Source organism: Peromyscus eremicus, chromosome 4 (assembly GCF_949786415.1).
Source record: "Peromyscus eremicus chromosome 4, PerEre_H2_v1, whole genome shotgun sequence".
NCBI classification, from domain to species: domain Eukaryota; kingdom Metazoa; phylum Chordata; class Mammalia; order Rodentia; family Cricetidae; genus Peromyscus; species Peromyscus eremicus.
In genome coordinates, this window is record NC_081419.1 from 87,725,263 (window position 1) to 87,869,441 (window position 144,179).

Consider the following 144,179-nt stretch of genomic DNA (forward strand, 5'->3'; position numbering starts at 1 on the left):
TTTGAAAAGCTTATAAAACAGTATGCTTCCTTAGTGTTACTTATCCCTCCCTTTACTTCACTTCTGCTCTACCCTCCTATTATTCTCCACATTTAAGCCTTTCTCTCCGTTTCCTTTCTCCCTTCATACCACCTGCGATAAGGAGTGACACTGTTAGGAGGTGTGGCTTTGTTGGAGTGGGTGTGGCCTTGTTGGAGGAAGTGTGTCACTGTGGAGGTGGGCTTTGAGGTCTCATATATGTTCAAGTGACACCCAGTTGACTTTGTTGCCTTCGGATCAAGTTGTAGAATCCTCAGCATCTTCTCCAGCACCATGTCTGCCTGCACACCACCATGCTTCCCACCATGTTGATAATGAACTAAACCTCTGAACTGTAAGCCACCCCTATTCCTTATAAGAGTCGCTATAGTCATGGTGTCTCTTCACAGCAATAGAAATCCTAAGACACCACCTATGTTCTACTATCCATTCTCCCTTGAGACCTTTCTCTTCCACCTTCTAGTGCCTGTTTTCTAGTTTCCTGGCTTCTATAGTTATTCCAAATCAAACACAGAAATATGAGTTTTTGAAGCTGGGACCCACATCCGAGAGAACATGTGGCATTTGTCTCTCTAGGTCTGGGTTAGCACAGGTCTATGTTTTAAATTAAGAGATTATAAATAAATTCAGTGTTTTGTTGTTTCCTCAAAAGAGAGTGCAGAAGAATAGAAGTGAAAAAGTAAATCCCTGGCTTTATTTCCCTTTTACAGATAAACCTGAACTTAAATGCCACTTTGTGTTTGACAAACCAAGATCAAAATTTAAACATTTTAAATTTCATTTACTCATTATTACTGTGTGTGAGAGAATGTGTCTGTGTGGATGTGTACCATAGTGCACATGTAGAGGTCAGGTCACAATCTTATGGAGCTGATTCTCTCCTTCCATCTTTACATGAGTTCTGGGACTTGAACTCAGGTCACCAGGCTTGTGCAGAAAGCACCTTTTCCCACTGAACCATCTTGTCCCCAAATTTAAATCTTCTCCACTCCTTTGCTTTCTGGATTACAAGGTTGGATCATCTGGCATATGATTTCTCTTTCCTCTTTAAAAGAAAGACCAAAAAATGTAAACTATGGTCTCCTCGCTGATTATGTCAGAGTAATACATGTGTGCTTTATATAAACTCACCATTTGTCTATTAAAGTTTGAAAAGAGCTTCATAGACAAAGTATTTGAGACACACTCTCTGGAGAAACATAGCATCTATTGAAAGAATCAGACAAGGAAGAAAACAGTTGTTAGAGAAATTCCTTCATACATTCAGAATTTTATATATATAAAGAGAAGAGCATCCAGCCTGTTTGCCCTAATGTTGAAAGAACTCTGGGAGGGGAAAAGCATTTCCAACAGAGCAAAGTAATCTTGACTGCAATCTTTGTTTCTATAGCCTGTATTACTTGTCTACATGACAAGAGAGACAAAATAAAGTGGACTACCTTTGAAGTGGGCAGCATGGCTATGTGTCCCCAGACACTGACTTCAGATGATCCTCCATGTGTCTGCCAGGTGCAGTGAGATTTCTGGTGACTCTGATCCCCACATCATCCTGAACAGCAAGGGGATCGCAGCATCTCAGGGACCAATCTACGTTCTTTCATTTCCTTCATATTAGAAGGAAGTGGCTGGGCCACACAGTGCTCCGGATTATCAAATGTGATTCATTGTCATGAAGGCATGTTGTGATAGGCTGAGACGTGGCTGAAAAATCAATCATAATGATTCATACAGCAGCTACACTGCCAACCGGAGCAATCCACCATGTCTTTAGGCAGCATGGGGTGGATTTTCCATCAAGAAATGCTGGTAGTTGTTTTTTTGCACTTTAGAAAACCTTGGGACACTAGCCTAAGCCTCTTGTTAGGCTTCCAAACTTTTTGGAAAGGAAGGGAAGAAGGAAAGAAGAAAGAAGGGAGAGACGGAAGGAGGGGGGAGGAGATAAATACAACTAGAGGAGTAGAGAAAAGAACAGAGAAGAGAGGGGAACCGAGTTACTTTTAAATAGGAATTCCCATTTATTTCAGAGACTGGTAGCTTCAGTAAGTGGTAGCCAAGCTTTAGCTTTTTCTATAGCAGTTATTGCCACATGAATTCCATGACCCTTGCCACTATAAAGACAAATTTTGAAGCAAGAATTGTGTTTCCAATGCGAGTATTTAACATGGACATTAAGTTATCCAGATACAGTAAGGAGGAAGAGTCAGCAGATTAATAGTCACTAGCTTTTGCCTGTGTTCATTGTTTCCCTGATGGTCTCAGTCTCCCTCTACAAATCCAGCATTTGAGCAAACCAGTCCTGAGTGCACTGAGAAATATATTTCCCTGCTGTGGGATGTCCTGTATGCTGTAAATATATGTTGCTATGATTGATTGATAAATAAAATGCTGATTGGCCAGTAGCCAGGCAGGAAGTATAGGATAGGCAGGACAAGCAGGAAAGAGAATGCTGGGAGGTGGAAGCCTGAGTGAGGAGACACCAGCCTGCTGTCCAGGGAGCAACATGTAAAGGCAACAGGTAAAGCCACAGAACACGTGGCAACACATAGATTAACAGAAATGGGCTGAGTTTAAGTGTAAGAGCTAGACAGTGGTAAGCCTGAGCTAATGGCCGAGCAGTTTAATTAATATGAGCTTCTGAATGGTTATTTTATAAGCGGTTGTGGGGTCCGTGGAGCTGGGCAGGACTGGAGAAAACTCCAGCTACATTTCACCTCTTCTGTGAGTCCCTGTGAGTCTAGCACAGGCTGAGCTGAATCAGAACTAAGGGGTTGCGAGTCTCATCAACTGCGCTCTGGCTTTGTTCTATCCCATCACTGAGGGAACCGTGTTGGTGTTCACCCAAACCTTGCTTGTCATTGCAGTTCACATATTTGACTGCAAAACGCCCCAGTCCAGGTCAGGATCACTGGATGGCTCCCCATCTGGATGGCTGCCATGGTTTCTCTGCTGTCCTGTCCACTCCCACCATGCTGTCTCATTAACCTTTGAGCAAACTTCTAGAATCTGTATGGAATTCTGCCCTTTTTCTGCCTAAAGCCCTTCCTGGCTCTTACCAAGCTCTCATACTACCCAGTTTGATCATTTGTCCACTTTTCATGCATTTCCTCCACCTGTCTGTGAAATCTCTGTGGGTACAAGAGCCATTTCTATTTTACTGCCTCTCTGTTCACCAGCTTGGCCCATGGAAGTCAGAAACATTTGTCGAATGGAGCTGTCAAAAGAGCAGAGTTGTTCTCATTCTCCTTTGAGTGATGATCACACAACCACACAGATGATTCCCTCTGTCCTCAGCCTGATCTGATCTCTTCATTTTAGTTGAAACTATGAAAACATAGAATAAGGAAATTGAGCTGTCTGGTCCAGACAGAGCAGTGGGTTGAACTGATCTGACACCCATTGAAGTTTGAGATGGTTATAATGAGACCTTAGAGCCAGCTATAAGTTCTAGAAGCTGGTTTAGAACTGTGCAACTGTGCCTACACATGATGAAACATGTAGATGTCCAGAAGTGATGCCAGGGCCCATGCAACCTAATGGAACCCTAGGGAATAGAATCCTAGGACCCAAGTGGACAGTTTAAGCTAATATAGCTAGAATGTTCTTGGTTCCCATGATAACTAAACATGGCATTTCCTGGATGTCTAAGGGGGTTATGTTTTCAACATAGTGGCTTTATATGAATGATGAAACTGTTTTTGCACAGAAAACTGGGTTTCATGCTTTGTCACCTTGGTACAGTCTCTGTTTTATGAATGTGAAGCTCTTTCTTCTGTAATATCTAAAAATCCAGTCCATTTCTGGATGTTATAAAACTATTGAATGCAGATATAACTGCATAAACTTTACAGTTTTTTTTAATTTTTGGTGACACTTTTGTTATAGTTTACAGGTGATGTTTTCCTATTTAGACCTCAGAGTTATCTAAGGATCCATAAATAAATGAGACCCCTGGCATCTTTAGTATTTAATATTCAAAAGATTCATAGTCTTTAAGTTAAATATGACATTGTTTACCAAAAGAATATGTCTTTTCCTTTTGAACTTCTGACAGTTCTAATGTTTTAATAGCCTAGGGAAAGTTAGGGTAATATTAAAAACACAGTGAATCTAATGTACAAGGGTGGAAATCACTTGCAAAATAAAGGTTTATTTTCTCAGATCCTACAGAAGTCAGTTTTGTGTCCTGCCCCACTGGATGTTCACCTCACTAAAAACTTCACAAGAAGTTAATAGTACACTATTATCTCAGGTTTCTGGTGGAGTTTAAGGATGTAGGAAATATTTCAGTTTTTTTACCCTTGGTGCAATAATAACAAAAGAAGAAATATAGATTTAAATATAGACTAATTTGGATATGTGGCTGGGGGTGATACACATTTTACCAGATTTTTTTTTAAGCACTCTTTTGTTTTGCAACAAGGTCGAGTCTAGGTTTCCTTCAGAGTGATCTTGATTGCAAATGCCTCTTCATATTCCACTCAGTGAGACAGGACTGAGTATCTTATTGTGATTTATCTTGGGAGAAGAGAAAGTGGCACCAGGGTGAGCAAAACACAGAAGGCCTGGGAGAGCCCTGGAGGAGAAGTTAGGCAGACTAGGGACGCCTGGGACTGCAGGAGTCAGGTTAGGGGAATGTCCAGCATGTTTTTCAGATCTGTTTGAATCCATAAGACCATGTGCAGTTTTGCAGGCTGTTCACGAAGCAGTGAAGTACCATAGTCTACTTTCTTCTCTGGGCTCTGGTCTTTCCTCATTCTCACACCATCACCGCTTGCAACAGTATGCGATGTTTTCCCAAATCAATTATATCAGAGTCAATGGTAGAACTTAAAAGGGAAAACATGGTTCTCAGAGCATGCTCTAGACTACTGAATCAGAATTTCCTGGGCTGAGGCCCAAGAATCTGCATTTTTACAAAGCTTTCCAAATGATTTTGATAAGCAGCCAGCTTTGAGAATAACTCATGTAGTGGAAAGAATTCTGTTTGCACCTGGGCTCAACTACCAGGTACTTGAAAAGCTTTAGACAAGTCAACTCCTGGGTCATCAGGAAAACAGGGGAATTGATGCCCATACAGCAGAATCTTTGGAGCACTAAAACGTCTTTTGTATGTGATCCATCTCAATGTGACTTTAATTGGCAGAGTTAGTTAATACTCTGCTGATGACCTAGAAGCCTACCAAAGGGTTTTTTTTCCTTTCTAGAAAATGGGTTCAACCTCCTCTTCCGTGTTTAATTTCTTACGAAACTTGGCTTCTCCTTTCATCAGTCACCAAGCACAAGGCCATATGCAGATGAATCATGAGACCATCATGCCATGTGTTCTAAGACCCTCCCAAGTTCATTACTGCAAAAAACATTCAACAGTTAATGCATATTGTTTTTCGATATCTCTTTCCAAATTGCTAGTACAATTTCCATTTCTGGGAAATTACATAGACATGTCTGGATCCAGCTCTTTTAACTTCACAATTCCAACTGCTCTGTTTTCCTTCTCTCTTCCCATCAAATTCTCATATTTTGACATTTTGAAGAGCAGCTTTTCTTGATCTTTTCCTTCCTGTAATACAATGCATCGGAAAGAGCCCATTCTCCTCGGTGTGCTTCCCCTCCAAACACACAATACTCTGAAGTTCAAATTCTCTTCCTCCGAGTGAGTTAACATCACAGAAGCCTTGTGGTTTCATCCATCATAAACACCAGGGTTTTAAATGAACTCTGCTTCTTTTCTCACAAGAAACACAGAAAAGTTGGGACAAAGGAAAATGAAATTATAAAAAGAAAGATATGAACTAAAATAGTGGTGATAAAATTATATTGTTTCAATGAGAAGAATGTTTAAATTGTTTCATATCTATAACAAATCAGGAAAAAAAAACCCACTTTGGCCACTTGAAAAATCTGTTTCCTCTGATGAATATTCACAGACTATATCTCAAAGTAGCCTTTTCTCTTAAAATGCCAGGGTGCAAGACACCCTGCACCCAGAGCATCTGATCTCACTTCATTTGTGAATGTTGCAGTTTTGGGTTGTATTCCCAGTGATCTGAGAATATTAATGTAGTATTAGCTGCTGACAGTGTCTTCTGTCAAACGGATCCATGGTAGAAGTAGAAGAAATACCATATTCATATTTTCAACCCCCCCTTTTCCTTAAAAAAAATGCTGCAATGTGTTTTGAGTTGTGAAGCTATTGAAGACATCTTTGATGAGTCAACAGTCAAGACATATGTGAAAAGTGATTTGGGAAATTCTTCATGGGTTATTGGTAGTGAGTAGAATAGAATATTGGGGGGTCTCTTCATTTTCTTCCTGGATCTTCCATCATCCCCTGTCGTCCCTAAGTTCATCTGCTTTTACAAGAAAAATAATTACTTCTTTCTGGATATTATTGGCTAGCTGTAAAATAATTTCGAGTTTTCTTGAACAACTGGCACCAGCTCAATATGACAGATTATTCCTTTGTCAAACACTTCAAAATAGCATCATTTAAGCTGGAATGTTCCTAACATTTTGGATATTAAATAAACTGACAGCCTAACCAAAAAAAAAAAATTCAAAGTAAAGCCAAGACATATTAAAAGAGGGCAAAGACAAACCTCATCTGCACATTTTCATTAATGTCATTGTGCATCTGAGGCAGGAGGGAATGATTCCTATGTCAAATGTCAAAACTAAGGGCATAGCTTAAGCCTGACTTATGTCTGTGCTCCAATCGCTTATTTTCTTTAGAGTAGGCCCTCTTATTTTATCAGACAAGAAGACTGGAAAAAATAATTTTTAAATTTCCACAATTATACCTTTCTCCTTTAAGCTGTTAGAGTAAAGTGGATCAGTGGCTTGAGATCAATACAACTGAGCAGTGCATTGGCTCTGGACAGAACAGTCAACATATCAATAGTTTGGCTACATCTACATAGAAAATATAGAAGATAGTTGGCAGTCAGGAATCTGGAGGCAAACTAGAGCACAAAATAAGACGCATTCCCACAAGACTCTGAGGGTGGAGGAGAGCAAAGCCTCTTTTGAGTCTGTTATTTCTGTTACAAGAAACCTTAGCTGCAGGCAAGCCAGCTTTCCGCTGTCCCAGACAATGGCTCTGGGGTGTTGAGCATCAGACTTAATGTTGTCAGGGCAGTGAAACCAGCCACCACTTCCTGACCTCTAGATTCCAGCCATGCCAGTGACCTTGAACTGACTAAGACCAGCCATGGATGCCTGCCTCATGCTTCTCCTCAGCTTCAAATAATTTTGTAAGTACCTAAGGCCTCATAGTAAATTCCTTTCATCCAAATTTGTTTCTTGCACTGAAATCTGACTGTTTATAAGTTTGAGGTATAAATTGAGTTTTAATACAGGTACTATATTGTAGTGAATTTACCTTCACATCAGTTTCAAGAGGTAGATGTGGCCACACCCATTTATTTGTCATATGAAAGAGCTAAGATTCCATGAAATGAAGGTTCTCTATTTGTAAGTTATACAACTTATAAATTTACAAATTTTTTTTTTAGTTTTTTGGGTTTCTCTGTGTAGCTTTGGAGTCTTTCCTGGAACTCACTCTGTTGCCCAGGTTGGCCTTGAACTCACAGCAATCCACCTGCCTCTGCTTCCTGAGTGCTGGGATTAAAGGCATGCACCACCACCGCCCAGTTTACAACTTATAAATCTAAAAACTCAGGAAGTCTAAATCTAATCACAAAGTTTTGTGTCTGTTTCACTCAACAGCAATGATGTAAGGCTGAGCACAAGTAGATCATTAGGCAGTCTTTGCTCACCATGTTACACTATAAGCTCTATGAAGTAAGAACCCATATCTTAGGCATTTTTGCACAGGACTCCTATGCTGGTCAGTCTTTATTATCAATTTAGTGTAACCTAGAGTTACCTGGGAAAAAGAAACCTTTAATGAGGAATTGCCCAGACTGGCATGTCTGTGAAAAATTGTTTTGATTGACAATTAATGTGTGGTCCAGCCCACTGTGGGCAGCGCTGTCCCTAGGCAGGTGGACGTGAGTTGTATAAGAAAGCTAGCTAGGATGATCAGGAAAGCAGTGTCCTTCCATGGTGGATGCTTTAGTTCCTGTCCTGACTTCCCTCAGTGATGGACTGTGTGACTTGGAAGCATAAGCCTAATAATTCCTTTCCTCTCCAGTGTGCTTTTGGTCATAGTGTTTCATCCCAGCAACAGAAAGCCAACCGGGACAGCCCCCCGTCCCAGAACACAGCTCAGTATTTAGCACCTAGAATATGTCTTTGACAATAACTACTTAATGAACATGTGAAATGTTGTGACAAGGGAAGTGACGAGAAGAAATGAAAAAGTCACCGATGCCCTGCTTCTGAAGGATCCCTGGAGTCGCCAAGGGGATGTTGTTAACACATTTCTCACTTCTCGGGTCTTTACTTGTAACTGCCAATTCACGTACTTTCCTGTGCATATATAGTTTTGGTTTCTGTTGGGAAGATTGTCTAGCAACAATTTCTCCTACCGTACTAAATGCATCAAACAACAGGATGTCTAGTCTCTTTGGATACACAACCAGGTCTGTTTATCTCAGTCCTCCTAATAGCAACTCCTAAGAGATTTTCTCCACAACATCTAAGTTAAAATGTTTCAAACCCCAAATTCCAGGGCATTTTTCTACTAGAATCTTTATACCACCCTCTTTTGGTCACAAACTTTAGAAGTCAAGGTGTAACACCCCAAATTCTCTTGCCAATGTTCTCCATAGATTCCTCTGTTCTCACCAACCAAGCTTTCTTTCATTAAATGCTTATGATGCAGTTTTATGGCCCTTGTTTTCTCCTGGTACTTTTGGACAAAGAAATCTGCTTTGTGGGACCATCCTGATAACTAAGTCTTAATAAAGTCTCTTTTCTTCTCTAGAAAAATGAGACAAGGACTGTGAAGAACAAGCCTGAATCGTGCTACACCCAAGCCATGGGGAAATCCAGGCCTCGTGTGACTTTACATGCTACCTTTTCAAGATACAGTCCTAGTTAAGTATATCTGGCTTTCACTACAGCTGCTAAATAATGTCCTGGAAGCTGCCTTTGAGAGATGATTGCCCACTGCCCTGACCTCTCTTTGCAACGCTCCTACTGCCCTCCAAGTAAGCCCACCATTGGTTGGCCCACTTTTCCCAGTGTCTGTCTCCAGTGATTTCTAAAGCTATTGCTATCGTGCTTGATACAAGTTAAGGGCTCACACACGCCCTGCATGCTGCCCGTGTGGCTAATGGGCATCCCACGGTCAGAGGAGTGCCAAATGGATGAAACTCCATAGTGTAACCCAACGCAGTGGCTTCCTTCAGATCAGCTATCGTGGAGAGCAGGATTGTCAACCTGTTCACTACACACCCATGCACAGCCATCCTTGAAATGAAGCAAATGGAGGTATTTAGATGGCACCTCTACCTTAGAACTGTTTTCACCAGGCAGTAACTTTGGGAAAAGGGGTGTGTCTCGGTTGGGCCGTTCCCAGAAAATCCTGAGAATCATCTGCATGTCTTAAAGTCAATTTGGGAGGTCATAGCACCCTTACTTCTTTCTGTGGTGTGTGCATGTGTATGTATGTGTGTTTCTGTGTGTGCAGGTGCACATGTGAATGCATGAGCGTGTGGTGTACGCATGTGTATGTGTTCAGGTGTGTGTGTACATGTGTGCAGGTGTGTGTGAAGCCAAACGTTGTTGTCAGGTATCTTCTTCTATCCCTTCCCACCATTTTTTTAAGGCAGGGACTCTCTATGGTCCCAGAGCTCACTGGCTGGCTAAACCGGCTGGCCAGTGAGCTCCAGGGATTCAAGTGGCACTGCTCCCAGCCCTAGGGTTGGAGATTGCCTGCACACCTGCTTTTACGTAGGAGCTGAGGACCTGAACTCAGATCCTCTGGCTTGTGTAGCAAACGCTCCTTACTGGCTGAGGTATCTCCCCAACCTAAACCTTAGTTTTCATTCATTTGTTTGGTTATCTTTTGAGACAGAGTCTCTTATTGACCTAGAACTCACCAATTAGTTTAGGCTGGCTGGCCCACAAGCCCCAGGGACCTACCTATTCTATAGTACTGGGATTACAAGCATGCCACCATTCTTGGCCTTTGAAATGTGGGTTTGGGAATCAAACCCAGGTTTTTCTGCTTCTGTGCAAGCGTGTTACCCACTGAGCAACAGAGTCTATCCTTCTTTATGCACAACCTAAGATGATGAACCTTTTCTAAGTTTTTCAAAACATTCCTTTCACGTTCATTCATTTGGCACACAGGCATTGCTTTTGGAAGGCTCTCTGGAAGATCTCAAGCTAAAAAGAAACACAAGACAGAATCCATGGCCATAAGGAGTTATAACCCTTGAATGAGGCAAACACACAATAAGCAAACAGCACTGTATATCAGGGAAGCACTGGGTGCTGGAAAAAAGAAGATACCAAATTCAAGAGACTAGTGAAAATGGAGCAGTCTTTAACATACCATTCTGCAGAAAAAGTTGCTGATATAGAGGAAAGGCAAAATGGCTTTTTTTTTTTTAATCTAGAGCAAGACAATGATTTTTAAAAAAAATCCTGATGTCAAGAAATCCCTATCCTTTCTTCCCATGGATGAGGATTTTTCCCCCTCTCCAAATTTCCCATTCTTTTGGTGTAGGACACACAGCCTTGTTCTTCTTATAGTTTTGCACATGCATTTCTTGGGCTAAAATATTCAACCATCCATGTCTCTCCTGGCTTTGAAGGTTGTATTTCTATTGTTCTAATAAATACTTGAAGAATTAACTTACAGAGAGATAAGACTCACTTTGGTTCACTGTTTAGCTGCTTTAGCCGATGACTGGTTATACCCATCGCCTTGTTTTTAGCAGCATGTCATGGTGGGACCGTGTGACAGAGGGTATCCAAGAAGCAAAAGAGAGACAGAAGAAGGGGAGTTTCCTTGAGGGCACATCCTCAGTGACTTCAAACCATTCCATGAGACCTCTTGAAGAGGCCTTTACCTATTAAAGGCTGGGTCACTTCCCAATAACACTACACATGGGAACGAAGCATTTAACATAGGCATTTGTCTAAACAATCATAAGCATTCAACTTTCTTTCATGATGTATTTCCTCTGAGTAGGCTATCGCTCTGTTCCTACTCCTTGTCCTGCTTCTCTTTGTTTATTTTTAATTTTTTTTTGAGATTGAGTCTCACTCTGTAGCCCAGAATGACATGGAACTCACAGTAGTCCTCCTGCCTCATCCTCCAGAGTGCTGGGATTACAAGTGTAAGTCACCATGACAGGCTAAACTTCTTTTCCTCTGAGTCTTAAACCTCACAGATGTTTTCCCTCCATAATTACTGCATGTGACCAGCCTCTCACTGGGTCTGGGATCATAAATCATTGTGTGTCCCCCATGGCACAGTCTTGATTCATGAAACACTTGTGTGAGTCATATCTTCTTATGGAGAAGTCCCAGTTATTCTCATTATAGCAAACCGGGTGCCCAATGAAAGACTTTTCCAATGCCAGCATCTTCTCTATTTGGAGCAGTGTGTTGCCTTATGGAGCAGAAACAAAAACACTGTGAGGCAGAGTCATGGGATCTCTTTGATTATACAAATGTATGGTAAGATCCCACTCTCTTGGGACAAGTTTGTGGTATAGAACAAGCCTGTATTTATTTTTTTAAGATTAATTTATTTTTATTTTATGTGTATGTGTGAATAGCTGCACTCATTCATGGCTGGTACCTGACCACACTGCTTCAAATAATCTAAACCAATGTTTGGGGATCCATTACTGATCAGTTGGAATGACGTGGGCATGGGAATGGGGTACTGAGCTAAGATTGGGTAGGGGGCTGTGGTAACTCCCATTCAGAGTATACTACATTATATTTAGAAGTAGGGAAAGGCTCTATGTCTAGAGTCTTATAATTGCATCATTATTATAAAAGTAAAACATCACAACAAAATAGACCTTCTGGCACCTAAGAAGAGCATCCTTGTTGGCCATCCCTCTCTAATGCTGCTGCCAGGAGTCAGTGGGAAGAAGGATGACTCACCAGATGGGGTAGTAGTTTGTCATCACTGTACAACCCACACGAACATTCCCTGTACTCACTGTTTGAAGTAAATCCATGGATCTTTTTATATTTTTAATAATTTTTAAGCACAAAATTGGCTTAGTGGTAGACAGTTTAAAATTTCCTTCCTGAGAAATAAGTAAGTCTTTCTTTTGTCTAAATAAGTCACTGCTGTTTTCCTCACATCTTTTAGTGGAGTCCCCCAAAACACACACTACACCTGGACAGTATTCTCTATGTTGCTGTATGAAGAAACCTCAGAAACAATGTTTATCGACCCATATTCCCTACTGTCCTCTCACTCTGCTGTCAATCTCACCAGCCCACCAGCTGGCCAGGTAATGGGCTTAACCACACCACCCATCCCTACCTCCTGTCCCCACCCACTTATCCTTCTCCTGGAAGGACTATTTTTCCAGAGCTCAGAATCTCTTTAGTATTTTTTGTTACCTGCTCCCCTTTTCTGGCTTCCAGGTCCTTGTGTGCTCAGGCACCTTAGTGACTGCTGTGTGTTCTGTAGCAGATGCCTGGCTCTACCTATTGCCTGGGTCCTATGCCAATGCTGGATGAGCTCCACAGCACATGCCAATGAAGCCCTGTAGCCCTGAAAGCTTTCAGAGAGCAGAGAAGAACTCTGTTTCTGTTGCCTTGCAGGCTTAATGAAGGAATGGGATTCTTGATCCAGGATGGCCAGGAGGTGTGGGGTGGCTGCTCCTGCTGCCACTTGTGTGTCAGTCATGGTGGGATGGTAGATGACTCCAGTTTTCCAAGATCATATCACCTCCAGATAGCTGCACAACTCTAATAGAACCTTAGTTCCCTGCTAGAAACACTTCAAGCTCAGAATTGATCCTTTCAGGAATCCTACATATTTGGAATATTCTATATCATAGTGGCAAATACATTTTGAATAGTCATTCCTTGAAGACTCAGCCTAATGATTCATGTGGTAGGAGTTAACAGTAGCTTCAGTGACAACACATACAACAGAAAATGTTGAACAACTCTCTACTCCCTTCCCCCACTCCAGCAGTAAGAGCAGAGGAAATTCTCTTCTAGAATGGCCCCATTGTGTTCTCCTCTGGGGCTGGGGCTTCACGAGCCCTCATGTTGTGTAACTATATCCAGGGACCTTGAGTGGGCTGGTACCACAGTCAGAGTTCAATCAGGGCAGTACTGACAGTGCCTGCACAATATGCTTTACTTCTGCCGAGTGTGCCAAACACGATCTTCTTTTGTTCTCCAGATGTCCCTGGGGTGACTACAACCACCTTCCTGATTTCAAAGATCCTTGGCTGTAGCCCTATGGAAAGACTGATGATAGAATGCATGGTAATGACCCTTCTCAGCCAAGAAAAAGCAATGCCTCTGCTGTAAATGTGATCCAGGACCCACCTGGAAAAGCACATCCCTTTCAAGTCTATTAGTCCATTGGAAGTCCCCATTAAGTCTCCTTCCTCTTCCACAAAAATCTTTTTTCCTCCTCTCCATCCAATTCACTTCATTCCAAACTAAATTTTCTCACCTGTGGAACCCTGTGGCATAACTTTCCATGATGGCCAAGGGAAATGGTCTCCATTAATTCTTCATATCCATATGCATAAAGATTTCTACCTTATTTGCTATATTTCCAGACCAATGTTTACCATAATCTGGTCTCACTGTTGCACTTTACCTGTGTTGCTAGTGTGGAAAATTTCAAACATATACAAGTAGAGAGGTAGAAGTACAAGAAGTCCTAATGTACATGAGACCCACAGCTATCAATAGTGGCTAATCTGATTCATCTAAATCCCAGGTTTCTCCCCATCACTATTAGTGGATTATTTTAAAGCAAATATGAATATCATCCGCATCAATTTCAATTGATATTTCTAAGACACGAGAGTTCTTTAAAAGATTGCCATAAATCTTTGCAACAACTAAATTGCACCAATACTCAGCAAGTACTCGTACTTCTCCAACTGTCTCACAGATAATAGTTTTTTACTTGAATCAGGAAACAAAGAAACATCTACACAAATTTCATTTGGTTCATATTTCTCTTAAGTCCTTTAAAACTTATAGCATTTCACACACACAGGGGTGGGGAGTGTTTCTTGCCCTGAAAATCCTTCCATTCTGGATTTCACTGATTATTCCCATCATGTGTTGAATAGTTTCAGTCCTAACATATGTGAAATGGGGATCATTGACTTCATAGCATTAGCACTAAAATTAGATAGTTATGCATGACACTCTGCTGTATTAAGCAAAGAAATTGATTTTATACTATTATTTAAAAAGAAAAAACTTCACAAGCCAATGCTTGCACATACATTTATTAAGAAGCAGCCAAGTGAGATGTGTCAGCCCCTCCCCTTGAGTACAAACTTCTTTATTGGTGTGTAACAAGGCCCAAGGGCTAGATACACTACATAATCAAAATCAAATGCTAGCCGTTTACAGACTTGGCCCAAACTGCACAACCCAAAACTGCAAGAAATCTGAGTATTTCATATCCGTGTTTTTATTATACTTGACATACACATTTTAATTGTAATGTTTCTTGCAGATCCACATCAAAAAAACCCCAAAAGAGAAGGAGCTTTTATTCTAATTTAGCAGAAAGCACAGTCACTGGTGTGGAGGCAAATGTAAGGGCAGCTGCTTTTCATCCATAATTATCTATGTAAGACACATGCTGCCGCTTATGGGGGCTCTAGTAACATGCACATAAGCACTGGATGGGGTTCCACCTACTGTCTTCTCTTTATTCTGATTCCTTCTCCTCTTCTGAAAAGTGGGGGACAGATTTCTTTGCCACAACATTGTCCAGCCTTTTTCCTTGTAGATATGGATTGACACTCTGAAAAAGAAAATATACATGTTTTGGCATTACACATGAGCCTCAAATACAGACATCTCACATAAGTGAAGGAGAATTGTTTTCTGACTGTTGGATTAACAGGATAATAACATAGCACTTACCACCCCCTGCCAAATGATGGCTCCAGCAAGTTGGTTAATACCTCAGTGCCCCATAGTGCAGTATACAGTCTCACTGAGAGATGTTACCAATTGTGTCTTTCATATAAGCATAGTGTTCTTGATCAAATGCAATGTAGCCTTTTTATTGTTATATTTAGCTTACAAGTTTGGGGTGAACCAGAAAAAAATTCTTGCTGCTAACTTAGGTACCAAGTCTCATGTGAAGGAAAATAATTATTCTGTGGTCCTCCTTAAGTGAGGGGGAGAATCTGAAATGTCTTAATTAATCTATAGGAAGCATGCTAAAGGAAAAGACACATAGGGCCAAGTGGGAATTAGTATCTGAAGATTGGCCCATGGCTGAAACTCTTTTATGCAAGGACTCTGTTGAACACAATTCATTAAGAGATCTAGCAATCGATTCCAACCTTCTTTCTGTCAAATTTAAAAGGTGAAGTCAAACCCAAAGCCATCTGGAAGGGTCTTTGTTTTTTATTTAGGCCTCCATATTCTGGAATCTCTTTTACTTGTTGATGTTCTGAATGAGTCAAAGAATCTCCATTGCTTCGCTAATAATATCAATTTTTTTTGAGGTTTGGATTTGAACTGGTAACTGGAGCCGTGCAACATAATCTTTAGTGAGCAGGAAAAATTTCAATCGTTTTGGAAGACATTTGTTTATTGAAGTTGCCTTCCAACAGTGAATAGAAATGTTAAGAAAAGGGCTGACATTACAAATGAGGAGCAATCCTATGGCAATGCTAAGCCCCACGAGTGAATGGACACAGGTTTTGTGTGGGCCTGGCTTGCACGGCTCTCTTGAAAGGTGGGCAAGCATGCTTCAAAAGACAAGGACTGGAACACATGAGTAGCCCTGGTCAATGTACTTCACATTCTGGAGTATAAAAACATAAATCAGGAAGGCCCCCAGCCACTCTGCAAAGATGACTCACACAAGGTGAGGACTACCGAATGAACAATGTCTTTACAGAGTTAGAAAGAAGCAGGTCACAAAAAGATATTCATCCTTGAAGTATTCAAGATAGTACACTTTCTGTTGGAAACTGTCAACTAGTGTGGTCTGGCCCACCCTAAGGAATCATATAAGAACCTCTGAGTAGGCAGATTAAAGTGCTTGGGAAAAGTGTAGTTAATACCAAAAATACTTTTCAGTTTTGTAACAGTAGTGGTTCTTAAAATTCTAATAAGTTTAAAGAGAATATGAGATATTCCTATTTGTCAACTGTGCAACTAAGTTGCTGATAGACTATTTAAGACAATTAGTGGATTTAAAATGGTAACAAGTCACAGCTTCAGAGTCAATTTTTTTTTCAGAACCACTTAAAAGTAGATTGATCTTTTATTTGTGAAGCAGCTAGAAATTTAAATGGCCCAGAATAAGTTAAAAAAAAAAAGTCACACAGAATGACTTGGGGCTTTACTTGTAACATTACAGATCAGCCCTCTTGCTAAGAAACTTCCATGGTGCAAGACAGACTGTCTAGACCCAGAAATGTCTGACGTTGGAGGAAAAGGGAAGAGGGAGATGCCAAGGTCAAGCCCTGACACTATTGGATTAATGTTCAATTATCAATCCAAATGCTTTGCTTTAAGTGTGTTCTGAAGAACTCATGTTACTTATGTATGTATGGCCACTCATGGCCAGGTAATATAGAGAATGCTATTCACGTCTGACAAATGAATGGACAGCTTGGGATGGAACCTTGCTTCCTGTCCTCTTCAACCTCCAGTAGATGGTGAGTTTCACTGGAGTAAGCCTTAATTCTTCAAATAAGTGAGCTATGATTTCTTTATATTAAGGAGCAGTTAAGGTAGGAACAGCAGCTTAGGTGTAGTGATAGGGACAGGGGAGATCTTCTGCTTCCTCATCAGTCCAGAGGGGCCCAGGGCTAAAGGAATGAGAACGGGCTTTATAGATGTCTGGGAATAGAAAGAACCTGAAATCCTGGGTCACAGTGACTCTTATTTTCCTAAATTCTAAGCCTTGTCTATGTGGAAGAAGCTGAGGCCAAAGCAAAAATCCTTTATAACATACGTCTTAGCCAGAATTTTGAGTTTTGGTAATCACTAGTCTCATGGAAATATGATCTAAAGTCAACCTAAGTTCCTCAGAGTCATAGTAGAAAGCATGGTGGGCCAGCAAGCAGAGACAATTAAAACTGCCTGCTGTTATTCATTTGGGGTCAGTCATTGGCCTTATTTGGAAATGTCCTTGCTGTACCATGGGGGATATTCAAGCCATCTTCCTGGTAAATTATGTGTATTCTGAGCTCCTAGAATAGAATTTCTTGATGTTCTCTCAAGAACACATTACACCCTTCCTGTCACCATCTGCCATTGGAAGCTGTAATCACCAAGAAAAACCCTAATAACCCCGTTTATTCCCCCAAAAAGATCTGCTTCCAGATGTAACAGCTTTCTGCTTCTCACATAGGAAATTGTCTGTCTTCTGGGTTTGTCAGGCAGCCTGGGGCCTTATGATTAATACCAAGGCCAGAAACTCCACACTTCTTAAAGCATTTTCTGATTGAACTTGGCCAAGCTCTTTAGATTGGCCACAATTGCCACTGTCTAGATTCCCAGTTTTCCCCAAGATCCAGGTACTAAATAAATGGTCAGTGGCCTTGGGTATACAGGTTAGTTTGTGTATTTTACCTAAAATAATTACTATGGTGGTACTTTACTGTGTAATAGCAGGGATTTTACCTCTCCTGTTTGGTCATATAAAAGAGACCAGTGTTCTGATCCTTCTGTCCAGTAAGGTATCAGTAGAACAGCAGGATGGACATTGAATCGCTGTTAAGTCTCAGGGCTATCACAGGCATTGGAAACTCAATATGACCTTGACGTTCAGATTTATACCAAGCAACACCACATAAGGAGTAACAAAAGGAAAACATAGACACCAAAGGCCATCTTGGGCAATCCTCCCAAGGAGCGCTAACTAAGCCTGCACTAGACTTGACAGTCAGCAAATGAGATAGGGAGAATGCATGTTACACCATCCTGGCTAGGGTCAATAAAAAAGATATGTAGAAGAGATTCAAAATTCCAGCCTGCAGTATGTACTTTCACACGTTGTGGTTTCTGTCATATGATCTACGTAACTGATGCAGATGTGTGAGCCATGGCCTCCACTGGTTTCAGAGCAGTTGAGGAAAGTCACACCCTCAAATCCTCCCTGTCCTCCCTGAGTGAGGTACCATTCATGGTTGCTGGCCAGAAGGGAAGTAATAAGTAAAAATCATGTCCTAAAGCTTAGGGAGGAAGCCATGCCGCCCAAGAAACCAAGGGTATAGCTGCTAGGTGTGGCCCTTGCCACACAGGATTTCTGTTCTGTTCTTTGGGATTGCATCAGAAAAGATTCTGCCACTTTCCCCAAACCAAAAGCTCCAATTACCCCACTCAGAAACACTAAACCCCTCAGCGACACCCCAGCCACACCCGGCCCTTGTGAGACTTACCCTCCGCTTCCGCCTCTGTCCCCCCTTCATCTTCTCATAGAGGAGTTTCTTGTTCTAGAGTGGAGAGGAAAGAAAACACAAACGCACAAGTATGGATTGAATTTGGTAACTGTCTATTTGAAAGTAACACTTGCTGTGTCCCCTGGACATTTGCATACACATGTTTTGGAAACAAAGCTAGATGAAAGGAATGTCGTGTCAGAATGATAGACCACAAGAGAAAAGCTGGGGACTGTGGTGCTTTTCACAAAGTCCTCTGTACTGCCTCGAGGCACACAGTGTCATCAACAATCTCATAAACAAGGAGAGATGGCATGCTAAAATCCCAGGGTGTGGGGAGCTCATCTCCTCGCTTTGAACCGTCGCTGTTTAAAATAAATAACTTTATCTCAGTATCTAATTCCCTTTTTATGAACGGCACACATGACTGTTCTCTGGAGCAGTGTCCGACCATTAACAGCAGTCCTCTATGTAAATAACTGAGACGCTGACTTCTACAGCCATCCCTCCCATGGCTCAAGTTAGTGCCCCCATCAAGCCAATCACAGAACCATTTGGTCTATAACATTTTTAATAGAGTGAACCTTTTAAAAACTGCCAAAAAACTTATTGGCAGAAAGGAGAGTTATGTTGTGTGTGGGAGTGGGGGTGGGGGTTCTTCTCTGTTACCACAGTTTGTATAAGTGTTTCCACACACTGCTGTGTTTCAAACACACGTTGGATTTAAATGAGCTCTAGAATATCAGACACATGCTCAACACATTTCCATCTAGTTGAGACTATAAAAGACACAACACGTAACCTGAACGTGGAAACAGAGAAAGGGATTTGGGTGCTTCACTTGTGTTCTTTTATTTTCGAATCATAAGGAAAATAATATATAAAAGAGACAATTCATCTTGCTGTGACTACAATACCCTAATATTGACTTCTAGAAAAAAAGAGCTGGTGAAGAACAAGTTTATACACCATGTGTATCCTCTGAGCTGTCTGGTTATTAACAAACACTTAAATGGTAGATTTGAAAATGAAAATGACAAATGCCAAGAATGAGCTTCATTGTTTTCTTGTTCATTAAAACCTACCACCTGTAATTTACAATGGGCAGCTCTGCCCAACCTCAGATATCCAGGGGTGGGGTGTGTGCCAAGAGCAGCACCTTCACTGCCAGAAACACAGGCACTGCCCAGAGGCCCTACCTCTGGCTCTCTTGGGGCATGGACCAAGTAAACATCAGGCAGGAGAAAAGGCAGGCCTGCTGGCCATTCCCTTGAGAAATGAGAACATTGTCGTTGGTCTCAACTCCAGTGTCTGAATGTAAACAAACAACTCTAATGCACGTAGAATGTTCTAGGTACTCATGCCAGAGTTGGGAAGGAGGTTGGAGTAAAGAGGGTGAGACTAGTAACTGCTCACAGATATCACTTTCTTCAGCTGTCTGAACTGGAGGGAGAGCAGAGGAGCCCGCAAGCTGGTGCAGGGGAGCCCGGTGCCCATCAGTCCTGGAGCCACTCCAGCACGTTGCAAATGACAGGAAGGCAGCAACATCCCAATCCCCTTTTCGGATCTTAGGGGAAATTATAACCAGAAGTACAGAAGGTCTGGAAATCTTGCTCTCAAAGATGGCCCCCGCTTTCTTGGAGAGTTAAAGTCAGGACCAGCATGTCCATGCCCCCAGCCCCTCCATGGTGAATGTGGCTGGGCTTTCTTCATTAGCTCTGTGTCAGTGTGGATTTGATGGCAGGGATTGGCAGGTGTGATGTGAACAAAAAAAGTAGACAAAATGGATGAAAATAAACCATTCACCTCCTCTGACACCCATTTGTTAGTTCCTTGGGGATGAGTGGCCTAATTTTCCAGGAGTGCAGGTGGTTTAAGTTCATTAAAGGGTTCTCCATTATGCCATCAAGATTTTGGACAACTCAATTCCATTCCTAAAGGACCCTGGAGGATGGATATCTTTGTGAAGAACTGTCTGATCCTATGGCTAGGCTATAGAAAGTACAAGGATTAGTGATACTAACTATCAGATTGGCCATGAAAGTAAGGATGTGTTCAAACAGGTGCTAGAGCTGTGTCCAAAGGAAGGAAAAGCCAGCTCAAAGAAATTCCTACTGGTCAAATGCAGGACACTTTGAACATCAAAATTAGTAATGATGTATAGAGGTACCAAAGAAATAAGCAGGTTTGTAAACAAGAAAAGAAGTAGTGGAAGCTCCTTATGAGAATAGGATGCAGATAGCAAATGGAGAAATAACAAGAGAGCAAAACTCATAATTCTGCAACAACCATGGTTATAATTGATTCTGGTAAATACCATCAATGAATGCAAAACATGTTGGTTAACAGTTTCATGGCAGTCAGAATATTTATAGTCTCTAAGTAGTTTCCCACACGTTAACTATCAATTTTAAATGGAAAATGATTTAAACTGGAGAAACATGGACAGCACTTTATTAAAGGGAATGAAGTTATCACTAACGGGACAAACTGATACCCTGCACCCCCTTGGTGCACAGGGCTAAGGATATACATAAACAGCATGACTGGGAAGACACTTTAAAAGTTGGTCTGGTGAACACAGAGGGAATGAGTGACTCCCAGAGCTGGGGAGGGGGAGGGAGATGGAGAGAGCACGGTGACAATCCAGGGGTGCATGCAGTTGAAGGAGGAGTAACTTCCAGTGCCCTTTAGCACAATGGGACAGCCATTTTAACAGCCACTGAATGTTTTAGAACAATGGAGAATACTCTGAACATTTTCAACAGAAAGAACAAAGGAGCTGGAGGGATGGCTCTGCAGTTAGGAGCACTGGCTGCTCCTCCAGAGGACACTCAGGTTCCATTCCCATTACTCACATGGCAACTCACAACTGTCTCTAACTCCAGTTCCAGGGAACCCAGTGCCCTCTTCTGGCCTCTGTGTGTACTGCACATACATGGTGCACAGACGTACATGGAGACATAGCACCCATACACACAAAATAAAATAACAAAAAAATGTTTAAAAGAAATGAATGCAGCCTGAAGTTATGAATATGCCAGTCACCCACATCTGATCTTCACACATTGGGTACCTATATTGACACGCCACTACTCTATAAATATGTACAATTATTAAGGGTCAAGTCAAAGAAGAAATGAAAAACATTGCTCATGTCTAATAACATGGAAACCTAAGACAAACCAGAACTGGAGAGTACTCCAAAATTCAAACATGGCATGGCCATGCAAGATAAACAAAGTTGGAGAGGGACCACACTCTTCCTGTCTCCCATGGCTCAGCTCAGGCTCTGGTCAAACATTGATGAAAGTTGTACGAAGCACTGGGAAAGGAGAAACATTTGTTTTTCTGACACAACGACGACCATTCAGCAGTAAGTGTGTTAAGGGTAAAGGCTGACACCAGTCCTTGGCCATAGCCCTTGAGGATTATTGGTGAATGGAGGGGAGGGGTGTGGGGGGGTTGATGTCAGCCTTTGGCTATAGACCCTCAAGGGCTGTAATTAGTTATGTACATTGTGGGGAAGGCAACAAGTCCTAGGATAGGACTACATAGGCCACATGGCGAGGGAAAAGTCATGAAGAGATACATATATTTATTGTGTTTGTAAAAATGGGGTCCAGTTTCCAGCTCTGTCAATCATAAGCTCTGTTACTGAGCAGGCTACCCAGATCCCTGCCTTGCATTTTCTCCTCTATAGAGTGAGAGTGATGAGGATGGGCAGCCTGGATGAGATGATTGAGGTAAAATATTAGCACAGAGTCTGGCATGTAACATGAGCTCCACAAATATTATGATTTCCTATTATATAGCAATTATTGGTGTCTTCCCATTACCCACCACAGGGCCCAGATGTCATATGGTGCACATTTAAGAAATGTGACCTGATGCAGTAACGAGAAAAGAGCCATGAAGGAAACAAGACAGACACTGATATTTGTAATATGTGATTCATTGCTAAAGATGCAACTCGGCTCCAGATAATATAAAAACAAAACAGGGAGGCAGTACCATCCAGGAAGAAAGCAGGGGTACTTGTGTGCAGTTTGTTTGAGAGATAACGGTTTTGCAAGTTGAAAGGATAGTTGAGCAGCAGACCGGCTTCAGCCTCTTCTATATAAACACCCAGGCTGCTAGAGACACTCAGTTCACACTTCCATGCAAAGATCAAGCAGGCACTGTTTTATTGCTAGGTGGTAATGAGAAAATAAACAAGGAAACTGAAGTTTAAACAAACACATAATTAGAGCTGATAAGAGGCATAAATGTCATTCCTTGGCCATTGATCTGGGACAGCACTTTTTATACTTGGTCTTAAGTTCTAGTCTTCAGCTCTGATGTGGACAATGAGAGAAGCACAGTGTTCCAAGGAGGGAGAGGGAAGGAGTAAAAGGGGATGTGAGTGGAATTTAGAGGGAGCTTCTGAAGAAGAGGATGGTGGCACATGCCTTTAATCCCAGTACCCTGAGGCAGAGGCAGGCTGACCTCTGTGAGTTGAGTTCGAGGCCAGCCTGGTTTACATAGTGAGTTCCAAGACTGCCAGAGCTACATAGAAAGACTCTGCCTCTAAACAGACAGACAGACAAACAAACAAAATAAATACTGGAAAGAGAAGTTACCATCTCTTCTACACCATCACAGCACCAGAAGGCCTCTGTCCACACTCAGACATTTCCTCAGTTTCCCTTCTTGTTCTCAGGTCAAGCCTTCCAGTTAGCCATGCCCCTCCCTTAGGACCTCAGTACTAGCTCTCCTTAGTACCTCAACTTCCTCTGTGGCTAAGGAAGAATCAGCCCCACTGGCCCCACAGAGTCCTCTGTCCTAGGCTTCCATCCTTCCTAGCAACAGCACCTGGTCTTGCACTGTATCAGTGCAAAATTGGGCCAATTTTATCTTCATGCCTTTTGTTTCAACCTGTTTCAAGACTGCAAACGTGTTGAGCGCACAGAACCACTTCTTGATGGATACTGTAGACTGAGCGAGCATCTAGCATAGTATCTAAAGCAAGCGGGCTCAGAACCGGTTTGCTCCCTTCTGAAGCTGCTTGGCCATTCCTGGGTCCTTTCCCAGCACTCCTCTTGATTATCTGTTCTTTCCTTGCTTTTCCTTATTCCTTTAAGCTGGCACACAAATGCATAATGTATCTCATCCTCTCTTCTCTCTTCTTAAAATACCTCACAGGAAGAGTTTATGTTATCCCTTTCATATAGATCACCCCTGTCTCTCCCTCCCTCCCTCCCTCCCTCCCTCCCTCCCTCCCTCCCTCTCTCAGGTTATGTCTACACCATATAGTCATTCTACTTAGTTTATTTCCTTTGAAATGACACAAATTCTTATCTTCATCACTACATTTAGGACCAACATAAATGGAACCATTTTTTTTTATTTTCTCCCTGTTCTTTCTGTCTTTAGTCTCCCTCTATTTTATCACTTACTATTCCATTGGAATACATTTTATAGGAGATTTTCATAATATCCAAGGTACTTTTCATTTATGTTTAAACTGTACCAGTAGGAGAAGGCTTTAAAATAGTTCTACAAGACAACTCTCCCTAACAGAACTATATATGTCAGGAACGATATATATAGTTGTGGTGGGGAGGGGGAGGGCAAGAATAATACAAATTGTAGATGCAAGGTTAACTCAAGAGTGTTGCTTTCCTCCTTAATTTGGAAATGTATTTTGAAGGCAGAGGGAACTCAGCTGACTCAATGCAACATGAAGTAAGATGCTAGAAAAAAATGAGAGTGATTATTAATGAGGATCAATTTCTCTAAAATAAGCAGAAGGAAGGGAAAAGTTTATTTTCCAGGCTTAAGTGTGCATTGCAACACAATAAGCAGTGTTGTTAGCACTGACTTGAGAAGATCAGAGGGTCAGAGGAGCTTAGGTCGGTCACCTGGGGTGTCTTTGGAGGGAACACCATTCACTCGTTCCACAGATGCATTTCTGTGAACTTTCCTATGTGAACCAACACTGCTCAGTGTTTCCCCATTTTTCTCACATGGCTTCAGCACTGGATTATACAGGCCCAACCACAGGCACCTAGACACATTCCCATTCAATTTTAATCGTCCTTGGCTCATTGTTCCAGCCTGTTGGGATCTTCCTGAATCCCGACTCGGTCATCCAGAGTTCTCTCTTCCAACTTTGTGTCAACCACTGAGAATCTGGGAAGTATGTGATCTGTGTTTTTATTACAAACATAGATAAAAATGTGGTGTGGGGTAGCACTCAGACATGCAGGGTACCCTGTACCATTTCCCTTCCCTCCTGACAGACACTTCAACAAGCTGTCTTTGGGTGATACTCTGTTGACTTGGCTGTATCTCTTCGCCTCTTCCAATGGGAGATGAGAAAAGATCTTGTCGAATGCTTCCATGAAGTCCAAGCGCACCATGCCCACTTCACTTCCCTCATTAAGCTGGCACGCAGATACATAATGCTGGCAATGGAATACTATGAGCAGATCGACAAAACTTGTTTTGAGTGCACCAGTGCCAAGTGGCCATGATTGCTCTTTCCAAGCGCTTCATTGGAACAGCACCCTTTGTTGACAGCTACCCATGGTTGCATGCAACTGACAGTGAGCTCACTGCCACACATCTGGAGATCTATCTCTCTTTCCACAGAGCAGACTTCTATGTGTCTGTGCAACTCTGGATATCTTTATTTCCTTGATTCTGCAGAGATATGTACAGATCATCTCCCTTAGAAATCAACTTTACAGAGTTCCTCAGTGTCTTTTCCTTTGAAAAAGTCTTTTTCCTTTTCACAGAGTCTGATTGAGTGGCATGAAACACTAGGGAGACAGGAGGATGTTATGACTCAGGCTGTGGAGAAGGGCAGAATAGAAGCTCCTGGAAGGTATATGGTCCAGATTGCTGTCTCTTCCGACAGAATCAGTATACTGCTCTATAGACACATGAGTGTGGTCTGGAATAATAATTACAAAGAGTCCCCCTCAGCCAGAGATTTCTGAGGAATCTACTCCGAAACAATTTTTCTTTCTTCTCCCCATGTATACTGTTCATCTCTGGCATCACTAACCCCAAGAGATCAGAGTGAAAACTACCAGCTGCTGAAAATGTACTTACCCACTTGCCCAAACCTGGGTAGTCATGTTCTGGATCAAAAAGGTGCTGGTTTAACTGGAATTCTCGACTGAATTCTGCAGTGTCAGGGGCATTTTCTAGGCACCCGTCATCCGCTGTGGACAAAGGTTTTTGAGAAACTGTCAACACATCTGTTGTTATTCTGGAAGTTAACTTATTAGAAACATTTAGACACATAAAGGTCATAGTCTGTTCATATCAGACACTCCAAATCACATTCCCCCTGGGTTCCAGTCCCTCTCTACTTGTCATAAGAAACCACTCCAAGAGCAAAGACCTGTTGGCCACCCTCCAAACCCACTTCCCTTTTCTCCTTGGCACACAGCAAGGCTAATTTTCCAACCTTTCTTTGCAATAAGGTGGAGTCATTTACCTGAGCCCAGGCCAATAGAATGTAGGCAGAAGTGATATATTTCACTTTAGGCCTGTCCCCAAAACCTTGTGATGGTCCACTTTCCCCAACTCTGCCCCATCTGCTGGTCTGCATGCTGCCAGCCAGGGCAACTGGGGGCACCAAGAGTCACGAAAGCAGAACCATCTACTTCTATCATTTCTTTACCTCTCTCTGATAGGACTTTACATAAGTGAGAAATAAGTTTCTATCGTGAAGAACTTCAGACTGTTTCATTTGCTTTCATGTCAGATGTTCCCTTAAGTGATACGTTTCCATTCCACATGAGTCCCTCTCCTTCTCTTGGGTGATGTCTTCAGGAACCACTCCAGTGCCTTCAGACAAGTCGTGGTGCTGTGTATAACAGCAGCAATTGCTTGTGTTTTATTTAGAGTGAGGCTTAAGGTCAAATCCTAGCTCTTGTGGGGGTCTATAGGTTCAGCTTTTTAAAAGTTAACCTGGCTTCTCTAAGTCTCTTTATTTACCTATGAGATACAAATAGTCAAATATTTACCTAGTTGCTCTAAGACATGAAGGTGGCCATGCATGGTATCAGCACACGGAGTTTGCAGTACAATTAAAGCCCCTCTAGGCCACCTCCCTGTAAATGAAAGTTTATTCCAAGAAAGCTCTTTTGTTGCTACTTGTTTTGCTTTTGTTTTTATTGCTCTCTCACAGAGGGCTTTACTCTGTGGTTTAGACTTGCCTCAAACTCATAATCTTCCTGTTACTGCCTGCTGAGGGCTGGGATTACAGGGATATGCCAAAGTACCCAGCTGTGATATAGTTCACTGAAGTATCCATGCTTTCCATTCAAACCAAAGAAAGCAAGTTAACTTTCCTGGCTTCTGTTTTTCTATAAGATCTATGCTCTCTAGATATGATCCCCTAAAAGTGAGTTTTTAAAACTTCCTGCTTCCAATGTATTTTAGACAACATCTTTAAAAAGTGAGAAATAGGGGCAAGAGATGCATCTCACTGGTTGAGTATGTGTAAGACCCTGGGTTCGAGTCCCAGCATCATAAAATGAAGCAGAGAGGGGGAAACAGAGGCTGGGAAATTTTGTGCGAAGCCAGAGTAGGAAAGAAGCCCTGCTCTCTCCTGCTCATTTCAAAGAGATAATGGCCTGTCAAAGTCAATACTCAGAGGGGATCTATTTGCAATTAGCAAGGTTGTCTAGCTTTTGGGACTGAACTGAAGTCTTTAGACACGGAGTGTATTAGCCCCGAGCACCTGGAAGCTAGTATGGAAGTCATCAGTTTTCAAACAATTCCCAGTGTGACTCCCCACTTCTCACGGAGCCATCTCTAACGTCTTTATCAGGTGGGAAAGGGATACCAAGCAGAGTGTCCGAATGCAGCAGCTGTTTTTGTGACCTTTGGGCAACTCTTTCTCAAGTACCTTGAGACTGAGCTGTGGTGATAAAGCCTTGTTGATGGCCAGGCTGAGATTTTGGGGGGCTGAAAATATGCTCTAGAAGTCACCTTTCAGCTAGCCCTGTAGCCAAGAATTGGATTCTAGGACCTGCACTGCCCTGTGCAGGGAGATGGGTGATAATTCAGACAAGAGCCTGGCAGGGCAGGGGCAAGCCAAGGTTCGATTTTGTGTCACTGGACTGTGCTGTTTTGTATCACTCAGGTCCCTTTGTGTGGTGGTCTTAAGAGAGTCTTCTCCAAGAGTAGCTAAATTTAGCAAACGATCTCCACTTTTAGACTGCCAGTTGTGTCAGAAAAACAATGTGGAGAATGTTAGTGTCATGGATCAGCAGCAAACAGAAAAGCAGATTCTGAGGCAGAGTCTTGCGCTGGGATCTCATCCACCTGTCAGCTCACTCTGGTTGCTCTCCTCTCAGTGGCCTAAGTGCATGCACAGTGCTATGTCACACAGGTCTTGCTTGGGATAACCTGGAACCACACTGTACATTTGTTAAGGCATTGAGTGTGCCATATTTCTTTCTATTTATTTATTTATTTATTTATTTATTTATTTATTTATTTATTTATTTAGGTTTTTTGAGACAGGATTTCTCTGTGTAGCTTTGCGCCTTTCCTGGAACTCACTTGATAGCCCAGGCTGGCCTCTAACTCACAGAGATCCGCCTGCCTCTGCCTCCCGAGTGCTGGGATTAAAGGCGTGCGCCACCACCGCCCGGCTGAGTGTGCCGTATTTCTATAGATGAGAAGACTAAAGCCTAAAGAAGTGACATATCGTGTGGTTAACCTTAGAACTCAGATCACTTGGCTCACACTCTGGGTCTCTTTCCCTTATCTTCCAAAAGCAGGTTTCAATCTTCAGTGTGCTCCAAGGCTGGTCACTGCACAGATAGCTAGGTCCCAGGCTCAGAGTGTCTGATTCAGTAAGTCTGATTCAGCCCGAGGATCTGCATTTCTAGCAAGTTCTCAGGTTACGCTGCTGCTGCTGCTGCTGCTGCTGCTGCTGCTGCTGCTGCTGCTGCTGGCCCAAGGACCCCACTTGAAGAACCTCTGTGTTACAATCTATCATATCAACTTTTCCAGACCCCCACACTCTGAGCTAGTCTTTCTTCCTACCCATCCAAAACCCCTAGAAGCAAGTAAAAGGTGGCTGATGGGCTTGGTGCCAGTCAGTGACTAAGGATTTCCTGTCATCTGGGGCCAGCCTCCCCACACTGGCTCAATCTTATCCAACTCCCATGTTGCTCCACCCAACATGGGAGCTCTGTGCTTTAGGGAAGAGAGAGGCCTCACCCTAAATAGAAAGAGGAGCATTCTTCAGAGAGAGCCCACATTGTAGCTGGGGTCAGAATTTCCAGTTACCTCCCATTATAACCCAAGGCCATGTTCCTTACCAGTTTTCCCAAGAGGACAGGGATTTGGAGGGTCTGGGTAGCCTTGATCCTCGCTGAAGTCCTTAGGAATGTTGTCACCAGTCAACTCTGCCACTATGTTAGGGATGTTGCCGAAAGGACCTAGGTGCTGAAGACCCTCATGAGCTCCACCTGCAGTGGGAGGAAACATCTTTGAATTGACATTTACTCAGCAGACCACACAGACAAAGTACTGTGCTTAGTCAGCAAGGGAAACCCATCAAATGCTTCCTGCCATCTTGAGGTTTGGAATTTAGATGCAGAAACAGATACACAGTATACATCAATCATTTCTTCAGAATGTGAATTGTGCATGACCCTCATAGAAATGTTAAAACAGCATGATGGAGCTTGGAAGAAAGACAGTTCCCTTTGGCTGGTGGGATGATTGGGTTTTTGGATGCTCACATAGATGAGCAGGGCTCTGGAAGTTGGCTATGGACTTGAGTGGGAGTGAGGGGACACACAAAGGGGCAATTGTCACAGAGGTTTAATAGATGGAAAGAACATAATGGGGGAGGAAATTAAAGGAAAAAACTCATTAACATTCTGACACCTTAACTTAACAACTGAAAATTTGATTGTTCCAACTGTTCTCGTCTGTATATATTTTTCTGCATAAATCTTTACAGGGGCTGGGGCAACGGCTTAGTGGTTAAGAGTGCTTGCTACTCTTCCAGAGGACCTGAGTTGGTTCCCAGCATCCACAGTCAGCAGTGGCAACTACCTGTAACTCCAGCTCTAGAAATCTGACACCCTCTTGTGGCATTAGTGGGCAGCTACCCTCATGTGCACATGCACACGCAAATAAATGTAAGAAAAAATTTAAAACTTTGTAGTCAGAATTGTTTTTCTGGTCCTGCCAAGCCCCCACAGTCACGTGGCCCACTTATAAAATAATCACTCAGAGGCTTATATTAATTATAACTGCTTGATCATTGGCTCAGGCTTATTACTAACTAGATCTTAATTAACCCATAATTCTTATCTTTGTTTAGCCATGTGGCTTGGTACCTTTTCTCAGTTCTGCCTTGTCATCTTGCTTCCTCTGTGTCTGACTGGTGACTCCTGACTCAGCCCTTCCTCTTCCCAGAATTATCCTTGTCTGCTTATCCCGCCTATACTTCCTGCCTGGCTACTGGCCAATCAGCATTTTATTTATCAACCAATCAGAGCAACATATATTCACAGCATACAGAACGACACCCCACAGCAAAATATTTTATAATTTTTATTTCCCATTAAATCACAAGACTCTTTCCATTTGTCTGCCTGTGCCCCATTTCTGTGTTTATGAGGGGCAATGTTGTTTTATATCTAATCAGTGTACCATGACACATTAACTCTTCCTTTATTGTGAGACACTTAGTATTTCCCAATTTATTTTAGGGCCTTAATTTTTTCCATATTTTGGATTAATTTTCAACAGGATAAGTTCCCAGAAGTAAGTCAAATTACTAGGTCAAAGGCTATAAATGTTTTTATGGCTCATGATATTGTACTGCCAAATGATTTCCAAAAAGAGAGGTAGTAATTTACAAAATATCACCAAAACATGAGAGTACCATTTTTTACAGCATCCTCACTAGCATTTGGCATCATAAAATTTCATATTTTTTCTTGCTCATTTAAATAGGTTTGACTGCCAGATCAATCAAATATCTTCCGTATTTATTTACTGGTTTTTATTTTCTTTTTTATGACTTGTCTGTTTATGCTTCTAGAATTACAATGTTTCTCTTATCAACTTATACAAACATTTCACTTAATAAAGATAGTAGGACTTTGTCACATTCTCTGCAAGCATTCCCCACATTGTCTGACTTTGAATTCTGGTTGTTATTATAATATTTTGCTAACATAAGCTTTTAATATTTGCATAGTCCGAGTTGTTTTTAACTCTCCTTTATAATTTCTTTTTATCTGTCTAGACTTGTAAAATCATTGCCTCTTAAGGGTTATGACCAACATCTGGATATTTTGGTTTACTTTAAAAAATTAACTCTTTAATCTATTATTCATTTTAGTGTGTTTAAAATAGATAACCTATTATCCCATCTCATTTGCCCAATAACTGTCTGGCCTCATTTCTTTCATGCCAGCAACAGACTTCTAAGTGCCTCATCCATACACAGACACAGCAGTGAATGAAAAGAAGTTCCCATAAATAACTTGTTGTACTGTACCTATTGTGCCGTTCGACTGCTGGACTATTTCACCTGTAACAGTGACATCTTACAAGGTCAGGAAGCTTCCTTTTCCCAGCCTGCTTCTTAGGAACACTTCATATTTTTCAACTCTGTTGGGACACTGGCGCCCCTCCTTCATAGCTGCGTTAATCTATGTACAGGGTACTCACAGATGTCCATAGTGTGTGTGTGTGTGGGGGGTACTCTAAATCCTAGGATGACCTGTTGTGCATGAATTCCATGTCCACAAGAAGTAGGACCTTCCCATCTGGCCACTTTACCTAAGTCCAGCCAGGCAAAGCTCCCTTGACCCTGTGTGACTACACTGGTTTTGTCTTTTTGGCCAAACCTGGTCCTCTTTGAATGGGCATTTTGTTTTCTTTGGGATTATAAACATATCCAAGTAGGATCATCATGGCTAGACCTTGGCATCATCTGAGGTGTTTTTCCATCACTGTCTCAGTTATGTTTGATTCAAGTTTAACCTTAAAGGGACAAACTTACCTACCTTACTAGCATTAGCCTTCAAATCCAGACACTGCCAACATGCTGGGGTTCTTTGTGCTTATATTGTATTCCATTGCTCTGCAATAAGAATGGATGTCTACAAAATTTATATATTTGAAAAAATGGTTGGGGCTGTAGAAATTGTTCAGTGGTTAAAAGCATTGGTAGCTCTTCTAGAGGACCTGGGTTTAATTCTTAGCACCCACACAATGACTCACAACTGTCTGTAACTCCAGTCCTAGGGTATCCAAAATTCTCTCCTAGCCTCCATGGGCACTGCATGTACATTGAATACATACATACATGATGGCAGAACACCCATACATATAAAATAAAAATAAGTTAAAAGGTTTTTATTGGGCAGTGGTGGCACACACCGTTAATCCCAGCACTCAGGAGGCAGAGGCAGGCAGGTCTTTGAGTTTGAGGCCATCCTATTCCACAGAGTGAGTTCCAGGACAGCCAGGGACACACAGAGAAACCCAGTTTCGAAAACCAAAGAAACAAACCAACAGGTATTTCTTTGTGGACCACTATAATTATGTGAATATTTAAAGTAAGCTATTTTATGTAACTCATAAGTAAATATAGCCAATATTCAACTCTGTTGATATTCTTTCATGTCCTTATTAATATTTTATCATAATCTACATTAAAATATATCTGCTAAAAATATTGTGCTACACATTAAAAATCTACTATGACTAATAAGTATCTGTCAGTCTCTTATTTCTTACTATTTTCATGCTATCACTCTGATGCTATATTAGTTGGTGTATCCATGAGAATAAAATTCTTCATTTTAATTTTGTTGGTAACTGACTGTTTAAATTAATTAGTAAACCACACTTTGGTTTAGTAATTCTGTTCTTTACTTGTTACTCTCATCCCTCTGATTTGATCTGTCTTTATTTTTCACCACTCTGGATCTTCATAAAGTGTTATCCAAGTTACACAGTGGTAGCTGCTTACAGAAGTACTCTGGGAATATATGCTGTTCCCCCCCCCCCAAATTAATTTGTTTTTCCAAATTAACCTACAAACTGCAAAGGTTAAAGCAATGGATCAGTGCATTTGATACTGATATATTTGAAGCTTAGTATAACCCTGGCACTGTAGTCACCACTGCGCTTGTTATAGGGCATGCTTTCTGGTATGTCAATACATGTCTCTGCTTCTGAAAGCACCCTGGAATTAAGTGCCAGGAATTATCCAACTTGGCTCAGAGAGAATGCATGTCTTAATGCCCCATTAGTAATTAATGAAGGAAGCAAACACAGTTTCCCGTATGGAAAGGCTGCCAGAGCTCTGTTTACCTCTGTGCACCAGTGCCACTTAAATGAATGTAGGACTTGTTAGGAAGCAACAGATGTTTAGAACCAGGTAGATATATCAGAACACAAACTTCTTTTCAAACCATACTTAATGACATCAGATCCAGATGCAGGAACTGTGAAGCTGTCAATAATGCTGTCCTGTGCACATTTAGAAAATAAGTTTAAAAATAGTGGCATGTGCAACCAAATGCTGCTTTTTTGATTCATTATATTGTTTAGAAGGGGTCTGTCGCATCACATGCTAAATTAGCCAAAATGCTGTAATACTGCAGGTTCTTCTTGGTCTGTTTACCTCAGTTCCCTTAACTGTCTGACATTAACCAAACACATGTTTAAAAATCATTATTCAACCAATTTAAACATTTATTGAACACAGTCTATGTATCAAGACTTAGACAAAACAAAATATCTAGACTGAGTATTAGAGGGTGTAGTAGTTTGAATGAGAATGGCCCTCATAGGCTCATAGATTTGAATTCTTGGTCACCAGGGAGTGTCACTATTTGAAAGGATTAGGAGGTATGGCCTTGTTGAAGGAGATGTGTCACTGGAGGTGGGCTTTGAGGTTTGCAAAATCCCAAGCCAGACTCAATGGCTCTCTCTTTCTACTACCTGTGCTGAGATGTAGAACTCTCAGCTACATCTCTAGCACCATATCTGACTGCATGCCACCATGTTTCCTGCCATGGTGATAATGGACTAAACTTCTGAAACTGTAAACCAACTCCAGTTAAATGTTTTCTTTTGAATGAGTTGCCATGGTCATGGTGTCTCTTCACAGCAATAGAACACTGACTAAGACAGAAGGTCACCTGTCAGTCAGATGACTGTGGACGCTGTTTCATTGAGTTCTAGTCTTTAGGGAAGGAAGGAAGGAAGGAAGGAAGGAAGGAAGGAAGGAGAGAGAGAGAGAGAGAGAGAGAGAGAGAGAGAGAGAGAGAGAGAGTAGACATATACAATACAGCCAGTTGTAATGAATGTATCACAGCTGGGAAACAATAGGATGTTACCATTGGATAGAGAAGTATGCAGCCCAGTCCAGGGGCATAAAGGACTTTCTGCAGGAAACTTCCTACACCCCTTCCTCATGCTTTTTTCCTGGGTTCCGCACATGCCCCTTTGGGTGGCAGCTCAGCAGAGCTTCTTGGTTTCAGCCTCTCCCTAGACTCTGCAACTTGACCAGCCTTAGTTCCCTGCTTTCCAATCAATGTACTTGTCTGTCTCAATAGAGCAATGGTGGCAAGAGACTTCCCTCAGAGTCCAGTACCTCCACAGCTCATCGACCTGGAATGGAATTTTCCTGGTTAACTACAACTGCTTTTAGCTTAAAGTTCACTTTCATGAAGTGATTCAGGCTAGCTGTCTGTATGTAATAAGTGAAATCATAAAAACTGAATACCAACAAAGCCCCAAACTTTATCCAGCCTTGACCAGGTATGGGCTTCCTGGTTCACTGAACGATTTCTAAGATTTTCATAGAGTAGATCTATAACATTACCCAGTATTCTGAAGTCATTTGACTATGAGCAAATTTTGCATGAGCAAAATCCAAAGTGAGATTTTCAGTTGTGGTGTTTTATCTCTCTTTGTTGGAGAAGATGAGTCTCCACATAGAGATCAATGTTGGTCAGAAACAAGAACAAGTCAACAGACAGGCCTGGCCTCCCCTCATTCCCTAACCACCACCGCCACCACCGCCGCCGCCGTCGCCACCACCACCACCACTACCACCACTACCACCATGCCCACTTTGGGTCTTGTGACGCTTTCAGTAGTTCCAAAGCACTTTTCTCTTCTGTGGAGAACTCTAGTGAGGTCAGTGGGACAAGGGCCGCTTCTCGTAAATAAGAGAATTCTGGAATACAGTTATTTGCCTGAAGCCTTACAGTAAGTTTGTAGCCTGCCGGTTTGTAGTCTGAGGCTCCAGCATGATATCCACTCTGAATGACATCAGAAGTGCACCATGGGGCCCTAGTACAGCCCATGCACACTCTCTCCAGGGGCTTCCCATTGTTTTTTTTTGTTTGTTTGTTTTAAGATCAGTTCAGCTCTGGAACAACAATGACTTGTCAGGACACCTGAGGTCTCTGGTAGTTCCTAGCTCCCTCAGGGGGTCCAAATATGTCAGTGACCAGGAGTTTGGCTTCCCACTGCAGAGCAAGATCCCAGCAGAAACACTCTGAGATGGGAAGCCAGCCTCCGTCCTCACTCCAACAGTTCCTTCGTCTCTGATTGCCACCTTGTGCCAGAAGGCTCAGCGTGTCCAGACGGAACCCCTGCGCGGCGGGCAGACTTTGCCTCACAATTTGGTAACACCCTGACAAGCTTACAGCCAGTGTAGTTCCATCAGTGCCTCGCGCCCCATGCCGAGGCTGTCTGTGGAGTCATGTAGCTGGGCATCAGTGCCGGGCAATAAAGGAGAATTGTGGCGGGGCAGCCTGGTGCCAAGGAGCTAGTCACCCACCTCATAAAAGGGGAGTTCCGTGAGGAGAGTCTGGCAGGGAGAGGGCATAGACTCTTCAATACCAGCCATTCAGTGGAAGGGACGGATCCAGCCATTTGCACCTATGTTGCCACAAGCCGCAGGCACTAAAAATACACAGCAGTCCCGTCCTGAGTTCCTCCAGGGGCTCCATCCATCACTTAGGAAGCCACCACCCACTTTCTTTTGTTACTCTCTGGGAGAATGGAGCAACCACATAAGCTGTTAAAGGTGGCCTGCCTTGTCTTCTTCTTCTCCCGGTCCCCTTGAGACTCTTCCGAGAAAGCTGAAGGGGCACGAGAGGCCTCGCCTATAGACATTAGAGATGAAGTGAGGGAGAAATGGAGGCTCCCAGCCTGCACCTAGGACAGAGAAAAGTAAAGTGGGTAGAGACGTCTGTGTTCTCCTTCTAGAGGCCACAGACCAGGCACAGAGGGTCAGGAGGCTGGACACTGTCCATGTGAAGGGGACATGAGGACACTGAGATGGACCCGTGCTTCAGGAACTCTGAGGCTTTACTCAGGAAAGTCTCCTTTGCTCTGAAAGTTTGGGGATCACCCTACACACTACACACATGTGCACGCGTGCATACACACAAACACACACACACATACACACACAACTTGTACACACAGACACACATAAAACTTGATGTATACACACACACAGACACACAAACACACACACATACACAACTTGATGTACACACACACACAGAGACACACATACAACTTGATGTATACACACACACACACACGCACACGCACACGCACACGCACACGCACACACATGATTCCTGCAGAGAGACAAGTGTTCTAAAATTCAAGCATATTATGAAAAGCCACTAACTACTTCCTTAGCTAAGGAGGCACAGGCAACAGAACCCAGTAACAGAAAGGGCCATTATGGATTCCCGATGTTTCCTGATGTTTGGGACTGGCTTCATGCAGACCTGCTGCCATATCATGCGATTCCTTAATCTCCCAGTTGGATCTCAGTTTCCTCATGGGAATGAGATGCTTGGAGGAGACTCGAATCAGACACTACGTATTACACAAAATGCTCATGTCAGTGCCATGGCTTACCACTGAGCGTTCAATAAACATCAGCTGCTTTGACTCTGCAGTTATATTTCCCAACAGCACCATTCACAAAGCCGAAGTCAATCATCCTACATATCTTCATCCTACAGATCACAGTTCTGGATCTGAGGTTTTGAGCTACAGCAGCTCAAAACAGTTGGAACATTTTGATGACATCTGTGAGCCCTTACCAGTTAAAACTAGTTAAATTCACATCTGAGTTCATTCCGCTCACTGTTCTCAGAGCAGTCCTTCCCAAACTCACTCACACTGCTCGAGAGAAGCCTGCCCTCTAGTTAATGGAGACGAAAGATGTCCCTGTGGACCAACATCTGACATAAATGCCCACTTGGTAGGGCAGACCATGAGCACATGGAGGAAGAAAGATGTGTTCCTAGCATGAAGAAATGAGCATGCCAACCTCCTCTCTTCAACATGGATGCTGTGGTCTCCCTCTCCTCCACCCTATTAGTGAAAGATGCTTAAAATGGACAGGGCTTGTGTGACAACAACTGCATTCCTTTGACTCATGACCTATGACCCCAAAGCACACAGCACTTGGTGAATGGGAAAAACAAAGGAATAATTCTATCATGCCCACTTGGCTTCTCCTTGATTTGCCTCAGGGCAGGGCCTGGGCCTGGGCGGTTTGCTTGCAATCCTTGCACCCCACCCCCAAGTTCAAGCCTGGCCTTACACAAGTTCAGCCCCACGAGCCCACATGGAGAGCTCTGTACTGGGTGAGTCTGGCAGATCCACAAGTGAAACTGATTGTTCAGATGTTTGGGGCTGAAAGGCATTTGTTTTCATTCCTCTTCTTTCTTCTGCCTTCTCCCCGTCATGCTAGGATCTAAAACCCTAGGGCTCCTTCGAGACCAGAGGCTACAAGAGCTCCTTGGAGGCATGCGGGCAGTGAAGGCAGAATCGAGGAGCCTGGGTGCACGGCATTTGTAGGCTCCACATCTCCATGTGGTCCCAATTTAGGATCCCAGGCAAAGTTGTTTATTTTAGAAAAGCTTTTTAGTTCACTTTTAAGGTATTTGTACTTAGACACTGCTTGCTTTTCAAAAGAAAAAAATGTTGATTTTTTTTTTCACCAAAGTATGTTTGTTTTGGCTGTTTATTCAATTGCCAATGTTCAAATTTTATTCTGTGAATTTAATTTTCATGAAGCCACCATGAGCCCTGCCTCTCTCAATACATACAAAACACAAAGAATAAAACAGAATAATTTGGACATGAGATAGTTTCTGGGAGACATGGGAACCTGACAGGTTTAAGAAAAGCCATTTTCGGCCGGGCGGTGGTGGCGCACGCCTTTAATCCCAGCACTCGGGAGGCAGAGCCAGGCGGATCTTTGTGAGTTCGAGGCCAGCCTGGACTACCAAGTGAGTCCCAGGAAAGGTGCAAAGCTACACAGAGAAACCCTGTCTCGAAAAAACAAAAACAAAAACAAAAAAAAGATAAGAAAAGCCATTTTCAATAAGTAATTTGCAGACGTGCTTCCAGCTCCTTCACATAGCTTTTATTTGTTGTCTGAAATGAAGAATCAACTCATCGAATTACATAGAGGCCCGACATACCTTTATACTGAGATTAAAGGCCCATTTTTGATGCTTTACAAACGTTATTCTGATTCCAGTGTGGAGTTCTATGGCCCATCAGAGTGGATCCCATGTTAAGGTATCAGTAGTGTTTGAAAATAAGATGGTGTATGTAACATGAACTCTAAATGTTCTTTTAATAAAAACCTAGAACCAGATATTGGAGTAAATGCTGAAAGATCAGGGAGACAAAGGAACAAGCCATAGCCACATCTTACCTCTAGGACTCCTCAGTCTGAAAAAGCTTTAGTTTCTGACTCCTCATGCCTTATATACCTTTCTCTGCCCAGCCATATCACTTTCTTCTTAGTGCTGGGATTAAAGGTGTGTGTGCTTCCCAAGCAAAGGCATGTGACTCCCAAGTTCTGGGATTACAGATGTGTGCCACCACTGCCTGGCTTTGTTTCTCTCCTAGACTGAACCAATCTCATGTAACCCAGGGTAGCTTTGAACTCACAGAGATCCAGATGGATCTCTGCCTCCCGAGTGCTAGGATTAAAGGTGTGTGCCACCACTATCTGGCATCTATGTTTAATCTAGTGGCTTGTTCTGTCCTCTGATCTTCAAGCAAATTTTATTAGGGTACACAATGTATCACCACAGGTGTATCCATGTGGAGGTGGTTGGGATTAGGTGAGGATATAGAAGACACTGGGTAAGAGATGATGTTAATCCTCAGAGTTCCAGCATCTGGTTCCACCCCCAGCTGCACTTTGCTTTCTGAATCTTCACTTACTCCAACATCCTTTGTCCAAAGCTGTTTTGTCCTTGAGGCCTATGTGTCATTCCACAATAATGAGTACTGATTAATAAACTGTATGATAATGAGTAATTATCACAACAAATAGTCGTTAATAAACTGTAACCCACTGCATAATGTCTGTGCATCTCAGAGGACATCTAAGATGATTTGATGTTCCAGAGGGGATTCACTAACAGGAACTCCAGGCCCCCTGGTTTACCAGCTAGGTGGGGTTGTGTCAGGGTCTCAGGTGTGGAGAGTGTACACAGCCAATGTTGAGCCTGGTAGGCAGACAGAAATCAAGGTAAGCAGATGTCAGAGGCCAGGGAAACAGTTAAGAAACTCCTAATCAGAGAGGAAGGGTCCACGGTTAAATCTTCCAAGAAATAAAGGAGAGGCCCGGAAGGCCCAGCAAAGGGAAGTGAAGAGAATGGGTGGCCACAGGACTCCAGAAAGTGGATGTGACCCTCTGCCCAGACCCAAACTCATCTAGTGGTCTCTACCCATGTTCAGCTTTCCAGCTAGCCTGGACTTTGAAAGGGAAGCAGGCCATATGTAACACATGGTCAAGACAGAGTAAAAACCCAGTGGCATAAAATGGACCTGAGAGGAGGCAAGGCCCAGCCTAATGTGCCAGACCACTGTCCTACTCTATCAGCTACCCTAGGGTGCCAAGCCCCAGACCAGCATAGCTCAGGGGTACACAGCCTGGAAAAATAATCATTCCACAATGTCAGTGTCCATCCCTGACCCCCAACCCTAGTCTTCAATATAAGACAAAGGGCCTCAAGTTGGGTCAGGATAGGCCACTGCATCATGGCAGAGTACTCTAACTTGACCTTACCAAGTAGTAACTGCAGTAAACAGCAGTCTCTTGTTCCCTTTCTCCACCCAAAGCTGCTATAGATAAGTAAGTATCCTTCGTAAATTGCTAACACAAACATTTATTTTGGACAAACAGAACATTCTTTTCTGTTTCTGACTTTTAGTAGATACTACCATTAAAAAAAAAAAATCTGTCCTGAAAAGGGGAGAAGGGAGAGCATGTGATGTGTGTGCTATGGGAAGGGATGCTTAAAATAAATCCTCTACCAAGCTTTGGTGATGTTTCTCTAGCTTGTGGCTTTCCCATCTCCACAAACATTCCCAACTTCTTCCTTATATACACATGTCATCTCTGCCTGGCAATCGCCATTAGGTATAAAGCAGCAAAAGGAAAAAAAAATGACTAGGCACTTGTCATTTATCAATTATATGTCAGACACCACAGCTAGATCTAAAGGCACGAGACAGGAAACACATTGATCATAAAGGTGAGGGGCGGGGCATGAGGAACTCAAGCGATGGAGGCCAGAAGAGGGATGGGAGGCAGCACACAGTCAGCAAGACAGGGCACACACTGCTTAGCTAACCCTTTTGATTTCTCTCCTACCCACGCATGATAATTCGGGTGATTCAAGTTCATAAGTAACAGAGAACTCACGTCTCCATCAATCAGCCTAACCAGAACTTTAACCAGGGATAACTAGGAGCATCAACAGCCTGGGAAAGTTTCACTCTTAGACATTTTGGAATAGTAGACTGAAACGTGGCCTGACAGCAATATAACATAAAGCTCATATATCATAGAAAATTGTCCGGTAGCCTCATTTCAGAAAGCAGAAAGAAGCAGGTGAAACTAAGTTTTAATAATTCATTTTAATCTATCTTAGCATATCCAGACCACTGTCATTTCAACATGCAATCAATATGAAATTAATGTAAAAGCTACCACGGAGATGTTTTACATTGTTTTTCTACACTATCCTCAGTATAGTCTGTATTAGGGAAGTTTGCAATTCAAGTGACCCATGTGGCACATGCCTAGTAGCCACATGGGGCTGGTGACCAGTGTGTGGAGAGGACAGGTATGCAGAGAAGGCTGTGTTAGGCCCTGAAATCACAGTCTGTAGTCTGGCTTTCTGAGCTGGAATCTTAACTCCATCAAATTGACTGCATGACCTCATGTATAAAGTGGAGACTCTAAAAATACCAACATTTGGGTGGCAGCCTAAGAAAAAAATACTCTTCCTCAGGCTTTTTCTGTTAATTCTGACCAATATTGAATGTTTAATAAAAGTCAGTTGTGCTCATCATTTTACAATGCACATGACCTGTGCAACTTAAAACCTTATGTCAGCTGTTTTCAACCTGTGGCTTGTGACCCCACAGGGGTTGTACTTCAGATGTTACATTACAATTCGTAATAGTAGCAAAATTACAGTTAGGAAGTGGCAATGACAATAATTTTCTGGTTGGGGGTCACCACAACATGAGGACCTATATTAAAGGGTCGCAGCCCTGGGAAGGTCGAGAAGAACTGCCGTATGTGATTCTGAACAAACACTCTTACCTCTTTGAGTACTTGGGTCCTTCTCTATAAACAGGTGATAATAACAGCGTACTTATTAAATGTCGGTTTCCTCAATGCCCTTGGACTCAGGTGTGGATGAAGAACTAGTCAATGGCAACCTGGGTGGGGATGGAGGTAAATGCACCTGGGCAACTTGCAAACTGCAAAGTGACAGAGTGGAAGACAGGTGTCCAGAAGGGTTCCAGCCTGTCTCTGTGAGCTTCTTGTATAATCTGCTGGACGCTCCCTAACAGCAAGCAGTCGCTTTTCTCCAGGCTGATGCACGGAGGGGGGTGGGGGGTGGGGTGGGTGGGAGATTTGCCGCTCATGAGATGTGGTTGGGGTTTTAGCTTTGTTTACCATTATCATGTGTATTGACTCATGAGTGTGTGCCATAATGCCTGTGTGAAGTCAGAAAACAACTGTGAAGTCTGTTTCCTTCTTCCAAATTTGTGTGGTTCCAAGGATCAGGTTGTCAGGCCTGCACAGGAAGGCGCCTTTACCTGCCCAGTCATTTCATGGGCCCCTGGAGTTAGCATTTTAAAGGAGCCCTGCTCAGTTCCCCAAGACCAACTAACCTATTTCAAGATTCAAAATCTCTAATGGAAGTGGCTTTTATTACTTTTCTACTGAGCAGTTTGTTTAATGGCTCATACAGGATTTTGAAGAAGAAAAGTTATTTTTTTTAAATTAAAACCATGTTTTAAATACCCTTCTGCTGTTCTGTATTGTTTATTTTTTATTTTTTAGAATTGATTTGTTAAAAGTTTTAGAATTATTCAGGAAGCACTCCTGAGGGTGTTTGAAACCCATGATTCAAAACAAGGAGGGACACCCAGGTGACAGGATTGGCTATGACATCGGAAATGAACAAGTATGCCTTAGACCACAGACTTGGGAGCCCTGCACCCTGCACTTTGTAGAGGGGTTGTGAATCTACTCCCAGAGGCTCTTTCCCAATGAATGCTAAAACTGCCATCTGTAGTGGGTAGCCATTCCAGCTTTGACCTGGGAGCTCCAACCGCCTACAAGGTGGGGCTGAGAGAGGACGCTGAAGACCCGGGTTCCAGATGCACCAGCTCTCTTGGTTCCTGGACCCTGGACGCTGGAGGTAGACTGAGCAGAGTTCTCCAGAGAACACCTCCGGGCTGCGCCGCGCCTTTCCCAGACTCTGTAAACTATCCATTCACTTGTAAGTTACCCCACAAAATAAACCTCCCTTTTAACTATGTGGAGTGGCCTTAATAATTTCACCAATAGCCATCCAAGCTGGCGAATCTGCAAATGGAATGACATTTCTTCAACTAACCAGGTTCTTCTGAGCCCAGATTTATCTCTACTTCCAAGGTGTATCATTTGTAAAGTGTCAGGAGCAGGCTAGAAACAAGGAAAAAAGAAAAGTCTAATGCTGATGTCATTATTTAAATAGACAGAATGGGTGAAGGTGCTGTTTTCCAGAATGACAACAAATTTTGTGGCGTTGGCATAGATTACAAGGGTGTCCTTTCTACTATTGATACAGGGACGTTAGGTAGACTTTAGGGGAAGGGCATTCTGATTATACACATTCCTTCCATTCACTTCAGGACAGTGATGTGGATTTAAGGGATGTGGCAGGTGGGACATTTTGAAAATATTTTCCTCCCATGATGCTCCAGGGCTTCATTCTCACCTGTATCTAACTCCCCTTTGGGCAAAGCATGCAGAAGAAGAATCGCTTTTTAAAGAGCCTCTGAGAACAAACTGAAGACTGGAGAGTTGGGAGGAAAACTGGCCACAGTCTTCACTCTGGGCCTCAGCACCCCACACCCCGACCTCTCGGCTCTCTTTGGTGTTTCTCACATAAAACAGTCATTCAGTGTCTGTGTATTTCCAGGACGGTCTTCATTCTATGAGAGTAGAGAGTTATAAAATGCTTCTCAGTACCCCAGGGGTCATTTATATAAACAAAAAGGCCTATCCCATCTCACAAGCCCTGAAAGTAGATGGACAGTGAAGTGAAATGAGACCCCTCATATGTACAAACCGCTTTAAAGGCCTTACAGCTATCATTATGGTTTAATTCTGTGTATATGGGCATTTTGCCTGTGTGTGTGTGTGTGTGTGTGTGTGTGTGTGTGTGTGTGTGTGTGTGTGTATGCATCTTGTGTGTGCCTGATGTCTGCAGAGGCCGGACAAGGGCACTGGGTTCCCTGAAACTGGAGTTAGAGACAGTTGTAAGGTGCCATGAGGGAGCTGGGAATCCAACCTTGGTCATCTGGAATAGCAGTTAGTGATCTTAACCACTGAGCCACCTTTCCCATCCCTTTTGAAATCGAAAGTTTGTACTGTTTTTCTTAACTTGGGGGATTCAAATTACACAAGCCTCAGGCCTCAGTGAACTTCAATCTGCTCTGGGTTGCTCCTGAAGCCATCTATGAAGACCACCATGACTTCTTCAGCTGCCATTACTTCGTCTCCTGCTCATTCAATGCAAATATTAATATTACAGATCCACTAGATCTGTAGCCATGAATAAATGAGACTAGGGTCTACTCAATTCTGCAAAGTCAGCGCGATTGGATCTGATTCTTCCGATCCCAAGGGGAAGGAGGAAAGGATGAGACGAAGCTGTGCCTCCCAGATGCACTTTGGCCCTGCACCGACAGTTGCCATGTGGCCTTCAGCAAAGAACTTCACCTCTGCAGAAATGAGGTTGGTGGACAGGAAATTCCCAAAGGTCCCACCCTGTCCCTTGGGTCTGTCTAATGTGCCCGTTTGCTTCAGTGTGTCACTTCCCATCGGATATTCACAACAGCCCCAGGCACCAGGCAGTGGAATATTGGGACAAGCTTCAGGCCGCAGATTAAGTATTCTTTCTGCTATGCTAAACTGAGGTCTTTGCCGGCTCAACAGTAAATAAGGCTGATGTCATTGGTTTTGATGGCCTTCAGATACGTCCTGTTGTCAGGCCGAGTCAAGGGTGACCATTTGATAGGAAGTAGCCTTACAGCCTGCTCAGGGACAGGGGGCTGGGGCTGGCACAGCCAGCTGCAGGGAAAGGGTCTGTTTCTCTGGTGCCTTCATTTAAAACCTGTTCTTCTCCATAGCTCGACCTCCCCAGGACTGCCGGCGCGGTCATCAGTGGGGTCACCTGAGTTACTGACAAACAACCCTCACCAGCCCTAGATGTCCAGTGCACCAAACCCAAGCTCCTGGGAGCTCAGAAATCCTCCATCTTAGTGTCCCGGGCTCATGAAGAGGCATCATGTAGAAAGACCACTGCTTTAGGTAGACATGGAAGTGCTCACGTCTCCTGCCAGGAAGTCAGGTAGGGCAGTACTGGTGAGTGTGGAGTAACAGTAAGAACGTACCCTCATCACAAAGAACACTGACAGGAGGTTCCATGTATATGGAGAAGCCCATGGACAGAAGCTAGATGAGTGCTCTTGGGGACCAGGGAAAGGGGAGAGAGGTTGGGGAAAGGACAGGGATGGGGGACGACAAAGGGCATAGAGTTTCTTTCTGAGACGACAAAACTATTCTAAGATGGATTGTTGTGATATGAATATATTGAGAACCATGAAACTGTATACTTTATTAGGCAACTACATACAATGTAAAACATTACCTCACAGCTGTCACATATTTTAAACAAAAATGAAAAGGCCTTGACCTTCTGCCCCAGAAACACACCCAAATGCATCAGGTCCGGTCCTGATCATTGTCAGGTTAGTTACAAACTTGATCAACGGTGTCTTGGAGGCAAAGATTTGCGCCTCACCCATCTTATGACCATTTTTGAATTAATAGCCCTATGCTCGCCAGAGCAATGGTTCCATTCTGAGCCAATGGCGCCACCTGGTGGCCACCACACAATTCCAGCTCTGCTCCCCGATTTTCACCCCAGTATCCGTCGAGGCATGCTAAAACCCTTCAAAGAACTTCTGTTACAGATGTGACGTGAACACACAGGGCAGGCCATACGACCGTGCGAGGTACAATTATAGCTGACGAAGAAGAAACGCATTGTGTCGAACACTTCAAAGAACAGGAAACACAAATACATGTAACGCATGGAAGGAAAGATGTTCCGGTTTGCACATCATGAAATGAATGCTAATTAAAACAGTAGGATGTCACTTTTATCTGTCAAAGGGATTTTTTAAGGGTGGTGCTCATAGAAAACAAGTGGAAAAAACTCCCCTGAGGAGAGAAGAGAGGGAGAGAGGAAGGAAGGAAGGAGACTGAGGGAGAGAGAAAGACTACATGTATCGGTTAAACAGTTGAGAGCAGCCTGACAGTAATTAGGAAGCTGAAACTAAAAATATACAAAGATCTTGGCTGAATTATTCTTTTCTCAGAAATGTACACCCTAGGGAATTTATCAAGACTCTACATAAAGGGCATGTGTATATATATTCACCGAGGAAATATTTATGAAGATAATAAATCAGAAAAACTCTAAATGTCCACCACTTAGGGAATGTTTGCACTGTACATATAATAGAATGCAATGCAGTTGCTAAATATAATGACATTGACTTGTTAGGATACAGAAAAATATTTTGCTGTAATATTAACTACAGAATACAGATAAATAATATTTATGAAAGCTGGGGAGATGGCCCAGTGGTTAAGAGCACTTACTGTTCTTGCAGAGGACCTGAATTCAGTTCCTAGCACTCACAACAAGAAGCTTACAACCTTCTGTAATGCCTGCTGGAAGGGATCTGACCCAGTCTTCTAGCCTCTGCCCGAGAGAGAGAGAGAGAGAGAGAGAGAGAGAGAGAGAGAGAGAGAGAGACAGAGAGAGAGAGACAGAGACAGAGAGACAGAGACAGAGAGAGACAGAGAGAGACAGAGACAGAGACAGAGACAGAGATGCCAAAAGTGGAAAGTTCTAAGTGGTAAGACTGTAAACAAACTTTATTATTTTGTCCTAATGATTCACAGTGGCTTTTATCACTTTCATGATTAAAAAAAAAAAACATTTAAAAATAATTACTGAGTACTTAAAGTTACTCCCCATATTTTGTTTTGAACGTGCAGTGGTGAGGGGCAGAGATGGATAGAAGAGGGCAAGGGTGAGGAATCGGGGGTGGAGGGAGAGAGAGGGAGGGAGGAAGAGAGAAAGAGGGAGAGAGGGGGGAGAGGGAGAGAGAAGGAGAGGGAGGGAGGGAGGGAGGGAGGGAGGGAGGGAGGGAGGGAGGGAGAGGGAGGTATATCAAGCCTCCAGAGCAGTAAAACCTTTAACAGAAGGTTTTAACTTGCAAGGAACATTTAAAGTCATCTGGAGATGTTTTTAGCTCTCACTGGGGAAAATCTACTGCCCTCTAGTGGGCAAAGGCGAGGGATGTAGGCCATCAACAGGAAATTCTGCAGCCTAGATGTTAACAGCGGTAAGGGTGCAAATTCTGCTCTAGAGTCAACCAAAAGTGATCCAAATCTAGATAGCATGCCCTTGAGCTGTCCATTCTTGGCACACTGCTCATACGCTTCTATTGTAAAACAGAACTATCCACATAGGATTTATGAGGACAAACTGTATATAAAGTACACAGTAGACCCAAAATGAGGACAAACTGTATATAAAGTACACAGTAGACCCAAAATGAGGATTATTTCCTTTCTACTAGAACATTTCCCTTTGGCTAAGTAGTTTACAGATTTCCTTTTACCCTTTTCATCGAGTCTCTATCCATTTCAAATATTTAAGAAACATAAACTTTATTTTTTTTATGTGTATGAATGTTTTGTTCACATACATGTATGCATACCATTTGTGTGCCCAGTACCTGTGGAGGCCAGGAGAGGGCATCAGATCCCCAGGAGTGGAGTTATAGATGGTGGTGGGCCACCATATGGGTTCCCAGAACTGAACCCTGATCCTTTGAAAGAGCAGCAAGTGCTCTTAAGCATTGAGCCATCTTTCCAGCCCCCACCCCCACCCCAAACATATTTCTGATAGATAAGTGCTACAGTATTTCCTCCAGACTTTAGAGCTTTAAGATTGGGTAGAAAGGGAGGCTGGAGAGATGGCTTATCAGTTAAGAACACTGGCTCCTCTTCCCAAGGATCCGGGTTCATTTCCCAGTACCCACATTGCAGCTCACACCTGTCTGCAACTCCAGTTCCAGTGTACCTGACACCCTCATACAGACATGCATGCAGGCAAAATACCAATGTACATAAAATTATTTTTCAGAAGATTGGGTAGAAAGGATGAAAAAGAATTCACCATTCTACACCACTGTTTAGCAAGAACTCACAGAGGCATATGTTCTGAGCACAGAGGACAATTCAAGCAAAAGACTGGTCTCCTACGTTATAAGATATACCCCACTGCCAGAAGGCTGCAGAGTATTTGTCTTTTTTTTTTTTTTTTTTTAAGCTGAGTACCAAACCCAGAGTCTGCCTTGTGCTAGCTAGACAAGCGCTCTACCACTGAGCTAAATCCCCAGCCCCTGCTGCTGAGTATCTGAGGGGCATGAGGGCACCAGAGGACACGAATGTCAGTGTCACACGCATCTCCCATTATCCACAAATGCCGTATGTGAGTCTTCGGGGACCCACCCAGCCGTTTAGTTTGCTTGTGTTTTTGTCTTTGCTGAGTGAACGCTATGGATCTGCTTCTAGACATGAGAAGTATTCTATTGAAAGCAGAGCTCAGAATCCAAGTGCTCCCTCATTCTTACCAATTCCCCATCAACAACACTGCTGCTACCCAACTCGGCCAGTCGCCTCTCAGCCTCTCACACATTCAGTGCCCTCCCTGAGGATGAGGGAGGAGATCTGACCTGCCTCACAGCATAGGCATGCTGAGGCAGGGGCATGAGAAGGCTTGAGAGTAGGGTAAGTCGGCTCCAGGAGGACCGTGAATCCATACGGACAAGTTGCTGTAGCCACAGCTCCCAATCTGGCCAGCTGCGAGTGAGCTGGCCACTCCCTGCCTGCAGGCACATCTTGCTGGTCCATGGCCCAGACCCCAAGGCACCAAAACTCTGCCTGTAAAAAAAGCCAGAGGCACTTACCAGGCTCCAGTATGCTGTACACAGACCTAGTTAAACGAGAGCCGATGCCAACAGTCCTATTCACTGACCACACATTAAAAGCAAGAGCCTTACAGTATTAGTGCAATGTGTCATCTTCTGTCAAATATCCGCTCTCCCTCCCTTTCTTTGTAAACACTTTTAGACAATAGCACCTGCATCGCTGCCATGGTTTTACACACTTCAGTGACCGAGAACTATTCAGGGTCTGGACAGACTCAACCCAAGTCCCGCCCATCGTCGGCTGAAGGCCTGGAAACACGGAAAGAAGGCAAGAGACAAGAGAAGAGACGCGCTGGTTGGGTTCAGGAGACAGGCCCGCTCCGTGGTTTACAGCAAAGGAATTCTTCCCAGCAGGCCCCATCATTCCTGCTGCTGGTAGGGAAAACGTTAGTCATTCACGTTTATCCAAACTGTGCAGGGCTTGTTGACACAAGCCTTTGGAGCTGTCCTAGTAGGAGGATGGCATTAGGAAGGTCTCCTGGGTCTTCCTCTGCAAGGCTGCCCAGTAGCCTAGACTGGCTGTCCCCTCTGCCTCACGCAAAGAAAAGTTAGAACAGTTTCCGGGGGAGAATGATTACCAGTTTCCCAAGTCCCCTCCTGGGAGAACCCCTCAGTGAAGTCATCTCAGCCCCTAGGTGAGTGTCACTCCCCCTTGCTCAGGTCTCTCTCCTATGGGCTGAATGCCCTTCCCCCCTCTGGGTACTGGGGATATTCTAAAATGCACGAAGAGTCTGTACTTGTGTGGAAGTGGGGGGTGGGAGGGGGTTGTAATCAAGTGCATCACCTGGAAAAGGTACAGGTTCACTTCACAGAGTACTTGACCTCTGCTGAGTAACAAACAGTCAAAAAGCAAGCTGAAGAGACACCAGCCTCCATCTGCTGGTCTTCTAATGGTGTTGGTGAGCTCTGCGCATGGGTTTGACCAATACAAGCAGAAACATATGGACTGTCCCACTGACCACTACTGCTGTCACCGCTGAGGGGATATCCAGATATGTGGAAGCCTTATCTGCAAGGGAGGCATTAGTGGACACCCTGCCAGCAAGTACCAGATGGATTGTGAGAGAGTCAGGAGTTTCCCTGTGTGAGCTTAGGCGGCTGGGCAATACAGACCACCTGCCACATTTACCAATTTTTCTGACATAGACAAACCTGTTGACAGCCTCAAATGTGCCCAGTCTTTCCTGCCAGCCCCACCCCATAGCCATCCTGTATTGACACAAGAGCCAAAAAACTTTTTTTCTTTACTTCTTCTACTCAAACCCAGGTTTCTATGATATACATCCTCACAGAAGCTCAGCTCCAGTATGATGATGATTTTTTCAGCTTCTCTGGTTACCCTGTTCCCAACAGAACTGTTTCTATAATAATCCACATATACAGGACTCTCAGCTTCTAGCCCAGTACACTACGGACGTGCATTAAAATGTTCATGTCCCTTCCCCTTCTCATTTTCAGGCTCCTTACACTCAGGCTCCAGTCACAGTAAGAGATGTAGACGGGCCTGTTCCTTGACTTTGCCATTCCTCATTTAGCTGACCCTCTTCACTTGCTGGAGCGAGGTGCTGAGGGAAAACATGGTTCACAGTTCCAGATCTTCCTTATTCCTATGGCTGCCCCTAGACTGAAGACCAATGGGACTGCCCTAGAGATAGGAAGGAACCAAAAATCACAACCTGCCCTGCTCCCTCATTTTCTAGAAAACCGTTGGATTCCTCTCGTCAGAGTTGATGCTTCACAAAGAGGCTAAAAGAAGGTAATGCCTGACTCGTAGTTGGTTTACAAAATCCTGAAAAGGTAAATTAGAACAGTATAACACAGGTTTTGAGACCTATGAAGGCCAAAGTTCCTGGAACAATGTACAGACTTGGTAATTACTTGTTGACTGAATGAAAGTAGAAACACATTAGGGGACACCCTGATGGGATGCTGGTCAGGGAAGTGTAAATGGCCAGAGAGGTCAGCAAGTGATAGTCTGCTTCCAGTTCACTGCTGGCCAGCTCTCTTGATTCATCCTCACATTTGTCTTTCATCAGTCCCTCTGATGTTCGTCTGTGACATGTTTCACTGTCGGCTTGGCATCCGCGGAAATGGTCATAAAGTCACGAGAGCAAGAGACGGGAAAGGCAAGTCTGAGTGGGTAAAGCTGCTGCTCAGCCATCTTCACCAAGCACTGTTCCTCCCTGTGGCCCCAGGATCCTAACTCCTTTGTCACCACCAGTGGAGTGCAGATAAGGCTAGTGGGACTGAGTCCTCCAAAGATTACTAGGCTACAATTGAGTGGTTTTTCTCAGGCCTGAGTTTAGCAGGACATGGAGAACTGGAAGATAGGATCACCTTCCAAACCTCAAGCTATTTACAACTGGAAATAAATATAGGGGGGCAAAAGAAGTAGCAAGCATAAGAATGAGGCTTGGAGAGATGGGGATGGAGCCCAGTGGTGGAACATCTGCCCAGCAAAAGCGGGGACCTGGGTTTGGTCCCCAGCATCATTGAACAAACAAACAAACAAATTTTGTGTTTATGTAACATTTTTACAGTTTTTAGTGCCTTGATGTACCTTAATTCAGCTGTCACATCAACATTGTGAGATGGACCAGACAGCTGATCTTCATTTTTGGACTGAGAAACTAAACTGTATGGTGTAGAGACATCACTGCTTCCTGACTCATCCGAGCATGGACTAGAATAGCCAGGCCTATCTCAGTATACATCCTGCTAGCTGTACAACCCATCCTCTCCTTACTCCCTGTGGTAGTTTGAAAGAAAATGGCCCCCAAAGGGAACGGCACTATGGTGTGGCCTTGTTGGAGTAGATGTGGTCTTGTTGGAGCAAGTGTGTCACTGTGGAGGCAGGCTTTGAGGTCTCATATCTGCTCAAGCCACTCCCAGTGAGACAGACCACTTGCCTGTTAAGTTGTTGCCTGAGTCAAGATGTAGAACTCTCATCTCCTTCTCCAGCACCCTGTCTGCCTGCATGCTGCCTTGCTTCCCACCGTGATGATAATGGACTGAACCTCTGAACTGTAAGTGAGCCACAGTTAAATGTTTTCCTTTATAAGAGTTGCCGTGGTCATGGTGTCTCTTCACAGCAATAAAAACCTGAAGTAAGACACTCCCTAAACCCAAATCCCACATGCCTCTCCCTCTACTAAAAATCACAAGGCTCACAGTGGTCCATGTGCACACTTGGATTTAATTGCCATGCCTAACTGTGGTCTGCTACACCCAGCCTCCTTCACTAACTCTTTATGGATTGTGGTGACCAAGATGTTTGCACCAATTTGTTCCAAGAGGGAAACTTGTCAGAACATTCACTTCCTACAGCCTCGGGTCCTTGAAATACCAGCCACCCAAATCCACATGTGGTTTACCATAATGCCCAGCATCATTATAGTTTCTCAACTAAATAGCCCAGGATTATACAAGTCTACAGGGATAGATATATTCAAACCTAACACAGCTGGCTTGCGAACAAACTTATAAAACTCTAGCCATTGTGGGAAACCTTAAATAGTTTTAGTCTTTATGGTGATTATATCAAATAAGATAGGTTACAGGAAAGCAGTTTTGCAAACCATAAATGTTACATAAAATTTAGTTACTGCTCTTCCGTTTCCTACATGTACATAATCCACTTTGTCAATTGCCTGTGGAAAATCATTCATTGCAGCTTCCCAGGTGACTCATCGCGCTTCTTGTTGGCTGGGTCTTTTCCCAGATGGCATGAATCAGACGAGTTGACACAGGGTTCTAGTTTAAACACCATGGGCTTTGCACAGATATGGGTTTTGGACAGATATCCCTGGCAGGAGAACCCCCAGGAGCCAAGGTTCACAAGGAACCAAGAAGCCTCCTGGGTTAAGCCCACACTACAGGAATGAGGAAGGAGTCTTAGCCTGCCAACCCTGAGGTAATGCCTTACAAGTAGATGGGAAGGGAGGGATGTGTAGTCCTTTATGCTTAATGCTTAGATTTTTCTCCCTGCCAAACTCTCACGTGAACCAAATGGAAAATGGGAAGGGAGAAAGGGGTTAGAAAAAAAAAGAAACATTTTTCAAACCTCATTAGGATGTACAGGCAACAAAGTACGCTGTCCCTATTTGGTTCATTCAGGCTATTGACACAGAAATAGAACGGGTGCACGGTTTAAATGCTGTTTGTCCTCCAAGCTTCCACACATTGGGTGCTGGGTATGAAGAAGAACGAGATAAAATATAGAACTTTCAAGAAGTAGGGCTTGGTGGAACAGCGGGGTCTAGCTCAGACCCTGAACCCACAGATGGACACTAGCTGTACTACACACCCAGTGTTTATGTCTGCTCAATAATGATATGTTTAAGTCTAAACCCAATGGGTGATGGGAAAAGAGGCCTCCAAGAGTTCTCCTTTCCCTCTGCCATGTGAGGACACCATTAGGAGCCAGCTACCTGTGGAGTTTAAAGCAGGCTCTCATTAAACACTTCAGATCCAGACTTTCAAGAGCTGTGAGCAGGAGCAAGAGAGCAAGACACCCGGTCTACTGGGTTCTTGTTAGTGCACCCCAGACGGACTAAGACAAGCTGGGCCCTAGATAAATAACTCCTCTGAGTTAACAGCTGTTGAGCAGTGAACTTCACCTCGCTAATTATGCTGCTTTTCTATGCCCCTCTTTGACATCTGTGCTGGCTGGTTTTGTGTCAGCTTGACACAAGCTGGAGTTATCTGAAAGGAAGGAGACTCAATTGAGAACACGCCTCCATAAGATGCCGCTGTAGGGCATATCTTAATTAGTGACTGATGAGGGAAGGCCCGGCCCATTGTGAGTGGTATTATGCCTGGGCTGGTCATCCTGGGTTCTATAAGAAAGCAGGCTGAGCAAGCCAGCAAGCAGTACCCCTCTATGGCCTCTGCATCAGCTCCTGCCTCCAGGTTCCTGCCTAATTTTGAGTTTCTATCCTGGTTTCCTTCAATGATGGACTACAATGCGGAAGTGTAAGCCAAATAAACCCTTTCCTCCCCAACTTGCTTTTGGTCATGGTGTTTCATCACAGCAATAGTAATCCTAACTAAGACAACATCATAAGAAAATGATAATTATTTAGGGAATGAACTAGAACTTTGTATTGTTTAAAACCTGCACAATTCAAGCATAAGTCTGATCAAAGATAGTGACAATTTCTGCTGATTTATTAAAGTGCAAAAACCCTTGTTTACAACTACCGAGTTTACCACTTTAAATTTGTGATTTTGTTTTTGAGACAAGGTTGCATTATGCACCCAGACTGGCCTGGAACTCACTATATAAAGCAGGCTGCCCTCAAATTTATGATCCTCCTGCCTCCACCCAATTTTCCAGTGCTTGGATTACAAGTGTGTGCTGCCACATCTGGTTTGGGTGCATATTCCCTAGCAAATTGTTTTATTGAAGTGATTCATATTTCTCTACAGTTTGTGCACACAGTAAGACTGTATTTTGATTGTACTGTTGCAAAGACATAGATGTTTATAAAGATTGGTTTTCCTAAGTCTTCCCTTACCTGCTCTTCATCTTTGACTCTTTCTCTACATGGGTCCCTGGCAATTAGCACTTAAATGACTTTGAATTCCTCTTGAAAATGACCTTAATAAAAATCTTCCCCAGGTCTACATCACAAACTCCACATCCCTCCACCAGTCTCTGACTTGAGTAAGTTTTTTTTACCATCTATTTTCTTCCTCTTTCCCTCCACTACTGTCTCAACCACTGCAGTGTGGGTTCGTCCCATGCCCCTGATTCTTCACAGAACTGGCTTTGTCCAAAGCTCTAATAATTTCGGTGTGGCCATACCTATAGTCCCCTGAAAACACAGTGGTTCCTCTTTTTCTGGTCTTCCTTATGCTTTGTCTTTCTGACCAGTCTCTGTTCGCTTCTTTCTCTCACCCCCCTTCCATGTTTCTCAAACTCAGCAAGCTAGGCAAACACCCTACAATGGAGCTACTTCCCCAGCCCCCCAGTTCCCTTTACAGATTCCTGTCTACCTGGCCTTTCTGTGTTGAGCATTTTACGACTTTGTATTAGGTACTCTGTCTCCACATGTAATGTTTACTGGAACACCTCATTCACACCACAGCCTCAGCCACTCCTAACACGGAGATGATACCAAAAAGCCCTCCTTCACCCAGACATCTCTCCTGTGTTTTGCACATCCAGAGTGCCATCTTCACACCTCTTCCCAGACGCCCTGGATTGCCTTAAAGATAACCAACCATTTTCATCTTCCCTATCCCACATGCGTTTAAAACTTTTCTTATTGTCCAGGTGGCTGATCCACACAGGAAGACTAAAACCATTTTCCAGGGTGTTCTTAAAGAATTTCAGTAGTGTGTGCGATCTCAAGATAGCCTCAAAGGATGGAGGCCAAACTGGAGGCCCAGTTGTAGGCAAAGTGAGTAGCAAACACGTGTTCTCACTGATTCCTCTAGAGTGGGAAAAACCTAGAAAGACTTTAGTCAAGGTATCTGGGCCAAAAGACAGCTGTATTCCTTCTTCCTCTAACTGCAGAGAGAACTACCCAGAAACAAAGTGAGGCTCCTTTTCTGCCCTTCCATGTTTACTCTCCTCTTCCTCCAGCCTTTGATCAGGAGGCAAATATTGCCACTCTGTGGCAAGGTGGAGGTACTGCAGCTCCTTTATTTAACAAGCTCCTTAAAACCTGCCTGCTCCTCCAAGAATACTATCTTAAGAAGGAGCCCCCCCATTTGATATGATTTTTTTAAAAGTTTCTGTTCTCTTTATTTTGAAAAAAAATGAAGTTCCCAAATGTTTTAAAAATATTTTTGATATTTTTATGTTTAGCAATATAAATATACATTATTTAGAACCATCAAATGCTAATAATTATACATGTCTGTCTTAATGGTTTAAAACTTAGTGTTATTATAGCGCTAAGTGTCCAGTGGCTTAAAGTGTAGGGAAAGAAACAGCTGACACTGTAGGAGAACAGTTTGTTGTTGTTTTGTTATTTTTAACTCAAGGCTGTTAGTATTCTGTGAGCTAGACTACTGTCCTGGTTTGATCCACCCCGATTCACCAAGAGTGTCAGCGAGCAGAGACAGCTTCTGCTCTCCGAAGTCCTCAGCCTTAGCAAATGGCTCTCCGGGTCTGTCCTTGCGGCAGCCAGTAGCTTCCCTTGCCTCTGAGGGCAAAATGACAAGAGAAACATTTAGCTATGTCACAGAGCTCTGCTCCACGAGCTGGGAGAAGACACGGAGTGCCGAAACATCAGGTGCAGAGAGGCTGAGCAGTGGTGATGTCAGAAACAGGATTGGGAACCCAGGAGGCAGAGGCAGGAGTATGAGAAACTCAAGGTCATCCTTGGCTACATGAGGTGTTTGAGGCCAAGGTGGGCTATATAGGGTCCTGTCTCAAACACCCAATAAAGATTAACAAGCCAGCAAAGGGTGCATGCTGCTGCTAATGGACGGAGAGGAGGTGTCTTGTGGTCCTCTTATTAACAGCTCTTATGACTGCATGTGAAGGAAGCCTACGTCATCTGTAAGAAAATCACATTTCAGAGAAGTTACGGAGATCACACACACTAAGGAAATAGTGTGGACACGACACAGACTCGGTTTCCTTGCCATCAAAGCTCATGCTGTCCTTTATATAGGGCCACTTCCTAGCAGTCTTTACTTTGTCCTCTTACCTTGCCTTTGGCTAAGAATGTATACATTTGGAAGATGCTCCTACTCAGCTGTTTTCAAGGTACCTGCAGAGAAGTACTTAAGCTAAATAGAAACAAAGAAATTAATAACTTGCTAAAAGATGACACCACCAATAAGTGATGGAGTTAGCATTTAAATTAGGGAGCTTTTGTAACAGTTTTTACTAATAACAACCACATTAAATATTCTTTAAATTTACACAAGAATATGTGTACTGTGGGTGTTCTCTATAAAATTGGGGGGAGCACCTTTAAATGATTCTTCCTGATGCTGTTAGAGAATGGAAGGAGCTACTCCACATGGAGTATCCACTTAACTCTCTGAGCACACAATACAGACAGATGGATGAGTTGAAACAATGACATATTCACATAAATAAGAAGTAGGCCATCCAATTAAAACCCAGGATAGACTGGGAAGAACTCAGGATTTGTATTTAGTTCTTTTTTCTCACTATCTTTGGACTATTCCCTGTCAGGTTTCACCTCAGCTGTAAGAGGCAGAATTCTAAAATGGCTTCAAGATTCTTATCTGCTGAGCATGCAAAAGTCTGCCTTTGCACTCGGTGGAGACTGGCGATAACTGGGCTCTCATCTTAGGTAACAAAGGTGGTGAGAAAGTCACTCCCATGATTCTGTTGCATTGCCCCTATCAGACTAAAGGGGCTTATCCTAGAGAAGTAAAATACTACAAAGAACGTTCTTGCTCAGAATATTCTGCATGTTGTGAAATGGCATGCTGCTCAAGGGTGGCCTCTAAGAGCCCAAAGGGGCCCAGCTGACAGCCATCAAGCAAAAGGGAACTTCGGGTGACAGCCACATGGACACAAAGTCTGCCAATCACCATAATGAGAGTAAAAGATCCCACACCAGCTTGGTTGCGTTGCTGGTCAACACCTGAATTTAGCTTGGTGTGACTGAATGGAGTGAGACAGCGAATGCTGTGACCAGAGGTAACTGACAAGGGAAACCAATGACCTGGCTAGTGCTGTGGTAATTCTCTGTAGAGCCACAGTCAATGGAAGCACAAGTCAACAGTCATCCCTTAGGGGAGAGTTGAGTTCACTACGACAGCTCATTACTTCAAGAATAATGATGGGAACTCGTTAACTCCGATTTATGGTAACCCATGCTCTTTCATTCCTCCTTGCCTTTTCATCACGCCTCCCTGAGGACTTCCTATGCCAACTTCAAAACCCGGGTCAAATGTTACTTCTAAGAAGCATTTCCTTACAGGCTCCCCCCATTCCTGACCAGTCTCCTCTCTTTGTTCCATGGAAGCAGTGTGTATCAGGATACACTGTAATGACCTTTTGCCAGTTCCCTTCTCCCAGTTAGCCTGGGTCATTTAGGCCAGAGCTGCCCCAGCATCCTGCAGAATGGCAGGCACATGGAGGATGACACATAGTTGGATGCTGAGTGAAGAGAATGGGGTTCTTCATAAACAAGGCTTGGGCGGCAGGAAGAACCTTTTCCATGACAGCAGCAGAGCGATTAGCCGCGCGCTTCACTGGCAGAGAAAGGGCAGATATTTACCGTCTCAAACCAAAGCATTGAATAAACAGGAACAGGTGGCTGGTGCCATGAAGGCTTTAGATTCTCCCGAATTGAAGAATGGCAAGGAGTCCTATCTGATTTATCTTGCTGCAAGTCGTTCCCTGTAGTTGCATGCTTGCAGATTCAAATGATTTGGGTTAATCTCCTCCTGAGCTCAAATGCCAATCAAAATACACAGCAATTTCAATGGCTCAAAGTGATGGGCAACAAGGCAGAAATGGGAGTCATATATTAACACTATTCACAGCATACACAGACCTCTGGAGCAGACAACATTGTGAGCTAATCACCACAGGGAAAAGTATGCATCATCTATCCATCAGAAACAGCACTTTGCCAGATGTGGCTTTTGAGAGAACCCAACATGAGAATTCATATTTTTCTATGAGATCCATTGCCCACTCCCAAGGGGAAGACTCTTTTTATATATAAGTAAACAGCAAATAAATGAAATACAGTTTTCAACTTGAAGGTTTATAAGAACATTACCAGGAACTTGGGAAACTGGGAAAATTCACCAGAGAGGGAGTCTTGCCGTCCTCATGGCTGTGCCATGTATGTACCACCGTGCAGAATACAAAGGGGAAAGAGAGCCGGGGATACAGCTTAGCCCACAGAGTGCTTGCTTAGTATGTGGCCCACAGCCCCAGCTTCCCTCCTCAGCTTCTCAGGAAGTTGAGCTCCCATCCCCCATATCTTAGCACTTGGGAGGTAAAGGCAAGAGGATCAGGAGCTCAAGGTCATTCTTGACTACATAGGGAGTTCAAGGTGAGCCTGGTCTACATGAGATAGCCCAAACAATAAAATACCCCCCCCCCCAGCAAAACAAAAAACCCTGGTAAATGGAGGCTGTAGCCTCAGAAATATAATGGAAACATTGTCAGTTAGGTACAGTGCATACCTTCAATACTCTGTGGCCCAACAAGATTCATGGCCTGGTGAGCGGGGTATTCCACACGTGGCCTGGCAATGCCTAGCTGCTCCATAACGCCATGGAGCAGCCTCTGGATGTCTGTTTCAGAGACCCGATCAGGGGTCCGTGGACTATAAGCAAATGCTGGATTCCAGTCGAACATCAACCAAACCAAAAGGCCAGACAGCAGGACAGAGACCATCCTTGGGGCCATTTTTAACCTGCAGAAGAAAGGACCAAGTCTATAACTTGGCCAAATTGGCAACTGTAATAACACTACTGTGGTAATATAATCATGAATCACAGTTGAGGCTGAAGGACCACCCTGAAAGGAGCCTACAGTGAAAAATTCTAGAGGTTTGCGTTTGTGTCAAGTGTCCAAGGCAGGTAGGAAACCCCTGTGGGAAAGCAGTAAAGAGACCAAAGTGTCTAGGGTAAGCAAGTCCCTCTAACTTGCTACCTGAGACGTCTAAGCTGGAATAATGGTTCTCACACCCGTGGTCTGTTTTCCTTGCAATCTAAGTACTTTCTGTTTTGAGAAAAGGAGGGAACTCCTTTGAGAAAAGGAGAAAACTCAAAATACCAATTTTGAGTTTTCCCAATTTAAAAGAAGGAGTTAGGGAGATTTAATCAGTAAAAATTAAACACCACACACACACACACACACACACACAGAGTGAGAGAGAAAGAAAGTTCTGGAGTGGTGGCAAAGGGTATTTAACTCAGCCGACAAGCAATAGAAGATCCTGAGCAGAAGTACTGTGCAGCTCAGATGCTGCCCTGCCATGTGGGAGGTGACATGAAAGACACTTGCTTCACTGGGTGCCACCTAGGTGATGTTAGGCAAGTACCCCCGCCTCCCCTTCTGCGGAATGAGAATAGTAACAACCTGTCTTACAGAGTTATTGTTAGGATAAAGATCAAAATCATGGAAAGGAGCACGGAGCAATGCCGGGTGCACAGTGAGGCCCTGCACTTCTGTTCCCGTGTTGGCACCGTCGGCTCAGGGTTCACAGTTCTAGAAGCTGAGATCTGCGGAGGCGGCAGGGAGGAGAGGGAAGACAGTGAAATGGGGTGGGGGGTTGGGGGGGCGGGGATATGTGGGCTGTCAACCTGCCCTACATGTTGCTGTCCACGGACATGCCTGCAGAGCAAGGAAACAATATGTACACAGCGTCCCTGGAAGCTGCTTGTTTTGAATGGGTGCTTCAGGCAACAGCCAGATAAACCTTTTTGAGCATTCACAGGGGTAGGGATTGAAACAGTGGGGAACAAGCCAAGCATCGTTCCTAAAACCGAAATAAATATTCGCTTCAGCTAATGTCTTCTTTTTTCCCCCTGCAGCTAAAAGCCTTTCCTGGCCTTGCTCATCACTGGGCCGAGGACGGCTGTTTTAACAGCATAATCCACAGCTGTGATGAAAGGGCCAGATGCAGGAACCAGGCTCCATTATCTCCATCTTTCTCCATGAACTCCGAATACAGGATGTTTTCTTGACTGGCCAGCCAACTGATGAACTACCCAATCACCGCTCGGAACTCTTCCTCCCACCCCTTATTTATAGCCAACCCTTGTAATCCCCGCACCCATCCTTTGTCTGACCCCAGCCTCAAGTTCAAGGATTCCTGGAGGGCATCTTTCCCTACCTTAGGAACCCAAGTACTCCCGCGTTCTGCCGGCTGCCTAGCCTGAATGCTTCACCGAGGAACTCACCGTAGGGCCTCGGGCGAGCTTGTAGCAATCTGGTCCAAAGCAGGGAACTGACGAGCTGGATAGCTCCTGCGTCACCTCCCTCAGCATCCTAGCTCCACCCCGGCCCCGCCCCTAGCAGGTGGAGGAGGCCTTCCCAGAGTTCCTGAAAGGCATTCCAGACGCTTGCATCTCTGGCCTGGAGCCTGCACTCCACCGGGCATTCTGAGTGTCTCTTCACTGTAAGACTTCTCCTGGGCTCCCTTTCTGCATCAACCCCTACGAACGTCATTTACCGCCTTCATCAGTCTCAAGCAGCTACCTAAATGTAGACCACCACTACATAGCACACCTTTAATTTTGCCATCTTCTAGAATGATTTTTAAATTAGCATACAAACGGTTTCCTACTGACATGTTCATAAACCTCTTTTCTTGTATCTTTTCCTTATCCCCTCGCTTAAGCTTTCCCTTTCATAGTCCAATCCAGTCTCATGACCTACACTCCACAGACGGATAGAAAACTTAAGAGACCCATCTATGAGAGAATCTTTGTCCTGAATGTGGCAATGGCAGGGGTGACTAGGAAAAATCCAAGTCCTAAGGGGTCCTGGTGACAGTGCCACCTCTATTATACCTTTCCTTTAACCCCTCAGGGTACCTGGAGGTTCTGCTTCTGAAGTTCACCAGGAGAAACCATACTTCCAGGACATGCAGAACTTGCCCAAGCAAACCTGGAATTTATTATATTTTGTGGTGCCAGTGATGGGACCCAGATTCCTAACCCTGAAAGAAACCAAGTAGACACCACAAAGCCCATAAAACAGCTAGGACTGAGTCCTTTGGGGAAACTTCTGGGAAACAGTAAGTTCCATGATGAGGTTAGAATTCTGCTCTCGTCTTGCTGCAGCTCAGAGCAGCAAACCCATTAGCATTTTAATGCAATGAAGAGAGGCAGGGAGATTTGTGAGAGGCCTTCTGTGCAAAGCCAGGGAGCCTTCCCAGTGGTTTTTCTTCCCTGGATGCTTTTTGTTTCAATCAACATGACAAATAGCCCGCTGGCTCCAGGTTCAAAGCTTATGACAGTACGCAATGTTTATTACTAATGAATACTGTTTATCCTCAAGTTTTCTTCAAAATCGGTCAGTTATATTCAACCTAAGATTGGAAAAATGGGTTACCACATCTTGCTGGCCGTGTAGTCGCCTGAAACATACCAAAAATGTCTATAATTCACACTGTGCTGTAATTTAGACAGGGTATGTAAGCCTTCATTCTGCTGACAAAGTGCTGAGAGAAAGAAAAGAAATTTTATTTTGGCACACAACTGCTGAGATTTCAGTACATGACTGTGGGTTCCACTAGTTTATGAACACACAGTGAGTCAGAACAGGACGGTGGGAGCACATGGAGTCGGGATAAACAGTAGAACACACAGGTGTACTGCTCAAAGACACAGCCCCAGGGGACCTACTTCCTCCTCAAAGTTCTACATCAAAACAGTGCCACCAGCTAGGTACCAAGCTCTCAGCAAGAGCCTGTGGGTAACAACTCACATTCCAGCTCAAATACAAGAGTTTTCCCAGGCTGGTTGGTCTCAAGTGATCTTCACTTACCTCAGCCTCCGGAGGAGCCGTGACTACAGGCATGTACCAGTACACTTGACTAAGATTATATTTAAAATAAGGCATGACTCATATATATCCTATACTTGATGATTCTCAAAATCATACATTAAGTTCTCAGTGACCATAAGATGTTGCTCCCAGGAACCTAACTTTAGTTCTTTGTGTATTAAAATTTGCTCATTTCTTATAGAAGAACACATATTAGGTTTTTATACTTAAAAATGATAATTCTTGAAGTTACTGTACACATCACTTTTAACTTTGGAAAGCACAAATGTATACTCTTTGATCATATAGCCCATGAATTTAATAACAATCTTCATTTCATATAAAAAAATGAATACAAAGATGAAACCACATTTTTTTTTTTTTTTTTTTTTGGTTTTTCAAGACAGGGTTTCTCTGTGTAGCTTCGTGCCTTTCCTGGAACTCACTCTGTAGGCCAGGCAAACCTCGAACTCACAGAGGTCCACCTGCCTCTGCCTCCCGAGTGCTGGGATTAAAGTCATGCGCCACCACCGCCTGGCTGAAACCACATTTTAAAGCTTTTTCGACTCCCAAATATGAAATGATCTGGAATCTTAAGTGTCAAGGATTTTGTAGAATTTTTCTTCATTTTTAAAATTGAGATAAGAGCTCCATATCCCATGTCTCCAAATCCTGAGTGCTAGTTTTACAGGCATACTCCAGGCACTAGACACATTAACATCACAGAGGAATTCCTAGTATATGCTGAGAGTTCAAAATGTTTCAAATTTGTTTTTGTTTTTCAAGGCAGGGTTTCTCTGTGTAGTTTTGGTGCCTGTCCTGGATCTCGCTCTGTACACCAGGCTGGCCTTGATCTCACAGAGATCCACCTGGCTCTGCCTCCCGAGTGCTGGAATTAAAGGCGTGGGCCACCGCCGCCCGGCATGTTTCAAATTTTGAAGCACTTGAGCTTGATGTTTTAAGGATACTCAACCAGTGAAGCCTATGAAAATATTCCAAAATCTGAGAAATTTCTCTTCTTACCAATTTTAGGTAAAGGATCCACAACCTATTCCAGCTATACCTAAAATGCATGGCTAGTCTGTTTTGATCAGATAAATATGAAGTTTAAGACTAGAGAGCTTTAGTTTTTATGTAAACCATATACTAGTTCTGGGGAAGGATTACTAAGGAACATAGGAAATAACCTTGAAATAAAACAGAAATCTTGGGGCAGAAGAGATGGTCTGTGGTTATAAGAGCACTTCTAGCACCTCTTGTACAGGACCTACGTTTGGTTCTCAGCCCTACACAGAGGATCCGGGTTCAGTTTCCAAAATCTACACAGAGGCTCACAACCATCCAGGGTACCCAACCCCCTCTTATCTCAGAGGAGAACAGGCACACGTGTGTTATATTTACATGGGTTTACATACATAGATGCAGCCAAAACACTCACACATATAAAATAAATCTAAAAAATAACCACACATCTTCAAGCAGACCCTGGCAAAGCAAACTCAAGGACGTGAAGTTCCTCTCGCACAAAAACACACACTAAGAGTGTGTGCAATGCTTTGCACCTGAAACACAACACTCTGAGGCAAGACGTTTTCCAGAAGTTATTTTTAATGTGTACACTAAATAAATAAGATTTAAACAGAGGATAAGACTATCAGATATTTATCTAAGCAAAATGTACAGAGGTACATTAGCAATTCAAATTCTAAAATCAACCACCTTCATAGGAAAAAAAACCTTGATTAAAAATTTCAAGCTTAATTATCTCCTTAAAAATTTCATTTTCATATTGGACAAAATAGATCAAAATTATCTTCAAAAATAAAGTATGGCTTAAAATTAATCAATTACTTCAACACCATAATGTATGAATGCAACTTAGTTATCATTCTGATTTAACCACTGTCCTTAATTCAAGATTCAAGTGAAACCTTGTATACACCTACAGGAGACACTGACCATATTCCTCTGCCCCAAACAGGAATAAGTACTAGCAGACATGAATATAACTCAAGACATAAGATTGGCAGGGCTACCCATTCCCTTAACGTGGGAGATTTGTAATGGACTTGGAGGAATGACCAAAACCAAGCACAACTTCCTATCAGGCATGCAAACCAAAAACCTGCCCCTCTTTTAAATAAATCTACCCAACAGGATTTTTAAAGTTAATTATAACCTTTGCTTCGAGAAATCACAATGAAGTTTAAATGCTTCAGTAATAAAGAAAAACAAAACAGCTCTATGTGCAAGTATGAAAATCCAAATTGTTCCAGCCAAGCAGTGAGACTGCTTCAGAGAAAAGCTGCTTAACAAACATCCTTAGCTACACACTAGCACACGATTACCCTGCAAACCATCCCACCAACTGCTAACTTTATAAACACTAATGACAAGTATGACATCTGTCAGTTACAAGTCTACAGGCTTACTCGTTGGTAGGAGTTGAGTCTTTCCAATAGGATTTTTGGGAGAACCCTTGTACCAGACCCTTTCTTTTTCTGATGGTTTCCTAAGAACTCTGTTTTTTATTCCGGGAGGAAAGGCTGTATTATTATTTACAGCAAATTTTAATCTATCATGATTAGTGAGATCATCCAAGGGAAACTTAATTTGGCCATCAGATTTGCTCTCCTGTTTACAAAGTCTAGTATTTCCAAGAGAAGCATGCACAGGATCTGGATGTCTCTTAACTTTTGAGAAAGATTTAGAAGTTAATTCAACGCTTGATTTTGAAATTGCATCATTTGACTTATCACACGACGTAGACTTCTGTGCTTTGGGACCTAATTTAGTACATGAAACGGAGGAATCTTTCGATGTACTTTCTACACATGAGGGAAGAGCACCATCACAGCTCACCGATTTCACCAGAGGAGAAGCTGCATCACCAAAGAATGCCAACTTCTGCCTCACAGGCTGCCTGCCATACTCCAACAAAGAATTAATTCTTCTGACAGACTGACGGACAGGAGTACGCTGAAATTTCAGAGGTGACTTCACTTTTGTGCTGTTTGCTTCATTTAGAGAAAGTTTATTAAACCACTGTATGTGATCAGAAACCTTGCCATGCTCCGTCATTTGTAAACCTCCAGGAACCGCATTATGGCATTTTCCCACCGGTGACCGCTGCTTAGCCAGTCTCTGGGGCTGAGGTTTTGAAGGGTCTAGCACACTGCACGCACTCTGCTCTAAAGGAGAGTGAGCCTCATCTTTCCCAGCAGCTTCACACGCCATGGAGCTCTCCTGCACCACAGCCTCATTCCCCGCTGACTGGGCATTTAGTTGGTTCCTTGGGGACTGTGGTCCCTTCATTTGCTCCTCACTGGGGAACTCTTGCAGGATCAATTCAGCTTTTGGCACTTCTGACTGGATGTCTTCTTCATGTTCCCCCTTCATCTGAGTTGAATAAGATTCTACGCTTGCTTCTCTGCCCAATGTTGGACTTGGACACGCTGAGAAACCTCTTTCTGGAACACAGTCCCCATCATCTCCCTTTGGTTCTCTCACAGTCCCATTACTGGCTTCTCTGCCCAATGTTGGACTTGGACACGCTGAGAAATCTCTTTCTGGAACACGGTCCCCATCTTCCCCAGCACAGTCCCCAGCATCTCCCTTTGATTCTCTCACAGTCCCATTGCTGGCCTCACTTTCTTCCCCTGTGGTTGTGACTGAGGACTGCCCACGATGTATCAGTGTATGAAGATCACTCCCAGACTCGGAAAACGCTTTCTGAATCTTTAGCAAGGTCTCGGAGGTCAGGTTACTTTCATCTCCACTAAGGGAACTCCCCAGCACACTGCTGTCAGGTTGACTGTGCAAGGTGAAAGGTCTGAGTTCACAGGACACAACTGGTGAGTTGTCAACAGTATTGTCGGGCTCCAAAGAAAAGCTCTTCACCTCAAGATTGCTCATTACTGGAGAAGCTCCGCCTGCACCTATGTCTTGAAAACTTGAATTGCTGGGTTCTGTCCAAGACATCCTGGAACCTGCTCCATCCAGTCCATCTGGAGTTAGTAAGTGTTCCTCAGATTTCCTCATCTTTTCTGCATCTAGAATAAACCAGTTGATGCTTTGAATACTTCATGTCTTAACTAGTTTAAATATAATCCAAACATATGATAAGTGAAGGTACTGAGCATTATTTCCAAAACATTGAAGATAGAAATGTCCAGTGTGGACATTTACAAGCATCCTCCAATTGTTGGCAGAAAACTATACTGCCAAGTCAAATATTTTCACCATTCAAATGAGAACTTTAAACTTCTGGAGCACAAAATAATATATTTTATCTTAAAGAAACTGAAACTAAAATTTTGAGTATAATTCTACAGTATTGTATAAATGTACCTTTCTTTAGCAATCTTTCATCAATATCTGGGCTAAAAAGCAGGCCTGTTTTTACAGATTCAATCCTATTTTTTAGACTCTGTTGATTTGCTAGTCGTCGACCAACATTTTCATATCTATTGATGACAGAACATCCATTCTGTACAGAAAAGAAAATTTGAAAATGGTTTAGTTAAGCAAATCCAGTTAATTAAAAAATTAAAACCAATTAAGTATTAAAATCAGCAACTTCAAAAGGCTTATATAATTGAAGGATAACTTTGTAAGAAAAACAAATATTCTTGTCTGCTGGTGAAATGATAAACATTAGGTGATATTCTATAAAGTAAAATAAAAATAGCATAACATATTCAGTATTATTAAAGAATAAATTCTCGTATTTTGTTCCTGTGCCTGTTTACAAATTATATGTCTGTGGGGGCAGGATGGTAAAAATTTTGCCCTCATAGTATTTACATTCGATGATGAGATTTAGATCAAAACAGTACATTACATCACATCAATATAGTACGGGGTCAAAAGTGATATGGAGAACAGTAAAATAGTAAGGAGGCCATGGCTGGTGATGGTGGGAGAATAATTTCACACAGGGTGATGAGAAGATAAAGGGCAAGAACAACAGAAGACTTGTGTGCAACCGCATTTTAGGGAGAAGTTACTAGTGCGGCCTCTACAGCTGGAGAGGGTCAGGAAGGAAGCAGAGTGGGGGGGCGGAGTGCTGGAGCAGAGCTCGGAGATGTGCTCTGGGAACAGATCGGATGGAGCATGCAGGTTAATGCAGGAGGCTGGGGTTTCAGTCAGAATAAAAATATCACTGGAGGGTTCAGAACAGAGCAATATGACAACTTGGTTTTTTAGAAGACTGTTTTTTTGGGGAAACTATTGCAGAAAGTATAGAAGCAGGCAGACCCGCTAGTTGATGAACTGCAGTTATCCAGGAGAAAAGACAATTTGGAGGTAACTAAGAGCAGAAATTAAGCAGGCTTCTCAAACAGACAAGATGTGGCCCATGAGATGCGAGGGAGGAAGCAAGAATGTGTACAGTCTAGCCCAGTTGTTGGAAGAGCATGCTGCACAACTGAAATGGGCGACAGCAGGGTGAAGAGGGCTTGGTTGTAGGGACAGCTGCAGCGAGGACGGTTGGACAATAGGTTTTGTCTAAACAGACATCCAAGAAGAAACAAGCAGAAACCAGAGTTCAGCGCCACAATACGTGTTTAGCACAATAAAAGACAAACACTCCCCAAATCTAAACCAAATCAAACAACAAAAAACCCTGCAAGCAAAGACATCTATCAGTTTGCTTTGGAGAGTACTGTGATCCAGAGAAGTTAATGCGGATGTCTAACTAAGATAAGGTTAAAGGAGTGCACCCCACCCCTTGATGGGAGCAGTTCTATGGAGTCCTGAGATGAAATGTTGATAGAGAGCAGTAGTGAATGGTTCATTAGGAAGGCAAGTGTGAGAGGGTATTTTAAGTCTACAATTTTATGTTACTATGATGTGTTATGCTAACAGATTAATAAAGTCATAAGCCACTACAATGTTCTTAATAGTGAGTGTGAATAAGAAATGCCTATAACAATAGATAGGCACACCTCTGCAGTTATCTATGATGGCATTTCCAGAGATTATTAGAAGAGGGTTCTGGCCCAATGAATGAATGAATCCAGTAATGATTCATAATCTGACAGCATTACTGGGAAGTGGTAAAAGATGGGAGCTGGAGGGAAGGATGTGCTTAGATCTGGATGGTACCCACCCTCACCCCAGCCCCTTTCTGCATGCCTTTTGTCTGTTTCCCAGCTGCCATGACAGGAAGGGCTCTACTTGCCACATTCTCCCCACCAGGATGAGCTGACAATTCTAAAAACACCGACCAAAGGGACTGCTCCTCTGTGTAGCTTGTTGGGCATTCTGTCGCAGGACAAGACACTTACTGAGTCTCTGTTTTTTCCCAGGCTAAATTTCAGGCGAAGAGATCTTCGGACCTTTTCTTTACGACTGACTTTAGGAGAGAAGCAGCCTGCTTTTCCTGACTCTACCCTAAAGAGTACAATTTAAAACATCAGTTTCTGGCATAAATATCAGAAATTCTTGCAAGATAAAAATCTACGTCAAAAGAAATCATATTGTTAATAACTAAATAATTTTTAAAATGACTGAAATTTTAACATATTACATATAAATGCATATCTGTATATGAAAATGATTTATCATCCTTAATCACTTATAAACCAGGATCATCAGAACAGACTACTTGCAAAAACTAACAAAACGTAAAATTATACAATCAACATAGACCAGGATTTTTATCAAGGACAGTGAATTCAATTTAGTATTTTTTTGCTTCTTTTGTGATGGTATATAAGGGCCTATAATGAATAAGAACATATAGACTGAAGGGATTGAAAACTATGATTAAACAATAACTTTTGGTAGAATGACAGCACACACCACCGCTCACCCAGTGAGAAGACACGTCTTGGACAGATTACCTGTAAACCTTTTTGCTCGCAATTCTTTTACTTCGCCTTAGGTCTGTACCAGTCAAGTGGTTTCCACTCATGGCGATAGGAGAGAGTGAACTCTGCGATGACCCATCCGGGCTCGTATCAAAGTGAACTATAAAAAGAAGGGCAGGTAATGCGTCACACACATTTACTTTTCAAAGTATAAAGTTGCAGCAAGTAGGTTTAAGTTTAATTTCTACATCCAAGCTGCAACAAGAAACACAATTTCTAGTTAGAGGTTTCAGGTGTCAATAACTGACCAAAAAAAAAACTATTAATCTCCTATTTAACAGTTGCCAATTAAAGGTTACATTACTAATCTGCTCTAAACAGTACTAAGAGAGGAATATATCCTGCCAAACTTTGAAGAGCAGGCTGTGGAGACAGTAGAAATTGCCTATCACTTATTAAATGGCTTCAGACTCTGGAAATACAGTTCCTTGATGAACATAAATATTACTGTCAGGAATTACTAGAAGTGGGGAGGGATATATATGAATGAAAATGTCATAGTAAAACCCAGTATGCATAATATATGCTAATAAAAAACAAAAAAATTAAACTATTGACAAATTTTGAATGTGAGCATTCAGGATACAATTGCTAGCCAAACATCTACCAGACAAGTATAATTTGCCAATAATTTTTGTCAACCAAACAAAAACTGCCTAACCCATTCATCCTTGCCAGGTTCTAGACAAGTAATTTGTGTTTACAACAACGTTCAATTTCATTATTATACCATGCAATCTGTTATATAAAAAAATATTATGGAGAAGGTTACGGAGGTACATATACATGTGACTTATGTCCTAATTATATGCAGTAAACTTCCAGCAAATATAAACTGTCAATTCATTATTGACAAAAAACCCACAAAGTGTCCAAAGAGGTCCTCATGGGTTTGTTTAGTCACAAAAATAAATGATCTTGGAGACTTCTGCATGCATTAGGCTAAGAACATTTTAGAGGTCAATATAACACATCCAATGTGACTTAGTCATCTTGAAAACATATGTGGTCACAAGCAGCAGTTAGAGTAGGCAGAATAATGTAAATGATTAGACTGAGAATTATAAATAGTATTAGTAGCACATGAACTGTAGATTAATGTCTTTATACACTGAGGGGAAAAAAGAGGGTCTTTTTAAATCTCAAATGTAGAAACCAACCTACTTTCATACTTACAGATATATTTTATTGATTAGTGACTAAATAAGCAGACCAAAGAAAGATGGAGAGCTAACAGCAATAGAATTACTGCTGAAGTTTCATAATGAAAATTCACTGGTGATTCAAACTCAAACTCAGTTCAGAATAACACAAGAACATTTCCACTTTGGGGAGCAGCTAACAGAAGACTACACTTCCCAATGGCCACTGGACTAGGAAGCCTTCCGATCTGGATAAGATTGTAAACATTACATAGTATGAAGTTTCTTTAGGAGTTTAAGTGTCCAACCTCTGGTCACTGAAGGCGCCACAGATGGAGTCATGAGTCTTCCTGTCGTTCTACTGTAATAAGCCCTGCACAACTTGTGAGGGTTTTCCTTCTGGAAAAACCACAACTTGCTACTCTGTTCAATTTAAGCAAAGTATGAACCCTCAAAAGAAACTAAACCAAAAGTCTTTGGGGAAGAACTCATCAGTCAGCTCTTGTGCTCAAAATGAAATACTCATTAGTGCCTGAAGCAAACAATTATTAAAATCTATAGACTCAGATTCTGTTTTAATGTGACAAATTGAGATAGGGAACCCCTAGGTTTTGGGTTTTATCCCTAGGCTTTGTTTCATTTCACTTTTGATTGATGATAAAGTTAACACAAGCCGCCGGGCGGTGGTGGCGCACGCCTTTAATCCCAGCACTCGGGAGGCAGAGCCAGGCGGATCTCTGTGAGTTCGAGGCCAGCCTGGACTACCAAGTGAGTTCCAGGAAAGGCGCAAAGCTACACAGAGAAACCCTGTCTCGAAAAACCAAAAAAAAAAAAAAAAAAGTTAACACAAGCCAATTTATATTCTGTGTGTGCTATAAGAATAAACTAAGTCTAAGACTATGGCAATAAAAACATATATTCAATAGCTAATAGAATTTTGGATGTCACTGAAATGAAGAGAAACAACAAACATCTGAAACTATATGCTGATTGCCTTGCCCCAAGTTTTAAGGCTTTTGTAAACCTACTTGAATAACATTATAGACTCTGGGAAACTTCGGACTTTAGCTATCTGAAGATGACAATAGAGCCCTACATATGGATCCTGAGAAAACAGGACCTAGCACGTCCAGTCACATATGCCATCCGCAGAAGCCCAAATGCTTGGTTATTTACCATAACTTCACTGGACTTGCCCATAAAACATAAACACTTTATTTTTATTAAATTGGTGTTTTGTTTTTTTTTTAAGAATAGGAGATCTTATAAAATACAGAAATTTGGAAAAATGTGGCTTTTGGCTCTTGTGAGTGGTATTAAAATAAGCAGTTATTTGTTGAGAACAGGCCCTCATGTTAATGTTTACAACCCAATGTAAAGATTCTCTTTGCTACCTGATACTGGTGTAGAATTGCTGCTGAAGAGATGACTTGGCAACAGCTCAAAGTTCAAGTTGTGTTTGATGGACTTCCTTTTCTTACTTGAGAAGGCATGAGAAGACTCTCCTGGCAGTTTTCGCTTAACACTTGGTGTGAGAATCAATGGTGATACAGAGGCCTGGGCTGAAAACCACAGAGAAATGACTTGTTTATCCATACAGATGGTAACAGACAAAAGCTTTAACTTCTTATAAGCACTATTATTTAGAGGTTAACAAAAGAATGTGAGAGATACATTTCCATGATCCAATATTACTTAATTAATATTCTGCAATTATTTAAAATAAAAATAGCAAAGTTACAAAGAGGCAAGATTTTTTTTTTCAATTGTTTGAGATGGGGTTTCCTTACTATGTACCCAGATAGGACTTGGGCATGAGATTCTTCCGCCGTGTTCTCCCAAGTACTAGGGCTAAGGACCAAAGCAACCATACTGAGTTCAGCAAGGTTCTTAAAAAGCAGAAGTAACTTAAAGTAAATAGAGCAATGGACATATATAATACAGATGAAAGAACATCAATACAGGGAAGAAAACTACATTCAAGATAAGAAGACAAAACTAACTGCTATTTGCTTCTCATAAGTGAGTGTTCACCAATTCATTTCACTGAAAAACAAAACATCATGCTGTCTGTATTGGCCAAATACATTTGCCAGCAAGCAAACCAGTATAAACATTAGAATACAGAATGAACAACTTTCTTACTCTGATACAAAGTGAAGTTGAGCCATTTTCAAATGCTCTAAATTATAAGCAATTGAAAAATCATGATTAAGATTATTTAAAAATGAGGCCAGGCGGTGGTGCCGCACGCCTTTAATCCCAGCACTCAGGAGGCAGAGGCAGGTGGATCTCTGTGAGTTCGAGGCCAGCCTGGTCTCCAAAGCGAGTTCCAGGAAAGGCAGAAAGCTACACAGAGAAACCTTGTCTCGAAAAACCAAAACCAAAACCAAAAAAGAAAAAAAATGATTATTTAAAAATGAAAACAAATTCTAACCTTCTTACAATTTTGAATTCATCACAGTCAATGTAACTAGTAATACAACAATATACACAGTACAATACTTTTAAGGAAATTAGTACTGAGATTTGATAATTAAATTAAGCAATTATTACAATTGTTTTTACACAGCACTAAAGACATTTTTATTTAAATGTTTATATATAACGAACACCTACCAGTTCTATCTTGTTGAGGTGTAACAGAAGGTGTTCTGCTAGATTTAAGTCTATTTAGTGCTCCATTAACAAAATCTGAAATGCAAGGTATATATAGTTACATAAACAATTAAAATGTAATATAATCTGCCTTATACCAATAATAAAGATGACCCATGTCTAAGAAATATTTACATTTGTGCCAGGAAGTTCTATAGGTAGAACTGTGTTCTAGAAGTCAAGAAGATGAAAGAAAGCAATCTACCCTACAGATTTCAGGGCGCAGCTGACACTATAGACTGGCCTCTAGAACTGTGATTTCTAAGCCATCCAATTTGTGTCCTTTGAAATTGTGTCCTGCTGAGACACAGCAGTCCCATGAAAATAAAAGAGAAGTAATAAAAGGAACCTACAAAAGTAGCAAAGAAAGAATATAAGAAAGCAATAATTAAGCCAAAAGATTCCAAAAGCAATGATACTCCAAAAGGAAAGAAATCGGGTAAGGAAATGGCTCAGTAGATAAAGTGCTTACTGTGTAAGTGTGAGGACCTAAGTTCAAATCCCCAGAGGCCCTGTTAAAGCTAGGTATGGTCATATACAGTATCTATAGTCTCAGTACTCCTTCGGGGAGACTGGGAGGCAGAGATAGCCGAGTCCCTGGAGGCTCGTGGGACAGCACAGCTAACCCAGAGTGCACAGCAGTCAACAGGAGAGCCCGTCTCAAAACAGGGAGAAAGCAGGACTGACTTCCAAGGTTGTCCTGATGTCCCCATAACTACCCATGCATGTGTGCACAACACAGTGGGGGAAGTCAACCAAGGAAAAGGGATGGCCTCGCCCTTCCTGACCGAGAGGAGCCAGGAACTACTATCACCACGACAGAACTCTGGTTCATTTTGACTCTTCTTCAGTAGCATTTCCTTCACTACTGACTCCACTCCTCATTCACAACTAAAAGCTCTTCAAAGATCTGGAACCTGTATTGTTGCCACACCTCTTACCACTCTCTCTACCTCCAGGTGGTAGTTCTTCAAATCAGAGAAATTTACACCATACTTCAATAATGTCGACCTCAAATTATAACCCTCCAACATTTAGCCAGTACCCAGGTATCAGTCTGTCTTTGGCCTGGCCTCTAGTTCCACATTATACCATCAAATGCACGCAGGGAACACATCACTCAAAGCACACTGATCTGTTCCTAGGATAGACTTGTGTCTGTTCTACATTTCTCAACTAGTACAGAATATAAGTTTTCTGCTCTATCACTCAATTTCTCTGTATTCTATCCATCCTTCAAATAGACCCAGGTTGAGGGCTGAGGATACAGTTCAGAGGCTCAGTGCTTGCCTAGCTTGTATAAAGCCCTAGTTTCAATTCCCAGCACAATAAATAAATAATGCTTAGTTTGACTTCCTCTTTGACAAGTTCCTGGTGCTTAGAGTGCAAGGAATCTTCTGTTAAAGATTTAAGCACTTACTATTAGAATGTATTATCATTTGAACTTCTAATATGCCCGTGTTTCATTTCTCCAACTAGGCATCCAAAAGACACATACCACAGCTAATGCTGACGTTTGCATTTTAGATACAATCTGGGTACCACCCTAAAATGAGACCATCTATTACCTCCAACACTCTGTCTTCTTTTTCTCTTACATTCACCAGGAGTTTCATATTCTCCTTCTTCAAAGCCTTCCAGGGATGGAGTAGTACAGAGACCATCAATACCTAACATGGCTGGTATCTTTTCCAGAATAAAATCTGGCACACGTCCTAAATGGAAATGTTAAGACAATTATTTCTTCCTTCCTCCCTTCCCCATCCCAAAGTATAGGTAACAATGTAATCCCTTTCTAACAGCTGTCCTCAGTTGGAAGCCAGGATCTCCCTCATTTAAATAAATCCTACTATTTGACAATGCAACTACCTCTTACCAATATCCGATGCACAATCAATAAGAGTCTGTACTACTGCTGCCTGCAATCGTAGCTTTTTCTCTGTGTTAGCAGACATCTTCTCATGGCCTTCACTTGTCTGAAGAAGATTCGGTGCAAATATTACTGCAAGATTGCTGCTATCCATTTTATTCTCACTCGCCCTGATGACAAAAGGTTTTATTAAATGGCAAATAGGTAGAACTACAGGAAGTTAAAATAACGTATTGAGTACATTTACTTTAGCTGTCACCTGTATGTAAAACAGCCCTCATCTACCACCCACATAAGGGATCTGCAGAAGGAAGGACAAAGGAAAGGCGGGAGAGCACTAAGTATGGCTTATCCATAGAGTGTCTACTAGGCAGAAGGCCTGAGTTCCAACCTTAGCACCACAAAAACGAAAGAACATAAGAACCCAAAATATATGGTCTCATAGGTTTAAATATACCACACTAATCAATTCACACTTTGTCCTTTCACACAGATTATGTTTGTTTACCTGCTTTTTAGAGCCACACATAGAAAATGAAGCATAGAAGGAAATATCAGTTATAAACAAAACAAGTAGGTTCACTGACAGCAGGAAGAGGAAAACTAAGAAACACAATTCAAAGGCTTTAAAAGCACAGCAACCAAAATCCATCCAGTGGACACTGAATCCTGTAAATACCAATAAGCCCTTAAGGCATCCCTAATCAAGAATCTAATGATGTAAAGTATTGAATCAGTTGGTATACTATTTCTTAAATTACACAGGGTATATTTCCTATAGTAAAGACTCATTAAATTGTTTTCACTCCAAATTAAATTTATTAACTACCAGGAACATCTTTAGGTAGCTGGACATCTTAGGTAGCTCTTTCTCAAGGCTTTTAATTAATTACCACTTACCTAAGAGAAACATTCTTGAGGAAGTTAAAGAAGTATCTTAATATATCAGCTGTAGGATTGGCCACCAGACAGGACAGCAACAACGTAGCTTGATTCTTCTCCTCTGCCCCTAACTGCTGTGCTTTGAACAGAGCTTCGTGCAGATCAGCAGGGAGGACAGGCTCTGGCAGCTCCCTGAAGAACTGCTTAAGCAGACCTGCAACATCACACGGAAGTGCAGAAGACAGGCAGGCTTCACCATGGTCCAGTTTACTCTGAAAAGATACAGGAATCTTGAGCACTCTAGAAGCAGTATGTAAATAACTTACAATTGCTTTTAGAAAAATAATTCAACGGTAAAAATCAAATCAGGAACAATACTAGTGAAAAAGTAAAAAAACTATGCTTACCTTTAGTGCCTTTAGACGGATAACAGATCCTGACTTCCTAAAAAGCCCTTCTGTATGAATATGCTCTTCCAAAGATGTGCATGCATCAACAAGAAAGCTGAAAGAGAAGTCATGTTCTTTCAAGGGTCCAGATACACATCTCAATAACCTCATTCTACTGCCAAATACATAGCAGCCTGTTCCAATGTCAAAAATCCGCTCGATCCTTGTAACAAAATATTTACTTGTTCTCCTTGCTTCCTAACTGTTTCTCTAAGGTCTATAGCTTTACTCAGGGCAGCATCAATGTGCGCCACACTAGCAAGGCTCCAGGGGAAGAACTGACAAAGGGTGGCAAAAGAATAAAGAAAAGACAGACACAAAGAGCTGGGGTCAGGTGGAGTAGCCCCCTCCTCATGCTCAGTGAGTTTATTATATAGACTGGAACACGGAGGTGAGGTTATTGCATAACTGCTGAACAAGCAGGCAGGGTTATTACACACAAATAAACAAAAAGGCAGGATTTACAGTATACAGCTGGATCAAGGAGACAAGTTTAGCTACTCTCCAGAGGAGCAGTTTTTGAAGAACATCAGTTTTCATTCCAGGTGGGGTGGAGGGCTATAGTGGACATTTTCTCAACACACTGTGAACACCTGACCTCAGTCCCCCAAAGAAGGCTTTGCTATTTCCCTGAGCCTCAGCCTGTAGAAAGGTTTTCCATTCCTCCGTGGGGTCCTTGACTTGACTGTGCCCATGTGAACAGCACACTCATTAGGAGTTCACATACTTCGGGCTTTCTCTGTTTAACACAAATGTGTCCTCAAGTCCATATTCTTTTCTGCCTCTCTTCATAACAGAAGACTTGCCTTGTTTATCACTTCCCCACCTCTACCTAACCCTCGACTAGACACATTCACCCACGCTACTCCTGTCAAACAGCGCCACCATGGACACCGATGCCCTTTGTCTCACCAAATCAACTGCCAATCCATTGTCTCCTCGTAATGCTTAACTCTTCGACACGTGACACATCTGATCGCTCCCCTGCTCAAAAATGTCCTTTTCACCGTTCCTCTAGTTCTTTTGCTATCTCCCTAAACTGTTCTTTCTCAATCTCCTTTAAAGTTCCTCCTCTTCTACTTAGTGTCTCCGTGTGGAAGGACTTGGGCTTTGTTCAATGTCTTTTTTGAAGACAAGGTTCCGTGTGCCCAGACTGGCCTCACACTTGCTGTGTAGCAAGGGTGACTGTCAGTCTCCATCTGCCAAGTGTTGGGATTGCAAGTATTCACCACCATGCCTGCCTGGCCCAAGGCCTTCTCTATCCATGGTCTCTCCATGGGTGGTGACCTGGTACAGTACGCATAGCTTTACATAGCCATCAGCCTATATTTCCCCCCAAACACCAAGTTTTCCTCATTCTAACATTTTTTTCTTGGAAAAGTAGAATCCTTCTCTGTCCTTATACTCATTCTCATGTTAAGGGGTGAAGGTTCAATTTTACCTATAAACTGATCTCAACAATGTTAACATTAGATTCAACAGCTAGCACCAAAAAATTAGGAAGTAAGCAATGACAGAGCTGTACTGACACTGAGTGCCCGAATGTCAGTCCTAGAGGACGGTGAATGACAGCCAGCTGTTTTTGTTTACTTACAGCAGTCCAGAGATTACAACAAACTTCCAGTCATTACTCCTGGATCTAAGACTCTAAACTGTTAGAGCAGCAAGTGTATGATGTGTATGTGTGAGTGAGTGGGCCACAGCACCCATGGTGGAGGCAGGGGACAGCTCTGTGAAGCTGGGTTCTCCCTTCTACCTTTATACATGGGGTTGGCACCAGGCTTATGCTGCAAGCACCTTTACCCACTAAGTCATCTTATTAGCCCGATGTTTTTGTTTTTGATAATAGGTAATGTTCAGAAATGAAATAATGTGGTTTTAAGTAAATGTATGCACCAATCAACTATTTTTGAAACCTTTGATACTATTTTTAAAACCTGTTTGGAATATTCTCTTCATTTTGAAGACTGCTTACCTTGGAATGTGTCCATATTCTGGAACAACTGAATGAGGCAATGAATTAAAAGGAACTCCAAATATCTTACCCTAAAATGACAAAGTCAGTTACTCAACACAGTATTAGGCATAAAATAAAATCTTTAACATTAGGCAAATAAAGATCTTAGGAAGAAAAACATTACCAGAAATGAATCAATATAAAACAATTATTTCAAGTATACTTACTTGCAAGTATCCCCTACAAGACATGAAGCTAGATGTTTTTTTTGAGTACAAAGACTCCAAGATAAAACCACTGCCTTCAAATAATCTTGTTCATTCAGCCAGTCTTTGACCTCATTATGGGAAACTGATACAATTAGTGCTTAATTCTTAGACCAAATTTAGTCCAAATATTAACACCTCCCTATGCTCTACATTTCTTCAATGACCTTATTTATACATTTCTTCAGTTGTCCTACTAATTCACACAAAAGACTAAGTCAGTTGGTAAGTAAAACACTTCTTCAATGACCTTATTTATACATTTCTCCAGTTGTCCTACTAATTCATACAAAAGACTAAGTCAGTTGGTAAGTAAAACACGAACTGAACTCCTGTCACATTTGAGTCCTTCCTAGAATGCATCAGATGTGGGTATTTTTAGACCTTACAACTTTCCCATGCTATACAGCGGAGTGCTTTTCAACTGTGTCCTGAGGTACACAAGGCCAAGACTGTGAACATGTAAGACAATTTTCATTCAGCTACCTTGAGACTCACTTTAAAGAATACACATTCAGTTTAAAACACCAAGGATCCCACTTGTGTTTTGGGTGGTTTTGCCACTATCTTCCTACATGATCGTAAACTTCCTAAAAACATGCCACAGAGCATGAAGACTGAGGCTTTCCACTGGATTGAAAGTCAAGCCGTATACATCTGCAGACTCAAAATTAAAGCAGTGTACCCAACCTCATGCTGATTTAGTTCAAACGTACCTGCTCTCTGTAACTGCTCTTTAAGTACTTCTGACTGAGATCAGTAGGCACTATTCATGATTCAATGCAATAATGAAATTTTACTAGTTCTGTTTCTATCGCTTGGCTTGTTCTGACAAATATTCCAAGCAAAAAAAGACCACCCAGTCAAGAACAGTTAGAAATCAGGTTCCCATTGGCAAGACTGCCACTTTTCAAACCCCGGCTTTTCCAATGTTTAGCTGTGCAACCTTAATCGAATCATTATAACATTCTCTGTCTCTTATGTCTGAATCTGAATCCTATGTCATCGTGTTACAGAAAGAGTTGTAACTCATTAAAATAAGTTACTAGCACTCATAGCTGAATTTATACTACATAACAGTTAATTAGGACGTGGATAATTTTCATAGTTGAATAGGTGGCAAGTGGCAGGTACTGTGTTAGACCTACCTACAGAACTTACCAGGAATTACCACTTTATAGAATAAGGAACTGAAGCTTAGTGAGAACCAACAAGCAGCCCACATTCACAGTTAACTGTAAAGCAAGAGTCAAAACTCTGGCCTGTCTCTAAAGGCAAATGTCAGGATTTGTCGGTTAAGGAATGAAAGAAAAAAAGCAAATACCTATACTGAGGATTGTAGAAAGACAGTTTTACCAACCCAAGTAACCACTGTAATTTTTAACCATAAACAAACATTACATGGGTGTGGTGACATAGCTCTCTAATCCCAACACTACAGAGGTGAAGGCAGCTTTAACTAGTGAGTTCAAGGTCAGCCTGGGCTACACAATACTGCTTAAAAAACAACAAAATTATGCAAATTAATTTTATTAGTTTTTTTGTCTTTAAATACTACAAAGTACTAATAAATTACCCAAATGCTTTTTTTTTTCCCAGACAGGGTTTCTCTGTGTAGCTTTGCTCCTTTCCTGGATCTCGCTCTGTAGACCAGGCTGGCCTCGAACTCAGAGATCCGTCTGCCTCTGTCTCCCAAGTGCTGGGATTAAAGGCGTGCACCACCACCGCCGCCTGGCAACCCACATACTTTTAAAATGACTTATTATCAGTTCTTCACAATGAAAGTCTTGATTACTCAATAAAGAGTAAAATCTCACTCCAAATTCCCACCAATAATTTTTTTTTTAAAAAAATGGGCCAGTGAGATGGTTAGATGAGCAGAGCATTTGCTGCCGAGCCTAACAACCTGAGTTTGATCCCTAAGGCACACATAACGGAAGGAGAAAACTAATTCATGCAAGTTGTCCTCTGACCCCCCAGATGCATGCTCGTGGCATGTGTGAGCCTGTGCACACACAAAAGTAATTGGAGGGAGGGATTTTGAAGCTTTAGAAATATGCACTCAGTGACAAATCATTAAATACACAAACCTTCAACTCACTCTCTATTCTCATTTTGCTTATTAAAAAAAAAAACCATAAAAACCAGGTTTGTTTCAGTCTAGGGCTGATGTTGGCAGCTAACGTTTATACTGCTAAAGAGACCAGGAAGTATGATATGGTCAGGCAGCAGGCCTCTTTTCTTAAGCTGCTGAATATAGAAAGATCACATGAAGACTATTTCTAACGCTTAGGCTGACTTTCTCATCTGATTGGTTTTGAAATGCACTGACTGTCCGACCCAGTCCCGCAGAAGGTCGTTTGTTTTCCTCCCCACCCACATACTGCTTATTTAAAACACAATAGATTATCAGATCAGTTAAGTTACAGCGTTTTAGTTGGAGACCCAGGATCCCATTCCTAGCATTGCAAAAATAAACCGGCATTATAAGGAGGCGCGTTTGATCGTCACAACGGAGAAAGGCTACCGACATCTAGCAGCGTTCTTGTCCAAAACGGTGCTACAGCGAGAAAATAATGCAATTTTCAATGCTGAAAAGGTTCTGGGGGGAAAAAAAAACCTTAAACATAGACAAACGACCACACAGATTGAATTTGACACTTCTAACCACGTGTCTTTCTTAACTAGAAAAAACGAGGTGTGTCCCTGCCCCTACACGTTTTAACTTACCCTTATTTCCGCAGCTGCTGTTTCGTGTCTCCTGCGATCACACTGCCCGCGGCCACCCTTGACTTTAATGCCATAGACAGCCCGAAGCTGCTGCAGCAGGGCCAATCTGACCAACCTCTGATCCCACATCCCGAACACGTCTCCCACTCGCCGAGGCCGACTCCGGGTCCTGACTTTCGTTTGCCACCAAGTCTTCCAACTTCCAAACACCTTCAGGCTTGAGCTCGGCTCCGCTGCCTTTCGGCCCCAGGCCCCGGCCACTTCCACCGTTTTCCTTCGATCCTCTATCCACTTACACAGACCTTCTTCTCTCCGGCCACACTTCACTCGTTTCACTTCCACCGACCTTCTTTCCGGGTCACTCGGCCCTGTCAGCTACTTACACAAACCTCCCTTTTTCCTTTGACTCTTCCGTTTCCTGGGACCCACGCCTGCAGCGGGTTGCTCACGCTTCCGGACACTTCCACCTATCCTCTTCCACGCAGGATGGCCTTGACTGCTCAGATCTTTGAGATGGAACCGCAACCTTAACCTCGTCCCTCCAGCCGGGCCAGCCGGCTGCTCAGGGATCCCCCCCAGTCCCGGTCCCCGCCCGGGCTGGTCCCTGCCGTCACCCCGTCTCACACGCTGCCTCTCCCTTAGCCCATCAGCCTGCCTGCCGCCCCCCGCCTGCTAAAGCTTAGTGGCTCGGTTCATGCCTCCGCCCCACCTTCTCGGCACACATCAGAACCGCGGCGACCGCACCTCGGCAGTCCCAGCCAAGCTTGAACGCCAGCGCCAAACAGCGCTCCGCATCTGATTGGTCCGCTCCTGTTTTCAAAATGAGGACCCCCTCGGGGTGGCCAGGACCTGCCTGTCTGAAAGGTTCCGGCGAAGCGGCGAGCACGACGGGCGTGGTGTGCAGGCTTAAGGAATGCGAAAGGAGAGTGAGTTCCACACTCTCTTTGCCAATTTCTTTGTAGGAAAAAAAAGGCCTAAACGTGTCTGAATATATTTGCTTTGCGCTTCAGACAATATACCTCGGGGATCCGAATAGACACCTCACTCCCCCCCCCCCCCCCCCCCCGCCTCCCCGTTTACTTTCTCGGCTGAAGCTGAAGGACCTGTTACCTAGAAAACCGCTTCTACGGAAGCCGGGGTGAATCAGCTTTAGTTATAATCACAAACGCCGGGTTTTGAGACCCGGCCCCAAGGTCCTAATTGGGAGTAGGAACCGTGAGAACAGATCCTTACTTGGAAGACTGATGATAGTGTTAAATTTCCGTGCATAGGTAGTTAAGTCCGACAAAGATGACTTGTCGCGAGAGAATAGTGGAGGAATAAAGTGTCTTCGGAAGGCGGCTGCTGCAGTAGTTTCTTTCTACTGGATTTGTTTAAAGGACCAGAAGCCCTGTTACCCGTTGCCATGGCCATTACTGAAACCTCGGCTGTCTAATTTACATGCAGGACTTCGGCTTATGTTTACCGAGCTGTCCTTCCATTTTCAAAGGCCGGTAATCTCACCACCGAGTTCTGTTGCTGAGGAGGTACTTATTTTAGGTCGGGAAACGTGCTCAAATACATAGTATAATATGTACATTTACTTACGCCCCATGCAAACTCAAAACAGCGACGGAATTTTATTTTATTTTATTCTATTATGCGCTGTTAGAGAGTTACCTAGTAGTGTCGGGGACTGACTAGTTAATTTAGGTAGGGAAAGTTTTCATACAGTCATTTTGTTTCTCCAGTGAGTTATTAAAAACAAAACAAACAAACAAACAAACAAAAGACATGAGGACTTGGTAGGAGCAACCTTGGGAAGCTGGTGGGAATAGTAGGATAAAAGACAATAAAGGCCTCCACTGGTCCTCAACCTTCTTAATGCTGTCACCCTTTAATACAGTTCCTCATGTTATGGTGACCCCCACACCGTTAAATTATTTTGTCACTACTTCATAACTGTAATGTAAATCTCGGATATGTGACTGGGGGTCGCAACCCATATGTTGAGAAACGCTGGTAGATAGACTGACAGGCAATCAATGACTACTGAGAAAGGGAGAATCAGTTTTCTCCAGAGATGAGCTCTCTGATAGGTTACCGGATCCCAAATGGTCGGCCTGGAACACATGGACATAAAAGCAACAAAGGGATGCAGTAGGTATGTTCTGGGGGAGTCCATCACCATCAGCAGTGAGCATGGCAGCATGGTGAGAGCTCACATCTTGCTCCACAAATAGAAAACAGAGAAAGCCAACTCAAAATGGCGCAAATCTTGAAATCTTACAGCCTGACCCCGAGTGACATACTTCTTCCACCGAGGCCACACTTCTGAATCCTCCTCAAACAGCCATCAACTGGGGACTAAGAGTTAACACAAGCTAGAGGTAATTTAAGGGAGGAAACTCCAATTGAGAAAATGCCACCACAAGTTCCAGCTGTAGGGCATTTTTTAAATTAGTGATTGATGAGGGAGGACCCATCCCATTGTGGGTGGTTCTACCCCTGGGTAGTTGGTTCTGGGTTCTGTAAGAAAGCACGTGGAATAAGCCATGAAGAGCAAGCCAGTAAGCAACACTCCTCCATAGTCTGTGCAACAGTTCCTGCTTCCTGGTTCCTACCCCAACTTGTTTTTTGTTTTTGCTTTTGGTTTTGTTTTGTTTTGTTTTGTTTTTGTTTTTGTTTTTGTTTTTTTGGTCATGAAGTTTTGTTGCAGCAATAGAAACCCTAACTAAAACAAGTTGATTCCAGTGTAGTGGGGGTATTGCTGTGATAGACTTGACCATGTTTTAGGGGGAATGTGGAAGGACTTTGGAACTTTGGGCTAGAAAAGTCATTGAGTGTTGAGAGCTCAGTGGGATTTTTTTTTTTTTTTTTTTTTTTTTTTTTTTTGTAGGAGCTTAGAAGATAAGAATGTTGGGAGCAGTGCAGAAGATGGAGGCCAGGCTTGTGAAGTTTAAAGACTCTATCAGGGCTGTTTGCTACTTTGAATTAAGATTCTGTCATTCTGGTTGGAGCTGAAGAGTCAGTGATTAACAAGAGACTGGCATTGTTCAAATGAAACTTTTGCATTACTGAGACAATTGATGCTGGAGCTAAGAAATTAGTGATGATTAAGAAAAGACCAGTGCCGGGTGGTGGTGGTGCACGCCTTTAATCCCAGCACTTGGGAGGCAGAGACAGGTGGATCTCTGTGAGTTCGAAGCCAGCCTGGTCTCCAAAGCGAGTTCCAGGAAAGGCACAAAGCTACACAGAGAAACCTTGTCTAAAAAACAAAAAACAAAAGGAAAAAAAAAAGAAAGAAAGAAAAAAGAAAAGACCAGCATCATTGAGGTGAAATCTTCTGGGAAATATTTCATGAGATTCAGCACATAGATCTAAGCTGTGTTCCAGAAGTGACAGCCAAACTTGGTCATGTAAGAGTCACCTAGGTGGTATTGGTTTTGAAGGCATGAAGGGGTCATGGAGAGCAGCTGAGGCTTGGCACTGTGAGAGACCCAGAAAGGCAATTGGTGAAGGTACAGCCTCAGTGCAGTTGAAGGCCCAGGACGGAAGGGGTCATGCGAAGAAATTAAGGCGTAGCACCATGAAGAAAGCCTGAGAGGCTACTGGTTGAAAGCGCAACCCAGTTGCAGCAGAAAATCCCAGAAGCCAGTGCCATGTGATGACCATCAAGAACAACAGCAGCAATGGAGTGGGGCCAGCTGGAGAGTAGAAGACAGTCTGTGTATGCCTTAGAGGGCAGAGCTGGAGAAGTGACTCAAGCTTCTTTGGAGGAGCCCAGAATCATAATTGAATCCTAGATAATTGGACATTGGGTTGTTTACACTGTTGGAGTTTGGTTTTGCTGGGTTCAGATTGTGACTGTGCCCTGGTTCTTCCCTCTGGAAGAAGGCACTTAATTTAATTTTGACTTTTGCAGGATCCCACATTTGAAAGACTTTGAACTTTTAGAAGATATACTGGATTTTTAGAGAGATTGGATATTTTAGAGAGGCTGAAATTTTAATGTATTTGAAGTTTTAAAGACTGTGGGACTTTTAAAGTTGTTTATATTTTTAATTTGAGATCTTGAAGATGAATAAGAAAGGAAAGGTGTGCCTTAATAGTGATGTGTTTGTGTATCAAGCTGACACGGGGTCAGTTGTGCTGGCTAATCTTATGTCAAATTTACATATAAACAAGAGTTATCTGAAAGGAGGGAATCTTAACTGAGAAAATGCCTCCATAAGATCTGTCTATAAGGCATTTTCTGAATTAGTTATTAATAGGGGAGGGCCTAGCCAATTGTGGGCGGGTCATTTCTGGGCCGATGGTCCTAGGTTCTGTAAGAAAGCAGGCTGAGCAATCCATGGGAAGCAAGCCAGTAAACAGCACCCCTCCATGGCCTCTGCATCAGCTCTTGCCTCCAAGTTCTTGCCCTGTTTGAGTTCCTGTCCTGATGTCCTTCAGTAATGAAAAGTGATATATAAGTGTAAGCCAAATAAACCCCTTCTCCTCAACTTGCTTTTTGATCATGAAGCAATAGACACCCTAATGAAAACAGGCAGTGATATAAAAGTGTGTTAGTTAGGGTTTCTATTGCTGTGAAGAGACACCATGACAGTGGCAACTCTCATAAAGGAAAACATTTAATTGGGGTGGCTTACAGTTTCAGCATTTTAATACATTATCATCATGGCAGGACATGGTGGAGTGCAGGCAAACATGGTGCTGGAGCTGAAAGTCCTACCACTTGATCAGCGGGCAATAGGAAGTGAACTTAGATACTGAGCATGGCTTAAGCATATATGAGAACTCAAAGGCCACCCCCACAGTGACACACTTCCTCCAAAAAAGCCACACCTACTCCCACAAAACCATAACCTCCCAATAGCTATTGGGACCAATTACATTCAAACTACCACCTTCTACCCCCCTGGCCCCCATAAGCTTTTAGGATATCATAATACAAAATTTATTTTGTCCAACTTCTGCAAGGGGGCCTACCCAACACCTCCACATTTCCCCAGAGTGCTCTTGAGTGAGAGCAGCAAGAAATATTAGATAGAAGGATTTAGAGTGTGGAGATAAACAGAAAATTCAGGATAGCCTCGAGAGGGCCTGGAACCTATTTCAATGGGCCAGTGACTGTCTTTGCCCTAGAGTATTTAAAGAAGTGCCAAGAAGTGGAGCAAAAGATCTCCCCTCAGCACAAGCAAGTGCAGACCATCGCAGATATCTGTACTCAGGCCTGTGGTCCAGTCATCCTCTTTCTGCAGACCTGCTGGGTAAAGCCACTAGGAAACCTGAAAATGGGCTCCCACAGACTTCAAAAGTCCCCATCATCTATCACAGTCTCAATGTTTTAAAGTCCAAGTTCAAAGTCTTTTCTGAGATTCGTGCAATCTCTTAACTGTAATCCTTATAAAATAAAAATTTTAAAAAAATCACATACTTCCACCATGTAATGAATGGCACAGGATATACATTACCATTCTAAATATAGGGAAGGGAGCACAGTGAAGAAATACAGAACCAAAACAAGACCTAAAACCATCAGGAAAAACTCCAAACTCTGCATCTTCATGTCTGATGTCAAAGTGCTCTTCAGATCTCCAGCTCCTTTCAGCTTTGTTGACTTCAACACACTTCTTTCTCATAGGCTGATACCACTTCCTATTAGTAGCTTTCCTTGGCAGGTATTCCATGACTCTGGCATTTCTAACATCTTGGTATCTCCAAGGCAATCCCGGCTTTTCCTTCACAGCTTCATATAGTGGCCTTTCTTGGCCTCCATTCAGGAACATCCCTGACATATGCCTGGCCTCAGCAGCTTTCCTTAGATGCAGAGGAATAATTCCATAACCCCTCTTTTTCATCACAAAAACAATCTCTAGGCCACATATTAATGTTCTTCTCCTCCGAAACCTTTTGAGTCTGCCCCACAGTTCTGAAGCCAGAACCACATGGCTGAAGCTGCCAAATTCTACTGCTTACTGGGGCTGGAACATGCCTCTTCATTCAATTACATCTTCACTAGTTTTCTGATTTTGATGGTTATCTTCACTGCCTAAGCTTGGTTGTTCTGGAACTTGCTCTTTAGACCAGGCTAGCTTCAAATTCAGAGATCTGCCAGCCACTGTCTTCTGAATGAACCACCACATTCAGCTTTAAGCTTTTCTTTCATTCCTTTTTACAAATTGGAAGCTTAGCTGGGTGGGATCTTGCAATGAGGTCACCACTCCCTTTAGTCCATTTCTTAATCTGTCTCCTTGAACACAGAACTTAACACCATTCTACTTCTTAGTGCTCTTTTTCTCCTCCAATTGTACATTTTATATTTTTCCTTGTTCAGCTTTCTCCTTTTCACTATAAATCTGTATAAGAGTAACCAGTAATAACCATACAACAGAGTCAATACTAGACTGTTTTGAGATTTCCTCTGCCAATGGAATTAATCCAAAACTTGAGCCTCAGACACTGGGTGTGCCTTGAGCATATATGAGACCTCAAAATCTGCCTCCACAGTGACATATGTCCCCCAACAAGGCCATACCTACTCCAACAAAGCCACACTTCCCAATAGTGCCATTCCCTATGAGCTTATGGAGGACAATTATATTCAAACTACCATAGGAATGTAAGCCAAATAAACCCTTTCCTCCTCAACTTGCTTTGGTCATGGTGTTTAATCACAATGATAATAACGATACCTTGAACAAAAGTTGGTATCCCAGAGCTGGGTATTGCTGTAATAGGCCTAGCCATGATGTTTCTGGGAATATGGAAGGCTTTGGGACTCTCAACTAGAAAAGCAGTTGAACACTTGAAATGGGGCTTATGGGGGTCATCCTATTAGTAGCATGGAAGATGGATCTAAGAGCAATGTTGATGGTGATGGCCTGGCTTTCAGTGGGGAAGAATATTAGTAAATGGCCTACAGACTATTCTTGTGACATTTTGGAGAAGAATGTGGCTGATTTCTGTCCTTGTCCAAAAAAAACCAAAAAAAACAAAAAACAAAAACCTGCCCAAGGCTAAATTGAAAAGTGTTGGATTAGTGGCACTGGAAGAGGAGATTTTAAGACAGCCTAGTATTGACTGTCAAGTGGTTATTAGTGGTCACTCTTATGCAGATCTATAATGAAAAGGAACCTACTGGACAAAGAGAAATACAAAATGTACAGTTTGAGGAGAAAAGGAGAACCAAGAAATGTAATGAAGTTAAGTCCAATGCTCAGGGTTGCTGTGGGATGGTCTGTATGTCAAATGTGTTGCTGATTGGTCAGTAAATAAATCACTGATTGGCCATTGGCTAGGCAGGAAGTATAGGCGGGACAAGAAAAAGAATTCTGGGAAGTGGAAGGCTGAGAGGGAGACACTGCCAGCCGCCACCATGACAAGCCGCATGGGAAGATCCCGGTAAGCCCCGAGCCATGTGGCAAGGTATAGATTAATGGAAATGGATTAATTTAAGATATAAGAACAGTTAGCAAGAAGCCTGCCACGGCCATACAGTTTGTAACTAATATAAGTCTCTGTGTTTATTTGATCGGGTCTGAGTGGCTATGGGACTGGCGGGTGAGAGAGATTTGCCCTGACCATGGGCCAGGCAGGAAAACTCTAGCTACACAGGGTGATAGAAACTTTAAAAGAACACAACCTGATGCTAAATAGAATAAAGGGAGTGGTGACCTCAGGGCAAGATCCCACCCAGCTAAGCTTTCAACATGTGAAAAGGAATTCAAGAAAATCTTTTTTTTTATTTCATTTTTTTCTTTTTTTGAGACAGGGTTTCTCTGTGTAGCTTTGCGCCTTTCTTGGAACTCACTCTGTAGCCTAGGCTGGCCTCGAACTCAAGGAGATCCACCTGCCTCTGCCTCCCGAGTGCTGGGATTAAAGGTGTGCACCACCACCGCCCGGCAAGAAAATCTTAAGCAGTGAAGGAAACCATCAAAAACAAAAAGCTTATGCTAATGTAATTGAAGGAGGGGTCCAAGTTCCAGCCCCATCATGTAACAGTACTTACTAGCTTTAGAGTCAAGGATACAAGACAGGAGTTGTAGAATTTCTCTTCATGGAGAAGGAAATCCATTGAGGCCAGACATGTGTCAAGGGTGTTTATTCATGGAGGTCTAGAGAGGCCATTGCATGAAGCCATGAAGGTGAAACCTACATTATGTTGGAGAACCCAAGATGTTGGAAATGTAAGAGCCATGGGATACCTGCCTCTGAGATCTGCAGACTGGGTGTGGAACCAGCCTAAGAGAAAGAAGTATGTTGCAGTCAGTCAACAAAGCTGAAAGGAGTTGGAGATCTGAAGAGCACTTTGACATCAGGCATTGAAATGTAGAATTTGGAGTTTGCCCTGCTGGTTTTTGGTCTTGCTTTGGTTCAGTATTCCCTCATTCTGTTCCTTTTCCTTTGTTTTGGAATGGTAATGTGAATTCTGTGCCATTATGTGCTGGAAATATGTGATCTGCTTTTTTATTTTGATTTTATAGAGGGTTACTTTTGTAAAACAGCAAGAGAGAGTCCTTGATGGGTGGAGCCAAGGTGCCTCACTATGGGTGAAGGAGACACACCATGCAAACACAGCAGGCAGCAGCTAAGGGGGCATGGCAGAAAGTCACTCACACCATGCTGATGTGGTACCCACATGGAAAGTTTTATTAAGGGGTAAGAGACGGGGGAAGGAAGAGAAAATGGGTAGGGTCTGAGGAAGGGAGAAAAAGAAAAATAGAAAGAGAAAAGAAATGTGTAACAAATTTTTCTAGGGCAATGATATCTGCATCTACTGCCATTTTTAAGGCCCTGTAGGTCTGATCTTTGAGTACAACCAGATTATAATCCTGAATGATTTACATAGAAAGAATAATTTCTTAAGGCCGTATAATACTTCTTTGGTTCTGCATAAAGAAGGTCAAGTGTCTTATCTTATTGCAGAACTATTTTAGTTAAATCTATCAATTGACAGCTCTGGGCCCAGTTTGCTAGTATGTCAGTGGGCATTTTAGGTAGACATTTTGTGCCCTATGCCAGGGATTTTCTCTTTGACTTAGCCTTTTTAGCCTGTTTTGGGGGCAGGGATGATGTACTTTCTTCTATAGTTGCTTCAAGCTGAAACAGGGCATAGATGATCAGGGCCCAGGAAGGCTGAAAGGCTAGTCAAAGGTCAGGAGGGAATTTAGGCAATGGAGCATTTGTCAGAAGCATCTGACGGGCAACAATCACATTGGCTGGGCTGGTTCACATCAGCCTTTAGCAAGTCCAGAACTCATGGTCATTTGCACCAGGTTGCAGTCAGCAACTGATGCTTGGATGTTTCTGCCAGCCAAGTGGAAACCTGTTGAGAGACAAGTTCAAATTAGGAACAGAAGTTAAAATTTATGAATTTAAACTTTTAGACCCATAGTTTTAGTAATTGGGAAGGGGAGGAGTTCCAGAGAGAAAAATACTATCCTCAGGAATAGACAGGTGGGGAAAACTCAAGCTGTACTGCTGTGCTTGTCTGGAGTCCTTCTGACCTCTGTGAAGTAGATCCAAGTTTTATGACTTCTTTTGATCTTCTGAAGCTTATATGAATACTTTTTTACAAAAGGACATAAAAGGTTTAGATATATTAGTATTACTAATCAGTATTGAAATCCAAATCATAGAAAAAGCAGATAATGGATCTGTAAAACAGCAGGAATAGACTCATACCTTTAAGTTTATATTTGGAAAACAACTAAAGAAAATCTAAAATCATGAGCTTGTGACCCAAACAGTATCAGAATTCTATTAATGTTAAAATTTAAACTTTTGAAATCTTAATATAACAATATCATAGAAGGGGAAAGTAATCTGAAGCATTTAAATCATCTATTTATATCTTTGTAACTAATATTTATATCTTAAATCATTTTTTGAGATCCTCAAATCTTGCATGGACTTTTATATCTTAGAACATTTTCTTATCAAGAGACCTAGTAGCTTTAGAAAAGTAAGGCTTGATTTTTTTTATATAAAATGAGCTGACAAGTTGGCCATAGCCTTATAAATTTAAATATCTTAAAAGCTGTTCTTAATAAAAGGTTTAAAATCTCTCAAATGTCTTCCTGTAATATCAAAATAAAGCACCCTCTTTTATTTTAAGAGGGAGAAAACACCAAGCTGTAATAGTGCAACAATTCCAAAGCTCAATATCTGGGGATTCATTCATAATCTTTTTGATTTTTTTTTATTTAGAGGTCTGGATCACTTTTTGGTTTCACCCTTGGCAGCATATACATAGCCTGATTTCTAGATCTCAGCCTGCTCCATTTCACTGTGGCTGGTACTTCGTGGTGACTATCACCTGGCACTGGCACTTCAAAAACTGTTAAGGCCCACCACTGCAACTGGACTTTGTTTGGAACTCTCGTCCTGCCACACATTTGCAGCCTCAGCTGTTCCCCATGATCCCTCCATGTCTTTAAAGCCATTGTCACCTGGGCGACTCTTAAATTATACAATTTATCCATTCATAGATTTTAAATTATCAATTCCCAGTGTTGTTAGTTTTAACTTTTTATCTAGTTTTAATTTTTAACAGATTTCTAATCATAGTTAACAAAATAAATTTATAAATCTCATGGTACAGAATGTTCACATAAATCATGTTCAATTTTTGGCTGTTCTGTTTTGTTTTTCTTCTTCCTGTCACTGTGCCAGGGGCTCAGACTGACAGAGTGACATAGAGGTGACTTTTAAATAAGCATGTCTGGGTCTAGCAAAAGGAAAGCCAGAATCCAACCCTAGAGCCAGCTTTTCAATAAAGAACAGCATATGTAACTTTCTTGAGAAATAGATATAACTTTCCAATAAGACAAACAAAACTTTCCAACTGGAATCAGAACCAGATAATTGCTACATTGTCATAACAGAACTCCCATAGCTCAGGATGCTAGTAAAGATAGTGACTGCCCACATGGTCACTTTTTGTGGTGGTTGTTGTTTTTCAAGAGACATGGAACAGATCATCTCAAGCATTCAGAAGTCAGTCAGAAACACAGTCACATGGCCACATACGTGGCCATCTGCACATAGGAAACAGGCTTTTTTGACAGAAAGGAACCATAAGAATGAAAGACGTTTTTTGCCAAAGTGGTGGAGGCACTGCTCATATGGAGCAGCCCAATACAGGCAGCGGGCATTGCCAGTCCCAGTGCTGGTGGTAGTGATGGCCGCAGGAGTGAGAAAGCAAATCAGCAGTGGCCACAGGAGTAAGGGAGCAGACAGAGACAGAAGAATGAGACAGTTTGAGCGAAAGCAAGACAGACTAAGCCATAGACAGGGTGGGAAGCAGCGATGGGAGACCAACCAATGCATTGGTGTCAGCAACAGCAGGCAAGAGAGAGGGAGAAAGGGAGGGAGTAGAAGAAAGGGAGGGAGGGAGGGAGAGAGGGAGGGAGAGACGGGAGTGTATAGCCCAAGAATCCTTGATTCTACTGGATTGCTGGCAGAAGGTTTATTTCCCACGATTGAGGCAGAATTAATTAGGGCGCAAGCTGCTGAGCGATTATCAGACACAGAGCAGGGGCCCAAAGGATGCTGAGGTCTGAGAGACTAGGGGGCACAGGGTGCTGCAATGTTTCATCAAACACAGAGCAGGGGCCAAAAGGCAGCTAAGCCCAAGGGACACTTGTTTGTCCAGTACCAGGACTTATGTGAGGCAAGAAACCATGATCGAGAGGAGACAAGTCCTCATTTGTGCAAAATGGCCAGAAGTGGGGGCTTATTGATTATTCCTATGTTGGCTGAAGTGATTGTTGAAGGTTCCAGGGGTCCTAGTGTGTCTCAGACTGCCAGCAGGCAGGAGAAAGTGCCAGGAGGGCCTCTGCCGAGCACAAACACAGCACCCATTTTGTAAAACAGTGAGAGAGAGGACGTGGCAGGTGGATTCTGGTGCCCCATGGTGGGTGAGGGAGACAGGCCATCCAAACACGGTGGGCAGCGGCCAAGGGGGCACAAGCGGAAAGTCACTCACACCATGCAGACTTGACTTGGCACCCTCGAGGAAAGTTTTATTAAGGGGAAAGGGGGAAAGGGAGGGGGGAGAAAGAGAAAATGGGCAGGGTCTGAGGAGAGGAGAAGAAAAAGAGAGAAAAGGAAAGGAGGGGCGCATGCTACCTCATGGCGAGAGAGGAAGGAAGAGAGAAGGAGGAGAAGGTTTTACTTAAAGAAGACTTTATGTAAGATGACATTGTCAGGGCACTCGGCAGGCCAGGGGTGGGTCTGAATGCTAACAGTTACAGTTACAATTAAGAGATTGCCTTGAGTCTCAGAAGAGTCTCTGAACTTTGGACTTTTAAACAATGTTGTGACTGTGATAGACTATGGGGACTTTTGAAACTGAACTGAATACATTTTTTGCATTATGATAAGGGGCTACAAGCTTATGGGGCCCAAGGAGTGGAATGTTGTGGTTTGAATAAGAATGGCTCCCATACATTCATATACTTGAATGCTGAGTCCTCAGGGAGTGGCATTATTTGAAAGGATTAGAAGGGTTAAAAGGTGTGACCTTGTTGGAAGAAATGTTTTACTAGGAGTGGACTTTGAGGTTTCAAAAGCCCATGCCAAACACAAAGTCTCTTTCTCTGCCTACAGATAAGGATAAAGTCCTCAGCTGCTGCTCCAGCATGTGCCTGCATGCCACCATGCTTCCTGCCATGATGATAATGGACTAAACCTTTGAAACTGTAAGCGAGCCCCCAATTAAATGCTTTGTCTTATAATAGTTGCCTTAATCATGTATCTCAGCAATAGAACAGTGACTAAGACAATATGTGTGTGTATGTATATGTATAAATGAATATATGAAACAATAGTAATTGAAGAAAAGAAGCCACGAAGTTAAGAAGGGGTAGGGGGGACGGACATGAGACCAGTTGGAGCAGGAAAAGGGAGGAGTGGAGATGCTATAAATATAATATTCATGCATGACATTCTCAGAAAAATTAAAAATTTAAATAAGAAAGATAGAGGAATAAATGCGAACAGAATGTATTATACACATATGTGAAATTGTTGAAGAATAAATTAATTTTTCAAAAGTTAAGGTGAGGTGGCTGAGTGGAATCAGCATTAAAGATAAACTCCTGCAGGAAGTCATATATTTTTAATAAGAAACAGTGCATTAAAGAGAAAACTGAACCTATTTCCTGTCTTCTTACTTCAATCATAACTTTAAAAAAATAGCTTATGTCAGATATATCCTTCTCTAGGCCACACTGCTCTGGTTCTCTGATGGCTCAGAATCCCTTTTAAGACTCTCAGTTCAGCTCTTGAATATTAAGCAATATTTTCTATTTTTGTTGAACTCGAGTTTTAAAGTTGAACCTTTTAAAATTTTAACTCTTCTTATAATAAAAAATACTGATAATTAATTATATTAGTACAATTGCATATGTGATTTAGCACAGGTGTTCACATGTAGAAAACAGAATAACAATGGCAGAATAAGCAATAACTCAACAAGAGTGGCAGTAATAGAATCGCTCACATGTGAGTGATGACTGATGTTTAAGTTCGTCACTGTTAGCCTTGTAACTTGATACAACCCAGAATCACCTGGGTAAAGGGTCTCAATGAAGGATAATTTACAGTGGATTGGTCTATAAGTATGTCTGTATGGGATTATCTTAATTAAGTTGATTGATGTGGGAAACCCAGCCCACTGTGGGTGGTATCATTCCCTAGACAGGGAACCCTGAACTGTATGAGTATAGAAATCAAGCTGAGTACAAGCAAGCAAGAAGTGAGCATGTGAAAAATTGTCTTGATTGCCTTAATTAATTTGGGAAGACCCATCCTAAAAGCAGGGGCACCATTTCTGGATTTGGGGTCCTGGACAGTGTAAGTCCAGAGAAAAACAACTGAGCACTAAGTCTGCATGAACTCCTTTCTCTTTAGTCTTGGCAGTAGATATGATGTGACTAGCTGCTTCAAGCTCCTGCCACTCTACTTCCCTGAGAGATGGACTATAACCTGGAGTGACAAGCTCCAATAAACGCTTTCTCCCCTAAGTTGCTTTGGGTCAGTATGTTATCACAGAAATGGAAATGGAAACGGAACTAGGACACCAATCCAAAATGTCTCTAGTAGTCCCCACTTAGCTCTTGCATGAGTAGATGAGGCTAGAGTTTTATGCTCATCTCCAAAACAAAGCATGGATGGCATAGTCTCTGGACCTTCCAAGAAGCAGATGCTAACACACACTTAGATGTACAAGAAAGATGTTGGAGGAAAGTACTTTAAAGTAGAAAGGGAAGGTATCAGGAATAGTCAAAGGGAAGCTTTAGGCCAGGACTCCTGTGAAAAAGCAGGAAAGTAGAATTGTATAAGAACTCAAATTGTAGCATGGTTTTAAGAAAAACTGGACAAACTGCTAGGAAGTTCCCTATGCAACATCATGTGTTAGAAGAGTCTGCATCCCAGAGGAATGAATGGGCCCCTGGCTGCAGCAGCACAGAATATAAACACAGTGATGGATCCAGAGAGTCAGCAACAGGGCTGTCAGATGCTTATACTCTTAGGAAATGAGAATGGGACATTTTGATGATGACCTTGGAGAGTGGTGTCAGATAAACAGGGTTAAAATTCCAGCTTTACTGTTTAGTGACCTAACTTCAGTGACTCTTAAGTTCTTCACATGTAAGCTGGGCATGGTGGTACATGCCTTTAATCCCAGTACTTGGGAGACAAAGGCAGGGAGATCACTGAGTTTGAGGCTAGCCTGGATTACAGAATGAGTTTCAGGACAGCCAAGGCTACACAGAGAAACCCTGTCTTGAAAAAAAAATCCCTCTATGTAATAGAATCCACCTCAACAAATTATTAGGAGAATAACATGACCTGTGTTGTAGACTCAACCTTTTGCCTGGTATAGAAAACACCTCAATAAATGTTAAATGTTTTTATGACATATACTTAAATTGGTGCAAAGTCAGAAGTCTCAGGCTTCAGAGATTTGGACAGTTGGATGTGATGCTGGAAGGTAGGGAAAGGCCTCCATCACTGTGCCTCCAGCACACGTGCAGTACCCTGCCCTGTAAACTCTTCTCAGGGTCTTTCTCACATGACCAGTACCTCCATTCTTAGAATGAACTTCATTTCCAGCTGTTTAACAAGCCAGAAGGGACAATGGCCTCATGTCCCTGACAGATAGTTGAGGCCAGTTCCCCCACTTAGAAGTTTCTTCTGTAGAGTTTGGTGTGTTCATTCATTTTGTTTGTGTACTATAAACAGTAATTCTGTAAACACAAAAGATCTCGAGGATCAGTCGAGCAAATAACAGAATATTGAAAAGGTCATATAAGCAAATCACCTCACTGTAACCCACGAAGTATAGTGACATTACAGTCCTCAAATTGTGACTTTTGGTCAGAGTTTTAGATGACAAAAATCACGAATAACTTCAAAGCAAATATTTATGACCAAAATTAAACTAGGGTTTGATTCACTTTGAGAAGTCTTAATTCGTTGGATTGTGTAGCATGAATCTTAAAAGGTCTTAATTAATAAAAACAAACCTGGGAGCCAGATATTGGGGTGAACGCTGAAAGATCAGAGAAACAAAACAAGCCACAGCCAACCTCACCTCGCCAATTCCTCAGCTGATCTTGTTTCCTCAAACTGGAAGCCTCTGTGTCCTCACCCAAATGGATCTCAGCTGAAATGCTGCTCAAAAGCCTAAAAGATTAAAAAGCCTGAGTTCCTGGTCCTCACACCTTATATACCTCTCTGCTTCCTGCCATCATTTCCTGGGATTAAAGGCTTGTGTCGCCATGCCTGGTTGTTTCCAGTGTGGCTTTGAACTCACAGAGATCCAGATGGATCACTGCCTCCTGAGTGCTAGGATTATAGGCATGTGTTACCACTGCCTAAACCTATGTTTAATATAGGGTCTCTGACCCCCAGATAAGTTTATTGGGGCGCATAATATATCAACCACAGGATTACTTTTTGTGATCACAGAATTCTGCCTCAATGTGATGGGAGAGTGTTTATTGTTCTATTTCTTGTCTGTGTTTGTGTGTATACGTTTGTGTGCATACATATGTATGTAAATGTGTTTACATATGTGTGGAGACCAGAGGCCCACAGTCAAGATCCTTTTCAACCACTCTTAGCTATATTTTGTGAGACAACCTCATTGAAGATGGAGTTTGCTGATTCAGCTAGACTTGCAGGCAGCAGCAAGCCCTAGGAATCCTTGTTCGGCTCCTCCCCGGTACTGAGCCCGTAGGTACTCACTGTGTCTGGAATTTCTGGTGGGTTTAAGCGGATCCATATTCAGCCCTTCATGGTCATGCAGCAAACCCTTAGCCAACCTAAATATCTCCCCAGCCCACTGATAAGGATTATTACAAACTTTCCTGAAAATTCAAGGAAAAACAAAAAATGATGGCTAATGGGACCAACAGTGAGACATCTTCATTCTGCTCCAGTGGTTAAGACGGTGCTGTTTTTCAGGGATGTCAGCCATCTGCTGCATGAGGTCATGCCATTAACTGACTCAAATTCAGAAACTAGTCTTCCACTGACCGTGCAGTAGAGACAACAAACTAAGTAGACTGTTAACTATAGCTAGTGACTTTACAACTCAGGAAGACTGTAAACAGAAGCATATGAAGAGCCTGCGTGGCCATCTCCCGTGCAACACATCCATAAGAAAGGCTCTGTACCCATGGGCACACTGGGATGAAACAGCTAGGCAGAGGTCCTGACTTGAAAATATTTCTAGGGAATAATCTCGAAGGAAGAGTTGTTCCTCTATATAGCCCCCAAACTGAGAACGCTAGCGGCGTTTCTGTCTAGTCTTTTGCAAAATTCAAATTCTGCAACCATCTAGCAATCTCCCTCAAAGGAAGAGGCAGTGAGGAACTAACATACAGGGAACATAGCATGCCAGTCGCTAATTCTCATTGCACACCCAGGAAGGGGCTATTATCTCCATTTATAGATAAGAAAGCTAAAGTTTGGACAATAAAATTTTACATCCAAGACATTAAGCCTGACTTGAGTGCTCATTCTTTCACACAGTGCTGATTGGTAAAAGTCCCAACCATTCCTGTGGTGAGACAATAGCCTTGATTGATAAGTCACCTTTTGGTTTGCGTGACTATAGGAAACCTCCCTAGGGAAAACTGTCTCCCGCAGTAATCCTCCAGTTTCCCATAATAGCTGGTTACTTTTATGATTCCTTTGACTTTCCTCTTCAAATTATCCTGAGAAGTGAGATCTTTAACTTTAATGGGTTGGTTAAAGATTCCAGCCCATTTTCTTTGCTGAAGGAAGAGTTTCATGTCATTAGACCATGGGTCAGTTGTGGGAAAAAGACAGAAGGCCTTGCAGAAAGAAATGACACCACCAACAAATATGGAAATCCATTTCAGAATTGTACTAGGACCACATGATCCTTTCTGCTTCTTAGGATGAGTATGTTCTAGATTTCACAGTGTGGATACCTATCAGAGGTCACTGTTTTATGAAGAACAAGTGTGAGAATGCTTTGCACTGTGAATAGCCAAGGAAATGGTGTATTTAAAAAATTTAACTTATAAATGAATTAATTTCATGATAGTTATTATTTTGTGTCTAAATACACTTCTTATTATACCAAGATCAATTCTTTCGAACATGTATCTAATATAATTGGGGGGGAATGGACCAAAAAGATACTGGAATATAGACCAATGACCTCTTCTAATAAACAATTTAAAAAATATTAAACTGAATAGTTTTTTTTACATTTTTAAAGCAAAATTAATGCACTTATCAATTTTATTTTAAAATAACTAAGAACTATACTACACTTTGCCAGCAGAGGGGAGTAAGGGAACATAAAATAACTTGGTTTCAGGTAATTTTGGTGCACAAATAGGCAATAAAGGCCTCAACTCTATTCTTTTTAATTAGTTAATTAATTAATTAACTAGCCAGTGGATCCTTGGGAGGGCAAGTATTAAATTTCATTAATAATTCTGCTTGTGATGAAGGGCAAGCAGAAAGTGTGTGTAGGTTAAAAAACTACTGAGTTACATCAGAAGTTATAGAAAAGAGAAGAATGAACAACTGTGAAGACTTTTTGAAACAGGGTCACACTAAGTTAGTTCAGAGATCTTGAATTTATAATACCGCTCCCCACTCCCCCACCTCCCCTACCCCACAGCCATCTCTGCCTTTTGAGTGCTTAGGTTACAGGGTGCCTTACCAGCCTGGCTCCTTAAGTACATACACTCTTATGGTCATTACTCTAATATTCTATAACAAATTGTGTCTGATTTTCTCTGGCAATAAAGCATGATGCAACCTGTAATGGATGGGATGGTTTCTTCACAGCATCATTCTAATGATTCCTAAGAGTTTTCTGAGTTTCTCTTCTGGAATGGGCATAGGGACTTTTTTTCATGGTCCAAATGACTTAATGCATTCAACTTTAAGGAGATAAATACATATTGTATATTATGGTACATTGTGTTCTATTAAAAAGACCACCAACTTATAGGAGGGAGAGAGAGGAAAGCAAAATATGGAGTTGTATTGGAACTTAGTTACTTCCTGCCAGTCTACTGTGATAGATTTTGCTGGAGAATGATGTGGTTGCTTGATAGCCCTGCCATCAGTGGACCCAGATTCTTATTTGATGGTGAATCCTATTAGTGATACCTAGCAAAGTTCTTCTATTGCTTTTGGTTCATTTAAACTAAAGGTGGTTCTTTTTTTTTTTTTTTAAAGGTGGTTCTTATAAAAGATTTGATTGCATTCTAAAGACAAGAGAGGAACAGCTATATAGGTGTTTGGTTGGTTTTTGTTTGTTTGTTTGTTTGTTTGTTTTTTGTCAACTTGACACATCTGGGAAGTGTTAATGCCAAAGATGCAAGAAGAAAGACCACTGACCCAAGTCATCATGGCCAAATTAATTAAAGCAATCAATTAATTAAAGCAAGCCTTTTTTTTTTAATCTTTTTTTGTTGTTGTTTTTGATTTTTTTGTTTTTGTTTTTCGAGACAGGGTTTCTCTGTGTAGCTTTGCGCCTTTCCTGGAACTCGCTTTGGAGACCAGGCTGGCCTCGAACTCACAGAGATCCGCCTGGCTCTGCCTCCCGAGTGCTGGGATTAAAGGCGTGCGCCACCACCGCCCGGCTTAAAGCAAGCCTTTTTTATTTGTGTACATGGGCTGTCTCTTCCTAAAAGTGGGCTTCAAGAGATCAGCATTGGATGTGAGGAAGACAAAGTTCTTATAGTTCAGGGGTAGGGGATTTCCCAATGGGGGATTTGGTGGGCAAAATAAGTGGAGTAACAGAAGTGAACATAACAAGGTAGTCATAATAAGGTAGTCATAACAACCTTTTGAAATAGGTAGGGTTGCAAGACGGTCATTACAACTTTTTGAAATATAGACATGATTGCCATTTCCTGGAACAAGCAGTATAGAACCTTTGTAGTTAAGTTACAGGAGGGGTATAGTCCAATCCTTGAGAAACAGATTTAATCATAAACAGGAATGAGCCTAGTTTGTATTTACTGTAAGATGGCTTTCAGCTAAGATGGAGGCAGGCTTGTTCATCAGAAGAAGGAATCCCGACTGAAGAACTGCTTCCATCAGTTGGCCTGTGGACAGGTCTGTGAGGCACTTTCTGGTTGCTGATTGATGTAAGAGGGCCCAGCCCGCTGTGGACAGTTCTGCCTCTAGGAGTTTGGGCCTGGGTTGTATAAGAAAGGTAGTTGAACAGGAGCCAAAAGGGAGTCACTTAAGTAGCCTTCATCTGTGGTACTTGCTACAGTTTCTGCCTCCAGGTTCCTCCTTGAGTTCCTGTTTTGGCTTCTCCCCCATTATGGGCAGTAGCCTGTAGGCCTAGTAAATCCCTTCCTCCCCACAAATTGCTTTTGGTCAGTGTTTTATCACAGTAACAGAAAGCAAACAAGCACAACAGGAAACAGCATTTCCATGTCCATTGTTAATTTAAGAGTGGAGAAAAATCTAAATCTATTTTCTGTCTTCTTTCCTGAGAATTAAGGGACTTGTCGTAAGGTGCAGAGAGGGATGATTCCATGTGTATGAGATGTGTACTCTTAAACACTCAACTCTTTCCTTTGAGGGAAACCTCAAAAGAGTGGGCACGCTCTCTCTTTGCCCACTGTTAATGTTTTGAGTTGCATGGATAAACCGATCCATTTTTCATTTCAGGATTTTGTTTCAATTTTTCAGCTTTTCTTTTCCATTCCAATTTTTTTCCTTCTTAATTGATTCTTTTTTTTTTTTTATTTAAAAAAAGTACTCATCTCAGAAAAAAGGAAGATAAAAGAAAATCTTTCTTTTAGTTCTTAAACTACCCCTTCCCACCCACTGATCTTCCATAAAATCCAGTCTGGGTCTCGTCATCAGTACGTTGACAACACTCTTGCTGAAGAGACAGTAAACTGGTTGCCAAGCTGCCTGGCTGGTTTTCAGTCATGATTTCACTGTCCTCCTAACTAACAAGTGCCTTTTTCTTGGCTGTCTTCTAATCATTTCCTATGTCACGAACCCTGTAATGACTCAGCGTCCCCAGAGTTTTGTCTTCATTCTCTTTACCCTGCATGGTTGGCCTGAGTGATGTCATTCTCTACATGGCTTTACATTCTCATCATGAGGCTTTTAGCCTGTATTGTACTGGTTCAGATCTTATTGTCATGCTCGAAGACCGTCTCTGTACCTGTCTCCATAAACAGTTCCCTTGGCTTGTTATATGGGTTTTCTACATGCTCCTCAACCTCCTTGTCTGCATCTTGGTGTCCACACCTCAGCAGTCTGCTTGTTCTGCTTTCTAGTTTTTCATCCTAGTTAATGCCATCACCACCCACTCATTCCTGAAAATCAAAATCTAAGTCATCCTAAATGCAGCCCATCAATGTCTCCTGAATCTAGTCGTGCATTAACATCCCTAGTTGTTCAATTAGTAAAAACAATTGAGATTTTGGAGTTTGTCTTCTTATTCCTAGATTTGTTTCCCTGACCCATCTCCAGCTCCTTTCCTTTTTCTATCCATGTCACTTTCTCGACAGTGGAAGAAAGAGCCGCATTTCAAGAGTGGCATCCAGGGCACTTCCATGCAGTGAAAGGCTCTTTGCAATGGGGTCTTGACTCCACTTCAGCACCAGCTCAGCCATTTCCTCTGCCATACTCTTTTGTGTCTTTGCTAGACTCTCTCACATATCCTATACAACACTTTGGCAATCACTACTGACAAATAAGCCTTGGGAGGGATGGCATTTGGAGTGGCAGGGGGCACTGAGGACTGGGCCACCCTGTATCTATAGAAAACAACTGGCATTTCCTGAACTTGAGCTAGGGAGGGATGATAGGGAGGGTCTGAGGGTAGAATACTTTATGTAACCATGAGGATCTGAGTTTGAGTCCCCACACCCACATAAAAGCCAGGCGTGGCTATTTGTTTCTATATTCTCACCATTGGTGGGGTGGAGGCAGGAGGATCCCAGGATCTTGCTGTCCAGACAGCCTAGCCAGAACAATGAGATTCGGGTTCAATGAGAGACAAGGGACACTGTCACAAGGCAGAGAGGAATAGAGGAAGATACTCAATTCCTTCACTGGCCTCATATGATAGTGGTGTATGCGTAGCCCCCATATGGGGACACACACACACACACACACACCTCATATATACCACATACACATACACACACCTCGTACACACACACCACACACACACACACACACACACACACACACACACACACACACACCTCACACACAGAGCAGAATTGTCCTATAGGCACATATGAAAATGTACACAGCGGAATATGTAATGTAAATAACTGCTGAGGCTCATAAAGTGATCTTGATTCAGGCTTTTACATACTAAAATAATATGAATAAAATTAAATAATTCCATTAAAAGTTCATTTGAAAAAACTTTTATCAAGAAGAAAGCAAGGATGAAAATTTAAAATGTCTTTATCTATTTTCACTGCCTTTAAAATAACTCTCCAGTCATTCAGAAACAGAGCCTCAGACTGAGCAGACTCTTTGGTCTTTAGCAATCCTTTAACGATCGGAAGCATCTCAAAGTACCCCAGGAGGGCTTCAGAAATTTCCTGCATGCTTCTACCTCTCCCACAGAAGACATAAACACCAGAGGTAAAATGGAATTCACAGTTCTTTTAATTGTTTCCTAGCCTCCTTAGGCTCATTTCTATCATTGAATCTCTGGGCCTACTCCAGTATAAAAGGTTCTTAACCACTGAAATGGAGCAGCTGATTCTGAGTGGTGAAACTGACAAGGAGAAGAGGCGGGCTGATTGCCACTTGCCTAGGGAGGGATAGGAAACTCCTGCCATGCTACTTTTTCCCTTTGAATCTGCAGCCAGGGGCTCAGCATGGCCCCCAGACCTGGCTTGCCACCTTTCCCTCTACTGCAAGAAGTGCATCTCTGCAAGTCTGAGCTCTACCATTTCTAAGTTGCCTTGGAGCTATAGGAAAGCATCATTAACTCAATCTGTGTTACCCTGAAATGCTCCAAATAAAAATAGCATCTGAGAGGCCACTTCCTTAGACTCCTGCTATTTCACATAAAGGTTTTATTCTTCCTTGAGCTACTGTTGCTTTCTTTCTGACCATTTCTTCATTACCGCTGCCCTCCTGAAATTACATTTTGCAGCCAGTACTGTCAGCAAGCTTACTGGGGAGGAGCAGAAATAGTCTTTCTCTCCACAAAGAAGCGGGAAGGAGTGACAAGCAGGCCTGCCATATGTTTATGTAGATGGTACCAAGTGTAAATTTCTTGCCAGACCTGATGGCTCCACCTTTAATCCCAGTACTGAGGAGGCAGGTGCAGGCTGATCTCTGTGAGTCGAGTACAACTTGGTTGGTTTTGGATATGTTTGTGTGTGGAACAAATATTTATCCTAAACTAGTCAATCTACGCACTCTCTATAAAACTACTGGCACATGTCTCCTTTTTTTCTGTTGGTACATTATCTTGGGGGAATTTGCTTGATTTTCTGTGCTCAGAACAGGATTATAGATAAGCACATTATCCCAATTCATCAAGTGAGGAAGACCACACCATCATAAACCCAGACACACTTCAAAGTAAGTGCTGAGGAGTCACTAGACATCAGTTGACCTATATGGCAAGTGGAAGCAACGACGTTGTTTGAACTCTTTCCTCACTGCTGTGAGAGAACACAGGGCACAAACGACTTGAGGGGGGAAGGCTTGCTTTGGGCTTACAGTGTCAGAAGATTATCTGTCCGTCATGGCGGGAAAGGCACAGTGGCTGCGGGGGTTCTGTCAATGGCAGTAGGAGTTGGTGCCACAACTTATTCACATTTTAATGGATCAGGAAACAGAAAAGCTGGGCTCAAACCACCAAGGCACATCCCAAATGGTCTATATCTACCAGGTAGACCTCATTTCCCAAAGGACCCCAAACAGTGCAGTAGTTAGGGATCAAGTATTCAAAATCGTCAGCCTGAGGGGAACGGACCCCAGTCACTACACAACAGTTCACCCCTGGTCTAATAATCTCATAGCCATCTCAGTGTGCCAAATGTGTTCATTCTGGCTTCAAGAGTCCCCAAATTCTTACCAGTCTCAACACCATTCAGAAGTTCAAAGTCTCTACCCAGACTCAAGGAAAGCTCTTAGCTGTGAACCCCTGTAAAATCTGACATGCTTTTAATATATGATGGTTCTGAGTAAATATTTCCATTCTAAACGTGGGGAATGGAATCATAGCAAGGGAAGATCAGACCAATGTAAGACTGAAACTTAGCACAACAAAAATTAAATTTTGTAGTTCCATAACCTAGATCAGGGCTCATGGTGGCATCATCTAGACTCTAACAGGCTTGGGGCACTGCACTTGTAGACTCCTGTTGGCTGCAGCACATACCATGTTTCACTTACTGTCTCCAGCTTTTCTTAGCAGAGGTAGCACATCCCTGACATCATCTCCCTCATCATGGAGTCTCCACTGCTGTTTAGCCTTTACCTTCATAAACTTTATAGCTTCATACTAAACTCACTTACCCGTACCAGTAGGGCTACCACATAGGAAATCTGACCCTGGGGCCCTGCCTTTCTCAGAAACCTTAGCAAGTATTGATTTGAGTCTACACCAGCAAAATCAACACCAGATGGATGACGCCAAGTTCTGCTGCTAGCTTCATACATGGCTCAGCCCCTTTTTACCATGGTCACAGTGGCCTCTGAGTATCTGCACTTCCCTGGGTGGCCCTGTTCAAGCATGGCATCCTGAAGGCCCTGTCTTCTTAAGAGTGCAGATGTATTAAGTGAATTTGCATTTTTAGGTTTGCTAGGCTTTGATGAGTGGCATCTTGCCCTTAAAGCACCTTCCCTATTGTCCCAGGTGAAGTGTAGACACGAAGCTCTCTCACCCTACTACTACTTTGTTCATGCTGCCTTTTTCACAGCTTTAAATGTACTCAGGGGCTCCTGACTTACTGGCTTAACATCACTCTGCTCTGTTTCCTCCATTTTCACTGCAAAGGGGCTAAATGCAACCAGTAACAAGCATGCCCAGGTCAAATGTCATGCTATTGTGAAAATTTTTCTCCATTCAACAAAAGAGTCCATTACTTTTAGGACATGGGCAACATGGAGGTAGAGCCTTTGCCAGAATATAATACAGTCTTCACTACAGCTCTTTATAAAGACCCTCTGAATCTCTTGAGCAAAGTCTTTTCCTGGGCCAATGAGGTCAAGGCTATTCCTCACTTTCTTTTCTACCAGCTTCAGTGTATCTGCTTTTATGTTGGTTTTTTGATCTGTTTGGAGTTGAGTTTTGTGCAAGGTGATTAAGTATGGATCTACTTGGAATCTTCTACATGCAGCTGTTCAGTTTGACCAGCACTATTTGTTGAAAATGCTGTCTTTTTTCCAGTGTGTATTCCTGGTTTCTTTATCAAAAAATCAGATATCCATGTGTGTGTGGACTTATGTCTGTGTCTTCGATTTGATTCTGTTGATCAATGTGGAGGTCTTTGAGCCAATTCTATAATGTTTTTAATGCTATAACTCTGTAGTACAACTTGAAATCAGGGATGGTGATACCTCCAGTAGTTCTTTTATTATTCAGGATATTTTGGCTATCCTGAACTTTTCGTATTTCCATATTCAGCAGAAAACTGTCCTTTCAAGATCTGTAAAAAATTATGTTGGGACTTTTATGGGGATTGCATTAAATCTGTAGATTACTTTTGGTAGAATGGCCATTTTTATTATATTAATCCTAGTGATCTATGAGCATGACAGATCTTTCCATCCTCTGATATCTTCTTCAGTTTCTTTTTTCAAAGACTTGACGTTTTTATCACACAAAACTTTCACTTGCTTGGTTAGAGTCACTGAACTGACAATCAGAGAGCCTCTATGGGTCTGACCTAGGTAGGTCCTCTGCATATATGTTATGGTTGTATAGCTGGATGTTCTTGTGGGACTCCTAACAACGGGAATGGGGGTGGGCTCTGATTCTTTTGCCTGCTTTTGTGACCCTTTTCCTCCCACTTGGTTGCCTCATCCAGCCTTAATATGATGGGATGTGCCTAGTCTTGCAACTTGATATGTCATGCTTGGTTGATATCCCTGGGTGGCATACCTTTTTCTGAAGGGAAACAGAGGAGTAGTGGATCTGGCAGTTGGGATGTAATATATGAGAGAAGAAGAAAAAAGTAATTTCAGATATGAGAAATCTGAGGCTAGTAGGACAGGGTTGGTCAAAGATGTTTCTGGAGAGAGTGGAACAAGACCAAGACAAGCTGGGTCTTGAAGGAGGAAAAGGACTGTCTTCTGGATCTAGAAAGACAATAAGCAAATGAGCACAAGGAGGAATAAGAATGATGGACAGGAGAGACAGAGAGCAACTGCAGGAAGACACTGTCAGAAGGGAAGGATGCCTGAAAGAGTACAGTGTGGCCAGACTATGGAGCTCTTGGAATGAGAAGTGTGACTTTGAACATAGTTGTCATGGGCAGTATAGCCGCTGTCAGCCCATGAGCAGGAGTACCAGTCAGTGTGATATGTCATGGAAAGAAAGATGTGACTTGTTCATAATGATAGTGGGTAGCAGTCAAGTTTGAGGTGTCGAGTCTATTTCAATTTTATGGTGACAAAAAAAAAAAAATTTCATTGCAGTTTTAATGCCGTGTCCACATCATTATCCATTTATGTCCAATGCTGCTTTCTGATAGATCTCTGAAAATATCTCATTACTGGACGAGTCACATATCTTCTCTTTAGTCATCATTACTCTCCAGTGGAAAGGTCATAACTCAGCACACGCTCAATATTTCATGAGCTGTCAGCTTTTCCTTAGATATTGGGGATTTTGAGACACTTAAACCATTCTTCAAATTCTTTCCATTTATTCTCCTCACAACTTCTAGAGATGACCTTATGCTACATAAACTGTTTGAACTTCATGAATTTGAACAGAAAAACCAAATAATGGGTCATACTTATTAAAGGAGAATGGAATCTGAAATACGTTTGGTGCTGGAGTTTTGCTGAGGTTAGGTAAGGCCCGGGACCAGAAAGGGAGTGTGGGAGAGTCCTTACCTAGTGAGTCTCAGGGCACTGAAAAGTACTTGGAGAAATGCAGGTGGAGAATCTGAATGGTGGGCTTGGTGCTGTGCACAACGTGCTTGCCGCCACTCTTCAGGCCCGGCTCTAACTAGCCATGTAGCAAGAGGATTGTTGCTTAACCACTCAAAACATCAGCTTTCTCATCTGTTCAACGGAGGTGTAAAATGGAAGACATTCAAGTATCGTTCTGAGTTTTAAATTATTATTTGACTGGTGAGATGGCTTAGTAAGTACTTGTCACCAAGATTGGTGACTGGAGTTTAATCCCAGAGACCAACACAGAAGAAGGAGAGAAATGACTCCAGCAAGTTGTCGTCTGACCTCTTCATACACAGATATACACATATGCATATATAAGTAAATGTAATAAAAATTCTTTTATTTCACAATTTTGTAAATATGTATGATCAAAGATGTGCTTTTAAAGTAAGTTTTTTGGGGATGAGGTGGCATTTGCCTGTCCCCATGGTTGGGGACTTTTAGGACAAGTGATACCTCTGTCTCTTAAAGTATAAAAACAAATAAATAACCATGAAAAGGAGGAATAGATGAAATTCAGACTAATCAGAAACTGGGGATCTTGTGGACACCCCAGCCCACTGACTGGATAGGAGATGACAGTGCCGGACAGTAGAGTATGACTGGCATGGACCCACAGTGTGTTCAAGGGGAAATGCAGGCTGTGGTGGCAGCTGCTGGTGCCACCATCTGAGACAGAGGATGCTGACTGCATGAGACGTCTCAAGGGAAGCAGATTTGAGAATCCAGACATTGAGTGTAGGTCCCCCCCCCCAAGTCTCATAACAGACATTGGAGGTGGTTATGATTGTCCCCCAATACATTTGAAACATCTAGAATATATCACAGCTGAGATGTTTGCCATACACTACAGCATTCAGAGCAGATCCATAGAATTGACATCTACAGCTCACTACCCACCTAACAGTTATGCTCCAGGTGAGAGGGCTTGCTGCTGCCTAGCCATTTAAAAGACATAAAATTATACCTCAAAATAATTAAGGTGTTTCTCACATCTAAAGTCATCCAACAAAGGAATTAATTTGTAAGTTAGTACAGTCTACTGTCATGATTAAATCCATGTTTGTCCCTAAAAGAATTGTTTCTATAAATAGTGCCTTAAGGCTATTTTATGCTGCTATATTGCAATTTACAAAGAAAAGAAAATTATGGAGTTTGAGAAAATATAATTTTAGAAAATTATAGAATTGTGGGAGCTGGGAAGTCCAAAGGCATGGTGTTGCATCTGCTTGTACTCTGCAGAGGGTTTCTGTGCTGTGCTCTCCTGTGATGGAAGATAAAAGGCAGGAGAAGGCACAAGCAAGCAGAGGGGCTGAGCTCACTTTCCTCAATCCATTTGTGTGATAAGGAACCCACTCCCAAGACAATGACATTTTGTATTCATAAGGGCTCCCTCATACCCACTTACCTCTTAACACACCCTACCTGCCCCAAACTGTTGCTCTGTAGGCTAAGTTTCCAGCGTATGAACTTTGAGGGACACATTTACACCATGATAGATGGCCTCAGAATTGTCTGTCTTGTTAGTTTTTTTTTCCTTAGTGGTATCAGGGCTCAAATCCAGGGCTTTTGTATGTGCTGAGCATACTTTTTACCATGGAGACACACCTCCAGTTGCCACGTGGCTTTCTTAGGTGTGGCATCACCACTCTGTATTTCCATCCTCGTTAATCTGAAATGACACTATGGTTTGCTTCCACCAATAATACTGAGTAGAAATTATATAGTGCAGCTTTATAGTTCAAAGAGGCTTCATAGTTTCAGTTTCTTACTCATGAGGCCCCAGGTGACACCCAGCACCAACTCAATTCAGTGCTGCCCTATGTGTGACCCCACACAAGATAGTAGAGGAGCTATCTAGCTGAGCCCATCCAACCCATGGAACCATGAAGGCACTCCTCTTGTTTTATACTGAGTTTGAGGGTTCTCTCACACCTCTTTTGAGTGGCCTTCAGTCTCATTTTGCTTACTGCATCTCCGTGGCACTGTTTATTAAGCCTCTTCTCCATACTCTTATAAGTTGGTGTTTAAGTCTTAATCATATTCAAGATCGTGTTTTTAGCAATGACCCTTCATAGATGGCATTCTACCAGGAGGCACATACTATGGCATTGTCTCTCTTGTGTGACTAGCATCCGCTGGTTCTCTTTGCTCTAGTCCATTTGTAATTACAAAATAAAGGTCTTGTAATATTAATTTATTTGGGGGGGGTTTCAAGACAGGGTTTCTCTGTGTAGCTTTGGTGCCTGTCCTGGATCTTGCTCTGTAGACCAGGCTGGCCTTGAACTCACAGAAGATCCACCTGGCTCTGCCTTCCAAGTGTTGGGATTAAAGGTATTCACCACCACCACCTGGCATAATATTAATTATTTATACATTAGAATGGAACACTTTCATAAAGATTTTCCCTCAGCTCATAGGGCAGGACAAAAAACTGGGTTTCTTGCTCTGTTTATCATTCGAAAACTCAACTATTTCATTCCTCACTGTTTGTCAAAGGTGGCTAGGGAGGTTCTGTTCTTCCTTGTTCTATTCTTTTTAATACCATTATGAACTCATGGATTTAGCACATTTAGTGCATTTTACTCCTTTGCTCTTCATCTTTTTGATGCACAAATTGTCCCATCATTGGCTAAGGGGAAGCTGATATCTAGGCGGCAGCAAGCTCTCTCACTTTGAGCACACTGTTAGGTGAGTAGTGACTTGTAGATAGCAAATCTGTGGACAAGCTCTGGATGCCCCGTGTATGGCAAACACCTCAACTGTGATATGCTTGAGAAGCCTCAAATGTATTGGGGGAACAATCAAAACACACCTCCAACATCTGTTCTGGGACTGAGAAACCCATACTCAGGTACAACTTGAATACTTACCTTACTTCAGGCTGCTGCAATAAAACGTAGTCACGTGCCACATAATGACATTTCAGTCGATAACAGACAGACAGCATATCCAATTGTTATAAGGGACCTGAAAGATTCCTATTGCCTGATGGTATTATAGCCATCAAAACACCATCACTCAACTAGGCGCAGTCCATTTCTGTACTACTCAGAAAGCTGCCAGGATGATTATGATTTGAGGCCAACCTTGGCTATTCAATGAAACCTTGTCTAAAACAAAATGAGTTACTCACATATTTGTGATGATGCTGGGATAAGCAAATGTACTAAGTTGCTGGTAGTATAAGAGCATAGCACACACAACTAGGTGTGATGATAGTGATATTTGGTGATGATAGTGATGGAGTGTTACAGGTTTATGCATTTGCTGTACAATACCTTTAATGGCTATTATAGTTTCATTTCTGCTGCCATGACAGATACTCTGAGAAAAGCAACATAGAGGAGTAAAAGTTTTATTTGAATTACAATTCCATGTTACAACCCATTATTTTGGGGAAGTCAAGGCAGGAACTCAGGCATCTGGTCACATTACATCCACAATCAAAGCAAAGAAAGAATAAATATGTCCTTGTTTTCTTGTGCTTGGTTAGCTCTTGTCACTCGTATTCCAGTTCAGGATCTATCCTGTGGAATGGTGACACATCCAGAGGCAGTCTGTCCACCTCAGTTAACAGTCAAGACAATCCCTCATAGGCATACCTATAGGCCAACCTGATCTAGATAATCCCTCAGTTGAGGCTCCCTTCTCAGGTGATTCTAGGTAGTGACCAGTTGGTATTTAAAACTAACCACGGCAATGGCTGTTTTGGAGTATACTCCTACTTATGAAGAAAAGAGCTTACTGAAGAGCGGTGTGCCACATTGCTTCAGCATCAGCCTCCTGTACCTTTCACCACAGCTCTTGTTTGTGTCTTTGATTTAACTTTGTGCCTCTTGTTCTTCATGGTGTACAAAACACACTTCTAATACTGTAAATAAGAAAACACATAGAGTGGTTGTCCTGGAAAGGAAGTTAAAAGTGGTTAAGGATTATGGTGGCAGGACATCAACGATGACCATTGCTCACTAGTCAGACATGTCCTGTGCCACCATGCCCACAGTCTTGAAGAACAAGAACAAAACTCTAGAAACTGTTAAAGGAACTGCTCAACTGAAGGCAAAGACACAAACAAAAATTCAAAAGGCCCTGTATAATATGTGGAGAAACTGGTGATAATCTAATTGAAGATCGTATCCCTCCCAGCCCTGTGATAAGCACAGCTGAAGCTAAAAGTGTGCCTCTAATGCTGAAAGAAAAGTCTGGACTCAACCTTTATGTTAAACTTAGTACTAAGTCCGAGTGGTTTCAAAGACCCAAGAATCATTGTTCATAAAAAATAAAGTGAGTCGTGTGCATGCAAGTGCTGATGTGAAGGTAGCTGAAGGATGGTAGGTTCTAGATAAGCAGATAGAGGAGAAAAGTTACTTCCCAGGGCAAACTTCCTCTCTAGACTAGCAATTCTCAACCTGTGGGTCATAACCCCTATGGGGATTGAATGACCCTTTCACAGGGGTTGCCTAAGACCATTGAAAAACCACAGATATTTACATTATGATTCACAACAGTAGAAAAATTGCAGTTATGAAGTAGCAATGAGATAATTGTATGGTTGGGGGTCACCACAACATGAGGAACTGTATTAAAGGGTTGTTGCATTAGGAAGGTTGAAAACCATTGCTTTAGACAAAATCCTACTCCCACAGAGACACATGTTTGAAAGGTCTTTTCTCTATATGACAAGTTAACTTCATGTTTCAGAAATTTTAAAAACAAGAAAAGAATCTTGCTTGGGACAACGTTGAAGCCACTTTGATCCAGCATAGTGAGAAGCCAGGGTACTCATGCATTATTAGGACATACATATTACCAACACACTACAGCACCAAATGATCATGTGTAACCCAACTTCTCTGCCATGCCCTTCTATGCCAGCAAAACAGATGCTATGCAACTCGTGTGTGCAAGTATACTTGATGATGTATATACAATGAAGAGATCACTAAATGATGCATTTCTCAGAATGTATCTTTGTCATTAAATGATGAATGACTTTTCTATAGCCTGGATGGCTTAAGCTACAGAAACATCTAGTTCTGAGTATCCAAATCAATGTGCTGGCTGACTCAGTTCCTGGAGAGAGCTTCTTTCCTGGATTATATCCTTCTTACATATAAGGAGCAGAGAGAAATAGTTCTGGTCTCTGCCTTGTTCTGTAAAGACATTAACCTCACTCATAAATGGTCTCACCTTCATTAGTTACTTCCCAAAGTCCCAACCTGCAAATTTCACCACACTGAGATTTGAGTTTCCACCTATGAATTTGGGGAGATGTAGACATGTATCCCAAAGAAACAATCTTGCACTGTTGCCTTGTTTTCTAGTATGACCAGGCTCATTCATGCCTTTGATTTTAGACTTTGAGTCAGTCATTTCTCCCATATGCATCTTTTCCTACAACTGAAGCTCATCAATTCCAGGGCATTTTAATGGAAAGATGTAGGAAATGGATTAAAAAAATGAAACAGAGGCTGAGGGATATAGCTCAGTACTATAGTGTGGGCATAGTATGCATAAGACCTTAGGTTTAATCTTCAGCACATGTGTGTGCTCACAAACACACACACCTGCCATAGTTTAAATTTATGACTTAGAAGCAAAGATATTACAAGAGCTAAGCAATTATACAGAAATTCAAAGGGGACTTATGGGGGACATTTCTGAAAGGTAACCTGTCACACTAACAGTTATAAATGAGGCCAAGCAATTATACTTTCAGTACAACTAATGTTGAGAAATAGGTGTAAAGCTATAAAAGTTCTCAAAATAAAATGGCCAATAATATATATTTGCAAGTGAATGAACCCATGTTAGGGCTTACTGTAGGGCAGGGAATAAGCCAGTCAGGGTGACCAGGAATATTAAGAGTGTCGCCCTTAGCTGCTCTGGGTGCACTGGTGAAGGTCAAGTTCCCTGGATGCCCAAGTAGGAAACAGGGGTGAGGTCAGTGGAGCAGTGGAGTCGGTGTAAACTGGAGACAATCTGGGCAGCTGCCATTGCCCCCTGTCTGTTTTCACCACATGTGGCAGACCCAATGGTACCACATTCTATCATCAGAAAAATAGTACCATAAACTTACATCTAATGAATTCAATTTTTAAATGTGGAAAAGTAAACACCGGAAAAAAAAACCAAAAAACCAGTGTGATCTGGGAACCACTGTGACCTGTAGACTGCACGTGGAGTTTGGCCCAAGAGCTGTAGCCTATGACTTGTCCAGCAGTTTCATATGAACTCTGAGGAGTGAGAATATGCAGATTCCTTAGTCATTCCTATTAGAAAATTTATTTTCAATTATATTTGAATTTTAAAAAGTCTATTAACTAGAAATTACCCCAAAACTTAGTGGTTCAAAACAACAGTAAACATTTACTTTCTTTTACAATTATGGACCAGGAATTCATGAACACCTTAGCTGAGTGATTCTGGATCCGGATGTCTCAAAAAGTTGCAGGTGAGAGTTCAAGATGCCGGTTGCATTTCAGTTCCCTGAACTTGAGTGAGACTAGCAGATGGCTTTTCGTGAGGACTTCCTCACACAGTGAGGGCTGTTGGAGAGGCCCTGCTCCTCCACTCAGGCCTGTGCTGTGTAAATCTCTTCACACTCCTGGCTGGCAGTCTTCACACTCCTAGAGAGAGAGGGGACAAGGTGGATGCCGCAGTATGTCTAATGACATGACCTGAGAGGTCTCAAGTCTGAATGTTAGCTCAAGGTGCTACAGGAAAATACACAGACCAGGCAGATTGAACAACATTCTTCTTTTTTCTTTCTTTCTATAGATCTGAAGGCTGGGAAGGCCAAGATCATGATGCTGGCCAATTTGGTTTTTGGTGAAGGTCCTCTTCCTGCGTGTATCCTCATGTGGGAGAACCAGGAAGCTCTGTTGTGTTACCATTTTCTTACAAAGGCACCAAGCTCATGTGGGTTCCACTGTCATGGTCTTACTTAGACCTAGGCACCACCAAAGGCCCATTCAAAGACCACCACATTGGAGGTTAGGACTTTAGATATGGATGGAGCACAAATGTTTAGTTTGCTGGTGACAGTTTAATCCTGTGACATGTGAGAGGGGATGAGACACTGTGAAGTAAAGAGGGCCCTTCTGGAGACTGGCCATTACAATCCTGAACTGAATTGCTTTAAAACTGGGACTTGTTTAAAGGTTGTCTTGTACAAAACTCTAACCAATAGGATAACAAACTGATGTTTACAAATGAGATAGAGGACTATGGGTGTAGCTCAGTGGTATGCACCTGCCTAGGAGTTAGGAGATCCAGGGTTTGATCTATATTGAGAAGTGGAGGATGGAGTAGGGTTTTTCTTTTTTTATATCCATAGAGTTAAAAACAAGTGAACTGTTTCCTGTACAATCTTTGTGGTGAATAAGGCATTTCCAATCCACCCTATTAGAGTCCTGATCATTTTGCAGATCTTGGGTATAGAAATTTACCTGGGCGATGAGAAACTATACGCCCTTATTGCTAGGGCAATGTCGGCAAAAGTGAGCCTAGTGAGCTAAGATGAAAGCAATGTCAACCAGTGGACAAAAGCACCTCACAATAAGCAGTCAAGGTTCTTGGATGACGAACGCTGAGTGAAGCTGATAATTCTGTCTGTTTTCATTACAGCTCTGAACGAGGAAGCCCCAAGCAAGTATTCCAGGCTGACAGTGTCCTAATGCCTAGCTGGTGTATCAGCACTCATTCTCCCCCAGCAGGGGGTAGGGTTAGCAGGGGATGAGGGTAGCAGGGGTGGGGCTAGCAGGGGGGAGGGTAGCAGGGGTAAGGGAAAGCAGGGGGTGGAGAAGGCAGGGGGTGGGGATGGCAGGGGTGGGAATAGCAGGGGTGGGGATAGCAGAGGGGAGGGTAGCAGGGGATGAGGGTAGCAGGGGTGGGGATAGCAGGAGGTGAGGGTAGCAGGGGTGGGGATAACAGGGGTGAGGGTAGCAGGGGGTGGGGATAGCAGGGGGGAGGTTAGCAGGGGGGAGGGATGGCAGGGGTGAGGATACCAGGGGTGGGGATGGCAGGGGTGAGGATAGCAGGGGTGGGGATGGCAGGGGTGGGGATGGCAGGGGTGAGGGTATCAGAGGTTCCTGGTGATAGGTTTTTGTTTTTGTTTTTTAAATAAGAGATGGTATCAACATAGTCTGATTAGCACACGCAAGTGAGCTGCAGGAATCAGACATTAGCAAGGCAACAGCAAAAAGTATTTAGCTTTCACTTTTTATTTCAGCTGTGAATAGCATCTGTGGGCTACAAATAATTCAATAAAGGATAGAAAGTCATAAAAACTGGAGACGTTTTCACAGGTTCTAAATTGATCCTTTTATATTCATGGAGGGTTATCCCAAGCCGGAACTGGTGGTGCATAGGAGCCTGCTGCTGCTGCTGCTGAGAACTTTTGCTCTAAATGGCAGTCTTGGTTGAAAAGGCAATTGGGAAAGGCATATGAGTGAATATACACAGAGGAGTGCTCTGAAACCCAGCGATTTTTTAAGGAGGCGTGCGGATATTCTTTTCAGCAAAAAAGAAGCAGATTCAGGGTCAACAAGATTCAGGGTCAATAAGATTCAGGGTCTGGGGACACACACGGACCATGCAAACGAGCTAAAGTTTGAGTGCCATGGGTTTAAGCACACACCCAGTCAGCTCTGCAATCAGTGAAAACCACAGAGAGCAGGAGGGAACAACAGCCCGGGGACAGTTTCCCATGATTCACCCCGAAGGCCAAGTTCCACATTGCCGATGAGACAAAACTAGCTACTTTCCCTCATCAAGTCTGATTTTTTTGGCCTGAGTTGGACACATAGGTCACTAGTGAGCAGATCAGAACCCCCTAGCACAGCTCCATCTCCCAGCAGGCATGCTTTCCCAAGACCTGGTTTCCCCTCTGCATGCTGGAGTGCTGTTTATTCTGCCTAACAGACCTGACTCTTACGATCTTTCAGGCACTCATCCTTCAAGACTCAGCCCAGGAAATACTTTCTGAATAAAGCCCACATACATATGTGGGCTCAGAATTAAGCACATTACATGCATGTAACACTAATCACACATGTGTGTACCATACCACATGTGTGCACCACAGACAGCAATCTCACGTACACAGAGTTAGACATGGTACATGCACACCAATCACATACGTATATAATCTAGATCATACATGTGCACCACACATAGCAACCACCTACACAGAGTTAAACATGGTACATGCATACCAATCATACACATGTATATACCATACCAAACATACACACCATATAGAGAAATCACACACACACACACACACACACACACACACACACACACACACACACTAAAACAGTACATGCATATATGTATTTCACCCTACATATACCACAATATACATATGCTGTGCTTCCTTTCACCTTAGCTCATCATTACATGAAGCTTCTTTATTTCTATATGACATCAATTATCTACTTACTGACTCTCTCAAATAGGCCTAGATTTATATTTTCACCAATGCTTATTACTTAAAACACAAAAAAAGGGATTTTCTTTTATAGCACAACTACAATGTGATTTTTAAAAGCAAGCATAAATGTAATGTTTATGAGGGACTCTGAGGCTGAGGTTTAATCATGCCATACAGGGAACAACCAGCCTGTGGGTGAGGTCATCCATGAAACAGCCACAAAATGGCCAAAAAGGAGAGGTGGAAAGGACAGGGAGTCCTCAGGAATTTGTCTTTGAATATCAGAAAGCTCTTAGCAGTGTAGACTTTCTGTGTTTATGCTGGAAAGTAAATGGAGAGATTTCACCTCCGACTCCATTTACTGTTGCCTTGACTGTAAGCTCTTCTCATGACTGATGCCATGTGCCTTAATGAACAGAACACAGTTTTACAGCTGTGGGATTGGAGCAAGGCTGGTGTTCCATCTTCCAATCCATTACCACACATTATCTATGGCTTTGGGGGTAATTGAGCAAATAATACTCTTGACAACCATTCCCCTCTTTGACTCCAAAGCAAGGTAATTAATTAAGGCCAGAAGGGGATTGTTAGCATCTGCTAATGAACTACAGTTGAGGGAATTACTTCGGAGAGCCCTCTCAGAGCCTGTAAGTGCGCACCAACAAGAGTAGCTTGGCCACTAAGGTTCTCTGTCTCTCCCATCACTGAGTCACCGAAGGGCACATTAAATGTGGAACAACTGGAGCGCTTCTGTGACATGGCTCTGTCTGATGATGTTTGTATAACTTTGGAGTGCTATTTATTTTCAAACCATATGACACACCAAAATATGGTGATCCAGATAATAAACTTACCTGCCAGAATCCATTCACCACTGTGCTATGTAACCTAAGTGTTTCTCTCACACACACACACATAACAACAACAACAACAACAACAACAAGCCTGTGGAGAAAGCTCTCAAGCCTGAAGAAATTGCAGTCTTCATGGGACCTAATACAGAAAATAAGTGGTGGACATAATAACATGACAGTAGGTAAGTACTTCCTGAACTGTGTTAAAAGGGCTCAAACAATAGCTCAGTGGAAGGGCCCCTTCCTACCATGGGTGAGATCCTGGATTCAATCCCCAGTACTTCAGATCAATCAATCAATCAATCCACTGTGTGACACCTGGCATGGTAATGCATGGCTGCAACCCCAGCACATGGAAAGCTGGAATAGGAGGACTATGAGAATCTGAGGCCAGCCTGGAACACATACCAAAACCACATGCATACAGGGTTGGGGGAGGGGTGAGTTGAGAGAGAAGGGATGAGGAAGAGGAGTTGGAAGGAAGAGAATCCTGTGATTGAGCTTGAAGGAATCACCATGGAGCAAGGGGAACAGAGAACAATCTCTGAAAGGCAGGACAAGTCCAGCCTCCCTGAAAAGAATCCAGGACCTTCAAAACATCCTCCTTCCTCCTTCTCCCTTGGCACTTTAAAGACACAGAGACTCGTAAGTGTACGCTCTCACACACATGCACAAGCACACATGAGATAAGTCAAGGGTCTTGAGTGTGGATCTAGATTCAAATAAAATGGCGACCATACTCTGTTGCTTAATGCCTTCATGAGTAGAGCCAAAACATTGTGGTGTGGGAACAAATTATAAAAGATCTAATATTCAAAATTGAGATATGATAACAATGTCTACCAGTATTGTTAACTGGGCATTATAGGGGGGCATCGTTTTTTACTTAGTTTCTGTACTGGACCCCAATAGATGAGACTGAACAATCACTACGCATCCAACTGTACTAAATTACTTGTCTTCAAACCAAAACTAAGCTGTTAACTGTTTTTTCCAGTAAACCATAAGAAATGAGTGATAACAGGCAAATTTCCCAAACAGGTAGTTTCTACAGTGATAATGAAATTCTCTCTGTTTTCATCCTTATTTAAAGGAACTGGCCTAAAGCAATCTGGTATTAACTAATCAGCTATTTTTTTCTATTATTTGTCTTCACGTCTCATTTTACAAGTAATTTATATTGATCAACTCTGCATTTTGCATATTTTTAAAAGCCCTTCTCTGTCCATAAAAGCAAGCTGTTGGGCCAGGAAAGATTGCTCAGTAGGAAAAGGCACTTCTTGCCAAGCCTGACAACCTGAGTTCAATCTCTGGAACCCACAGGGTAGGAAAGAGCCAACTCTGTAAAGTTGTCCTCTGGCCTCATTATGCAGTATGGTGCTTGTTCATGTGGGCATGCGCACGCGCGCACGCGCGCACACACACCCCTATGCACACTAATTGTAAAATTTGACCTCTTCTTCTTAATCCATAGGAATTCTACTTCATGGAATAAAGTGCTCTGTACAGTCTAGAATTGCAGAGTAAAGCCAGTTGTGACCTTTAAAGCGTAGTGTTGTAGTTCTGCCTTTTGATTGTATGCAACAAATCATTTGAATCTAATTTCAATGACTACTGAGAACAAAGTGAAAAACTCTGGAAATAATGCCTCCTTGCCATCTCCCCAATTAGTGATATACCTAGGGGCGAACATTAACATATATCCATGAGTGACTGTAACAAATAAATATAAAAACTGTTTTTCTATTTTTATTTTCATAGTTTTAAGGACCAAATAATCATGTTCACATAAATATCTGAAGGCTTTGGACTCAGAAGTCCCTTCATTCTTAAGAGGATACCCAAAGGAACTGCCAGCTTTTTGAAAAGCATTTTTTTTTTGTTGTTGTTGTTGGGGATGATGGATGGCTGAAAGTAACTTGTACCATTATAATGCTTTGGAGTAGCAGGGAAAGGTTCTGGCTGTAGTTATAGAGGAGTGAGTTATCTGTAATATAAGACAATGTTAGACAGTGGTAAGAGTCTCAGTGCCACACAGCAGGGTAACTAGAGATAATGATGATATTCTCTATAGTTCAAAACACTGCAGGAAAAAGGCTTAGATGTTTCATCCCTAAGATGATAAATGTTTGAGGCGATAGAAGTGCTTACCCTGATCTGAGTATTGCTGTGTGTGTGTACATGTATATGTGTGTATATATGTATGTACATAATTATGTGCGCATGTGTGTATCTCAAACATCACATGGCACCAAACAAGTATTGTCCAGTTTTTGTTTTTATTTGTTAAATTAATTTAAATTTAAGAATATTTATTTAATTAAGCAATGCATTTATTCTTAATAGTTTATCAGCTCCATTACGTCTGCTTTCAATTTTGTTGAAAGTAAGACATTGGAAACCATTTGGTTTCTAAAGAGTGTTACCAGATCTTTAGGGTTATTCACCTTCTGAGTGCAGCTTCCTAGTGCTTGTATCATCCAGTTAACCCTTTCGGAGGCCTACAGTCTGTGGCACCGTGCCTGCAGGGGCTAGAAAGGGTTGTGCTTTTTTCTTATCCTTGAGACTAGGGTATTGTGGAAATCTGGTGGGAAAGACCATGTGTAGACATCGCTGGTTCCTATGGAGATCCATTTTAGAAATGTGCACATGGAAATCAGTCCCCCCAACACTAGCCACTCCCATATAACTTTAGAGAGCCTCTACATAAGTCTTAGTGCTTACCCGCCCCACAATGAGGGCCACTGTCCTACCCAGGACATGGGCAGGATGGAATCACCACCCACACCCATTCTGGCTGTGGGTCTGAGGGTCTAGGGGACAAGGCTTTTTTGCATACTGCTTTGTCCCCTCTTTTCTTTCCTGGCTTCCCGAAAAACACACCTCAGAAGTCAGACTCAGGGTTTCGGTGAAAGTTTTCTAAGTTAGTAGTTCCCAAAATTCAAATAACCCCCTTGATTTTGTGCCCCAGCTTATAGGTGTATAAAATGCAATGGTGGTAGTATTTGCCTCATAGAATAGATTTGTGAGGTAAAAGAATACGGGTATATAACACTCAGGATAGTACCAGGCATAAAGTAAGTGTTGAAGCTAGTGACTATGACCAGTTTTACGTTCCCTAGATGGTGACACAATGTTAGGAAGCTAGCTGGAAGATTAAAGTAAGAAGTCTTCCAGAGGCTCAGCTGTGAATCTGGTTTCCTGTAGCCTGGCAGGAAGAGTGTTGAGGTGAGGGGAGCCCCTATGGCCACTGTCAAGGGAGTTCTTCTGGGGTTTTTGTTTTTGTATCCATGACCAGAGGTAAGAGTACAGTTAAGGTTTTTAACCTATATGGAGCACATTCTCCTTATCACTCTACATTTCCTTATTGTCTCAACAGAATAGCCTGCTAGGGTTTTGTTTCTTTTCCTTAGGACAGTTGCTTTGTATATCTGCCTCATTAATATTTAGTGTTTATGTAAAGTTCGTGTTTGATCTGTCAAGGTTAGACTGTGAGGAGACGAAAAAGCATAACATGGGTGCCAGAGATTATTCAGCTAAGCAACGGAGGAAATTATGCTCCTCCAAACCCACAGCTTCTGAGGAGCCCTCTGGAGAAGGATTTTTGAAGATGGTCTTCTTCAAATTGTGGGCAAAGACTGCATTGACAAGCTGACTCCTTTGTTCTCCCTGGCTGTTCACCCTGCTGCTTTTCTTCTAACTAGTTAGTTAGGTGCTGGAAGAGAGCTGAGCCTGGGAAGGCTTTGGGCACTGAGATAAGGACTTTTGTGACTTACATTCACGTTAGTCGAGACAGACCCACCTGGATCGAGGAGAGGTGTATGAGCTTTGCTTCCATCCGCAGGAACCCACAGTGCACATTTGGAAACGTATCCTCATTCTGCCTGCCTTGTGCTCTTGCAGGACTGCTAAGCCATGCTAATCAGCAGAGGGAGACTGCCCCCCTAAGGGTCACAGTTTGGAGGGGCAATGAAGGCAAAGTGACAGCTTCTGGGAGTGAGGACACATAGTAAAAGACTAGGAAACCTTGCCCCTGTTTCTTGCTATAATTATAACTCTGTGAGAGTTATTAACTACTGCAAATCCCAATTGAAGAAGGCCTCCTTTGGAAGAACCAGTGTGGTCGGTATTTGTAATATTGCTTGGGGGAGAAATGACTAGTGGAAGGTGGACCTATGAAGATGGCACCGGTAACACTGGTAAGTGTAAATATGACCAGTGTTACGTGCCCCAGATGGTGACAAAATGTTCTGAAGCTAGCTGGGCAGTGGTAGCACATGCCTTTAATCCCAGCATTCGGGAGGCAGAGGCAAGTGGATTTCTGTGAGTTTGAGGCCAACCCGGGCTACAGAGTGAGTTCCAGGAAAGGCACAAAGCTACAGAGAGAAACCCTGTCTTGACAAAACAAAACAAAACAAAAAACAAAAACAAAACAAAACAAAACAACAACAACAAAAAAACCCAACCCAAAAAATGTTCCGTAGCTGTCTTAAAGTAAAATATAATAGAAACTGGGGTTTGGGTTCTTATACATCTAGATAAGTGTTGACAATATACTCTAGACAAAGAACATCAAGTACATGCTTGTAGTTGAACACATTGGGTTTAGTACTCACTGAAGCAAACACACACACACACACACACACACACACACACACACACACACACACACCATGGAGAACCTTTGGGCATCTCAGTTAGAAAGTTTTAGGGAGAACTTCCCGTAAGCCTTCGGCTCTGGTTGGATGTTTCAGGAAGCACATAGGGAGGCAGGAGTTTTGCTCTAGGTTGGATGTTGTCTGCAGGAGCAATTCTATGACCATATATCTCAGTCACTGTTACTCATAGAGAGGGGAGACTAGAATGTACATACAGTGGCAATTGGTAAAAAAGGAAAAAATCATTTCTTTTATCTGAGAGAGGGATGTTTGGGATTTTGTGGTTAATGCTGTGACCTTGTTTTGGTCTGTGCTGAATCACTCATAAAATGGAAGTGTTTATTATGATCTTATTTGAAGCTGGTGTTGCATGAGCCTGTCTATACCTGATAGAAGCATGACATAGGCTATAGTGTGTACCGGGGCAGCTTCTGAATACTGGGTACTGTTTGCCTCTGCTTGACACTCAGAGTTCAGAGTAATGCCAGATGTTCCTCTCGCTTGGCTCGGAGTCTTAGGATATTTTCCTTTGTTTCTTAGACCAATTCTTTCTTTTTTTTAAATTAAAATTATTTATTTATTTTACATCCAGACCACAGTTTCCCCTTCCTCCCCTTCTCCCATTCTCCACCCCCCCCCATCCCCTTCAATCCACTCCTCCTCTGTTCAGAAAGGAGCAGGCCTTGCATGGGCACGGCATATCAAGCTGCAGCAGGACCAAGCACCTCCCGTTGTATTTAGGCTGGGCAAGGCAACCAAGTCTGAGGAATAGGTTACCAAAAGCCAACCCAAACCTCAGGGTTTTGCTCCCACTGTGAGGAGTCCCACAAGCTACACAACTGTCACATATATGTAGAAGGCCTAGGTTGCTCCCATACAGGCTCCTTGGTTGTCGGTTCAGTCTATGTGAGCTCCTATGAGCCCAGGTTGGTTGATTCTGTGAGTTTTCGTGTGATGTCCTTGACCCCTCTGGCTCCTACAATCCTTCCTCCTTCTCTAAAGCAGGATACCCTGAGCTCTGCCTAATGTGTGGCTGTGGTTCTCTGCATCTGTTTCCACCAGTTGCTGGAATGAAGGCTCTCTGATGCCTGTTGGACTAGGCACCAATCTATGAGTATAGCAGTGTATTGTTAGGCATCATTACATTGACATTTTTTTTGTTTTCCTCCAGTTGTGTTTGCTTCTATCCTAGGTCTCTGAGTCATCCAGCCTCTGGGTCCTGGCAGAGGAAGTGTCAGGGGTAGACTCACTCTCATGGCATGAGTCTCAGACTGGACAGGTCTTTGGTTGACCACTCCCACAACCTCTGCGCCTACCCTTACCCTAGCACATCCCATAAGCAGAACAGACTGTAGGTCAAAGATTATGTGACTGGGTTGGTGTCTCAATTCCTCCACTTGAAGTCTTGCCTGGTTACAGGAGATGACCAATTCAGGCTACGTATCTGTAATTGCCAGGAGTCTTAGCTGGGGTCATCCTCGAAGATTCCTGGGAGTTTCCCTTGCACCATGTTCCTACCTGACCCCAAGCTGCACCCCCTTTTCCAGTTAGCTCTTTCAGGTCTCTCTCCCCATTCCCCACCTAATCCCTCATGTTCCCCTCCCCACTCACCCCCCAATTCACTCACAAATCTCTATTTCCCCTGCCCAGGGAGATCTGAGTGTCCCCCCTTGAGCCCTCCTTGTTTCATAGCTTCTCTGGGTCTGTGGATTGTAGCATGGTTATCCTTTATTTTACAGCTAATATCCACTTTTGCACTTACTTATAAGTGAGTATGTACAATTTTTTTCTGGGCCTTGGTTACCTTACTCAAGATGATTTTTTCTATTTCCATCCATTTGCCTGGAAATTTCATGATTCCATTTTTTTTAACAGCTCAGTAGTACTCCATTGTGTAAATGTACCACATTTTCTTTATCCATTCTTCAGTTGAGGGACATCTAGGTTATTTCCAGATTCTAGCTGTCATGAATAAACCTGCTATGAATACAGTTGTGCAAGTGTCCTTGTGGTATGGTGTTGTGTCCTTTGGGTATATGCCTAGGATTGGTACATCTAGGTCTTGAGGTGGATTGATTCCCAACTTTCTGAGAAACTGCCATATTGATTTCCAAAGTGGCTGTACAAGTTTGAACTCCCACCAGCAATGGAGGAGTGTTCCCTTTGCTCCACATCCTCTCCAGCATGAGTTGTCAACTTATGTTTCTGATCTTAGATATTCTGACAGGTGTAAGGTGGAATATCAGAGTCATTTTTATTTACATTTCCCTGATGGTTAAGGATGTTGAACATTTCTTTAAGTGTTTCTCAGCCATTTGAGATTCTTCTGTTGAGAATTCTCTATTTAGATCTGTACCCCCATTTTAAAATTGGATTATTTGGGTTTTTAATATCTATTTCTTGAGTTCTTTATATATTTTGGAAATCAGCCCTCTGTCAGATGTGGGGATAGTGCAAATCTTTTCCCATTCTATGAGCTACTGTTTTGTCCTATTGATGGTGTCCTTTGCCTTACAGAAGCTTTTCAGTTTCATGAGGTTCCATTAATTAATTGTTGAATGTAGTTTCTCCACTACTGGTGTTCTGTTCAGGAAGTTGTCTCCTGTGCCAATTCATTCAAGGTTACTTTCCACTTTCTCTTCTGTCAGGTTCAGTGTATCTGGGTTTATGTTGAGGTCTTCGATCCACTTGGGCTTGAGTTTCGTGCATGGTGATAGATACAGATCTACTTGCATTCTTCTATGTGCTGACATCCAGTTATGCCAGCACCATTTGTTGAAGATGCTTTCTTTTTTTCTGTTTTTTTTGTAAGATTTATTTATTTATTGTGTATACAGTGTTCTGTCTGCATGTTTGCCTGCACATCAGAAGCGGTCATCAGATCTCATTATAGATGGTTGGAGGCACTAAACTCCTCATGGAGTTTTAGTGTCAACAGGGAAACCAACATCATTTCAGGTAGAGATGGAAGCCCTATTAGCTCTATTCATGACTCACCTAGACTGCATTGCAAAGTTCTTTTTTTTTTTTCCAAGACAGGGTTTCTCTGTGTAGCTTTGCACCTTTCCTCGATCTTGCTCTGTAGACCAGGCTGGCCTCGAACTCACAAAGATCCACCTGCCTTTGCCTCCCAAGTGCTGGGATTAAAGGCATGCACCACCACCTCCCAGTTCATTGCAAAGTTCTTAAGAAACAACAACAACAACAACAACAACAACAACAACAAAAACTCCCTTCTCTTGGGATTCTAAGCATGATGAAAAATAAACCAAAACCAAAACCAAAATTGAAACCAAACCAAAACAAAACAATCAAACCAAACCAAGCAAACAAAAATCACCACCAACAAAACCAAACCAATGCTTCCCCATGGCCTCCATTGTTAGTTTCCAATCCATTCATTTCAGCAGATGCAGGTTTGGGTGCAATTTGGGGAAACCAGGATGCCTGAATCACTGTGCCCTTGGTCTCCCTGTTGGCACAGCGTTTGTGTGAAGAGATGACAAACATGCCATACACTAAGGGAAAGATGAAGGCTGGATATGCAAATGAGCTGCTATGATAGCAGTTTCCCATCACCTGCATAAACTGTTGTGGCAGGCCAGTGCTGCCTAGTCACAGCAGGGCTCTCTGCAGTGAATCACTTGATTCCCAGCTCTGCCTCTCTCTAGCCTCCTGATACTGTGCAAGTGTTACCATGTCTACAAGCATTGGCTTTCTCATCTGTTCATGAGGAGAATCATGTCTGTTTTACAGTTGTTGTAAAGAGTAAGTGGCATAATGTATCTAAACATCTTGTACAGTGCTGACAGCATATCAACACCTCCTTTCTCTTTCTTTAAGTCTCAATGCCATCATTGTCTAAACCATATTGGAACAATGTTACCTCTATACAGGTCCTCACAAAAAGAACAAAAATTGTTGAGAGTATAACTTAGAGGTAGAAGGCAAAAACATGTGCAAGACCCTGGGTCTAATCCCTAACAGCCAACACACACACACACACACACACACACACACACACACACACACACACAGAAGAAGAAGGAAATGGAAGGAAGGGGGGAGGGAGGGAAGGAGAGAGGGAGGAAGGAAAGAAGAAAAGGAAAGAAGAGGAAAGGGGGAGGGAGGAAGAGAAGACAGTACTTGTGATGGTTCATACTTGTTGCAAAGTTCACTCGACATGGAACCAGCTGGGAGACACATCTTTGAGCTTATCTGGGACAGCGATACCAGAGAGATTTAACTGAGGAGGGAAAACACACCTTGAATCTGTGCTTGAATTCCATGTGCTGGTGGTTCGGACTGAGTGGAAAGGAGAACGTGAGGGGAGCATGAGCACTCACTTCTCAGTACTCTCTATGAATGCAGTGTGATCAGTCATTGTCCCTGCCATGATGGTCATCAATCTGTGACAAGCCTTTACAAGCCTTTGTTTAATCATGTATTTAGTCAGCAACAAGAAAGGTAACTAAATACTAGGTGGTGGTGGCACATTCCTTTTATCCCAGCACTCAGGAGGCAGAGGCAGGCAGTTCTCTGAGTTCAAGGCCAGTCTTGTCTGTGGAGTGAGTTCCAGGACAACCAGGACTGTTACACAGAGAAACCCTGTCTCAAAAAAAGTAGCTAATCATTATATTTATCTGCTATTTATTTTTTAATTTCAAGTTTTTAGAAGCAATCATTTACATTTATAGATTTGTATATGCATCTGTATGTAATTATGTAATTACATATCTATAACTCTCTCTCTATAGATACATATACAAGTATGTGTGTTTACTCACTAACAACTTAGTCCAAATGGTTATGAGTCCTTCAAACCCAGAAGACAGTAACAGCATTACTAACAGACAAGGCTGAAGAGCATATGAAGAAGACTAACTAGATTTGCTGAGTCAAGGCAAGACTAATGTGGAACTTAGGCCATCCAAGTGTAATGCCACTTTATTATAGTTGGTTCTTTGCAGTATGATGTAAGATATAATATTTAAGCTCTAAAGTCACCTAGGATCATATTTTGTCTTTGCCACTTGCTGGGTTTGTAACATTGAACAAACTTCTAAAGATCTTTTGTCTTCAGTTTGATGATATGTGAAATGAAGAAAAGCATTTATCCTATAGGGTTGGTGAAGGAATTAAAGAAGGCTGTGCACATAAAAGGCTTAGAGTATTAGCCAGCTCCATATGAAGAGTCAGTTGTGCTATAGAAAGATGGCTCTCATTACCACACCTAGGAGGAAGCCAATCCAGGCTAATGGCAAACATTTACAACCAGAGCTCAATAGAGCAGTCCTCTCAGACATGTGACTTCTGAACCAGCTACTTCAGTTGCCCGTGGTCTGTCTCTCAGAAATGATTCTGAGGGATGCCTGGCCTGTTTATTTCATGTAATTGTGAACTCACAGAGAATAATGATATGGGAGAATCTTTTTGAACAAGATAAAGTGGGTCACGAATGCAGGAGATGGTTATTAAACGAAGGGCTTGTGTACAGGTAGTGCTGCTAAATATTTTAGGCTCTCATCTTCAGAAGCGTAAGTCTGAAAATGCTGTATTGCTTCCCCCAGCCAAAAAGCTTTCTCTTTCTCTTCCCCATTAGATTAGAACCACTCATGGTCCTCGGAGGTGGTATGCAGGGTCATCTAGAAGAGGTGTTTATTATTTCCACTTAGGATATTTCCAGCTCTGACTTGCTAAGTCTCCCTCCCCACACACATTAGCACCTTTGCAGCTTTCTCTGGTATAGTCAGAGGTACTGCCATTCTCCAAGGCTCTGCAGGCGTTGGGGCTTTGGGCTGTTGTTTTATGTTATTCATGTTCCACTTTCCTTTACTGTCCCTTTCAGATCTGACCTTTCCCTCCTTACCCCATACCCATTGCTCTTTTCCAGGCACTTGGACATCTACATACTAATTACCATTCCGATCCTCAATTGAGTACATCTTGAATTTTTTCTTCCCCCAGGTCATGTTGAAAGTTGATTCCATGATCAATCTCCTCTGATTGTCATCATGAGATGCTCTTCCCCACCTGTGACTGTCGGCAGCATTGCGCCAGAATCACCTCAGCCTCATGCTCGCATCCCCCATCAGCTAGTCCACTGCATTCTCCACCCTCATCCCATCTACCAGACCAAAGCAAAGCCCTTCTCTTTTCCCTGGTCCATCACCTGTGTGCCACCAAGTCCACGCCTTTACTCTCAAAGTTTCTCCATGTCCAACTCCTCTATACAGAGGAGTGTATCCAGCATTCCTTTCAAAACCTAGCTTAGAACATTTCTCCCCAAGATGGCTTTATTTTCTTGTCCACTAACTTGCCTTCCTTGGTTTTCATGCCTTCAGCACTTAGCCTGACATTGTTGTTATACAATGACATGTCACTGTCATTATTCTCCAGTGTCCTGAGCACAGTCCACAGTTAGAGACTTGTTCTCTTGACTTCATACATTTTTGCCTCCATTTAATTATCATGTCCTTGAGTTTTACTTACGTCTTTTTAACTCCTGAAACCCACAGAGAATCCAGTACAGGGTCTACCAGCAGTGGGAACTTAAAACATCAATGTTACAAAAGCTAACAGAGATAGTTGGACATTGAGGCCCCAGACTTCCCTTTGCCCTGGGACTTAGTCCCACCTGCTACACATTATGGGCTTCCTTCCTCAGAAGAAGCTGGAGAACAGACGAGACTAGTGCCAACCAAGTTTGCTCACCTGTCCGGAACTGTGAAGTAGTCAGAGCCAGGGCAATGCCAAACCAAGAGCTGAGCATTCAGGGAGTCCTCAGTACTGGAGGGCTTAATGATGGAAGCATAAAGCCACAAATGGGCACTTCCACCTAGTCCTGGAGTTAGGATAGCTAAGTGGTAAAGATGGAGCCGATACCTGGCTGTCCACAGTGTTTCCCACACTACACCATAAATCCTCTTGAGCTTTGATTTGAGAAGTGTCTATGCACTCAATGAACGTCTGTCTTAATGTAAGTTCAGCCATCATTTTAGCCCAAGCTCCCTATATCTCTTGTTTATAATATGCTAACATGCTCCTAGCTTGCCCTTTGGATACTCACCCATCTTAGTTGTTTGTCCTGTTGCTGTGAATAAAATGCCCTGACAAAAGCAACTCACAAGATCAGGAGCTTATTTGGCTCACAGTTTATAGATACAAAACAGTCCATCATGGTGGGGAGTCAAGGCAGCAGGAGCTTGAAGCAGTTGGTTACATTGCAGCCACAATCAGTAAGAAGAGATGGATGGTTGCTCATCTCCATTTCTCCTTTATAGTTAGTACAGGACCCCAGCCCATGGACCCATGCTTCCCATTTCCAATAACAGGAATGTCCATTGGCTTGTCATGGAATGGTGCTTCCCATTTCCAATAACAGAAATGCCCATTGTCTCGTCTCCTGGGTGATTCTAGATCCCATCAAGTCAATAATATGAAGTATCATACCATGTATCTCCACTTCTGTTCTCTGTCCACATTGCCACCCATTTCACAGAAAAGAAAACCAAGGTTCCTAAGGCTGAGCAGCTTCACAAACACAAGGGAGGGCCTTCTGAACAGAGCCCTTATAGATGCATATTTTCAGATTCACACTGATTAAACCTAGTGAATTTGCTGAAGATAAAGAAAAAAGAGGTGAGGTTTCCAATGAAACTAGCCAAGTGAGAGCCTCTAACATGGTGCACGACCAATCACCGTGACAGTACTTGTACCTTACCATGGTGTTTTCTGTTGTGAATTGCCTTGATATGGGTTGACTGAAGAAAATCCAATTGAAGGTTCACCCCCTCCACACACAAACCCATTTGTCAGCCCATCTCCCGCCACTGAGTTTCATTTTGTGAGGAGGAGGAGCTGCCAAGGTCTACTTCTCTCATTGTGTGGGGTTCTGACATGAAGTTAGCCTTAATCTGCCGATTCATTCTGATGAGATTGCTTTGGAAGTCACTCCAAAGTCACCAAGGCTAAAAGGGATGTGGCTGTTAAGACAGAAATGCATTTCAGTTAATACCTCTGCTGTACCAAAGCTAAGCCAGTGCCAGCCCTAATTCCTAAAGGAAAACAAATCCTCAATAATCCATCTTCTAATTCTGTGCAGACTGGCACAACACCAGATCATATCGGCTGAGAGTCCTCTTTTCTTCACACCCAGCTCAGACCGAGCCCTCAGGGGGCTGAATTTGAGGTCAGGAAGTTGAACACAGATGTGTATGACACAAGACAGCATCGACAGTTTACTATGTTTAGCTGAAATAACATTCCCTCTGAAGAAACAAGCTTTGTCAATGGAAAAATCAACTTCAGTGAGCTGTGAGCTGCAAACTGCAAAACCACTTAGCAGGCTGTGAGGAAGACTTGGTTGGGCTAAAGGTGGTTTTGTCTCTTGGTTTCCTTTTGTGCAGTATTGATCTTATTCGACCCCTGGCCTCTGAGGAAACATTCAAGTTTTTACTCACTCACACTGAGATGAGGGCTATTGAGAACCCTTGCTTCCTAGAAGTAGTCACACTGAATGTAGAGTTTGGCTGCATTGAAAGTGATGGGCAAGGAGGGAAACACAAGGTTGAAGGGCAGATGTTGGTTTAGGGCAAAGGTAGACAAAGTACAGCTCAAGGACCAAATTTGATTTACTATCTGTGTTTTTGTTTTTCATTTGTAGATCAAAAGCTAAAAATGATTTTTGAGTAAAAGAAAGTGTTGGAGGCTCTAGCTTCTGGTCTGGTTTATCACATTTATTTTTATTATTTTATTTTATTATTATTTTGTGTGTGTGCGTGCATGTGTGTGTGTGTCTGAGAGAGAGAGAGAGAGAGAGAGAGAGAGAGAGAGAGAGAGAGAGAGAAGAAGAAGGAGGAGGAGGAGGAGGAGGAGGAGGAGAGGGAGAAGGAGGGAGGGAGAGAATTCACGAGATTCAACTCACGTTCTGAATAGTTTTTTAAAATATTTATTTATTTAGGGCTGGAGAGATGGCTCAGAGGTTAAGAACACTGGCTGTTCTTCCAGAGGTCCTGAGTTCAATTCCCAGTACCCATACGGTGGCTCACAACCATCTGTAATGAGATCTGGCTCCCTCTTCTGGCCTGCAGGAATATATGCAAATAGAACACTGTATACATAATAAGTAAATAAATCTGTAAAAAAAATATATTTATTTAGCTGATCACTTATGCCGTGTTGCATGTGTAGAGGTCAAAGATAACTTGTGGGAATCAGTTCTCACCTTCCACCACATAGTCCCAGACACTGAACTCATGTTGTCAGACTTGGCAGCAAATGCCTTTACCTATCTTGCCAGCCTCTAGAGTCATTTCTTAACAAGCATGAATCCGTTCATAACCATGGAACCTTTGTGGCCTAAACATTTTACTTTGGGCTCCACCTCCTAGCATTCCTGCAATGTGGATAAAGTTTCTAACATACATTTTAAAAATTAATTTATTTTTTAAATTTATGTATATGTGTATGCCTACTTTTCTGTATGAGTATCACATGCATGTGGTACCAATGGAGGCCAGAAAGGGGCATCAGATCCTGTGGAGCTGGAAATAGAGGTGGTGGTGAGCCGCCTGAGGTATGTGCTGGGAACAGAACCTTTAAGAGCAGCAAATGCTCTTAATGACTGAGACATTTCTTTGATCTCCCAGTATACATTTTGAGGGGGCACTTTCAAATCAGCACAGTCCTTCACACAAAAAAATGTTTGCTATGCCCTTTAAAGTAATCGCTCATATGATAAGTAAGTAGCTTCCAAGGAAGATAGCAGTTCATGAGGACAAAGAAATGTCCTTTTAGCAGTGGATGTGTCTGAATAAACAAAGCTTTGTTATCACTCAAGATGACATCTTGGGGCTGGAGAGATAGCTCATTGGTTAAGAGCCCTGGCTGCTCTTCCAGAGACCCTGAGTTCAATTCCTAGCAATCACATGGTCGCTCATAACATCTGTAATGAGGTCTGGTGCCCTCTTCTGGCCTGTAGGCATACATGCTGGCTGACACAGTATACATAATAAATAAATACAACTTAAAAAAAAAAGAAAAAGAAAAAAGATGACATCTCAGGGTCAGGGTTAGACATTTCCCAGAGCAGTGGATCATCTAAGATCATGCCCTCAATACTTGGCTAGAGGCCAAGGCAGATTCCTGCACCCAAGACTGACAGAATGTGGAATGGCTCCTGAATAGTCTGGCTAACCCCTGAAATGTTGACTTACAGGGAGAATTCTAGTTGATTATTTCTAAATCTCCAAGAAGAATGAAATGTCCTTTGAGTTATCTTTTGGTGTAAAGCAGCTTTCCCCCATTTGTTTATGTGCCTATCAGACCCTTTGTTCCACAGGGTTAATGAGGTGCGAGACCCAGCAACATTATCTACTCTGTGTCAGACATACAGAATGAAAAACACGCACAGTCCCTACTTCTGAGGAAGCTCACCAGTTAGTGATGGAGAAGTGAGCAGTGGTTGAAAGCTATTCTCAACACAGGACATAAGTTTCATAAAAAGACGGAACTAAGAAGCCTATGGGAGTTCAGAGAACATGGAGGAGTTGGGGTGTAACAGTAGGAGACAGTACTTCACAATGACCAAGTCACTTCATTGACAAATACCTAGAACTTTGGAGAAAAGCAAGCGGGCACCTCATCAAAAGACTTAGTACTGGCGTTTGTCTTCCATAAACCCCAGGCTCCTTCTCCCTGTGTTCTGTTGTGAAGGCTGCCACAACAAAGGACTGCAGGCTAGGAAGCTCAGCAGGAATTAATTTTCTCCCAGTTCTGGAGGCTAGATGTCCAAGATGGAGTCGTGAGCAGGTCTGATTTCCTATGAAGCCCCGTCTCCTGGCCTGTTGCTCATAGTCCTTGTACACCTATTATAAGGCCTTCCCTCTGTCTGTGTCCACACACCCTCTTTGCACCCCACTAGCCTTATTAGATCAGGATCTCCCCTAAAGATTCGATCTAACTTTGTTTCCATTTCAGAAACCTGAGCTCTGGGACTGAGGCGGAGCTCAGTGGAGCTCAGTGCACAGTGGGCCTGAGGAATACTTCTAGATTTGTGAACATTGCCCTCTCTTTCTCTCTCCTTGTGGCACTCTCCCCTACCTGGCTATAACTACCTTGTTCCTATGGGCTTGGCTATTTAGCCTGTCTTCACTCCCTCCCTTTCCTCCCCTGTTTGGTACTTCAGGGTACTTGGAGGTGGACTCATTGCACAGCACTGTGTCTGGACAAAGCAGGGTCTTCTGTACAAAAAGGAGTGCCAAGAACCCAGGTCAGGCTTTAAGAAAAGCACCAAAGGAAATCTACCTATCTATTGTGGATATATATATATATATATATATATATATATATATATATATATATATAAAAATAACTATTTATTTATTTTTGTTGTTTTAACATCTCAATTGCAGTTTCCCCTCCCTCCTGTCCTCCCAGTCCCTCCCCACTAAAAGCATCATGAAGGCCCCAGTGAACTTTGAACTCACAACCTCTGGTTTATAAGACCAGTGCTCAGCCGGGCGGTGGTGGCGCACGCCTTTAATCCCAGCACTCGGGAGGCAGAGCCAGGCGGATCTCTGTGAGTTCAAGGCCAGCCTGGGCTACCAAGTGAGTTCCAGGAAAGGCGCAAAGCTACACAGAGAAACCCTGTCTCGAAAAACCAAAAAAAAAAAAAAAAGACCAGTGCTCTGACCCCCAAGCTATAGAGTCAGCCACAGGGAAACCTATATTAAAGGATACTTTAAAGGCAACTCATGAATCAAATATAAAATGAACATTTATCAAATATTTCATTTAACTCATTAATAAACAAAGAAACAGGTGAGATTCTACAGAGGAGAATGCAACAAACAGAGAAATATGCAATTGCATCCCAAAAGCCAAACTGAACTGAGCTTACTTAATAGATGTAAAGTTGATCAGCAGCCTAATACAATGATTTCTTGCATTCTACCAATTGCAAATTACATTGCCATGATAAGAATCATTTGTACCACCACCAGGATTATGGGAAAGGAAGGAAACTTTACTTCGAAGTCCAGGCTGGCCTTGAACGTGACTCTCCTGCCTTGGGCTCCTGTGCCAGGAGTGTGTACCATCCTATCTAGCTTTTATTATAAATTTTCCATATCTAGAACTAATTAGTATTTTCCAGTAAATGTGAAAAGATAAAAAAACATGTTTTGATAACTAAACTGATGAGATAAACTAAAACAATTTTTAGTAAGTTGATTACAGGCAGTGTTGGGAAACTAGATAGCTTCTGCATTTGGAGGGGGGGTGACATTTTCATTACAGTGAAGCTTTGAATCTACCAAGGTTTCCTGCCTCTAGATCTTCATTCCTAGATCCCAGGGAAGGAGTGCTGCAGGTGAAAACTGAAAAAGCTGCCCCCGCCCCTTAAATAGACATTCTGTAAAACACTAATGGGCAAAGTCTGTTCCTCTGCTAACAGAACAGAACATTATGCAAAAAGAGAGGTTTCTCTTCTACCTCATGACTCTAAACTCAGCAGCCCAGGGAACGGGGTGGGGATGTCCAGAGAGTGGTAATTATAATAGGAGAAAAGCTATGACCAGCCTTTGATGCCCAACCAGACATCCTTGTGGACATCTGTGAAGCTGAGGATGCCTGAAATAACTGTGGAGACCATGAATTGAACAGCCTAGAGCAGACTTTAGATGGAAGGTGTACTGGCTGGTTTTGTGTGTCAACTTGACATGAGCTACAGTCATCAGAGGAAGGAGCCTCAGTTGAGGAAATGCCTTGATGAGATCCAGCTGTAAGGCATTTTCTCATTTAGTGATCAACACGGGAGGGCCCAGCCCATGGTGGGTGGTGCCATCCCTGGGCCCAGCCCATGGTGGGTGGTGCCATCCCTGGGCTTGTGGTGCTGGGTTCTGTAAGAAGGTGGGCTGAGCAAGCTATGGGAAGCAAAGCAGTAAGTAAGCGGCTCCCCTCCATGGCCTCTGCATCAACTCCTGCCTCAGGGATCCTGCCCTGTTTGAGTTCCTATCCTGACTTCCTTCAGTGATGAACAGCAATGCCTTTGAAGTGTAAGCCAAATACCGCCCCCACCCCCAACACACACACACTTGCTTTTTGGTCACAGTGTTTCATCACAGCAATAGAAACCCTTACTAAGACAAAAGGATTGTGGGATCGGTTATGAAATGGTGTCAGTAGTAGAGTTTCTGTCTGTACTTTCCTTATTTGTAGTGTTACTTTCAGATTTGAAACATTTATTATTTGCTTCATTCCTTCTCTTTACTTTCATTCAGCAGGTCCACCTGGGGAGACCAGAAAGGAAGTACCGCTGGCTGTTGTCAGCCTTTCGGCCTGGGCATCTACCCCCTCCTCCTTTCAGTTTTGTGCATCTACCCTCCTCCTTTCAGCACTGTGGAAGCTGTAACCATCAATGTGGTCGAAATTCTGAGACTAGCATTCCTCAAAGTTGACCACTGTGTGTGAGGATCTATAAAATACAGTGCTCACAGCATCTCTGCATTAGCAACATTTTTTTATGATGTAGAAGTATAAATCCACTTGTGACTCTTATGCAAAAGTAAAACGAAGTAATTTGCACACTAAGTGTAACCAAAGTATGAAACTAGTGAGTGTTACAGTTAAAATACTAATTAAGGGGCTGAGGGTGTAGGGCAGTGGTAGAGCATGGCATATTTGAGACCCTGGTTTTAATTTCTGGCACTGTAATAAATAAATGTCAATTAAATATGACAAATGTAGTTTTTATAAGCAAAACAACTGCTTTTAAGCTCAGTCCTAGAAAAAAGTAACCTGCAATATAGTTTTAAATTGAGCTCATATATTTGTGTGTTCATGAGCATACACGTGTATGTGCATGTATGTGCATATTTATGTGGGTGTGCACATTATTTGGTTGTGGGTATAAGTGGGTGACTATATGTGTGCACATGAAGGTCAGAGGAGAGCCTCGGGTGTCGTTGTTCAGGGGCCATCTACATTGTTTTCTGAGACAGTGTCTCAACTGGCCTGAAAGTTAAGACAAGTAGGCTACCTGGCCAGCCAGGAAGCCCAGGGACCCCCTGTCTCTACCTCCAAACTGCTGGGATCTCAAGTGTATACCACCGTTTCTGACTTAAAAAACAAACAAACTAAAACAAAGAGTGTAGTATGAATCTTAAAAGTTCTTATTAATAAAAACAAACCTGGATGCCAGTTATTGGGGTGAACACTGGAAGATCAGAGAAGCAGAACAAGCCACAGCTTCCTCACCTTCCCAATTCCTCAGCTGATCCTGTTTCCTCAGGCTGGAAGTCTCTGAGTCCTCATCCGAATAGATCTCAGCTGAACTGCTGCTCAAAAGCCTAAAAGTTTAACCAGCTCTAGTTTCTGGTCCTCACACTTTGTATACCTTTCTGCTTCCTGCCATCACTTCCTGGGATTAAAGGCGTACGCCACCACTGCCCGGCTCCCTTGCCCTTTAAATTGGTTTGTTTTAAAATAAACACTGTAGAACAGAGAATGCCTATTTCCATCTGTAGAAGTTATAAAATGGTATAAAGAATAGCTGTCAAATCTTTTGGATAGAATCACAAGTCAATGAATACCCCATTGTGTGCCCTGGACTTCAGCCACTGACAACCCCTGCTGTATGAAGGTGGGGTGCCAGCAACCACTGAGATGCCCTGCAGTATGGAGATGGGATGCATGCATCTGCTGTTGTGAGGCACATCGTTTCAGTTAGTGGATGCTGCAGAACGGATGTGCTGTGTCAGGCATTACGTACATGTTTCTTCTCTCATCTTCTCCTCTAATCAAACTGTCATTAGAGCTTTGTGGCAGCACTCTGTAGTGACACTTACCTTCTATAGGCTTTTAATATAAGCATACAGACAATATTGGGTATTGGTGTTGAGTTAGAGAATTTTAGTAACCTGGACTGTATTCAGTTTGCATTATGTATGCCCTGCCTCTTGTAACAGTGCACTTGGTAGCCAATCTCCTTAACCTGAATGTATTATGCACACACTCTCTCTTAACATTGCACATACTAACCTCAGAACCCTCTTGAACCACCACCTGCATGGAGCTACATTTATCCTCATCTTTGCAAAGTATAGATTTATCTTCCTTTAGTAATAATCAAATTTAGAGTTTCTCTTTAAATGTATTTCCAGTGTATCCAGTATGAAGACAGAAGGCCTGATCTGAACTGACTGGTTATAGGTACAGGCCCAATAAGGCAAACATTATCCTTTAAGTAAACTTTTTAGGGGAATCCCTTATTTACCATTTTATGCCTATAGCATAATTGAACTAAAATGAAATGCATTATGGGTAAGGTAGTGGAGTAGGAAAATGAATATATGACCTAATCTATCAATCAAAATAGAGAACACCATCTTTACACTCTTTAGTATCTAGCTCTGACTTCTTTTGAACTCCATGTAAGGAAGCCCCAAACAGTATCAGCCCCTCCCCTAGTACCTTCACTTACATGGCTTATTGTTAGTCTTGGCAGTGTATTCTTCTATAATCTATATCATTTCTTTACTCCAAAAAAAACTGTCTCACTGTTTGAAAGTCAATGTGAGTCCTTATTTTAATTCTTCAGATAAGAGGCCTAGAACCTGGAAACACTGGACCCGAGCCCTGACCAATCACTATTATGCTAAGTGTCAACTTAATTATAAGTTGTTACATGATGATCAGTCATGTTAAATCTACTGCTAAGGATAAAGTGACCCCACAACAATGAAGGTATTCATTAAAAGGAAATTATTGATGCTTAAAGGGTATATCTCTAGGCCTGGACCAATTATGAGAAAGCATTCTTTATAAAGAGAAAGAGGGAAAGGGGGAGATGGAGGGACCCTGGGAGAATAGACAGAGAGAGAGAATCAAGTAGCAATAAATGTTTCTTTCTCTGTGACAGTTCAGTGCCGACCCATCCATTTTCTTTTAAAACCTCAATCTTACTCATATTTGACCCTTGAACTATGAGATGTATTGTCGATTAAAATTTCCTGAGATGTTGCGATTACTTCTCATCAGCTTCCACTTCTCCCCTTACTCTGAGAAGCCTGTGACCCTGACTTGTAATGTTCAAAGTCAGCCACATGAAGCAGCATTTGTTGGCTAGGGGTGGAGTGGACTATGTGCTTGTCTGGGTGCAGTGATAGAAAGACCTGTCCCCCCCTCCCTTGTTCCATCAGAATTCACATCTGTCAGCCTCCGGGGCAGCACACTAAAACCATCTGCTTGACTGGTATTTTCTATGTGGGGAGGTAGGAGTTGGGGTGAAAGAGACAGAGAGGGTGTGCTGGAAAACCCGGGGCCTCTTGGGATTCTCAGAAGCATCCAGCTTCAATTGATCTAGATCATCCATGGCAGAAATCCTCTGCCCCTTTTATAGACACAGATACAGGTGAATGGCAAGCTGTGGGTTGCTAGAACAAGGCTAAGTAGTTTTCTTTCTCTTGGAGTTTTGTGACAGAGTTTTAAATTTTTTTTTTATTTTGAACTTCATTGTAAAAAGAAGTTCAAATAAAACGTTGCACAATGAAGTCAACCATACACAAAGGCTATACATGGAAGCTGTGGAGCTTTACATTGGGCATTTTTGTTTTAATATATTTTGGAATTAAAATATGCTTACATCATTTTTACTTTTAGCTCTTCAACCTCTTACTGTCTCTCAAATTCATGACCTTTTTTTATTTAATTGTTTACATATTTATACACACACACACACACACACACACACACACACACACACACACACACACGAAATTCTGCTCAGTCCAGGTATTGTTGCTTGTATATGTATAATTTCAGGGCTGACTGTTTGGTATTGGTAACCAATTGGCAGGCTCTTCCCTAGGGAACATTATTTCTCCCACTCTCAACATTCCTTAGTTGTCTGTAGTTCTTTGTCTAGGGTTGAGGCCCCTTGAGATTTCCCTGTTCTATGTTAGCATGTCTATGGGTGTTGTCCTTGTTCAGGTCTTGTTTAGGTAGCCATATTGATTCAGGGATTATCTCAGAAAGATTGTAGAAGCCCGGAGGAACAGGAAGTTTGGTGTGATAGTGTGTCTCCTAGAGATGTCACATTGGATTTTACTTTTGTTATAAAATATATTTGTATGCAATTATCCAAAACCAAAAAGTCCATGACAGAGTTAAAAACAATTAGCCTTGTATTCTCTTTCATAACTTGCATCTATTGCCTGAATTCAGTCCTTCCTCACACTCCACTATTTAGCCTTTCTTGCTCTCTTTTTTTTTCATTTTTCTTTATTAAGAAATTTTCTACTCACTCCACATACTATTCACAGATTTCCCTCTCCTCCCTCCTCCCACCCCCAGCCCTCTTTTCCAAGCCACCCCGCATCTCCACATCCCTAAATCGAGGTCTCCCATGGGGAGTCAGCAGAGCTCAGCACACTGAGCCTAGACAGGTCCAAGCCCCTTCCCACTGCACCAAGACTGTGCAAGGTATCACACCACAGGCACCGGATTCCAGAAGCCTGCCCATAGACCAGGGACAGATCCTGATCCCCCTGCCTGGGTGCCTCCCAAACAGCTTGTCTTGCTCTCCTTTTACGTGTTATACTGTACCCACATGAACATAATATACACCATTCTGTTATATATACAGCTGTGATGAAGATTAAGAAAATGGGTGAGAAATTGTGCATGCATGATTTTTGTCATGTATTGATCTTTCACAAAAAATAAAAAAAACAAAACCAAAAACCCTATATCTCCAGTGTTCAAGCCACATAGCAGGAAAAGCTCAAATAACTCTTGACTCAAACAGTCAACATGACCCATAATTGAGAGGAAGAAAAATGCATTTCTACATTGAAAGAGACATTATAATGTCCCCCTTGCACAACTGAGTTCTCTCTTTGTGGGTGAAGGGCTAGTACAGAAAATAACCTGTCTACTAATTTATACTTAGGATCCTCCATTCTGCCTACACACTAGAGTCCATTGGGAAATTAAAAGGATCAGGTCTCAGCCCTGGAGACTTGGATTTAATTGGCTCAGGAATAGAATCCAACCACTTTCATAGTTTGAAACCCCCTTCCTCTCATCCCTGATGGTTTTAATGTGTAGAAATTTTGAGGACCACTGATGTGGAGAGAACGTGATATTTTTCTAAAGTTGCTGATTATCTGACCTCAGAAGAATCCCTTAGGCTGACAGAAAGTGTGTCAGAGAAAGAGTTTTTTTTTTGGAAGTGTGACTCATTAAAGGCAAGAAACAATATAGACTGGGTTCCTCACCTCCAGTACTTGACATTGTGGACCTTATTATCCTTCACTGGACTGGCTAGCTGTACTGTAGCAGCATCCCTGGCTTCTAAATTCTATGTCAGTGCATGACATCTGAGAAAATAGAAGCCTAGCAGGAAGTACCATGTTCCTGAATGTCCCTTTCTGTTCCCAAGACTTATGCCAAGTCAAAAGTATGATGAGAGCAAGCTAAGATCTCGTGTTCAAGGAAGGACTGGCTAGAGGTCCATCGACTCCTCATGCGTGTGGGGTTTGGGGCAAAGTAGCATAACAAGTCAAAACACAACCATGAGATTTAAAATAAAATGAAATATAAAAACCACAAGCACTTTCAAAAATGCAAATATTTCAGGAACTCAAGAGAATCATGCAATTTGTTTAAAGTTTATTTCTTAAAAATTTCACTGGAGTTAGTGAAGTACCTCTCTTTCTCTTTTAACCAAACAAAATCATAAGTCTTTGAATTATCATAAATAGGAAACCCCTGAGGATTGGAGTGTAGCTTCATGAAAGAGCACGGGCTTAGCATGCATGTGCCCTGCTTCAGAACCCTAGCACCAAAGAGAAAAGCAAAAAAGTGAACAGGGAAGAAACTCCTATCAGAGGGTTGTCAGTAAAGGCATTTGAATACTGTGACAAATCTGGGGGGGAGTATGGTTTCTTGATTTTAGAGTGACTTGATTGACATATCACAGCAAGTGCCCATGGCAACAGCACTTTGTAGGAGAAGCTACTGCCTTAAAATCCTTTAAAGCTGAAGTATCAGGGTTAAATGTTAATTTTCATTTATAGTCTAGGATCTTGCAGGTTTACAGAGTGCTTATTGATTGCTGATGATGTGCCAAGTCCTGTACCAAATGCTTCACTTGCCTTAGCTCCCTTAACCTCCATGATGGCCCCTGAGGTGCTTCCACTTTCCATCAGAGCTCATCGTGGCATGCTTTCCCAAGGTCACAATTTGGAAGTAGTGTGAAGTGCTCATCTCAGAAGTTCCTAGACTTTTCTGGTTCCCTTAATACTTAAAACGTTTTCACAGTTTCCATCTCAGAAGTCTTCAGGCACTTCTGGTTTCCAGTGCTCTTCCTGTGACAGTGATGTTTTTCTAAGTGCACACAGGCCAAAAGAAATTGTTAACAGTCCCACTTGTTAGGGAGTTAGTCCCACACAACTTTATAAGTACATCTGGCGTCACAGGTTAGTAGTCTTTTGAAAAGATAACACACATAAAAGAAATGTCGCATTCCATTCTTAAATGACTACCGTTACTCTCTGGGGGTGTGGAGTATACCCATTGAGCATGCCCACTGTTACTCACTAGGAGTGTGGTATATGCCCATTGAACATGAGCACTGTTACTCATTGGGGATGTGGTGTATACCCATTGAGCATGCCCACTGTTACTCATTAGGGATGTGGTATATGCCCATTGAGCACGCCCACTGTTACTCATTGGGGGTCTTGTGTATATCCATTAAGCATGAGCACTGTTTTTCATTGGGGGTGTGGTGTATACCCATTTTGCATGCCCACTGTTACTCATTGAGGGTGTGGTGTATACCCACTGAGCATGCCAAGCTTCTCACACTTGGAGTCTAATTGAATGGCACTGTCCTCATTTCCTATTACAACTGAGTTCTGTGTAGAATCTGCTCTTTACCAGAATGACTGACAAAGTCTAGCTTCACAAAGACAGGACCTTAGCAAAAGGAATGTAGTGATCTAGTGTTGAAGCTTTGAACTGCTTTGAGCTAGTTGTTCACACTGTCTGACACATGTCAAGCATTGTGTGTTTCTCTCAAAGGAAAAGAAAAGGCATTTAGAAGTTGGGAATGGCAGGGGTATCTGTGTCCTCCACTGGGCCGTATGACCAGCAGTCAGGTTCTCATGCACGTGTCCATACTCTCCTCTCGAACATGTCTAGCACACTGTAAGGAGTTCTAGGTGAAAGCACAGGTTTGAACTCCTCCCAGACATTTCCAGGTCTCCCAGGGATGACTTTCTTCTCAGAGTTTGTGGATTCCAGAGTTGTTCTTCCACTTTAAAGGCTCAAAGTGGCCTTCTAGGACCATGGAACCCAGAGCCTCATTGCTAGTGTCAGCAAAACCAGAGTCAGGCAAAACTGTCATTACAAATCCTGGTGCCCACAGCGATCTACACAGCTGTCCCGAAAGCAATGGTTCCAGTGGTTCTCTGCTTGCCTCCAAGACTGATGAAGCTATTTTTAGTAAATGTGTACAAAGAGGAAGGTGAAGAGTTCACATTCAGGACAAAGAGTAGCCCTAACAGGAGCAAATGCTTATGTGGTATTTTTCTCAAGCCTTTTATTTAAACAAAGTTGTGCATTTTTCAACTACCTGTTTTCCATACTTTGGGCAGAGCTGAAATCAACCCCATTTATTCCTCTTTGAAACAGTACTGTCCATGCCATCTCCCAGAAGTATAGTCCTCACTTGAGCCTTGCAGCTAGTCTGTCTGCTGGTTTCCTTAATATCACTGATGCAGGTGACAGCAGACTAACAAATATGTCAACGAAAAGCATGTGGCATTCTTGCTTAACCATTCCATTCCTAGGAACTTATGCAGAAATGACCACATACATGAGGATAGCAGATATATTAGTATATTAATCTCAGTATTTTTGCAATGGCTTAACATTAAAATAACCTATCTACATGTATTTTAAGAACAAATCATTCAATTATGACATATTCATACATAAATTAGGCAATCTTTAAAAGCAAGGGCCAGAAGACTTTCTCAGTAAAGGGTAGATGGTAAATATTTTACCCTTCTCAGATCATACCACCTCTGTTATAACTACCCAACTATGGCGTGGTAGCATGAAAGCATTTGCAGACAATGTGTTAAAGACTACATGAGATTATGCTCTAGTAAGAATTTTATTTCCTAAAAGAGTTAAGAGACCAGCTTTGACCATAGTTTACCCATTCTGATATACAGAAACTAGGAAAATCTGTATTTATAACCTAGGAAATCTCTCTCTCCCTCTCTCCCCTCTCTCTCTCTCTCTCTCTCTCTCTCTCTCTCTCTCTCTCTCTCTCTCTCTCTCTGTATGTGTGCAATTTGTGTGTACATATGTATGTGTTCATATGTATGTGCACCTGAGTATATGGGTGCATCTGGAGGCCAGAGGCCAATGTCAGGTATCTTCTTCAATAATTCTCCACTTTATATTCTTATTTCCTTTTACCTTTTTCTTTTTGGCAATTCTGAAGATTAAACTTAGGACCTCACACATGATAGATAATTGCTTCTAACCACTAAGCTATAGCCCCAGATCTGTGTTATTTTTTGAGACTGGATCTCTCACCGAATGCAGAACTCGGTGAATTTGCTAGATAGATGGCCAGTGAGCTCCAGGGATACATTTATTTCTGCCTCCTCAAAGCTGGGCCTAATGATGTATACAGCCAAGCTGGTTTTTACATGGTTGCTAGGGATCCGTACTCACATTCACACTCCTATGACAAGCACTGTCCCAAGTGAGCCATCTCCTCTGCCTGCCAAGATATATATTTAAATTAAGACTAAGGAAGAAAAAGCATACAAAGCTCTATGTCAATGCGTAGAATACTCTGGAAGGCTATTCAACACACTTTCAACGCCATGCATCGGGGGACAGGAAGTGAGAGCCTCAGAAGCTGTGCTCCTATTAGAGTTTGTGTTATGCATACATATAACTTACTTAAAAGAAACAACAACTAG

General features: G+C 42.5%; 2 protein-coding genes across 2 annotated transcripts; both read right to left on the reverse strand.

The window, feature by feature from the left end:
* Positions 1–14,404: 14,404 nt before the first annotated feature.
* Positions 14,405–60,210, reverse strand: Scg5 (secretogranin V). The gene is made up of 6 exons (XM_059261105.1): positions 60,080–60,210; positions 58,422–58,654; positions 28,892–29,041; positions 25,656–25,768; positions 18,555–18,608; positions 14,405–14,947 (listed from the first exon to the last, which is right to left on the reverse strand). The coding sequence occupies exons 2-6, from the start codon at positions 58,645–58,647 to the stop codon at positions 14,852–14,854; spliced, it is 639 nt and encodes a 212-aa protein (XP_059117088.1). The 5' UTR covers positions 58,648–58,654; positions 60,080–60,210; the 3' UTR covers positions 14,405–14,851.
* A 3,527-nt stretch (positions 60,211–63,737) lies between these two features.
* Positions 63,738–81,362, reverse strand: Arhgap11a (Rho GTPase activating protein 11A). Its single transcript, XM_059261104.1, has 12 exons — positions 80,567–81,362; positions 77,589–77,659; positions 75,572–75,668; positions 75,183–75,436; positions 74,289–74,452; positions 73,981–74,127; positions 72,374–72,448; positions 71,149–71,316; positions 68,586–68,712; positions 68,028–68,133; positions 66,088–66,226; positions 63,738–65,789 (listed from the first exon to the last, which is right to left on the reverse strand). The coding sequence occupies exons 1-12, from the start codon at positions 80,693–80,695 to the stop codon at positions 64,150–64,152; spliced, it is 3,117 nt and encodes a 1,038-aa protein (XP_059117087.1). The 5' UTR covers positions 80,696–81,362; the 3' UTR covers positions 63,738–64,149.
* Positions 81,363–144,179: the final 62,817 nt, after the last annotated feature.

Coding starts and splice junctions, on each gene's coding strand:
- Scg5 (XM_059261105.1), bottom strand. CDS start 58,647: ATGGCCCCAAGGATGGTCTCTGTCCTGCTGTCTGGCCTTTTGGTTTGG. Junction 29,042..58,421: donor TGGGCCACAGAGTATTGAAG/GTATGCACTGTA, acceptor CTCCCACTGCAG/GTGGAGCTCATGAGGGTCTT. Junction 18,609..25,655: donor ACCCAGGTTTGGGCAAGTGG/GTAAGTACATTT, acceptor TCTCCACTCTAG/AACAAGAAACTCCTCTATGA.
- Arhgap11a (XM_059261104.1), bottom strand. CDS start 80,695: ATGTGGGATCAGAGGTTGGTCAGATTGGCCCTGCTGCAGCAGCTTCGG. Junction 77,660..80,566: donor CAGCAGCTGCGGAAATAAGG/GTAAGTTAAAAC, acceptor TTGTCATTTTAG/GGTAAGATATTTGGAGTTCC. Junction 68,713..71,148: donor CAATTCTACACCAGTATCAG/GTAGCAAAGAGA, acceptor TTCTTTTTATAG/TTCACTTTGATACGAGCCCG.